The sequence below is a fragment of the Struthio camelus genome, chromosome 5 (assembly GCF_040807025.1).
Source record: "Struthio camelus isolate bStrCam1 chromosome 5, bStrCam1.hap1, whole genome shotgun sequence".
NCBI lineage: Eukaryota > Metazoa > Chordata > Aves > Struthioniformes > Struthionidae > Struthio > Struthio camelus.
The window spans coordinates 73,513,996-73,635,891 of record NC_090946.1 but is presented as its reverse complement, the minus strand read 5'-3'; the positions used below and the strand labels follow the sequence as shown (position 1 = coordinate 73,635,891).

At 42.6% G+C, this 121,896-nt stretch overlaps 2 protein-coding genes across 9 annotated transcripts; one reads left to right on the top strand and one right to left on the bottom strand.

Annotated features, from left to right (window-relative positions):
* Positions 1 to 1,430: 1,430 nt before the first annotated feature.
* On the top strand, positions 1,431 to 18,114 carry TMEM179 (transmembrane protein 179). Of its 3 annotated transcripts, XM_068947232.1 has the most exons (6): positions 1,431 to 1,688; positions 2,289 to 2,396; positions 3,268 to 3,579; positions 7,209 to 7,346; positions 8,886 to 8,964; positions 12,002 to 18,114. In XM_068947232.1, the coding sequence occupies exons 3-6, from the start codon at positions 3,278 to 3,280 to the stop codon at positions 12,179 to 12,181; spliced, it is 699 nt and encodes a 232-aa protein (XP_068803333.1). In that variant the 5' UTR covers positions 1,431 to 1,688; positions 2,289 to 2,396; positions 3,268 to 3,277; the 3' UTR covers positions 12,182 to 18,114. The 3 variants fall into 3 exon arrangements, with proteins under 3 accessions (XP_068803333.1, XP_009673850.1, XP_068803334.1); XM_068947233.1 differs by lacking the exons at positions 1,431 to 1,688; positions 2,289 to 2,396 and having other exon boundaries at positions 3,221 to 3,579; positions 12,002 to 12,184; positions 12,644 to 12,731; XM_009675555.2 differs by lacking the exons at positions 1,431 to 1,688; positions 2,289 to 2,396 and having other exon boundaries at positions 3,218 to 3,579; positions 12,002 to 13,270.
* A 6,157-nt stretch (positions 18,115 to 24,271) lies between these two features.
* Positions 24,272 to 45,389, bottom strand: C5H14orf180 (chromosome 5 C14orf180 homolog). 6 transcript variants are annotated; one of them, XM_009675554.2, is made up of 7 exons: positions 45,256 to 45,381; positions 43,246 to 43,371; positions 35,411 to 35,511; positions 34,497 to 34,604; positions 30,369 to 30,495; positions 28,411 to 28,437; positions 24,272 to 25,635 (listed from the first exon to the last, which is right to left on the bottom strand). In XM_009675554.2, exons 4-7 carry the CDS (start codon positions 34,512 to 34,514, stop codon positions 25,433 to 25,435), a joined length of 375 nt encoding a protein of 124 aa, XP_009673849.1. In that variant the 5' UTR covers positions 34,515 to 34,604; positions 35,411 to 35,511; positions 43,246 to 43,371; positions 45,256 to 45,381; the 3' UTR covers positions 24,272 to 25,432. The 6 variants fall into 6 exon arrangements, with proteins under 6 accessions (XP_009673849.1, XP_068803331.1, XP_068803329.1 ...); XM_068947230.1 differs by having other exon boundaries at positions 24,272 to 25,480; positions 34,497 to 35,511; positions 45,256 to 45,385; XM_068947228.1 differs by having other exon boundaries at positions 34,497 to 35,511.
* Between the last annotated feature and the right edge of the window lie 76,507 nt (positions 45,390 to 121,896).

Here is a 121,896-nt window from a genome sequence, read left to right as displayed (position 1 = left end):
TGAACTGGTATTTATTTTGAGGCTCTATAGTGTCCTGTGTTGAGTGCCACGGATTAATGATGTGCTATGTGAAAGATGTTAATCTCTTTATTTTAAAATTTCTCCCTGTTCTGTTTATATATGTCCTCTATTCCCTGTGGTATGAGGAAGAATGAATTGTCTTAATTTGAACTGGCTTTATCAAGACCTTGTCTTGGTTTTATAGATCTCTGTCATATCTCCTCTACCCCAGCTGTGCCATTTTAAGGAGACCAAGCCTATTTAAGATTTCTTAAGCATCATCAATCTATTCCAGTAAAACAGCTCAGTGTTTAAGACAGTCTCAGTTCCTACCTAGTATGATGTTTATTAGGATTTACATGAAAGAAGAGTAAGTGAAATTTGGTCAGCTGCGAAACAGGTCACAGCTGACAGGTTTGGACCCTGTCCTTCTGTGCATTCATGCGTGGTCTCTTCATCCAACCAAGAACTGCACATCAGTGACTGACAGTCACCTGAGCGCTGCTATGTTTTACATGTCTGTAAACATTCAGAAATGCCTAACTGTATTTTCTGAAACTCTCAGATAAATGCTGCTTTGAGCTTGCTCATGAGGATAGGCAACTCTACATACACTACGAGTAGCCCTCACTTTCCAGCTCTGCAGTTGCTCTCCTGCAGCAGAGCCCGGTAGTTGCTGCTGCTAAGATATGAGCACTGGGCTTGCCCCAGGCAAAGAGCCCTGGGCATCTGCAGGCCCCTTGTGTGGGCTGTGCTTTAAGCAACAACTCAGCTTTTATGTTTGTGTTGACCTCCTAAGTTAACTTCAGAAACTATTATCTGGCAAATCTGGTGTGTCAGGTTTCAAAGAAAAGAATTTTCCAGCTCAGTCCAGGTCTGATTTCCTTCCAGATGAAGGACAAAACCCCTTGGGAAGCTGGCTTTGCTTGGAAGTAAAGTTAAGAGCAATAATCTTTCCTCCTTACTACTAGACTCTGAAACATCAGTGAACTCTTTTCTATTAGGATGCGTGTCTATTTCTAAAGGGTCAGGCCAGTGCTCTATAACTCATCCTGCAAAATTGAAATACAGTCTTTGATGATCAGAGTTGGGTAAGGATCAGAAAAAATGTCCTGACACATTTCATCAGACAGAGGTGTACTGAAGAAAGTTTTTATTCAAGAAGCAGATTCTGCACAAAAAAAGTATTTTCCCTGTACAGATTGAGTGAGATTTCAAGATAATACTGATTGGAAATGATTTAAGAGGAAGTTGAAATAATAGCCTCAGTGAGAAGCCACCCAGCAACTGCCTCAGGATTGTATCTGTAGCCTCTTAATAGCATAGGGAAATAGTTGTTTTGATGCCCAATGGAAAAGAAGCCTGAAATCCTATGTGCAGTATAGTCAGGGTGCCAGTCCCTCTAAACACTACCTGGGAAATGTTACACTGCCTCAAATGAGCAGAAACAGACCTGGGATTAGGAAGTGATGTGAGACCTGCAGCGGAGCTCAGACTGGATCTGATTAGGAAATGACTTTACCTGGTACTGGAAATGAATTGTGGTGTTTTGTCTTGGAAGGAGGAATCAAGTTGAAATAGAAAAATGAAACCGAGATTGAGAAGAAACTCTAATGTGGGGTGAGCTGAGTTTGGATTCCTGTGCCAAAGGAGCAGGCTGAGAATTCATAAGAAATTACTACAAGTGGGTGAGTACAATTCACACCCCTCTGTCTGTGTTTTGCTTTCTTGCATCCTGGCCATGCAGGTTTGGGCACTAAAGCTGAGGGGAGACCACAGTGTCTTTCCAAGAGCGGTGTGGGGCAGGGAATTGGTTGTGGCACTGCAGAGCATAGTAGATGCCCACCCCGGGAATCAAGCAAGCAATGCCTATCCCCACTGGGCACTGTGTTGCTGTTGTGTGCCAGTTGCTGTTCCCAGAGCTGGAGCTGGTCCTTTTTCAGCTCATTGCCCAGCCTGAGCTGTGGCAGGGGAGTCAGTCAGTGAGCTTCAAGTTTCCTGGGGAGGTGGCACTGCCGGCAGCCCTGCCAAGCTGGGGCTGTCCCTGATGCTGGTTTGGAGTTGGCAAGGGAAGGTCCCTCTCTGGCATCCAGCACATCACATCTTCTAGCCCAAGTGTGCATTGGTCACCTACCATATTTTGGTGCCTCACCTGTTTGATTGCACTGTCTAAATCATTGAGCCCTGGGCATGCTGGTGCAAACACAGCGAAAGGGAGTCAACCCAGTCTCGATCCTGATCTTTCTCGAGGTTATTTTCCTTCATCTCACACTTACTTCATCTGCCAGCCTGGAGACAACGCAGCTGATTCAAGTCCTGAGCAGCCCCTCACTGGTACCGAGGCTCAACAAGTTGCCCCAGTCCTGGTGAGCCCTTGCTGGCGCTTGACATATCTTGTAAGTGGGATGGACCAGCTGGGTTAGGTACAAAATCACTGGGTCTGCAGGCCCTGGGGTTCCTATGCACCCTATCGCTTATTGCCACTATTTGCGTTGGTGACCACAAGCTTGGTTTGAAGGGTAGCTGCAGCAGAAGGCCCATGCCCCAAAAGGTGATGCTGGGATCTGGTGTTGGAGATGGAGCTCACGGCTCCTGCTGTGCTTTTGAGGGAAAAAGACATGGGACCCAAGGGACACCAAGACACTGCACCCCAGCAGACTCTGTGCTCTGGGAGTTCCAGACATCTTTTGGGGCAGGAGTACAGTCATGGATACTTGACATCTGCAAAGTCTCCCAGGAGTATTTTAGTTACATTTTTAGAAAAAGGGGCCAAAACCTGCTGGGATCCAGTGGCCTGTATGAGGTTTTTTTTTTTTTCTGGGGGGGGGGGGGTGGTCACAGGCACCAACACAAGTGACACCAGTGCCCTATGTAATTAGGAGCAAACCCCAGTGAGGCAGTACTCAGCTCTGCTGCGGTTGCACTGATTTATTTAACCCCTTGGGTGCTGGGGCATACCAGCAGTCAGATTTTACCAAAGAAAAGAGATCTCTGCAACAGCCCTTCCTCTCCCTTCACCCCCAACCCTGGCAGCCATCAGTATTTAGGTGGAGGAGTCAGCTTTGTCTGGGGAAAAGGCAGCAGCTGTGCCCAGAGGACGCATTGTGTCACATCTCAGTGCATCACATTACATTGCATTGCATCGCATTGCATTGCACTGCGCATCCTCCTTCCCCACCCCCCACTGCTGCAGCCTCCCTCCCTCCCTTCATCCCTCCATCCTTCCCCCCCTCCTCCATCCCTCCCTCCCTCCCTCTGCCTGCGCAGAGCCACGGACATGGCGCTCAGCAATTTCCTCTTTGCCCAGTGCATCTGCTACTTCCTGGCCTTCCTCTTCAGCTTCATTGTGGTGGTGCCGCTGTCCGAGAATGGCAACGACTTCCACGGCCGGTGCTTACTCTTCACCGAGGGCATGTGGCTCAACGCCAACCTGACAGTGGAAAGGCAGCGCTTCACCGTGCAGGAGTGGGGGCCTGAGGCTGCTTGCCGCTTCAGCATCTTCACCGGGCTCCTCTCCCTGCTGCTGGCCACAGTGCAGGCCTGGCGGACCCTCTTCTTCCTCTGCAAAGGGCACGAGGAGTAAGTACCCCCGGGGAAGGCAGGGGGCTGGCCACTCCCTCTGTAGATTGGGGCCAGGGAGGAGCAGCCTGGGGAAGTAGAAGTGAGCTGGGGTCTGGAAGCCTTTCCCCCTCTGCTGCCCCAGATTTTGTTTGGGCTTGGCACTATCCGGACCCTCCCGCCCCCCAGAGAGGGGTTTAGGGTGAGGTGGTGCCTTGCCTGTGTCTGTCCACATACACTCACCCCCCGAGCTGTCACTCACAGCCCACTTGGGAGGTGAGGATGCTCCCATGTGGTCATTTGGGGTTGGGGACCAGATTAACTGCTGTGTACCCGCTGCCCTTGGCTGGCCTGGGAGGAGCATCCGGCCGGCTCAGGCAGCCAGTTGTGATGGGCACAGTGGGTGCTACCTGCCATGGGGCAATGTCAAGGCTAGGACTCCCAGGTGTCCCCTGGTCATGGTGCTCCCATGCCGCAACACATCCCTGCAGAAGGACACAGACCTTCCCCAACTGTATGCTGGATGATGTTGATCAGTATGAAAAACCTTGAAGCTACACAGTTGCATGGGGGAGGGGGGGAAGAAAGGAGCAATTGGTGGTCCTCCCCCTCTTTTTATCCTACTCTTGTGGTAGACATGGCAACCACTGTGAATGATGAGTATTACTTGGTTATGACAAGAGTACCAAGCTGAAAGCTCTGTGCAACAAGAGTAGGGCTGCGCTGACAGTCGGTTACCTTTCTCAGACACGCCAAGATGCATAAAACCCAAGTAAGAGTAGCTGAGAGGCCTAGTGATCCAGGTAACAGCTCAGGAGAGTTATTCTCTACGCTCAGCTCTCTGGTGGCCTATTCGTAACCTTGACAATCACAGAAGAGTGAAAACAGGACAACATAGAATCTACTAAAACCCCATAATTTCCTAGCAAGAGGGACAGTCTGCCCTGTACCCAGATCTGCCGCTATGTACTTGAAAAGCAAGGCAGCCATGCTGTCCTGATTTTCAGCAATCATCTATTAACACTTCAAAAGGGCATGAAAGCAGGGCTATCTGTTTGGATGGATAGACAAATGTGTGTTCCTCATCGCTAATGTTAAATGCCATTATTGATCAGAGGCGAGTGAAGACAAACCAGGAGAATAGCACTGCTGATCCCATTGAGCAAGTTCTGCCATTGACTCCCCTGGGGTGGGAATTTTTGTGTCTGCATTACCTGGCCACAGGACTGGGCCAGCTTTTGGGTGAACCAGCCCAGGACAATCAGAGGGGGGCACCCCATGCATCCTAGCAACATGGGTAGTCTTCAGGTGCAATGACTTTGAAGGTTTGCTGTCAGATAGTTAAGAGTGTCATCGATCCTCCTTAGAAGGGTTTCAGCATCACCTGCCTCAAGGGCAGTTGGGATACATCAGCAGCTTGAACTCAGACTGAGCTTGTGTTGCCTGCAGGAGTAGAAATGGCAAGTGCGGGCTATCAGGTGTGCTCTGGGCCTAGGACCATCCAACTCAGATGCAAGGTAGAGATCCAGCTCTGACACTTTACTACTAGGACTGCAAAGTGCTGAGCACATTTATCATTACAAGGCATCCACTAAATCGTGAATGTGTAGGTGTAAATTCTGTTATAAATACAAAAATAGGTGAGGCAGAGAGCTAGATCAGCCACTGGCTTTCTGACAGCATGGCCTGGCCCAAGGAAGCTCCACCGTTATTTATGTTTGGTGCAGGCGAAATGCGACATTTGGTACAGATCAAGTGCAACATTGAGCTCTGCTTCATCAGTGGAAGATCAAATTCTAGATTTTAGTGCCTGTCCTTTGCTCCAGGGTAGGAACTAGAGTGAGGCCTGGAGGTCTCATGATGGTGCACTAATTAGCCCTGGGAACCATCCCTTTTCTAGAGCTGTTATTAGTTCCAATGTTAACACCTTTTTTTATTATTCAGTGGGCAGCTAAAGCGTTTTCTAGCTCTTAGGCCAGAATACTGTGATAAGGTGCTTACAGTGGACATGGCTTTAGCAACACTTGGAAAGAAACCTAGGTTAGGTGTGAAATCAGTGCAGGGTCAGTGAACATGCAAAACTGTGGTGTACTCATACTAGCTCCCTCTGCTGTATGGGAATTGGTGGCCCTAGCACTCTGCAGTAGCAAGCTGATGATCTAGTCAAAGTTCAGTGAAACTGAAGGGCAAGAGCAGGATTCATCTCAGCATTCATCTAGAAGCCAGATGTCCCTGGATGCAGCTCCCACGTTAATCTGTAAAGGCACTTCCGGAAGGTGATTTATTTCACTTTCTCTATATCAGTGTTGGTATGGGATGACTAGCCCTTTGGAGGGAACCTGGACGTTCCCCTCTGCAGACACATTGACCCAAGAGCAAGCACCCTAACGCAGGTGGCAAATGTTTCCTATCTCATTTCATAGATGTCCTCCTGAGGTCACAAATGTCTGAACCATGTATAGCAACTGTAGAAATTAGGATTGTCCAACCCAGAACCTTCCCAGGACTTGGTCCTTTACTCAAAAAGCCTCTAAGCTTTTCGTTTAATGAGCCACCAGGGAAAAGAAATGATTGTGGTTTTTGATCTCTGGAGTGGGGAAACTCCTCCTAACCTCAGCATAATGAGAGGGGCACCGATGGGCAATTTGTTGCATTTGCCTTTACAATCTAACTATAGGATGATCTACCTCCTGAGGTTGCCAGTTTTTCTCCAGTACAGAGTAGATGTCTGATTTTTAGACTATGAAAATTTTCAAGTGCTACTTAGAGCAGTTTTGAGTAGCGAAGAGTTTGATCAGATGAATGAAGAAAGGTTTGGAACGTTTTAATTTACAAGAGTTATGGGATAGAGTTAAGCAGCTAACAGTTCATCTTTCAGTGAACCTCAGTTCATCCTTCCGGATGGATTAAAGGCTCTCAGGTATTTGCAAGGCTGGAGAATGAGTGGACAATTGCTTGGCCTTATGGGACCATCATAAGCATTGCACCCCCTGTACAAACCACGTGCCTGGGGCTGGCCCTGGGAGTACAGATTAACTGGGTTGATGTAAATTGACATGCAGCTGGCAGAAAATAACATATTGACATTGAAGCCAGAGATATCCCAGGAGAAGCTGGCCTGCTCTGCAAATTGCCCATAAAACTGAAATTCGTGTCCTACGATGCCAGTGCCACGACTTACATTGCTTAAAATGATTATAGCTATCAGTACTGTGTTGTTTTATTTTTAGTTTCCTTCTCCTGGCAATCTTTGTCCCAATTATCACTTTACTCATGAAATAATTTTAGCTCCAGTTACTATATAATTTGAGCTAATGACATTTATTTTAACAATGGTGATTTTCATCATTACATCTAATGAAAGCCATGCCGCGTATGAACAATCACTGCTTAGTATTTGTGATTTAAAGCACCATCCTCTTATGGTAAAAAATAAAAATAAAAAGCAAAAGACCTTACAAATGAGGATAATGTGACTTAAAATCATAATCCACAGTTTTTCAGTGGTGTTAGGTGTTTTTAATTAAAGCAGATGTGTTTCAAATGGAAGCTAGTATCTTTGACTGTGCCCAGGGTATGCTGCTTAGAAAGATTGCTGATGCTGGGTTTCAGCTGTTTATGAGTTACATTTTTCTTCCCTTTTATTGCAGCTCTTTCTTTTATGCCTTCCTGAATCTGCTGATCAGCGCCTTTGTGGTGTTTATCACATTTATTGCTAGCACTATAGTGAGTGTAGGATTTAACATGTGGTGTGATGCAATTACCGAAAAAGGGAGCATGCCAAATAGGTTAGTATTGAAGAATGTTTTCTTCCTTCCTTCCTTCCTTCCTTTCTTTCTTTTTTGAGATATGCACAAATGAACAGTGTTGCTACAAACTGTGGTTATTACATGCAAGGTGAGCAAGGGGAAGAAGGCATCTGTAGCGTGGAGATCTGGACTTTTTTTGTCTGGAATCAAAACAGCGAAACTTTTTTACTTTTAGTTTCCCCAAAAGCAAAGCGCTGCTGATTGTTTCTGTGGTGTTTCATGGCCTCTTTAGGAGTCCTCAGCATATGCAAAAACACAAAAAAAAATTAGCATAAAATTTTTCATTTCCAATGAAGAGCTAAGTTTGGAAGTGCTCTATCAAGGGAGGGAGTGTGGGCTTGTGAACAGGCAGAAGACTGGGAAGCTTCTGGCTTGCTCTTCTGGCTCTGCCACTGACCTACTGTGTGACACTAGGCAAGTCACTCCTCCTCCCTGTGCCACCATGTGCCATTGTCCAAAAATGGGTACAAAGATGCTGGCCTCATAGCGGTGCTGTGGACACCCCAAGAGCCTCAGAATGGAAAGTACTTTGAGTGCAACGTACATCTGGTCGGTACTTTATTACAGTGAACAAAACGTGCAGGTACTAAAATGGTCTACTGTATTCCACAATGTTTATGCTTAGTGTAGGAACCAGATGATAGGTTGAGATAGATTTTTTTCTATCGTTTTCTGATGAAAATAGAGGAAAAGGTGACATTTTATGTCATATGATATTGAATAATAGTACTACTTAAAGCATACATTTATGTTGCACATTGTCATATGTTGTAAAATGCCATAGTAAATGTTCTGTTTAGGGCTGCAACGATTAATCGAATTATTCGAATATTCGGTTAAAAATTGTATCTCAATTACAAAAAAACGCCTAATCGAATATTCGGATAAGAATCCAAGATGACCGACAGCACTGAAAAGGACAGAGAAGAGGCTACAGAAAGTCAACCTCAAAATCCTGGGATATTTTTCACAACACCAGTAAAAGTCCAAGTTATTTGTAAAATCTGTAGGCAGCCTCTATCTCATCATCAGAGTATCATCTCCTTGCGGGAGCATCCGAAACAAACACACCCGCATACCCCCTTCTTCTGAGGCTTTTCCTGATGATGTCAAAAGGTAATGGAGGCTCATACACTTTGTTTCATGGAGGGGTGAAGTGACCAAGCTGGGGTGATGCCGGATATGTGTTTGTGGGAGGCTCTGGGGGAGTGGAAGAAGAAGGTTTTAGGAAAATTGTTTTCATAATAACTTTAACAATATCGCTTTATGGAAGATTGGTGTTATCACTAACATAATTACATGTGTTTTTTTTAAGTAATCGTATGCCTCTTTTAGCTTACTTTTAGACAAAATTGATGAGCCACCTAGTTACTGCAAAAACTTAAATATTTTTGATAGAATATGTCCTTATGACTGTAAAACACATTTAAGATCTTGCTTCATTTTACACTTGATTTGTCTGTTTGGAATCTCTGAAATAATTTTCTTTTTTTCCCTCCAAATGCCTTCTTTGGGTAGCTGTGAAGAATTACAGGATATAGATCTTGAACTGAACTTAGAAAACTCTGCTTTCTATGACCAGTTTGCTATTGCACAGGTAGGTCAGACTAGGTCATGGTTCTATTCCAGTTCATTTACCATTTGCTCATTGATCTCAGATCGTAAGAGCATCTCTAAAATCAATGTGAATCCTCTAAAATCAATGTGAATGTTTACGCTGACTTCTAAGTACTGAATCAGGATGACACTGATCGACACATTTGTATTTTAAGTTCAAAATAGATAGTTTCAAATGTGAACCTGTCAAAACCTGACTCTACCACTGATCTTATTACTCACCAGGAAAAGTTATTATTTCTGCAAAGGCTAAGCTCTACAAAGGCCTCAGCACTCTACTGTCTTGGAGCCCTTCCTTGCTGTTGGGGAAAAAAAAAACAGAATGGCTGAATTTCGTCAGACCATAGGTCCATCTAGCTTTCTCTTCCGTGAGTTTGTCTGAGCTCCCTTGAACCCATATAAATATAGGTCCAATGAAAATAATGAAAAATTATTGTCATTTAGATAGGGCTTTTTTCTGGTGCATCTTTGTGAGTTAGATTCCTAAGGCTGTCAGACCATTTTATTGAATATGTCAGCTCTGTCGGTGCTCGAAGCCAATGAACATTCCCACTGTCCTTTTAAGACTTAAGCACATGAGCATATACTGACACAGTTCTGCAAGCAGAACAGTCTCATTCATGCAGGGCTGTACCCATATAAATGCTTCTCAAGTCGTTTCTCATGGGAAGGTGCATTAGCTTGCCTGGGGCACTACTTGAAGGCAACTGTGCCTCTTGGATAAAAGCTACCTTTGTGTCTTCACTGCCAGCGCTGGCATCTGCAGACCCAGCTCAGAAATATCTATCTGTAGGGCAGAGATATGTCATAAAAGTGACCCCTTTGTATCATGCTAGCCCATGCCTAGGCTATATTTTAGTAAATTTTGCCAGGAGCTGTATCTTGCTCTTAATCTGCCAGCTAGCGTGAGGGTAACAGAAGTGAACCTGTTTACCCGGCATAGCTTTGAGCTCATGGGAACTAAATATCCCAGCGACGGTATCAGGGTGGATTGTGGATAATCTATATGCAAGAGAAGGCATTTCTCCAACAGGGAACCATGCTTAAAAGGTCAAGGTCTGCACATGTAGTACTGCCACTGGAGGACAGCTAACCACAGCACAGTGCAGAAGGGTCAGCCCAAGCTGCTGGATCAGGGTCCTCCTTCTAATCCATGTCCCTCCAGACCTGGCTGCTGCTAGCCTGCAAGGTGCAGCCTGTGCTCCTGTAACCTCTGCAAACACTCACATATGAGGAGCCTGGGAGCATAACAGCTCCAAGGAAACACCGTTCAGCTGCAGGAGCTGAACCTGGCGGTGGCAAAGGGAACCCTGAGGGAGATTATTAGAGAAGAGAACCGAGCAGGGAACAAATCCTGCAACTTTGTCTTCTAGTATCTGGGATGTGGTAAGCAGAGCTAAATGACAGCAGGAGGATAGGTTTGTCTGTGGAATGCAAATGCATTTCTCTGAATTGAGTAGAATGACAAACCCCAAAATAGACTAGACTTTCTGGAGAAAGCAAACTTATTTCCTTGTGAGTGCAATGCTTTCCTACAGTAGACTTCACTTGCTAGCAGTGCTCTGAGTGGAGATATCAAGATTGCTGACAATTTAAGAATTACAGAGATGGGCTCTGGATAAAATCTGGAAGGATAAAAACAGGCAGGTTTATTATACCTTTAGACATCGGTGTGTGCATGTATGCATGTACAAGCACACACAAACACGAACACATGCACACAGATCCCATCTCTCTCTGCTTTGCTCCATTCAGATGTTTCCAACACATCAGAATGACTCTGGAAATTTCACTAAATTTAACTAAATCTATTCAAATTATTTCATACCAAATACGCCAAGAAGAACAGCAATATTATATATCCAAAGGTTTTTAAGATAACAATTAATGAAGTAGCACTTAACAAATGAATGCAAGACTTCCAGTTCTCTATATTGTGTCGTATAAAGCCAAATGAATATCTTTTTATTCACAGGATTTGTAGAATAACTCAGAAATACTTTTACTGGTGAACTAAGATAGCTGTAAGCATGGGCAGAAGTACTTAGGAGACTTGCTAAAGTGCATAAGACGTGTAGGAACATAAACTCCTTTTAAGAACAGTGTCGCTGGTTATCTAAATTGGCTATTAGAGTAAACAGCTGTGTTACTGTCTGCCAGTGTTTAAATTGTTTTTATTTTTTTAATAAAAAGTGCAGTATGTCAAACCGAAATACAGGGATTCGATTAGTGTTTCTTTGCTAAAGGCCTAACAGAACTAAAGTGGAATTTCTGCTAGAAAAACGTTATTACAAATAAACCTCCTCTGAGACATGGGAGGCCCACATTCAAGTACCTGAACCAATAAATTATAATTATTTCTATGAAGCTGAAGAAGAGAGATTGCTCAGTTGGTGACAGGAGTTTTTGGAGATACGGGGATTTAAGCCAAGCTCTTGCATACCGCTTATAAAACAGCCACCAGGCATTTGGATGCACTGGAATAGGTTTCTCTTGCTCTTGGATCACCCTAATGTGAACTAGTTACCCTGGAATGCAACAAGTTTATTGATAAGATTTTCTCAACAATATTTTTGAATAGAAGTGCCTTAAAATTTATGCTCTTGCAGAGGGGGAGTGGCAAGGCCCAAAGAATCTAGGAAGGAAGCTTTTGAAAGTGTCTTAAACTATATTGCTATTCCAAAGTAACTAAACTAAACTGAAACAATCCCAAGAACTTTGGGATGGCCAGAATGCCAGATATGGGAAGGTCAGCAGCTGCCTGTGGTTTATATAGAAATTTTTCTTATTGTCTTTAGTACTTTTTGCTTTATTTTTTTCTAGTAAATAAAGGGATTTCCCTTTAAGCTAGGAATAACTTGACAGGATTGAGAAACTGTGGGGCCAGGACCTTACTGGGTGGAAGCTGGGATGACTCTATGGGTTTCAGCTGAGCTGAGATTCTGGTCTTCATCTGGACGGTTGACTTCAACTTACAAAACAGTACTGACCTCTTTACCATTTCTTTTCTTCTCCAGTTTGGTCTCTGGGCTGCCTGGCTGACTTGGCTGGGAATTACCATTCTGGCTTTCCTGAAGGTTTATCACAACTACAGACAGGAGGACCTGCTAGATAGCCTGATCCATGAGAAGGAGCTGTTGCTAGGAAGATCCTCTTCACGAACCTCTTTGCAAGATGAGAAAAGTGGCATGATCTGAAGTGTAAGCAAATTTACAGGGCAGGATCTAGGTTTTTCAGTAGTGTGAGCTGAAGGTGAGTTAGAGAATTGAGTGAGTGAGATCTTTTCTTTCCAGAAAAGATATATATTTGGGAACTACTCGGTTCCTTAATGAGAAATTCTTGACAGATATATTTTTGTTAGGACATAGACAATGAACTGCCCCATGTGCTGTTAATGCAGCAAACTCTGTCCTACACATGCAGGGAGCAGCACTAGCTGTAGCCAGCTGTTGCAAGCAGTTCCCCCTTGCTATCGCTGACCTTTGGGGGAAGTGACCACCACTTTTGAGGACTGTGCTAGCAAGACGAGGCTACAGCATCTAGACTATTTTCTCAAACTATACTGCAACCCCACTGTAACTGGGGCTGTGTCCAGTCCCTTCTCTCTCCCTCTCCCTCCTTTTGCCAGCAACACTGACCCTATTCTCACGTTATTCTAGGTAACTGAGCAGGGAGGTTGGACTAGATGATCTGCAGAGGTCCCTTCCAACCTAAACGATTCTGTGCTCTGGTCCAGGTACAGATGGGGCTTTTGCTGTCTCTGCTTTTGCTGTGTGTGTGGACACAGTGCTGACAAACCTTTTGCTCTTGCTCTAATTTTGAGTTACTTTTGAGTTTAGACTTTATTCTTACTATTAGATAGTTGTAGTGAATGTCATGAAACCACTATATTATTAAAGTGTCTGTAAAAAGCTGTGTAACATTTGGAGGGATGGTGGAGAATATTTGTGTTTTTGTTTCTTAGATTTTTGCATGATCAACATTTATTATGACTTCCTAAAATGTAGTGTAGCTAGCAATTGCTGAAGCTTGCATAGTAAGAGATTAAGTTGAACAGATATATGAATGTGCAAGCATTAATACTATATAACTTGGTGCCTATTACTATATACTATCCAATTTCGAGTATTAGAATTTATGTGTGATATTCATGTCACAGAAGGTATGCAAAATTATTGTAAGCATTTGCATAGGTGATTCCGTCCTGAATAGGCCTGTTCTCCCCACTCATGGGCAGGAGTACCGGGGCTAATCGTTTTTTGATGTGAAAATGGAGAACTGTAATTTTCACAAAGCTCACTAGCGACTGTTGTCGCTTTTGGGCTTTTTTGACCAGTGGTTCAATGAAAAAAGTGGATGGCTGTGATGAGAAGGGCATCCAATAAGAATCACTCAGATGAGCATGGGATTTGCATGGCAGAGAATGAATGCTGTACTAGAATACAGTCAGTTATCCCCAGGTTCAAGATACTCGACGGTCCGTGATTTAGCAGGAAACGTAAGCAAACAGCCAAGTTTAGGTGCAAGAAGATTTCTGGGGCTGCTTGAGTTGAGACTGAATTTATTGCATCATGAGTGCAAATCATGTGCATCTATATTGCCTGGTAAATGGGGACAGAGGGAAAGAAGGTAGCAGGCTTCTACTGCATCCATCTTCAGTTTCCCTGTCTAGAGAGCCAGTTGCCTGCTCCACAGTTGAGGTCTTGTGCAAGCCAGCATGCAGATAGACTGGATGAACAGGCACTCTGGCTTTCAACAAGAGCTCCAGCCTGTAGCTAGCACAACTGTGCAAATTTACTATTGTCTTCTGGGAACTGTTTGGCTCTTAAAGTTAAGTACCTGCTTAAATGTTTAGTTGAATCAGAATTTGGAAGCATAACAAGGCCCTGAATTTCCAAGCATTTTAGAGCATAAAATCCAAGATTACATTTAACAGCCAAATTGCTCTCATAGGTTGAGGAAGAAAATCCTCCCTGGGGTATAAGCAGCAAGCAGGTCCTGATAACCTACACTGCTTATAATCTCAGCTGGTCAAGGCTGCCAGTAGAGGGATCTTGTTTTTCAGGATTGATTTCGCCCCACAAGGGAATATAATTCCTTTGAAAGGTTTAGACCTGTGGCTTTTTTGCAGTGGTGAACTGATATCAGAGGAAGAGAGAGGAAATCCTCGGTGAAAGGAAATAAGAGATCAAGCTAGTTAATGCCAACTTAAAATTCAAAGATTAGGACTGTTGGAGTATTTTTAAAATGCAGTTGGTCTAACAAGAGAGAGACTCTTTCAGACAAGTGCTTTGCCAGGGGGCCTTCCCCTTCATGCCATGAAGAAAGACTTGGGGCCTGAAAGTTATCCTATTTCCTCAGCTCTTTCTCCAACTGTAGAAAACTCTATTTCTCCTTCCAACCTTGCTTTGAATTTCAGAGTCAACAGTGATGTCTCCTCCCACAAATTACTTCAGTGTATGTCTAATTCCTCTCATGGGAGCATGTTTCTGTGTTTTTGCAGGTGCCAAATCAGGCTTAGGCTGAAGTAATTTGTGGGTTGGAACCAGAGTTCTCTGCTCCTTTCCTGATGATCTGGAGAAGCGAGAGGCAGGGGACAGCAAGTGTCTCTTCATCATCTCTCCTCTGAGGCATCTGAGCTAGAGCTCAGTCACTAATCATGAGGAGGATGAGGAGGAAGAGGATCCTGCTTTTGATGAAGTTATCCACAGCTGATGCTCTTGTCTACTCTTTGCCGTGTGCAAGTGTAACAATACCTTGGCTGTTGGAGTTGGCTTGTAAGGTATAAAATATGCTGAACTTTGCATCCCATGTGCAAAAGGTTTCTCCTCCCCAGCCTCACACACTTGACCAGGTGAAGCGAAGCAGGCACCCAGCTAGGGAGAATGAGTGATGTTTAAAAGCAAGGCTAGTTTTGAAGGAAGCCCCTGAGCAGGTGGGAGGCAAGAGTGTGCGATGAGCAGCTCTCCGGCTGGTTTGAGGGAAGAAATGAGTATAGTGCAAGGATGCTGTGTCTGAGTCTGCTTGAGCTTTTTTGTTTGCATTTAGATTTCTGCAGACTCTTCCCCTAAAGCTTGGACACCCAGGCCAACCTGGTGATGCCAGGCTGAAAATGGGTTAGAAAGGCAATATTATTTATATATATATTGGGTGATATTTATGTTTGTATTTTTTTATTGTTATATGATACAAAGGAAAAAGCTTTGTGGCCTCTGCCCGTGCAGCTTCTTCTGCTGCTGCCCATAGCAAAGCTGTGGGCCGTACCAGTGCAGACTGCAGGTTGCAGTTGTTTGAATGCTATGATGTTCCCCCTGACTCAGTGGGTCTTTACTTTGGCCTGTGTAAATTACTAGTAAGACTAGTAAGTTTTCATAGCGCCTTACTTTGTCAAATGCAAACTGATGCTGCTCTCCAGCACACTGAAATATTGTCACACAAGTATTCTGTTATAATGAATATATTACATGTGTCCTGGCCACCATCCGTGTTTAACTTCCCCTTCAATTCCCTGCCAGCAGTGTGCAATGCGTTAGGAAAATATGAGCTAAAAAGTTTTGGTTGAGTTTTTAAATCAATGCTAGTTTTTTATTTTTTTAAAGAAACAGTTGAAGCTATTTTTGGAATAGAATTTTCTCCTGAGGGCAAAAAAAGCTCATAGCATCTTGTCCCATGAATCCATGAGACATCTTTCATCTTTCAGTAGGAAGCACAAAGATAAGAGCCTGATGATTTACTTTAAAAACTGAAGGACACATGCTTGCTGCGCCAATGCTTCTACGGTCCTTTAGAAAAACGATCACTGGAATAATCGGTTTTGGATGCTTGAACACATAGACTTCATTCACGAAGGCATTCAGTGTCAGGGAGGCGATGCATGTGTATGTAGCATATACACAAACATACGCCAGAGACAAATCGCTTGTTCAACTGTGATACGGGTATAAGCTCTTCTGTTAACGGGCAGCATGGGCCGGAGTAGTTGTTTGGTTGCCTTTACTTTCTACACTGCCTTTTTCTTAGCTTTGGGACCTGTGAAGTGACACTTCGCATATGATATCCAAAGGTGGATGGAGTTGTGATGTGAGAGGGGTGGGTCAGCGCTGGCCAGTGCACCAGCTCCGAAGGACTGGAGTATGTTTTGAATGGGGGGTTGCAGATGTCTCTGGGTACCATTCTGACGTTGTCTGGTATCAGTCCTGCTAGGAACAGAGTTGCACTTCTCTTCACGGCCTTCCCTCACCTACACAAAACATTGGAGATTTGCCCTGGGTAGTTTCCAGGACGGAAGCAGAGTTGAAGGGAATAGGAACATGCACTGTACAGTTTTATTGCATGACCAGAGGGTATTTTTGCCTCTGAACAATATTGCCAATTCAGGAATTCTGCCCTGTGGTCTCCTAACAGGAGACCCTGTCATGGACAAGGTCCTGTTATGAATTTACACTTATTTAAAACATAGACATGCAGGAGACAAACAGAACATAGTTTGATCACAATGTTAACCCCTCAGTTGCCAAAACATATTCTTCTGCAACACAATGCAATATCCTGATTCAAAACAGCTAGCCTGTTTTCAGTGGACAGTCAATTATTTGTGGAAGCAAAGATAAAGCGACAAAGGCAAAAAAGATATACTGAAAACAGTTACATAGTACTAAGAGTCTAGATGGGAAAATTCATTTCAAAATTTTTTTAATTTTCTTAGTCAGAGAAGAAACTCAAGGGCATATTTAGTGTAGCAAGCTGGTATGTATTTCCTGAGGACAAAAGGGCTACGTGTGGTCATGTAGACTTTGTGCTAGAAATGGGTTTCCTATGCAACCCCTAAACATACTTCAGTCTATGTTATGGATCTTAGAAAATACAGAATCAAATGTGCATATTCAAAACTGATGTCACTTGCAAAATGTTCAGTGCAAGACAGAACGTGAAAACCTTGCGTTTGGGTGAATGTGGCTTTTATCATCCCCCTTCTCCAAAGCTCACATCCCGAACATAATGCATCTAAAATCGGTTTTCACTGCTTTTTGGATTTTCATCATGCAGACTGGTCAGATTTACAGTTTGCAGTCTGACTTGCACTTTGACAAAACTTTTGTCTCTGCTTGTAAATCAACCACTTGGGTGTGAACATCCTTGAACTAATGGGAATCCTGTCTGTATCCAGATCCTAAATTGGTGTTTCAGACTATTTCCTCTGCTGATGAAAATAGCCCATTTTTATCTCATTGGAATTTTTACCCTCAGAAGATGGCCCTGGAGACCACAAATATCCTTTCCTCATGCTTAGGCAGTTTGGGAAAAGAGTCAGTTTTTGCATGGCTAGTTTCCACACCCGCATATAGCGAGAGAATGCTCCTAAGAGCTTCACGAGTGCCGAAATTGTTTTAGAGGTATTTCTGTTCATAATTTTCCCCTTATCCCATAAAGTGTATATTTCTATTCTTGTCCTCCATTAGAAAGAATAAATCTATCCTGAATTGTATTTTAGTAGATATACACCCAACGGTTTTTTCCACCTTTTTTTTTTTGAAATGACAAGATTCCAGTCAGTAATTTCTGAATCTAACAACTGCACAGAAAACAGCATTTTGAAATACTCCTTGTATAGAAGGGAAAAACAACAACTGCACTCTCTCAAAACACTTAAATACTTCACCGTTGCTTCTGATAGGTTAGACTGCAATTTGCTCAATACATAGTCAGTATTGTTTATTTAAACACAGGCATATAATTAATAGTATCTTTCCATTCTGTTGTTGCGAGGAATATTCATACAGCAATGCTTTCTCTTAAAATTTAATTTCTTTTGTCCGTGCCAAAGAGTGTAATTGAACTGATGTTGCAAACACAGATTAATGTGAATGTATTCACCTGAGTGCTTGAACTTTTCTACCTCTCATAGCTGCTATAATTGCTTGAACTGTTGTTGCATACAATAGTCAAAAGAACTGGATCCATATACGAGTCTAAATCCTATTTTCATAGATGACTTAAGGATTTAGGAACTAACTCTTATTAACTTACTGTGAGACCATGTTTCCTAGGAAATGGGCATAGACACCCAAGAAGGGCTGTGGTGGTTTTGGAACCAAATTAAAAGCGGGGGGAAAGAACCCTCTGGTTGGTCAAACGATGACGCTTTTAGTTTTTTCTCACCAAAAGAAAAGCAAGCAACCATAATTAGACATAGAAGTTTATGTTACCTGAAATGTTACATTTCACTGGGGGCCAGATGTGATGAGCTAGCTTGTTAGTATGGCTGAAAGAGGTGTTCCTCACCGCCCGATACCTACAGGACAGTCACCCCAAATGTGAGAGGCACTGGTTTAATCCCCTCCTCTGCTGAAGAGATATAAACCCCATCTACCTGGCAAATACTCCCACCGCAGTGTTATTCTGGATCTTCCTCAAATCCTCCCAGTGGAGCTTTTTCCACTTGGTTTAAAATTCCAGAATAATGACTTTTTAGCCCCGTGGTTATGATGTTTATTAAGGAGATAAAGCACCTAGCAACAAGAAATGCTCCTTGAAATAGCTTGAATCATTTGTATAATGTGGAAACCCAGTTTGAGAAGTTTTGGCCTCGCCTTTCCCCTGGATTATATTGTAAAGCGCGGGGCTGAGATAACCTACCAGGAGGTGGGAATGAAGGTTCAATTTTATCATTGACCTCCCAGGTCAATTCTCACATAAATGGGTAAATAGTCCTATGAGGAAGCTACGCTTGATCTCCTCCCTGTTTTTTTCCCTCTATTTTGCCCAAATTAGGGCAAATTTGACTGGACTTTGTAAACAGATTCTGAATAGGATTCATGAATTTGAACGAAATTGCAGTTCCTATGGCAAATCTTACTTTTTGGAAAAAAAAAAAAAGAAAGAAAAAAGAAAAGTCTCCCCATTTTTCTGTTTTATCACTTGTGCTCTTTGCAGTCTGACGCCAGATCTTTCCTTTTACATAAGCCAGGCCCGATTCTGGTGACACATTGTTTTAACAGGTTCACACGACTGGTGCCAGCATTCCCTCAAGGAACCTGGTGGTTTTAGACTAGTGAAATATTAGACCATAGATCACGAAAGTAAGACAGGAAAATGTTTGAAAATCAACTGTGCAGGTATTCCACATGACACAGTCCAGAGCTTTTCACCCACTCGTTCCTACAGCAGAGGGAATTATTTTTCCCTGTAGACACTGAGAAGCTGAATAATTTGTGTCTAAAATATAGCACACCTTTCTCCAACATGCTGCATCTTGATTTAACAAATTAACCACTTCCACTTTCAAGGCTGCTGCAGCGATTTTAACCCTCGTTGTTAAAATACTGTCCAATATTTGACTTTAGAAGGTGCTAACAATCTCCTTAGTAAAAGCCAGTCCTTAAAAGCTGAAAACAATCTTTTTGCCAAATAATCTCAAGGACACCCTTGCTGAGCAGCGTCCTTCAGGGGGAGGGAGGGGGAGGACTGAGCTGGGGTCCATGACCAGCACACATCGATGACATCCGAGTGGTATTGCTCAAACACTCTCTGAATAAAAATAATGCTGTTTCTCAGTCCAAGCTGCACGATTGAGAAATCAATATACTGTGATTTAAAGTATACTGTTAAAAGGTTTTTGCAGGTTTATAAAGGGAAAAAAAAATACAGTTCCATTGACATCTCCTTCCCCTGTGTCGCTTCTTCTCTAAAAAATTCCAGTAAACTTTCAAGAAGGTTTTATTGACATCAAGCTGATCAAGCCTTATTTCTGAAATCTTTTTCTGTCAGAGACAGACAAGCACTGCTAAGGGGGAAGGGAGAGTGCCATAAATCAGAATAAGAACAGTGAGGGAAAACTGCGTTTGCTATGAGGGATTTCAACATTCAGGCTCCAAGACGAGGGCTCCAGCGTGGCAGCACCCGCGCTGGCAGACCTGACATTGATTTTGGGTTTAGCTCAGCCCTTTTGGTCACAACCAACTCATGCAATTTCATAAACCGCAGAACATTAGTGGCACAAGGTTTGGGCAAGTTGCTTCGGAAAGCCTCTGCTCTCATTGCCGGCAGCTCCCAAAACCCCCCACAGCTGGCTCGTTGCCAAGTGCAGCTCATGACTTTTGTGGTGACAGAAGGACTGTTCCCAAATCGCTGTAGACCTGCCATTAGTGAAAGGAGCACGTTAACGCCCTTGCTGTAGTTTTAAAAGGTTTGTCCGTTGTGTGGTACCACCTGCGAAGACCTGAAATGGATCTTTACTGCTTACATTCAGTGCGGAGGCTGAAAGCATCTCAGTTTCTCTGAAAATGTATGTCCCGTGACTTATATGTTTGTGAACTGTTGTCTCTTATAGCCACTTGAGAAAAACTTTAGAAAAGTCTAGATTAACCACTATGTTATGCTGCTAAACAAGTCCCTGTATAATGGATATTTTGGAGCAAAATAGAACAGCTTTTCATGATTGGCTTAAGTGTTGAAAGCAGGAGAGGGGCAGATCCTTAGGTGGTGTATATAGTTCAGCTTCGTGGGTCATGCTGGAGCCATGTCAGTCTACAGAAGCTGAGGATAGAGCCTGGTATATTTTGAATATTCTCTTTCATGCTTTGTATGGTCCTTTGCAGTGTAATGACTGCTGATTTGGAGCATTAATTTCATGAATTTCGCAGAAACAGAGTTGGAGTTCTGTTAATTATTGTTTTGATACAGTATTAAAAGGGAAGTCTTTTATTAGCGTTTTTAATATAGCCATTTGTAAACACCCTGCAAATAAAAGTTGCAAGTCCAGTCCTTCTACTAATGAAGTCACTGAAAATGTTTCCTTTGGCTTTAGTAGGAGCTTAAAGAGTTCAATATAGGTAATATATTCCAGTATAACTGATAATGAATTAATGTGTTTTATATATTGAATGCTTTTTGCTGGACAGTGCATTGGCTTTCTATGATTTGGTGACATATGCAAATAAATTATTTGAAAATTCAATATTTCTGTGCCTGTCTTTTGGAGGTCAGTTGAAATTGTTGCAAGGTAAGCTAAAAAAAGTTCCCAAAGTCAGTGGTACCTCGGTTCGTTGTACTTGTTCTCCATTTGAATCTACCGCTGTCTACTTCTCGTTCTCTTCACAAACATGACTCGTGGAGCCAATGCACTGCAAACACGCTGTGGACTCCTCCTAGCGATACAGACCCTGTGGACTATGACTTGATCCTCTGTAAGGACTCGCGTCATGGAGGGAAACCTCCCTCAGCAGCACTACTGAGGTCACATATATGCTGGGCAGGGTTAATGGGAGCCTCTCTGTGCCACAGCTTGCATGGCCAAGGATAGCGCCACCCACTCTCACCTGCCTGAGTCCTTCGGGTACCATTTTCCAGTGGTGAGTCCTAATACTGTAGCAAACAAGGAGAAGGTGCCAAAACGTCAACATGCAGCTGCAAACTAACTTGTTACCCAGTGTAGAGGGATGCTGCAGGCTGCATGGGCAAGTTCATTTTCCAAATGACAAATAGCCAATTTTCTTTTTGTGGCACTGACCTTTCTCTTTAGGGGGGGCCCACCTATCCTGGAGTAGGCAATTAATAAGAAGCAAGTCTCCCTGTATTATCTTAGATGCTCTTGAGTTCTCCCTTGAAGGCAGCTGGTGATATGCTTTTTCTAGTCACATGCTGCCAGCTCTTCTACTTGCTTCCAAGTGGTAAAAGGCAGGAGCGACAGTTAAAACTGCTGCTATGGGCTGCTCCTGGTCAAGGAGCAAGCATTAGCTTGCTTCCAGGCTAGCAGGAATGAAATGAGGAAGAAGGACCAGAAGCAGAAGTCTTTGGGGTTGCTCGTTACCAGCACTAATGCTGGGTGCATTAAAAGGTTAATGCAGAAAAATCTAGTGTCGTCTCACTGCGTTCTTTTCTATCCCCTCCTATCGTAGGGGTATGGGTATGCCTGCTGGTGTAATCAGGTGCTACTGATGTGCTGAGCCTTCCTGAAGAGGGTGTTGGCAGCTGCCCTCCATTCCTGCTGCAGAAATATGCTGCATGCTGTCGAAATAGCAAGTATCCTGTGCTGTTGTAGTCTGTTGATTTCTGTCGTGCCTGAATTTAATACCCATTACATAAGGAATATTAGGTAGCACTTCTACCCTTGCACCCCTAGGCCCTCTCACTAGCCCATTTCCACACATAGACCTCTTTCTGCTGTCTTCTGGCCCTTTGACTCGTTACCACCCCAGATACTGCTCCTGGGAAGCCTACCTATCCATTGTCTGCTTCAAAAATTGCTGCAGGAGTCCCTGTCCTCCGTCACTTATCTTTCCATCCTTTAAAGCATAATCCTGACCATTTCCAAGTCAGATTAAATAATTGCTCAGATCTGATTAGCTTCAGGTCTCCTGGTTTCTAAAGGGATACACCACCCTGGCACCATATTAAATTCGTGTGATCATCCTGACTGTTAACAAATTATATACTCCCTCCCCTTTGTTCCTCTTTATGGGCAATTCTCTGGAGTTGTACTGAAGCGAAATATTACCCAATATGGCCCATTTCATGTAGCTTTAGAGCTCCTCTTAGCTCTTCCACATGGACTCTTAAAGGCGTCACACATGGAAAAACAGCATTGAACAAGACTAAGGAGAAACCTTGTCCAGCTCACACAGCCATGGAAATAGATCTGGTATAGGAAAAAGAATAGAAAGATAAGGCAGAGTGGCAAAAGGAGCTGAGAAAGGGTGTGTGTGTGTGTGTGTGTGTGTGTTTGTGTGTGTGTGTGTGTGTGTGTAAGAAGGCGAATGAATGGTTCCAGCAGGAGCTTCAATGTGAGGAGAAAATAAAGTCTGCAGTGAAGGTGTTCTCCACCAATTAAATGAGCATCCAGGAGTCAGGATTTTTAGTCCTATTCCCAGCCTTGTTACTGACTTACTTCATTCACCATAGGTTTTCTCAGCTTCAATTTCTTCATTTGCAAAATACCAGGGATAGGGTTAAGCTTTTATTTATTTCAAGCATTCTGGTCATGCTTTGAATTGAATTTGTTTCGGCTTTCTGCAATCTGCCATCTATCTGACTATCTGCCGCAAACAGTCCTGACTCAGGAGACCTTGCAAGGCTGTGGCCTAAACTCAGCAGACAACTCAAGTGCTGCTTTTGCCAATGTCCAACACCGTCCCAATCAGAGCCTCGGCAGAAGCCAAGAATAGCTGTTCCTCTGTTTAATTTCCCTGACAGCCCTGCTGCAATAGCCTTTCTCACAGTGTGCCTCACTCACGCTGATAAACCCAGGCCCTGGCAAGGTGAATGTGGCCATTTTCTGTTTAAACTAGGCCTGAGGAAAGGTGGTCCCAATGTCCACCTCTTGGTGAGTAGTGCAGGAAGGTGAACCTTCACACGGATTTCAAAGTGTATCCTCATCTTCCTTCACAGCTCTAAGAGAAGATCTCATTTCATCTGAACCCATTGGCTGAGTTCTTGTCAGTCCAGGCTTTGCTTACTTGTTATAATATGCAATGAGTTTCAGGGAGTGCACTGTCCCTTCAAAAAAAGGCTCCTGTATTGAACGTGCTAGCTACAGATGTGTCAGTCCAGATCCAAAAAAGGAAGCCTGCTGACTTGCCAAAGGGTTAAAGGCATACACATTAAAAAGATCATAAACAGTAAACAATTCAAATAAAAGTTTTAGTGACCCACTTGCCCCATAAATATACCATTCCACATTTTTCCATCAGAGAGACACCAGCACACAAGTTTAAAATATTTCTTCTTTATTATCTAAAAAGCAGGGCTGAGATGAGGGAGAGAGGGAAGGGAAGCAGTGGTGGAACTTACCCTGGAAGCTCGGGGTACATGATGGGTTTGTGCAAAGAGTCACTGAGCTAAACACACTTGCTGCAGCAACCTCTGGTTCCCAAACTGGCAGCTTGTCGTATGCGATTCCTGTGGGTCTGTGACATCTCAGAAAGATCGTGAGAATAGCCCCTGAAGTGACCCCTTTCCATCTCTGACACTGCAGCTTTTTGGATCCATTTGCAATCAGATTCCTGCCCACCTTCCTCTTGAGCAAAGACCGTGTATTTTGCTCCTATTTTGTCCTTTGCCTAGTTGAAGTCTGTGGGCTGCTTGGGACAGCAAGCTCTGCTATGGCAGAGAGCTGTTGCCCTCTTTTTTTAAAGTCAATTAAAAATAAAGCACCAGATTTTCTTCTTTTTGACGGGTTGCAATGGTAGGAGAGTTCAAGACGTAGCCTTGCAAACATCACCTCCATCTTCTCTGCAGTGTTTTCTCTCTTTTTTTTTTATTTTCTTCAGCTTTTACAAGTTTTGATGTTGTCCTTATCATAGTGAATAAAACTAAGCAGGCATCATATGCATTTCTTTAATGTCACTTGAAAAGAATTTAGGATCTAAAAAGCTGATGATGCTATTTTTGCCAAGGAAGAAAATAAAACTGGGAAAGCTGGTGCTCGTAAGCTTGCACACGCTTGCTCTCCTCTCAGATGTGCAGGGTGATGTTCCACATTTATTGCATGAGCTTCATTAAAATGATTCCCTTTGGAGAAGTGCACACTATGGTATGATAACAGAAGGATAGTAGAGCTGTATCCCCCACTTCTTCATAAACAGTCTGTACTAGCATTATATAAGGCCTTGAACACACAGGAGTAAATGCATAATCTCTGTCTGAGTATAAGCGCTGTCAGAGACCTTGTAAGCTCAGCTCATGGGCTTTATGAACTGAATCAAACACAGAGAATTAAACTACTGATTTGATAACTAACCTGGGATTCAAGGCTGTTGTGCATGATATTAGGCAAATACACTATTTACCATTTAAATGAGTTTTCATGCTCTTTTTCACACCTGGGAGTCAAGTGAAACATCAAGAAACAGTTTTTGCCCATGCAGGCAAAAATGCATGAAAGGAAACAAGAAAGCCATTTGCCAGGATTTTACTAACAATCGTTTCATAGGTGTATAAATACAGCAAACTTGCCAAGCCTTTGGCCACAAGAGTAGTGTCTGTGCAATAGTTCAGCTTTACTTTAACTTTTGCAGAATTGCTCTTAGGAGACTTGAGGAGAAAGGTGGTTTGGTAGGTAATGCCTTGACTTGAGACTTTGGGAGACTTATATTCAGAGCTTGCTGCTTCCTGCACAGAGAAATGAATTTCTCTATCAGCTTCTACTCCTCAGATCTACAGTTTGTAACCCGTTTGGGGGACAAAGTTAAGATACTTGTTCACTGTCCAGGACAATGAAGGCCAAGTTTGGTGGGACCTCTAGTTGCTAATGTGGCCACAATATAATGACAAACGAGAAAGGAGAACAAGTGGCTCTGGGAAGTGCACAACAGGGGTGGTTTATGTTCTTCAAGGTGGATGCTCATGTGTTCCCTGACATATGGCTGGAGTGGACCGGGAGCTTTTTATGGCTGTGCGCCAGTTAGCAGATCTCGGACGTTTGTCAGGCCCGCTGCAGTCAGAGAACATTACTATTGCCTCGTAAACCAAGTCCAGCATTTCTGAGCAATGTGTCTTATCTGAAGAAAGAAGAAAACAAGTCGGGATTGAAATTCTTCCAGGACTTTGAAATCTTGCTTCATGCTGGTGTAGTAGAGACTCACAGCCAGGATCAGCACTACACAAAATGAAAGCCACAGGAACACAGGCAATCCAGATGATGACCTGTCATGTACTGAAAGGGGTTAGGGAGGAAAAAGAAAGCACTATTATTTTAGTGTCACCTTAAACACTTCCTGAATTTGACCCCCTGCTGATGCCTTTGTCCTGCTTTTCTGGGAACAGCAGGATACAGAGGGTTCTGCTTGTGAAAACTTCTGTAGGCATCAGTTAAGTGATAGTGAGTCACACCTCCCGATGGAGGGTGGTGAATATAAAAGATCTCATCTAATGGAGCATTACAAGAGTTTAATTATATACAATAAGAACAGGATTACCATAGCTAATGCATAATCTCAAATTTCCTTTCAGCAATTATTTTTTATACATTTAAGCTAAATGTTAGGTTAAATACTAGGAGGATATTAAGCAACCACATCTAATTATTTAATGCTCACAAATGTTCCATAAAGAGAGATGTAGATTTCTGTCCTTTTCCCTCGTAACTCAGCTTGTTCGGGGCCCCCGCTAATTATAGTAAGAACCAAGGCGAGAATCTATTAACCAAGAGGCATATTTAGAAAGCCCTGGCAGGTTTAACCTCTCTCTAAGTGCTAGGTGTGCTAATTACACTGGAACGTCCTCAGCACTTGCTCTTAAGCAGCAGAGCATTGTAAACATTTTTTCTGGCCTGTAAAAATATAATTCAAGGATGTTTAAAGTGCCCTAGGCCAGGCATAGTACAAGTGCGTAAATCAATGGGCTATGTTTAGCTCTCCAACACCCATGCAGCTCTGAGAAGCGACTCCAGACAGAGATTTGGCCACTTTAAAGCCTCCCCTCCCCTCTCAGCTAACCTGAGCAATTTGGGGCTACCTGCAGACTGCTTCCGTGATGGGAAGAGATTGATGCCCTCGATACGACCCTGCTCGGTCTCGGAGAACAAGGTCTGGTGTCCTGAGCACCGCATGACGCATGGGAGGCGGGAGGGTGGCTTCCCTCCGGCAGCACCCAGGGCAGCAGTTCTCCCTGACACCGAAGCGGTGGGACCTTCTTGGGGGCCCGCGCTGCTCGCAGGCTGGTCCCCAAGCCACGGACTCCCCGCTCTGGGTTGCTCGTGCTCTCCGCCAGCCGCCCCAGAGAGCGTAACGGCTGCTCTCCTCGACTGCGTGGTCGTTGCACGATCAGTATTATTTTTAATGCGCTTTGTGTGTTAAATGTGCAGTATAAAGTCAAATTCATGCCCAAATAAAAACCCGTAGCGTGCAGCTATTTTCCTCCCATATGCATATAATCAATAAGAAGATAAAAGTGCAGCGTGTATTATTATGGGTAAAGGGTCAACATTAGCTGTAACATATTTAAATTAGCTGCTATTACCAGCCTTGCAATACACAGCAGTCAATTAAACTGTCATACAGATGTACAGAGAAGAAGGCAGAAGTCATAAAACCAAGCAACAAACACATAATAATGTATCAAAAAGTGTATGGGGAAAAGGTAGAATGCTAATAGGCAGTCATTTTAGCGCTAACCAGAAACCAAATCAATGTCCCATAATAGAGCTGAGTGAATTATTCGCAGCAAATAATTTATTCATTTGAATTTAAGCTCTTCTCTCTGTTTGCAAATTATCCATGAGCAGACTTCAATTTTTATAAATTTGTTTTTTTGGAATTATTCTATGAATGGTTTATGTGAAGGTACTTAGCCAGGGAACCACTTACCACTTTTTACGTTTGCAGAAATTTGTGATTTGGAAATAGATGTTTCCCCTTTGCAACCTCACAGACCACCTGATAGGGCTTATGGTTCTCAACTGGGTGGCTATCTGCCTTTCAAAAAGCAAGGCCTGTCTGATAAGCATATCTTGTAATACAGCAGGTCTTCTGTGAACGCTGAACAGCTTTCAGCATCAGCCCTTTTCTATTAAATGCTTATGACTTTTTTCCGTCTCACGGATGTTACTACCCATGTGAAATTTCTGGTCAATCTCAAATGCAATCATGATCTTTTCTAAATTTAAAATACAAAATCGATTAAACTTGCTAGTTAAACTGTTAGAACAGTTGTTAGAGCAGGACACAGCCCTAGGCAAGTGCCTAGACTAAGACGACAGCTCATCTGTAGGACAGGCACTTGACTGGGATACACAAGATTTTTCTTTAGTTCCTGCCCTGGCTATGCATTTTCACTGTCATTTGAGGCAAATCGTTAGCAGTAAAGCTAACTGTGGCTCTGTGTGTGTGTGTGTGTAGACATATATATGTACCGCCTTCCCTCTTACTGCACTGCATACAGTAGGGCCTGGAGGCTGGCTGGGGCCTCTGGAAATGATCATAGTAATGACATCCAGATACACACATTTCCTTGAGGGTCTGTGAGGCTAGTTGGCCTCAAATATCCTTGCAAACAAAAAGAAGAAACATTATTTTTATTATTTCTACCCTGCTGCCAGCATACAAATGAATTGTCTATTCTCCACACGCGAAAATCAGCAGGGAGCACTCCTGTTTCGCTTGGGGTGCTTTCCCTGCATATCTTAGCGGAAAAACCTGTACCTATTTTATTGCCATAAAAATATTAATTGTCTTTAAATTAAAAATAGCTTCAGGGATTTAATTTTTGCTTCCACTATTTGTCTTGCTAAATGTTGTGTTTAAAATACCCTACCAGACCTCATCAGCACCTTGTGCTTCATGTGCCAAAAAAGAAAAAACAACCACCCATGACCGCGTGAAATGGTTCGTATTTAGAGGGTGTATTTGCACAATGCACCCCCGCAGCCACAAAGCAACCTCAGGTTAGTGCCATGGAAAGCTCAGAGTTGTAAAGTGAAACTTCAACTTACCCACTACATAGTCACAGCAGGAAATGGCTAGAAAACAGAATGAAAATGTTACTGCATGCCTGGAAAGGCCGCCGTGCAGCAGGTGAATAGGAAAGCAAGCAGACGTGGTGTGTGCTATCCCTGAAGCTGCCTATTGACTTACAGACACTGGGCCACTTCTCACCAGATTTTATGCCACATGCATGCAGAGGTTTATGCCAGATGAGGATTTCACCACTCCATGCAAACATGTGAATGTAGGTGCACTTCAGGGAAGTGAGGAACAATTGCTATATGAGTGTATGAGTCCTTTTGCTACAGGGAGATCGGGAGTTGGCTACCTCTCACACACACACAAAAAAAAAAAAAGCAGCTTCTTATTCTGAGTCGTTTCTAGAAGGGAAATGAGATAGACCAGCAGGCTGAGACAAAAATTAAGTTTAGAAAACAAATCCCACTATAAAATACAACCTTCATCCAACAATGTCCTGGAATTGCCTCTGCTTGGCAGCTGGGGCCCAGATGCAATCCAGGATGAAAACTCCAGGGAATGGAAAATTTTCAGTGGTGCCAGCAACCTTCCCCTTACCAGCCTCTATGTTAATACTGCTGTATTGTATGGACAAACAGCAAGTCTTCTAAGTCACAGGGTGTTTGTAATAAAAATATTAATTATAGATTTGGACATTTTTCATGTCTTAATGGAATAAACAAAGTCCGAGTCTTCTCCCTCCTTGCAGTTCGGTGTGACTCGAGCATAACTGTGTTGAAGTCGACGTCAGTGGGAGACGAACCAGGTCCCCCCGAGCTGTACTGACTGCAGAGTTACCGATGCTGATGTGCCTGCAGACTCTGGCAGTGAGCGGGGGGATGAGTAGCAGCTTGTCAAAATCCTTCTCTTGAGCGGTTAAACAGGCCTGCAAGAGTTTTAGGCCTCCTCTCTGAGCCTTTCCACGAATTCAGTTTTGACTGGAAAGCCCAGGCCATGCCCTTATCAAGAAGAGTGTTTCACTGCTGCATTAGAAGGCACCAGAAACAGCATATTGCAAAACCAACGCAAGGTCTGTATACAGACATAGTGGCGGGTGCCAAGCTGAATCTGTAGTCTAAACATGTGGCTGACATAGCAATTGTGCCATCCTGTCACCTGTGTTTTTACTGACTGGCATATCAAAAACACAGAGTGTTAGTTCCCTAGCAAAAAATATATTTTTTCTTAGTTGGGCCAGTTTGTGAAAGTCAGAGTAATATGATAGTCCTTATTAGATTGTGGACTGAGTATAGCCATGTACAGAAGTGCAAATTAGATCCTTTGTGCTAGACTTCTGCTTAAGGTCACTCCCAGTTGACCTACCTGCAAACTGCTTATTATGGTTCATGCATTAGAGACCAGAGGTTAGGTTAGCTATTTTATTCCTTGTGTGCTCTCATTGACAGAAATGGTTATAACTTGGCTGTTTTTAACCCCAGTGGGCCGTCTAGGCTCAGGCATCCCTTTGGTGTTTTGTTAATTGGCATGCTGCTCAGAAATGTGCAATAAGAAAGGGCCGGCTCCCTCCTCTGGTATTACAGCCCAGTTACCCAGATTGGCATGAGCACATTTAAATTTGGTCTGAATGAAAGCAGTGTTCGGGAGTAGATTTGGGGCAGAGAAGGACATAACAAGAGAGCTCAGTCAAACCCATGTGCTGCAATGCTCCCTGCGGAGGCTAATCCGGGAGGTCACAGTAATAATAGACCTGGGGCTGCTCTAACTTGTTCAAGGACCCTCTGAATTTTCCCCGGGCAGGCAGGCAAGTGGATCAGAAGGACTTCTGCAAAGCATGGCACAAAAGGTGTCTGTCCCTCCAGCCGTTCTGGTCTGTGCCAAGCACAGGGCAACAAATAACGTTGGTGGAGGGGGAGGCTAATGGGGACAGACAGGGTGACTGTTAGGAACTAGAAAGGTCATGCAAGAAGGCTTGGTAGCTTGAACGTACCATGTTCAATGACTTCTTCTGGCTCCCGAAATCGAACTCTTCTCTCTGCTTTTCGCTTTTCCCCCACAGCTTGATCCACAGGTGGCCTTTTCCTCAGTATCGAAGGAGGACAGCTACTATCATCTGTCTAAGGAGTTGATTAAAACACAAAATGTTGCCGTTTGAACTGGGGTAATGGATCTAGGTAAAGTTTTGAACTTTTGTGGCTATATTTTTCCTATGTCCCTCAAAAGTCGTGATATGAAACACGCTGTTAGGACATTTATAGTCAAATCACTGTATTATTGATAGCAATTCAATATTGTCCTAGCTCTTTAGTACTCTAAAGCTGCTTTCTCAGGAAAATGCTTTGTTAAAGTAAGGTCAGAAAGGTGTTCAGAAGGGATTTCTCTAAATTGGAGTGAACAGTCATTGAAGGTGGCTACTCAACAGACTGGGACAGAAGAACATAAATGTGATATGAAACATACGATTCATACTATTGGGAGCACTTTCCAAATATCCTCCTGAGCTAAGCAGCCCCATCCTGAACGATGGTGTTATCATTTCAACAGCTGTAACTATGCAGCAGTCTTGTGTTTGGACATTATTATGATGGGTGAGAGAAGGTAATTCGTTTGCACTTTGATATCCTAATTATGTTGTTGGTTTGATTTTTGCTTAGAAGCAACACTCAGTCTTTGATTATGAAATTGGATTGCTGCAGATTCTGCCAAATGACAAAAAAACAGAGCTGTAATAACAGTAATAAATCCCTCTTCTGTGTAGGAATGCTCCCAGAGTCAACACCCCAAAGTGAATCCATAGCATCTCGATTCAGAGACACCCACTGTCATCAGAAAGAGGAGCAGCAGATGGGAAGTTCTCTACTTTTCAAAGGCCTAAGTGGGTGGCAGAGATTCTCCACATTTTATTTTTACTTTAAGATCAAAGTCATCTTCTCCAGCCCTCTTTCCCCTCTTCCTTCCCTTCTTCTGCTACATCCCTGTTTCTCTTTCTTCTTACGTGCCTCTTCCCCAGCCAGTGATTGCACACTCCTTCCTCCATGGTTTTCTTCCTGCTTTAATCTTTCTACTGCTCAGTAGAAAGAGCATATGTCCTTGTCCTACATCTTTTCTCTTCAGATAGTAAGTACCCTTGCGCTCACCCATTCACACAGGTGCTCCCTGGGCCACAGGGGCAGGATTGAGTCACGTTGCCTACAGTCTCGGGGGTGGCAGACCCCAGAGCGGAGACAATAAGCAGGTTTCCCTGAGCGTCACCTTCTGCCCTCACTGATTAGCACCTCAGCTGAACCAAGGCTCACCACACATGGACCGCGGAAGAGAGATCGTGACCAGCTGAATCCAGAAGGGGATTTAGTGGGGACACTGCTGGGCAGATCCAGCCTGCCAGTGTGATTTTCAGTCGGATGCCTGGGGTTCCTACACGATTCATGAGAGAATTATATGCTTAAAAATGGCATCCACAGCAGGTGACCCACTGAGCAGGAAGCCGTATAACATAGCCAGAAGGACCTGCTATGGAGTGGAGAGTGCCTTCAGATTTGATACCTGCTCCTGAGAGATTCAGAAGACAAATTTTGGCCTAACTCATCACTTAGAAGGACGCTTTTCTGAACCCAGATCAGAGAAGCACTGATACCACTTCAGTATTGTGGTCTGGGGGCAGCACGGTGGAGCTCTGTGCTTTTCATCCACAGCTCAGGAATTAGAAGATCCCTCCAAGGTTTGGGGGGCCTGGATTTAACTTCTTTCTGAGTCCAAGGGAATGTGAACCCACCTCTCCTATGAGCACAGCTTCATCATCGGAGCCATGGGGCAGAAGCAGGAGTAAGGAATCCCAGTCTCTCCCACAGAAACCAGTTTGGCATGGAATAATTAAATATTCATTGGGCCAAAGAATGAAAGAAAGACTTTACAGCCTGCTCATTGGCGGTGGGAGAGGTCTGCTCCTGTCTTTGTTTCAATGAATACTTAATATGAAAGACTTAATTATTCATTGGAGCAGGCACTGGGAACAGGGTCTGTCTTCTACCAGGTGAGTGCCCTAAGCACTCTGCTATAGCCAGGCACATACAACACTTTCTGGCCCAATGAATATTTAATTATTCTGTGTAAAGTGAAACAGCTTCAGGGAGACAGAACGGAAGATGCCCAGCTCAGACTAGCAATGGTTCGAGATTTTGCTGGGAGGGCTGGTCCGGTGGCACAGAAAAGGAAACTAAACCTTATATCTGAAAGGATTTGTAACTTCGCAAGCTGCTGTTGTCCATATAAGCTTTATCAAACATCTAACAGTAACATGTTAAATGTTACCGTTTAACAGTAAAATGTTAAAAAATTAGCTGGTTGGGTAGCATGTAGCCAGGGAACCCCTTAAGAATGAAGTGGCATTTGCAATATTTACCAGACTTAACAACAGGACAATCAAAGCTACACAGTGTCAAAACAAAACCATGCATTTTACCCTCAGACAGAAGCCCAGTGTTAGCATACTGTGGCAAGAGCTGGAAATCTACTAAAGTATTAGTCAGGAAATTATATGCCCTTAAAAACAACACACCTGTGAAAAGCTCTGAACGTTGGAAAGAAGGACTCTATCACCCATCATGAGATTACTTACCGAGAGCTCCTCTGTGCTAGAATCGGAAGGTGGGGCTGGACATATTTGGGACATGTACTCTGGATGCCAACATGAAGCCTCCCACATGAAGCTTCAGTTGGAAAGTGACTTGCTCAAGGAAACGGGGAAGACCAGAGAAAAGCATCTGGAGATCCCTCTGCAGCAAGGAGAGAGCAGGCAGTGCCACAGAGCCGGCGGATGCAGCAGCAAATGACGGAGAGGAGTGGAAAGACGAGTTTCCACCCTTCATACCAGTGTTGGCTTGGGAAGGATGACGTTACTTGAAATGTACTCGGTAGCCAAAAATAGCGCATAATGATAAAACTAGATATGCAGCTGGAAAGCAGGGCTTTTCTGGCAACTGCAAAGGGGCTGAATGGAGCAAGCCATAGATAAACACCTACAGATTTACATGCGTAAATGTAAAGTCAAGGCTGTTCTTTCTCTAATGGTTGTTGCAGTTCCATGATCATTTTGGTTTCCTTTCCAGAAACTATTCCCGATCTCAAAAATATTAAAAGTAGCGTTGCTTCTAATCCTCCTCCTGCTGAAAATATGTGGGCAAAAGCCATCAGGAAATGATATAGATGCAGTGGTATTGCATATATCTCCCTCCAGTACAGTTATGGTTTCAATTTATATGTTTTACAAATTAGATCCATTATTATAGTAATAAAGTGGGATTTTAACATTAGACATTTCTATGGATATTATAACGAGATTATTGATAGGCAAGAGAGATGATTTACTGTTCAGGAGGCTTTAACAACCCCTTGTCTAATGCTGAAGGCTGATCATCATTAAATGCACAATTTCTATTCAAAAATACCTGCCACGACTGCTGAAATATGGTGGTTTACTGTCTCTACAAGCACAAGATTGAGCTTTTTTTGTTTTTCTTTTCCTAGAGCTATTTATTCTCTGTGACATGTCTAAACTACTCCAGGTCTGTGTTATTTTCCAGGTGGTTGGATGGAATCTCTCACGGCAGGACCTTGTGATTGCTCCTTTCACAAGGAGCAACTTTCCTGCAAAGCGGGAGGAAAGACTTCAGCATCCTCCTGTGTTATGCCTGTGCAGGATCTTGGACCATTCAGGCTGGAACGCTTGTTTCACGCTGACCCAGTGGAGCAAGATGCTTGCATTGGCACAGTGAACCAGAGGGCAAAACAACTCTGTGGGCTGCGCTATTTTAATCTTCCCTTCAGGAGTTGGGGAGCACCCCGGAAGTGTTGGGGTCCTGCCCTGAAGAGCACAAGTGGGCCAGGGCAGCGGCGAAGCCCCCGCAGCAGATGTAGGACCAGCAGCGTCCTCGTGCCTTGCTGCCTCCAGCAGCTCAGCCTTTGCAGCAGGGCTTCAGTGCTTCGTGGGACTGCGGTCTCCAAGCCTTTCCTTTCCAGTGGTGAAAGCAGTGTCAGTGTGGAGAAGGACACGTTTTACTGGCCTGGGACTCTCTAATGAATGGACCGTATCTAAAAGTCATCTGGGGAAGATTCACCTTACCTTCTCTTTCCTGTGCATTGGGGTGATGGAGGGCTTTTCCTCATGCTGCAACCAGCTCACAGCTGCAGGCCTTGTAAAACTCTCCGGAAATCCCCTCCCTGGTGCATCCTGCAAGCATTTCACAGCAGTTATTTTAGGAATACCTGACCTGAGCTTTTGGTAGGGAAATGTCATTCTTTAATACTTTGCTCACAGCAGATCCTAGGCAGAAAGATGATAAAGCCTTCCAAAGCATGGTCCTCAGCTTTTGCTCTTGGTTCCTCCTTGATAATCACTTGGTACTAATTAATATAAGGAATTTACCAGTCTACTCCGGCCGGTGAAACTGATGGAGGTGGAAAGAAGGCAGTCAAATCTAGTGTTCACCTATCCTTCACTTTCTCTAGGTGAATTGTCTCATTCATTTTTACTAGTGTAATGCATCAAGGCACATAAAAAATGTCTTTTGTAGCCTCCATTAGTCTTTCCTGCTGAAAGCTGCACAGATCTTGTGAAATTTAAATGAAAAATCTAAGTTGTCTTTTTCACTAACTCTGGTTTTATTTAAAGCGAGGCTCATAGTTTTTCTAAGCAATTGGTCAGAAGTTATTGAGTTTTTCCTTAAAAAAAAAGCAAAGAAATGTATGGAGGTTTTTATTTTTAGTTTTCAAGAAATGAAAGTGTGGAGACAATATTCATCATTTTGGTTGCCAGAAAACAAGTTCTTTTCAGTTCCAGAGATTCCTCTTAAATGTACACATTTTTACTGTTCATTTGATTGAAAAATTATATGGCAGCTTATAGATGTTTTCATGCACGCTTGCTATCTAAATGCTAGGAATAATCATTTAATAGTGCCATTATCACATTTTTTCCATTGCATACTAATTAAACTGATAGTAACAGTTGTAAATGCTTGAATAATTAGTAGTTACCTGGGCACTTAAGTTCCAGTGGATAAAGGTGTCAGAAGTTCAAACTTCATAACAGAGACAGATCCATTCCTACTAAGTGCTTTTGATTGCAGTTTAACAGCCTAAAATTGGATATATGATAGGAATAAAACATAGTTTAATGCATGAAGTGAAGGATTCCAGGAAAATAACTTCAGTAGTCTTTTAAATCACTTGTAATGAGTGATTGTTACAATATTAGAATAATCTGCTTTGGAAGCTGGAAGAATTTTCTTTAATATTGCCCCCCTATGTAAAGTAATTTTTCATCTAAGCTGTGATCTAATTTCATGCAACATGTGTCAGAACCGAAGCCGGACAAAGCATTCATAAATGAATTATTTAGCTTATGAATGTCACCTCTATTTCTTTTGGCTAATTGCTCACAAATAGATAGTGACTTCTGTGAACATATTCATTATTCAGATTTATTCAGTGGATAATTGCTAGGAATAATTCTTTGTCTGTAGATTACTTGGAAGCATTTTGCTGAATGCATTTAATAGGAAAGATCTATCCCAGGCTTTCAATATAAAACAAAATAAAAATATCTGTAACTACTGATGGAGTCCTTAAGCGTGACCAATACACTGCAGTCTTATTCAGCAAAGCCAATGTTTTGAGGGTGAACTCCACTGCTACTTCCTATGTTGCACAGCAGAGAAAGCAAAAATAACTCAAATATCTGCGCAGTACTGACTTTGAATGGCTCATATCGTATATGCAAATAAATTTGTACAAGAAAAAGGTTGCTTAAGTGTTTGCTCAGCAGAAAAACAAAACATGCTCGAACAAAACATGATTGACTTCCCAGTGAATAAATATGAGCAGTCCACACAAAGGCACTAACTGCACAGCCAGTATTTTCCTGCAGTATCCCAATGGAAGATGTCTAGGAAATAAACATAACATGATAAAACAATTTTATGCTCAGAGGATAGCTGTGTAACCATATGAACTCTTTTTCCATTTCCTTCTGCAAGAATAAATATTTTAGACAAGCAAAGTACTTTGTAAATGATGCTTTTGTGGGGATTCGTCTGGCCTGGTTCAATTATTTTGAAACCTAGCAATTTTCTCATATCATTGAATCTGGTTTTATTGCAAATAGGGTCATAGAAATAGTCACTCATTGCGATAATGGACTTAGTTTATCTTAACTATTAACACTTCCAGTAGGTTTACACACACGTAAATATACAATATTTATGGATATGCACAATGCATATATATTAATAATGAAGTAACTTTATCTCCAACAATCTGAAAACAAAATCACGTAATACCATGCAGTTCGGGGTGCAGTGGTAACTGGAAGCAGCATATCAGGATAACGGAACAGAAAAGGAATAAATAAATTAGAAGGGAGTCTTCCATATCTTCCTCAACTTCCAGAGTGTCAATTGAGCCTTTGTTCAATATTCCACCTTTCGTGGTTCTGTGTACTCCTGATTAATAATTTAGAGATGCACCTTTTGGCAGCAAGGTAAGTTTTGTGTTTGCCAAGAGTGATTTTCCACCAGTCAGGCAATACATCAGGAAATAAAAAGGAGGATTGCTCCACAGAGCATAATTAGACATGTGCCTTCTTCCTTTTTTTGCCTCTGGAGAAATGCATTTGCTGTTGAAAGATGGGGAACACCCATGAGGTGTCATACAGCACCATTTGTCCTCCTCAGACCTACCAGAAAGGAAAGCACTGTATAAATCCCATCCTTAGGACAAAAATCTGTCCTTTCGATTGTGCATTTCCATGTGTATTCCATGACCAGAACGGTCACAGTTAATCTGTCTTCTGATGGTCACTTCCAAATGGAGGCATTTTTATGGAGCTGAAAAAAAAAGTCATCAGCGAAGCATGATGGAGGCAAAGCAGTGAATAGTCATGTAGTTTGATAACACTTGATACTTCTGTGTAGCCAACTACACTGAAAGCAATCAGTTTTCCTTTCCATATCTTCCTTAATCCCTGTGATGCCTAGAGACCTGCTGTATCCAGGTCTGTCTGCCTACAGGGGAGGACAGTGTGCTCAGCAAAAAATCCACAACATCTACTCTTGCTTTGGTGCTCCGTGAAGGTTCCACAAGGTTATCCTCCCTGAGAGCCCCCCACTTTCCCCTTTACATGTTACTAGCTGGCTCTGGAAGTTTTCACGATCACACAGATGTATACGCTCCCCTTCGATGCAGGTACGCAGACCTGGGGCCATTCACCCATGCACTGCAGGCTCAGATTGCCACTGCTTGCAAATATTAGATTAGGTAGGGTATGGTAGCGTCACATGCAGCCATCTGATTCAACACAGCAAGATTTATTTCTGAGGGCAGAGCCCAGGCTTTATTTCTGGAGGTAGCAGGCACTTCTGAGTCAGGATTCTCTTCTTGGCTCTGTGGTAGCAATTTGGAATCCACAGCATGCAGGGGTTTGTGCTGGTTTTGAATGAACTGTTCTTTAATACAAAGACACAAACGCCAAGTGAAATATGTAGTAGGATTTGCATTGTGGTGAGAACATCCCCACTGCAGAGCAGACGGTTTTTTTGCTCTGTTGGGACTGGCTAGAAATGATTTAGCTCTATTGAAGAACCTGGTCTCAACTCATCTCTGGCATGAATCCATTGACTTATAAGAGGCATGGATCTGTCTCCGCTTCTTAAAATTGCCTCTCTTATTCATGCGTCTTTCCGGGTAGATATTACATACAACCTCGGAGTACTCACGATGATGTATAGTAAATATACAGAGAATTTCTGTGCTGCTGAAACAAACTTTCTAAACAGTTACAGAATGATTCCACATCCATTTCACAATTAGACTCCTGAGATTACAGTTAAGATATTCTTTGTGATTCAACATGCATTTTTATTTTGGAATGCCCCATAAACCTTTAGGTTTATTCCACCTGTGGTTTTCTCCCCCGTTCTGTTCATCCTGCCACTGGGATCTAAAATGCAAAGCATTTATTGATTAAGGAAGAGTTACTAAGTAAACAAGTAACCAAACGCTAATATCTGCTGTTATCTCAGTCTTTCCACATCCGTCAGTCCTGTTGAGCAGAATTTAGGAGACAGACAGAGCTGTAGTGAGTATGGTGATTCTGAAAGACCTTTTGTCACATGGTGATCATATTTCAAGAACTAAAAGGAGTGGTAATGGGACCTCTCCTTAAAGCATTCTGGGCTGTTGTCGATGACAGGGCTGCTACCAGCCAGGACATGAATGAGAAGACTGAACCAACTGGCAGCAGGTGGATAACTGAGCTGGCATGAAATAATAGGGGAGGCAAAAAAAGCATGAAAATAAAAACTAACAGAAAAAGCAAGAACAGAATTATCTTTAGGAGTTCCATTTTAACAGCAGTCACTTTGTATTCTGTTTTTTTTTTTTTTTTAATGATTACCTATTTCCCCAAGTGAGTTTTGGCCTGAGGAGAATTCAGCCTAGGATAACTGCAGGGTATAGTCTAAAATGGGGATTAGCAGTCTTGTCTAAATCCTGGAGATATCAAAAAGCTCCTGTTGACTTCGGGGGGCCACTATCTGCACTTAATGGATTTGAGAAAACTGGTAGCCGTTAATGCCCAGACTGGTTCTGAGAAGAGCAGCAAGTGGGACATAAGCTTTGCAAGGCAATGGCAAAGGAAGAAGCCGAGGGAACTGTAAACCACCTAGACACAGGTATTGTTGCAAGGCATTGATGCAAATGCTCTTGAGCTCCATTTGCAATGTCACCTTGGAGGGGGATTAGATTAGATTAATGACATGAAAGAAGAACAGAAAATTGGAGAGAAGGACAGATGGAAGCCTGAGAAAAGCCAAAACGAGTAAAATACACATGAATTGGAAACAGCTTGGAGGATGAGAGTGGATGAAGAATATAAAAAGCAAGTGGCAATTCTGCTGTTATTGGTAGCCGCTTTACACTAATGTTAATTATATTAAAGTCCACTAAAGCGGATATTTGTTCTGGATTTAATTTCTTATAATTAGAATGTGAGTTTCCCTCCTCCACCTCTCTAACCCGTGGAGGCTGATGTTTTCAGAGCAGAACAAGTAGTATTAACAAAGAGTAATCGGTACAATTTTCAAAATTGACCAAGAGCTTCTACAACCTATATTCATTTGACTCCCAATTTTAGTAGAGGTGAAGAAATTAAGAATGGGAAAATTCAGGCAGCACATCAAAGGACACTTCTGAACATCAGGATATAGAGGTAAGTCAGGCAGAAAAGCTGTTCTGTTTTGCACAGCAAAATGAACAGTTTGAGCTCTGTTTTCATTTCAAAGCAAAGCATTGCCGGACCCTTTGGCATGTCTGCAGGAGTATCAGAGGGACCTGCTCCCTCCAAGAAGGGTCTGTGTCTTACGGAGGAAGAGCTGAGAATACAATAGGCTTTTACCAGAGAATGTGAAACCAAGGTTGAGCCCTGATAGGTTTAGATCAGATCTTTCAAAATGAGATGCCCCTTCCAGTGACCTTAGCAAGTTGTTACTAGCTGCCTTGTAATAGTTATGGCTCGCTCTCATTTTTTTTCCTTCTCCCTCTTTCATTTTTATCAGAAATTTAGTCTAGGACCAAGAACCATTTTAGCCTAAATTATATATTTGTGGGAATCATTTCTCTTTCAACAAATCAGCTTTTCCTGATGTGGAGAATTTTCATTAGCATACTTTTCATCGTCTCAGTTGTGTGAGCCTTTCAATCAGTCTTCTCAGTGAAACAATGGAAATTACATCACCTTTTCTTTTAAAGCTAGACAAATGCAACAGCAAGGAATAAGCTTCACAGGTGAGGCAGATGGTAAATTAATAGTGTCTGAAGGGAGGAGGATTGGAATTGAGCTCTCATTTTGTCATGGTTCTGGCTACATGTCTATAACCAGACAAAAGCAAAACCTGTGGATATGGACAGCTGGTTCATTGTCTTGCATTCTCTCTCGCACATTATAATGGTTTCTAACAAGCATTTCTAGGGTGAAATAGTGAGACTGGAGCACTCTTACACTCTCCAGCTAGGGCTAGCATGTGCCCTTCTGTTTTGAGGAGCTGGAAACAAATTGATCCCTTTTGTACCACACTGGGCCAAAAGGTTCATTCTACCTCTGAAATAAAGGTGACAGAAAGCCGATGCAACCACTCTTCCTTCCAGAAGACCTCTCTTGTTTCTGTAATTCCAGCTCAGCAGCCCTCAGGCTGCAGATCTAAAACACCTTTCTGTGACAATCCCGTTTTTGATAAGCTTTGTCACTTGCTGCATGGACAATGCTGAAGCTGGGAAGTTGTCGACTTCCGTGACAGCCATATCTGTCTAGTCCAAAACAAGAAGCTATTAGCATGGAGTACTATAGGACTGCTTTCCATGAAAGCTGCTGTCTGTTTGAATGAGATATAATTTCCCTGTAAATGTTTTCTCTGCAAAATTTCTAAAAGAATATAAAAGGAGGCCTGATCCTGCCCCCACTGCGTAACCAGGGATGTTCTCTCCACTGAGAGTTCTGCATGCAAAAGCTAGGCAGTATTTGACCTCTGCTTTTGGCATCTGTGGGACTAATAGATATTTATTAAAAAACAAACAAAGAAGAAATAAACAAAAAAACCCCTTATTTGTTAGGGCACTTTGCGTCAAGCTATCTTCTTCTTCCATGGAGAAATATGGCAGTCAGTGGAAATTTGCTAGTGCATGTGTAATACCAGAACTTGCTCTTCGGTCAAGTGAAGTCATGCAAAACACAGTGACTGGGGCAAAGAGCTGTTGATGAAAACAGATATCGTGTTTCTTCTCTGACTAGAGCAATAATTTATTTCCCTCTAGTTAAAGTCACTTTAATGTGAGCGGCACAGTCTGACTGCAAGGTTAACACTCTGCTCCCTTGAGCTATAGTTTTACTGGCTTCTGCCAAATGGTCAAGTAATTTCCTCTATCCCATTTCCACTGGCTTGTCTGCTATCACTAGTTTATTATGACTGGTGAATTTCCAGCCTTTTGGCCCTTAAACATAGCATAATCTTCTGAATAATGCACTCTTTGCTTGCAGCCCATGAGCAAAGTATCTGCTTCGCACTTCCTTCTCTTTAAATGAATTTCTCCCACATCCACCAGTCCCTTCACAAAGACACCTGGTTCCCATTTCTAAGCCCTGTAGCCTGCCTACTCCTCATCTGCTCCACTGGCCTAGATTCAGCAGGCTATACTGGGACACTTTTTACCTGGCATTTGCCGTGGTGGCAGCAAATGCTGCAGACCTGGCTGCAGTCCACTATCAGACGGTCGTGGGTGAGTGAGGTACCTCTCCTGTTTCAGATAGGTGGGCATGTGGAGAGAGACACACTGCCTTGAAGCCTGCAAGTCTTCCTTGGATGCAAAAATGTGTCCTTTGGCAAAAGCATGGGTGCAAAGCACATGTCCGACTAGAGCACAAGAGGGTTTCCTCCAACTGATTAATAGGAAGAAGGTGACTCCTTGAGCCACTACTCTGTCGTGTCTCTCAGGAGGATCTGGGAAGACAGTGATTTTGTGTGAACCAGCATCAGTGTTGCAGAAGGAGACCAAGTAAGCACCAGGCCGACAGAGCCACGTAGGTTTGCATAGCTGTGAGACAGGACCTTTTCTGTGCCCCCTCCCGCCCCACTGCCCTTTCAGAGAGCACTCCTTCAGAGCTCCTTTGGGTTCACTGAATGGAAGTCAACCACTCACACAACAATGTAATGACTACATTTCTTTTTTCTTCTAGGAACGTGCAACTTAAATAAGTGTGACAGAGGAGCAGAAAGAGGGGAAATTTGGAGCAGGTGACACTGGAGATTTATGTCACCTTTACTTGCTGATCCGGAGTCAGATTTGGGTGGCAGCATGTAACAGAGGAGATGGGCCCTGGAGGCAAGAAGCTCCAATGTACCAACCAGTCCTCAGCCCTTTGGGCCACCTGCTTACATAGGGGTCACTTTGCACGAAAACAAGGCTGGAGATGTCTTAGGGATGAATTGCCCCATAACTTAGCTCTGCCCAACAGTCTATATAGAAGTAGTTCTGGCCCTAGTAGTTCTGCCCTAAAAGGGCAGACAACCCCCTTCTGTCTGAAATCTTTGATTTATTTGCTCCAAAAAAGTAAAGCAGCTCCTGTAGGATGCATATATGATTAATACTTTCTAATTTCAGAAAATTGCCAAGAGCTTTTATTACAAAACATTCCTATCTGAATAATGGCCCGTTCACTCTAGGTGCTTTTTAGGAACAAAATGGAGATTAGTTCTTGGGTCTGGGAATTGCACTGGGATGGTGACATAGACTTTTCCTGCTCCACACGCTGCAAGTGGCTTAGACCTCCTCTCTGCACAAAATGGATTGCTGGGGATCTGAAATGTTATTAACCTTGTTTTTAGCATCAATGGTAAAGTAAGGTCTAAAAGAGCAGGTTGTTATATTGCTTTTACACTGATTCAATCCCCCAAAGCCTGTTAGTAGGTTTTATTGCATCACCTGCTAATGATATCAGCTCCTAACAATGATTATTATTGATCATAAATAATATGCTAGTTTTCTTTAGTCTTGTTTAAGATCAGGGCTGTATAACATCTACAGCTATCGGTAAAGAGACAGTTCCTGCCTTCGAGACCGTATAAATTGAAGGAGCAATGCCACTTTATAGCAGACTAGAGATCTGGCCCTCAGTTTCTGGAGAAACTGAATGCATTACACAAGGGAAAAGAAGCCAAGAAGCTGTAGCATTTTGACAAAAGCAGTTTAAGCAGTTTTATGATAGAGGCTCTCTCCACACCGGCCTATGTAGGGCAAGAACACAAAACCATTTTTGGACATACCTGTTGGTCATGATGAAAAGCGTAGGCAGCATCTCATACTGACATGACCGGCTTGAGAGGCCTGCTCAGAAAAATCCTTCATCAGAGCAGCAGCTGTCTCCTTCCCTCGAGCAAATTCCTTTAAAGCTGTCAAAAGATGCTGTAATCAGACTAGGTCATCAAAACCAGTCCTCCTGAGGACTGGAAATAAGATCCAGAGATGAGCATTCAGCTACATAGGCAAGGTCTAAAACACTAAAGTTTCCATTGAAATTAAATGAAGGGACTGTAATTGCCGTGAAAGAAAAGCAAAGCAATCATTGGAAGAGCCCGAAAGCTTTCAAACTACCTCCTGAAATGATGCTGGCTGTAAAGCAGGGATCTATGTGCTGCATAACAGAATCTGATAGCAGAGGAAAGCTTTTACTGGGAAACCAACTACTGGAGCATTTATCTGTGTGGCTTCTGGAGCTAAGGCAAATTTTAATCGAGATTTCACCACACAGTTGAATAGTTTTATTGCTAGATTAAATAAAAAAGGTTAATAAAGTAATAAAAATGGATTCTTTGTCTTCTTGATTTCAAAACATGAAGCTGCGGACAATATGTTTAATAATTTGTAAATAGACTGGAATAAAGCACTACAGCCAGTACAGTCACTGCTGAGAGGGGGTTGCTGTGCATTTGTATCCTCTCCTGCACTTGTGTTTGCCTCAGCAGTTTTGCGGTTTGCATAAGTTGTTTGTCTGTAAGGAAGAGAAAATGGGCTGAGTTCCTTTCTGGTTCAATGTTTACTGCTGTAACTGTTATCTGGGATAAATATGACTTGGATTTGATTAAATACAATCCTGCATAAAATTAAAGGGAATCAGTGTATCTGAATTTAGACGTTTTTACACTGTATTGTTTACAGTGCATCTGAATTTAGGTGACAGATCCCTGCTTGAGGCATAGTGATACAGCAAATAGATCACAATGCATCCTCGATACTGTCCCATTGCTCTGGCACTACACCAGATACTGGTTCCCAGCTATATTCTATCTATCTCTCAGATTTAAAAAAGAAATCATTTTGATGAGTGGTGCAAGTGCTTGGACAACTACAGAAAAAATGAGAGTAAGCACCCTCTCTCCCCAGCGGGAATAGCTAGCACAAATCACTGTCTGGTTTACCTGACACTTGATGAGCTGGTGATCTGGCCAGCTCTTCTATAGAGCGGAGCCTTCCGCTGACCAGGACCACCAAGCAGCACCCTGAACACTGGAGAGGACATGGAAGAGGGGAGGAGGGAGTGTGCAAGGCTGCCTAAACCTGAAACAAGAGCAAGTGGGGATCTTCAGGGGGAAAGGGGGAAAAGAAGGTAATGTGCCCCACTGAACTTCCTGAAGGAGAGAGGTGGAGGGGAGGCAGCTGAAGCACAGGAGAGGCAGAGGCGTGTCATGGAGGCACGGGGATTTCTAAAGCAATTAGAGACCCTGCAGGAGTAAGGAAGGAGGAAAGCTAGTGCAGGCAAGGAATGGGCAGCGTTCCCGGAAGGTGGTTCATTAAGTTGTTGCTAGCATCACTAGTGATGACACAGAACCCATTGCCCATATCTGATTGCCGTTTTCATCAAAGTCTCTCAGAGTGTTTCAACCTACTGGCTTTGCACTACTTTTTCCATCGGTCGGGGGGAAACTGAGGCACCAGGCTGCAAAGTGACTTGGCCAAGGCTCTTTAGCAAGCCAGCAGCAGAGCTGAGAGCTGGGGTTGTCTGATTCTTCATCCTGTCTCTCACAAATACCCCGCTCGCTCCTGGGAAGGTGACTGCTCTGCGCTGCTGCGACCAAAGGCTTCTGTGGGCTGTATGGCTCACAGCTATGTGGGGAGAGTGCATCAAGATTAATCAGAGCATAAAAACTGAAGGAAATACTGCTATAAACCCTCTAACCCAACGAGCAACCCTGCAACAGTTTTGCAGGAAGGCAGAGCAGAGCACAGAGAAGGTAGCAGAGAGGAATATCTCAGTATATATAAAGTCATGTACTTGCCTGAACCCTCTGGAAGAGCAACACCCACCAAAGGCACTGCGCTTGAATGAGCTGCAGGGCTTCCTCCTCTGTTTATACTGGTGAAGAATGTTTAATGGCCCAGTCAATTGTCTGAAACGCAAGTAAAAACTGCAGTGCCAAAAGCGCAGGAGACGGAGCCAGTGCAATAAACACGAGGTTGCCTTGACTTTTTTGAGTGTCTAATTATATATGTGTTCAGGATTCCTGGAGCTCTATTATAACCTTAAAGCTGGCTTTCCTTCCTCAGAGGTTTTGTCCCTCACTTGGTTAAGAAAACAAGAACAAAACAAAACAAGTGTTTTTAGTCTCTAGCTCCTGTGCCACAGGAGGATTCTTTATTCCTGAATCAAATCTGGCAGCTTCCAGCCTTCCCAACACTATAATTAGAGCATCTTGCAGCCATCGAAATAGCACTGACCCTCACCATGGAGCTGACCTGCCTGCTTTGCAGCAATACTCATCTGTCACGCACACCAGCTCCTCACCCACGCAATGCAAGCACACGGAGCGGACGACGAGTTTTGCATTTTGGCTGTGTGTGTCTGGCACGCAGCCCGTGTTCGAGTATTACCCTAGTTCCCGCACACCTAGACCTGTGTTATAGGATGCTGGCTGTGCTCCCGTTCACTGCTGGAACAGTGGGGCTGGGTGAAATGGGGAGTGAGGGAAAGGATGCATTTTAATTGATTTGACATCCCATCATCTAGGCTCCTTGAAGTAGCAGGGCTCAGCCTAGGCCTGGGTTCTTGTCTGGTTGTGAAAGCAGCTGCACCGTGCAAACCCTGGGTTTGGAGCGGATATATGAAATTTGGCTCTTCTGTCAACGTTTCATTGGGGTTTGATTTATACGAACATGCAAGCAGGCTATGGCTGACCATACAGATTGCTGGTTCATGGAGAGCCCAGGACAAGTTAACACAGCTTGGTTTCCTTTAATTTATGTTGTTTGCCTGTGCTTCCTGCTCCAGGGACCACCCATGGAGCATTGTAGAGCCTGTGTTACCTTCCAGGCTCCTAGCAAGGGCTAGGAAGAGAGGAAGGTACAGTGGGTTGCTCTGCCAAGCAAGGATTGCCGTGTTTTGCGATGATAAGCTAAATGTACCCTAAACCTGCTTTAAACTGGTGGGTAGATTCAAAGGTGTTCTAAGTATTCTGACGACTGTTATTTAGAGGAATTTATTCTGCTTTGCACACTGAGGTGTGAAGGAGTAGCCAGAGCCCCTTGATGCTCTTACTGGTGCAGTTTCGGAGCACCTTCAGGTGGGGTGGCTTCATGTGGGACTCATCTCACCTGACTTGCTGACCATATGAAAGCCTGAGCTAGGCTTCCTTGTACAGCCAAAGGAGAGATGTAGGCAGTTCGTCACATCCTAAGAGCTCGCAAACAGATGAGATAACAGCCCCAAGGCAGTCTATCTCCAAGGAGCTACGAAAGCTACTTTAGATTAGACAGCTGACTTTTGTGTCTGGCAAGTCAAGCGAAGTCGATCCCACGCTGAGTGGGGCTGGGTTAGCATAGGGTAACGAGTGCCCCTGGTTTTGCTGCCAAGTGCAGAGCGGATTCAATTGCCTTGGAAACCACAGGCAGCAGGGGTTCAAGTGCCCTGCTACACAAATCAGGGAAATGGATATGGACCGGGTCTTCTGTTTCATTCCTTGCCATCCACATCAGCCACAGGCTACTGTGCAGTAAATTCAGCACCCCTCACGGTCTGTGCCTTCCCATAGTCACAAGCCTAAATTGGAAAGGCTGCCAAAGTTCCAGCTTCATTTCAGCTCCTTTTCATTTCAGTTGACTGGCAAAAGTCAGCAGTGAATCTACGCTCACCTGCATGGAATAAAGGCAAGTATCACTTTAACCCTTTGCAGGATTTGTACCCCCAGAACAGGCTTTCTCTCACTAGCTGCAAAGTTGGCATTCAGCTCCTCTGACATTAGCTGCCTATAGAGTAGTTATCTTCCTCTCAGTAGCCACCTCAGGCTGTGTTACATTCAAAGGAGAGAAACGAATGTTTTTAGGGGCGCAATTCACCTCCCCTAATTTAGGGGTCTACTTTAGAAGCAGATGACACACGCTATGAGTGCCTATTTCTCTCCTCTTGGTATGAAGGGAGCCGAGAGGACTCGCTGTGATAGGAACGCCTCCATTTGGCCATTGAGTCACCCCTACAGTACCCTCAGGCAGAGGAATTTTTGTCCTGAAGATCAGAATGTCATTTTAGTACCTGCTGCCAAGAGGCATGAGAGGACGAGACTTCTTCAGAGTGACCTTATGTTGAATGTGAATTCCTTATGGTGAATTTGTTGAGCTGCATTGGGAAGGACAAGATGGATTTCCTAGAGTGCAAACTTACCCCTGTGTCAAAGTTCTCGTGCTGAACTACTGAGAGGAGCTGCACATGCCCTGCTGGGCATGGGCACCACTTCACATCCCTCTCTGTGCTTGCATCTCAGAGACTTCTTTTTAAATATAAATCAAGGCTCTTTCCCCAGTTCCGAGGTTACTCTTTATTTATCAGAATATACTGTGCATTTTCTTTTACTTTTATGGGAGTTTGCATTTCCATCTATGTTAGCAGTGTACAGAATAGACATCTAAGTGGGTGAAGTGGAATTCTGACTTATTGGAGGAGAGTGCATTATCAGTAAATTCAAGAGACTATACCTGCCATGGAGAGGACTTCTTTTGCTTCCATCATCAAGTCAGACATCATATCCTGTCAAACATCCCAAGGGGTGCTTTTGCTCCAGGCACCAAAGGTAATAACTCTGCTCAGAAATTTGCCTTACGCTGAAGTCTTCATCTTAAAAGGCTTTCAACTCTCATTTCAAACTCAAGACACAAGCAAAAGAGGAAAAAATTAGGAATCAAGCCTTTATCTTACCAGCCCTTTGGTATCCCTGCTCTTTTGGTACGGCCTATGAGATTCTTCGACCGAACTCTTACTCCTGGCATGTTCCCATGGCTAAGCGTGATGTCGCCAGACGATATTGTGCCGTGCAGTTTTCACCTCTGGATGCAGTGTCGCAGTCATGAACATTAGCTTACCACATTAGGTCACTTTTATGATTGTTTGGTTACTCCCCAGTCCTCAGAATAACTTAAGCACTTGCCACTGTTGTCAGGGCAGGGATGGATTCTCCTTCCTCCTTTCAATCTCCTTGGGTTCAGCGGCACCGAGGTGGATTTTCTGTCTCAGGTGCTTCCGGTCTCTTCGCTCAGTTCGGTCTTCACCGTTCTCTCACATAGACAGAGAAACCCTGGTCAGTGCCCCTGTCCCGACATCTGTACTTCATCAAGGCCGCCAGTACCTGCGACACTAAGCGCAGTGCCTCAGGGAGCTACCCAGCCACCACTCTGCTCACTCTTAGCCGACTTCAACGCGAACAAATTCCATAGCTTTTGTGGAGCATCACTGGCTCATGTTTGCAGTGGGTCTGTTCCTGCACTGGGAGTGCTTTGTTTGTTGAAAGTGTCCTTATTTTGCAAAGTCACGGGGACCTGCAGTGTAGGAAATGCCCTCAGATAATGGTGTTTTCCGACATGCAGTCAGCTTTGGACCGTGCCGGTGTCATTGCTGTGACACTAGTTTGTGGTAAACAGAGCCGTGTTCCCAAGGGTAGCTTTTAACCAGAGACCTCAGCCTGGAGAGGAGCCTGAAGAGAGCTACAGCATGTTACCCCCTGCTTCCTGAAACAGCCCTGTTGCCCTTCAGCTCTTAATTGAGGTTCAGTGACTGACTACAACGTTTAGCAGCAGATTCTTGACACGCTTCACAGATCAACAGCGATCTACTTTTGGTAGGTTCTTGACATGCTTCACAGATCAACAGTGATCTACTTTTGGTATGTCTGAATGCACTTTCTCTATTTCCATGACATGGACAGAAGGAAGAAACAAATAGCTATCATCCAAACAGAGAATTATAAAGAAGTCTGAGATTTTATAGTGTGTTATGGATCGTTTTTTTTTGAAAGGCGTTTCAGGACTCACAGAAGCTTATATAGGGCATATTTGGAATAAGTTGACTAAAGAAATACACTCTTCAGTGAGTTCCACAAAGCCGAGAAAGACTCATTGAAAAGCCAGCAGTTTATGAATAAGTAACATCTATTCAGAGTGGGAATCACATAAAACAATGGTCTGGCAGTGGCTGGTAATTTAAAATGCAGCAGGCAGACTACTGTGCTCACATTAGTAACCTATGAGACATATCGCTTAAATAGAACAACCAGCCCCAGCCAGCTCCTTGGGAATTGCTGAACCGTTTGTGGTCTGCTTTATTCTTAGAGAAACTTGTTCTTAAGACTCAATTATATCTATTTTTTTTTTTATTTAGGTAAACTTGACAACTTTAAGTGAATATGTGTTCCTTTAAACCCTATACTTTTCATTTATAGAAAGCCACATACGGTCTACCCTTAATACTACGGACTTTGGGCTGCTATTAACAGGCCAATACTGTGCATTTCTTTATTATTTTTATTATTTCTTTTCAGCTCTTGTGTGTTACTGATTCTCCTTACTGCTAAATTTGGAACTAAATGATATGCATTTCCTGGTGTCTGGTACTAATTGTTTGGTGCTCAGATCCTCCCCTTAATTTTGCAAATGCCATCTGGTCTACCACAGACACTGTAATGACAGGTTGCGTTTGTGCGGTGGCATTTTTTCTAACAAAAAATCATTTGGAAAATAGAAGTGAGATGGCACGCTGGGAGTAAGAAGTAGACTTTTGTGATGCAATTCAGCAGATCCTCGTGTGGCCTCAACTACAAATGGATGTGGCTCTGATAGGTGCTAATTTAGACCAACTGGCCCAAATACGAACTTGAGAACTATCACACAGCAAACTAATCACACAATACAAACAAAAAAAGTGCTGCAGAAAAGCTTGTTTTCCTTCTTTGTAGTTAAACAAGACACTGTCTGTTAGAGGATACAAACCTATTCTTAAGGCAGCTGACGCAAAGCTTCCATTCTAGTCTAGACTGGAATAAATATGATCTCAAAAAGACTAAGAGGAGAATTGACTTTTACATATGCAGCTAAAATGTGTACTTGAACACTATGAGTCTCTTTCCTCTGATGGCTGGTGGGTGGATATCACTATCTACCAGAGCTGCTAGCTCAGGCACTTTCTCTATTTCCATGACATGGACAGAAGGAAGAAACAAATAGCTATCATCCAAACAGAGAATTATAAAGAAGTCTGAGATTTTATAGTGTGTTATGGATCGTTTTTTTTTGAAAGGCGTTTCAGGACTTTTCTGTTATATTCAGCAGCCGATAGGATGGAAGACACGAGAAGAGAAGTTTCTCACCTGAAACGTTATCTGTCACTTTTACCTTCAGGATCCAGCTCCTTCACCCAATCTTACCTTTGATCCCCAAACTACCTCCATGATATATCATCCCACCCTCCAGGCATCACTATCAGTAATGTTCCGCCCTGCTCAGCCTTTTTCTCCACTAACCCTTTATTCGTCCCATTCCCACTAACTGTCCCAGGACTGTGCAAGTGACTTAGGTGAAACTAAAAATCAATAATAAAAAAATTATCAGGGCAGGGATACCCCCAGGTGCAGTAAAAATGAATAAGAAGTTGTTTTGGCTCCAGCAAAATGTTTCTCTTGACCCAACACAAAGTTATTTGCTCTGTTTTCAAACTCTTTAGTGACTTTTTTTTTTTTTTCCTAGAACCCTATGACCGGACAGGACATTACAGCATTTATGGAAATTGTGTTTGCCTCAAAACAACAGTCATGAAAACTGACAATGAAGAAATGAACTTGAAGACCTGCTGAATGGTGACCAAGAAGCATAGGGGTGTACTAGGCATTAAATGCCCATCCCCTGCCACATCATTTAATTCCATTTGTAAATGCACTAGCCTTAATTCAAACAGTGTAGTAGTTCCCACCCCTCATCATCCATTAGAAATCTTTTCCAGACCCTCTCTTCTTCTAATCATAGGTCTAAATTTATTCATGGCCAGCTTCTGTGCATTTATGCTTACGACAACATCCTTCAGCTTCCATAGCTCCTCCACAGAAGAAACTACAGTGTCATTTTACTTTGATTTGAAATTACTCACATCAGAAATAATGCTGTTAAATACTAAAGATCAGGATAAGACCTAATGTGTAGCTATGATGGGGAAAATCATTCCCAGAGATCCTGCTGAGCCCAAATGGTAATTTCTGTGTTTGGGTAGGCCAGTGAATGTCTGATTCATTGTCAGGGAGAGAGAAGGTAGCGAGGGAACAAGAAGAAAGACAAAGGTGAGATTATCCCTCCCTCCCTTTGCCTTTCCTCCTCTAAGTGGCAAGCTTATTGCACTCAGTCCTTCAGGAGCAATTGGCGTAGTTATTGGAACAGATATTTTCGTTCCATTGTTGAGTCATTTCAGAAAGTCGTGCTGCTGCTTTCTGAGTAGTCCCTGTGACAATGCCAGCAGACACAATGCTGAGGCGTCTCATGCTCATGATCAGAGCTCCTTCCCGGTCCTTACTAGAAGCTTAGACAGATCTTGATTTCATTGCTTCTTCAGCATTTGATTTCATTAGCATTTGATTTCATTTTACCCTTGTTCATAAACAAGTGAGATAAGGTTTAGGATGTGTTCATTATGTCAAATTCTATGTGAGTTCCGATCAGCTCTTTGGAGAGGGCTTGGCAAGTAACAAGCATTTGTAGTCCAGGGATTTTTGCATTGGTTCTCTTATTCCACATCAGACTGCTGTAATTGAAAATCCCTCAATTTCACTTTACTCGGTAAATGGATGCTTAGATGTTTAATTAGGAAGCAAACCATATAATCAACCTTCTGCAGATACAGTTGCACAGCATAATCAGTCTACTTCAGCTTCTTTGCAGGCCGTTGGAATACTAGCAACTGCTGAGTTTATCAACAATGTTATAGTTCTAGTCTCAATTTGCCTAAGGATTCCTCAATTAATAAATATGAAGCAGCAGGCAGTCCAGGCACTGCGCAAGCTATGCTGCGCATATAGTATGGTGATTTCACCCTACTTATGTCATGAAACCAAAGAAATAGACAGATACACGAGTGACAATGCTAATGAAATGCATTTACCTTTTTATGTGTGATTTTTTGCACTATTTCCTTTCCACATTCCTATAAAGCACTTATCTGAGCAGTATAAGTGGCTATTCAAGGCTATTGCATTCTTGGTGAACAGTCTGGAGCCCACCTGCTGGTCAGGTGGAGATATGTAAAGCAGGAGAGTGATGTATACCACATGTTGTCAGAGGTGCGGCACGAAGATTGATGTGCCCCCTCAAACACAGCCCACAGTCACACAGCTCTTAGACTAAGTGATAAAGGGAGGTAAGACTGCGCCAGAACAGATGTTGGCTGGGAGTGTGGTCCTTGTGAAGACAGTGGACTGGAGCAAGGGGGAAGAGAGGAATGCTATAACATTAGAGCTCTCAAGTTAGGAATCTCTTCTCCCATTACTCCTTACACAGTCGTGGGATGAAAGAACTGCATTCAGCGAGTGAGCTTAACTTTGGTGCTCTGATCTGTCTTCTGAAGAAAACTCTCCTGAACTAACAGCATAGGCAGGCAAGAAAGATTGGTGTCTTTAGCCAAGTGCCTGTCATTAGCCTCTATGACCTCCTGGTAAGAATTTCCAAACATTCGCAATCACTAAGCATCTTTACATTTTCCAGGGAGAGTGCAGACCTTCAAAGAGTGGATGAGACTGGATTCCCAGGCTGAAGGCCGCAGGGTAGCTGATATTCACTCCTGGGTCCTGCTAAGGCCTACTGCTGCAAAGGATCTATTTGCATGTTCAGTCCCATCGCTTCTACTTGCACCGGTGCAGTGGCAAATGGCCAGCAACTTCTCTGATTTTACTAAGACAGATGTTTTCAAGATTATTTCTGCTCAGTCCATCCAAAATCTACTCCCAGTCCCGGGGAGGTTGCTGCATAGGAGACTGCTCTCTCAACTCACTGCTATTGAGGAGCAGCAGTACATTTGTCAAAACGATGGATCAGGAGTGCTTTCAGAGACACTGTCTTGTTATTTTGGTTTTGGTAGCCCTCGGTCTCTTCACACCACTATCATTTTAGACACTGACACACTAATTCTTTGTGAAACTCTTGAAACTCTTGTTTCTTCAGCAAATAAAGGCTGCGAATAAATTCGAAGTGCCTCCTAGGCCTCTACAGTAGCCTGGGCGGACATGCTTTCTGTCTGTACTGCAACAATGAGAGCTGCTGTGTCTCTGTGGGGGAATGTTTCTGGATCCGAGCTTCATGCAGCCATGAGAAACTGGAGGAGCACCGGGGAAACTAACTGGGATGTGCTCTTGTAGCTTTTTGTCACCCAAGAGATTTTTGGTGCTGGAAAACTAAAGTCAAGAGATGAAGCAAAGGGCTCAGATGAGCCATCCAACTATGGCAGCTGAGCAAGTTGCTGCGCATTAGCTAGTCCGGAGTAACTACTTTTGCATGCTCTCACAGATGATGGTAACTGAAAGATAGTTCAACACTGCTCTGAAAGAGATCTACACTAGATTATATTGTATATTTTTTGCACATTAGGAACACTTATATAGACTGTTTCCAGAACTCTCCTGATATGCAGTAATTTGTTAGATGTCATTAAAGTGTCCGAGTCTCTACCTAGTTCTAGAATAAACAAAGATGACGTAAGTTTACATAGTTTTCTATGGAAGACTATTTTGGAGTCTCCGACTTCAAAAGTAGGTAAACTATCAGTGAAAAGTTAGCACTGAATTAGCTATCCAAGGCAACGTCAGCATTCACAATGACATGGGAATTCTAATCAAGGGACATTCAAACTATCTAACAAACCAATAAAAAAGTTTTTTGGCTTGAACTCAGAAATGGAGATTTATAGACTGATAGATTTTTAAGGCCAGAAAGATCCATATTACTTCATTACCTGCATATCACTGATTTTCACTGAGAACAATACCTAATGTATGACTGAAAAGTGACTTCCAGAATGGTGTCTGAACGTCATTTGCAACAGAAGATAATTGAAAACCCCAAAGCCCAATTCTCCACTGCTATATAATTACTGATGCCTGTGTAATGCACTATTGATTTGCCCATGCTTTCCTAGACTCATTTTGCAAAGGTGCTAATGACTACACAAAACATGAAACTTTGGAGAAACAGTCCCAAAGTGACTGTCCAAAAGTCCTTAACTACCCTCGTCTTCATATTTATTTGTGGAGTTGCCCAACAGCCACATGGAAGTTAATGGTATTAGTGCAATGTTATTCGGAGAATTTCCATATAAAACTCTTCCAGTTCTGTTCATTTCTGACCAACTTTGCCTTGCCTTTGACTGTTCTTGGGAGGGATCTGAGGATTACCGTCAAGCATGGAGCATTTTTGGCAGGACAGACATTGTTGCACAGAGGATGCAAATTCATTTTCATTGTAAGTTGTCTCCTAGAACAGTCCATATTTCAGTCCTTTTCCTGGCACATCTAGCCCCACACCTTCCTTGTTGCCTTATGCACTACTTGCTGTTAGGGGTTTCCCTGACCATTTTCCTTTTGCTTTTCTGAACCATGATAAAAGCAGCAGAAAACTGGCAGCTGCTCTAGAGATCAGGAATACAATGATTCTTCTCTGCTGCGCAGCCTTTTTAAGGATCTCAGTGGTCCAGTCAATCAATATTTACTTTTAATAAGCCCAATTATGTATATCTCTTCAGTGCAGGATATTGAAGATTTGAAAGGGGTCAATTTGTAATGATTCTTGTGATAGTTACTGCCTACCTGCAATGTCAGTGAAGATTTATTAAGTGAAAAACACATATTTTTCAGTAATCCAAAATTCTCACATACAGTTAATTAGGATTGAATTCTATACATGCATCAGCTTGGTGAGCTTTTGAGGTGCTATGAGTGCAGAAGTGATTAACTGTAAGCCCTGGATTATTCATCCAGAATTTTACTAACTCTTTTTTTAACCTATGAAAATGTTTTGTACTTCATAAGATCTTTTAAAAAGTCGGCAGGGTGCTGCCTGGATTTAAACCAGAGACTCTCACAAAATACTTTTTCTCAGCTTATTATAAAACCCTCAGAGACTAGGTAATGTTGCTGCAGAAAGCATTTGGGGCCTGAATAGGGAATTGATTTCATTTTTTAACATTTCTTTTTCCCCCTCAAGCTCGTCCAGTAAATTAATGCAGAAGACAGTAGTCAACATCTTCAGCAAAGTCACTCAGGCGTTAAGAGAAAAATGACATCATAATACTTCAGGGAGGAACATTCATCTAACTAACCAACCCATTAACTATATTTTTACTCACATGTTATCGTCTTAAATGGAATAGTTCAATCAAGGAGACCAAGAATTTTATGATATTCAAGGCTAGATTCAAGCGAAGCATTCAGATGCGTGACCCGGGCTAGATATCTGGTAAGTATTTAATAACTAAGAATCTATCTTCATTCAGCAAAGAGAATTCAAAACACCTAATGCTGTGCTTTTGAACTTTGTATCTCCATTAGAGATGGATCAGAGGTTGTCTGGTTCTGCTGAGAGGCAGTAGGTGCCTCGGTCTTTTGGAAGGTTTGGAAACAAGTTTCCAATTTACTACACATTTCATCTCTGACCTGGGCAAGTTACTACCTCTGTTCAGCCAGAAGTGGTCTGGAGCTTGTTTAAGTAGATTTAATTTGTTTTGGGTGGCTGCAGCAGTACAGGCTCCACTAATAACATGCCTGCTGGAAAGGAGACTCTTCCATCTATCCAACTAAGTTATTTCCATGCTTCTCACATTACAGGTATTACATCCAAGCATAAATCTTAATGTATTTTCCACCTGGAGCATTGGGTAAGTTTTCAGTAAGTAAAACCCACACTCCTGAAGTTATAGTTATAAATGTCTGATTTAAAAAGTACAAACTAATCCATGTCTTGAAAGTATGCTGGGGACGTACTCTCCATCTCCTTTGTCCTCAATACTCCTTCCTATCAAAAGGAGCATAATAAAACCTCTTTATCTGGCTGCTGTATGGACAAATACATGAAAGATCAGGAGGCTTCTCAGTTACTATTACCATGGATGCCATACAAATAATTGAGACAGACACCGGGCTACTCTGCCATGTCGCTTTATGCAAACCATGACAACAGTGCTCAGCTGGGGGTTAAGGTAGCTCTGGTGTCCCATTAGGCTGGTACCCTGATGCCTTTCATTTATAGGAATGAGGATGTGTACTCCTATTTCAGGTCTGACTTGCTGAACCCACTCCCTGTCCCCTGTGCTCCCCTCCCCCTGATGCTCTAGTTTGAATAATTGCTTCCCAGTTGAAACTGAATGTTCTCAGAAGTGAAACCAAATGTCTTCATCGCAGCAAGGAGGCAATGTCACTTCTGTGCAATGTATTTATCACTTAATATTATCTTGACCATTACCAACGTGTAGAGTGTGTAAGCGGCAGCACAGAGTTCAGTTAATATAGGAGGGAGGTAAAGAAATGGAGTGAGGACACTGAAGACAACGATGTCAGGAGAAATTCCTTAAAGTTGCAAGGGCAAAAGAATTTGCTCCCCAATTGTATTACTGAGCCTGATGATGTGACAGAAGAGGAGCCTGAGAGCACCGCAGGACTGAACTTCTCATGAGCCCCATGGGTTCATCTCCTACAGGGCAGATCAGTCTCTCAAAAGGCTGATGAACTCCATCAGACTCAGGGAAATTGCCCTCACGATAACAGAGCTGTGACAAAGGGCTCACAGAAGTGCATGCGGGACTTCATCTGCACATCACTGTTATTCTTCCTGCTATAGGATTGCTCCACTTTTCTTCCTGCCGTGTAGCTCAACTGTTACACCTTCCTGGCTCTTTGCTATCTCCCCATGTAGACAGATTCCTTGGAGAGCACAGCACAGGACTGTAGGACTGTAGGAAGAACAGCAACAGGCCTTTCAAAATAATGGTGATAATTATTGACAACTCTGAAATGTTTTCTGTTGCCTGAAGATTTTACGCAAGTGAGAATGCTTGCTAGACAAAAAGAGATCATCAGTCTTTAACTAAAATCACTGGTCTGATCCCTGCTGCTCTGCTCTGCATGTCACCAGAAGCATAGCAAGTTTCCATATCTACCCTCCTCCCGTTCACACTGGAGCACTTTACTAACCTTGATTTTTTCTCAGGGATGCTCTGGTGGATAAGGCATTGACCTGGAACCTGACACTGGTCTGAGTGCGGGCCTGGTAGAGATCTCACGCTGAGGCCTGGAGTAGTCATTTCAATCTAGAACTACAAATTTCTGTTTAAGAGAATAAGTCCTACTGAGATCACCTTACTGATGGAGTTTTATTTTCTGTCGCTGGGAATTAGGTATACAGGGTTAAGCTTTTAAAACTTTTGGTGAATACGAGACCTTGTCTCTTTGTGCTTCAGCTGCTCGTGGGAATAATAATATTGTCACCCCTCACTGGAGTGTTGTAAGACGTGTACGCTAAAAAATGTGAGATGTTCACATGCTATTGTTATGAGAGCCATGAACGTGCCAAGAGAGAGAGATGAAGTAACACTAGCATGAGCAAGAGAGCAAAAATACGGCCTTTACAGTTTGCTTTTTTTGTTTTGCAATAGCATACACAGTCAGTATAGATCAAACAGTGAAGGCTGTAGACCCTGCCATGGAGCTAGACATCTCTGCAATGATATTCTAATGTGAGGGGTTGATCCAAAGCTGGATCCTTTGATTACCACATAAATACAGAGGGTCCATGTTCAAGACCTTGTGCCTCCTGACTAGCCTCCTGTCTGGCTGTCATTAAGTCTTTCAAGCCTCTCTGTGCGTGTAAGATTTCATAAAGGGGTCTGTGAGGACGAAAATACTGAATGTTTTAGTTATCTATTGCAGAATAAACAGCGTGAACGGGTCATAAACCTATCTATAGATGGTTTGCTAATGCTTGTTTCGTTATATCAGAGTTGCACAATGCAAAGCAGTGTGAACTGCGGCTGGGCTGAACCTACAAGTGGTTTTGACCTACATGCTTTCCATCAGTGTCATTCAGAGCTAAAGACAACATGCATTTTGACTAGTGGATGATGTGTCCTTATGCCTGGTTTACTCACCAAGTGGGCAATGAGAGGGCTAGGGCTGACTCACCACTAGGTCACAACTTCGATGGCACCTGACCCAGAGGAGCCCGTGGCAGGTGGCAAAGGGTTTGTTGGGTCTTCCTTTTACGTATTATGTTTGTCTGATGCATGTGCTTTGGCATGTGAGGGTCGAGGTTTGCACTGGCAAGGTGAGGGACAGCAGAACTGTGAAATATCATCTGTACTCCTGGTCAGGCTTTTTCTGCAGACTGGAACTGCTGATTTAAGACCCACTGCAGGCATTAAGTATGTTTCCAGGGCACAGCAGGGAGCACAGCTCTGCTCTGAAGATGCATGGGGTGTAAAGGAGATATGGGGGTACACTGTCCAAGTCTCACCCTCCTACATGTGCCCTGAGAGGTCTTCTTTCTTCCCAGAGAAATAGCCAGGACCACAGGAGTATGAGAGAGAAAACTTATTCTCATTGCCTATTAGCTACAATTAAACTGTTTTCAAATTCCTATGCAAGAGGGAGTCTTTGTAAAGCATATGGTGTTTTGTTTTTGTAAAGGAAACCCAGCAAACAAAATCTGACCTTGTCAGAAAGTGGCTGGAAAATGGGAAGAAAGTGCTTTGGAGTAGCCTCATCTCCCCTTGCTGGTGTTTGGCGGTTATTGCAGCCCTGTCTTTGTTTCTATCATCAGACTTAGCACTGTATTTCAGCTTCAGGTATGCAGGATTTTCCATATATTGCTAGATAAATGATTACACTTTTAGTGTGCGTGCCTATGAAGCTAGAACTGAGCTCACTTCTTTTGATAAATGAGTTTTAGTTAAATAAATTAGTTAAATAAATGGATCTTTTCTTCCTAAAGACCTTGATTCATATCTGGCATCAGGATTCAAAGTTACTGCAAAAGGATGTTTTGAGTGGTTCCAGCACAGCTGTAGTTACTGGGAGCAGAAGAAAACTGTACTTCATAAAGAGAAAGCAACTTAAGAAGCACTTGAACCAAAATAGATTTGTGAAATTGCTGACTTAATTATGTACAAAGGCCTTAGCGTTTGCAAACAAGAATTGCATGAATTGCATAGTTCTCACCTGAGAGGCTGGAGGGAGTGAGAGGAGAAAGTCAAGTCTAGATTCGCATATGCAGACCTTGACAAGGCAATTTTGTGTTTCTGTGATCAAGAGCCACCAGGTACCGAACTGTATGCCAAGGCATGTAGGACAACCTGGAGCTCACCCTAAACTGCAAGGGATGTCACATGAAGAGAGACGTGACAAATGTCTGTAAACTTTCAGAGTTAAGCGCCAGAGAGCAAAAAGAACTACCTAAAGTGCAGCAATGTTGGCACAAGAACAAATGGGCATAAACTGGCTCTTCAAACATTCAGCTTGGAAAATGCAAGATTTCTTGCCATTAAGAGAGTCATGTGTGGGAAAGCTTGGTAATAAAAGCAGATTTGTATGAGGCCAAAGTGGGGCTGGACCACTTGATGAAGCAGGTTTTATGATGCTGGAAGCTGATTTGATGATTCAGGAGGTAGTTTTCAACCCTGTGTTCCTAAGTGGATGCACAAGCCAGTGACAGGGAAGCAGGTCTCCACGCCCTTTCCTTCTGCATCTGTTTCTGGGTCTGCTCTTTATGGGCAAACAGATTTTGCCTGGATATTCTCCTCCTGTATTTATCCCTGGGCTATGCATTACCTACATCTTAAGTTTGTAGGCGCAAGGGAGGTGTGAGTGGGACACAGAGTGGATTCTGAGGCAAAGTTCAGCCAAGATTAATGGTCTTTTTTAACAAAACTCAGCAGAGACATCCTGTCCAGGAGAGGAAGGTCCAAGTCCTCCCCTGAAAACATAGAGTAAGAGCTAACTTACACCTTTATCTCCAGCAAAGGGCAGCAAACTCAGAAACAAATGCGGATGAGTTATTCTAATGGGCCAAACTCTGCTTCATGCCTCTTTTCAGCGTAGTCTTCTTTTACTCAATTTAGAGGTTGTGTTCATAGAAGCCGTGACGTTCCCACATACTTCAGCTAAGGGACGCTTTGGGAGTGGGACAGAATTACCGTTTCCAATAATCTCCTCTTCTCCTGTGGACTGTCCACCGAAGATCATGAAGATCTGTAAAGCAAAGCTACATGGGGAGGCTGGGCTGAGTGAGGGCCAGCACGCTCAGCTCAGCGCAGGAGTCTTCATATACACAGATCCAGAGTACGCTCAGAGCCACATCCATCGCTGTCAGCGTGTGAGAGTCGGAACCTCTACACAGAGTAGGTTTTTTTTCCTATTTATTTGTGAGTAAGCTTTGGGAATGAATTTCTTCACCTTTAAATTATTTCTTGGCACAAGATCCATGCTTCTGGCTCTACTGGTTAAAGAGCCAAGGCTAGATTTACTGCCTTCCCTGACTTTAACCTGGTATTCAAGGCTACAGTGATTGAACATTGGCTTGAAAACCCAGGTCCTATATTTTTTATACCATTATAACTTTTGCTGGTGGTATCTCCCTAATGGCCTGGGAACATACATCATTTTTCCAGTGAAATAACCACCCATTTATACATTTCTGTTGAGAAACAGCAGGATTTGACATTGCATTTAGCACACAGCAAGATATTTAGTTTGTTGACTAGATACAAAGAAGGAACAAATATATGCAGCACAGTTCATAACAGACAGCCATTTACCAGGTGATTATCGTGAAAACATGGCAGGATTGAAACAATAGCATTTTCAGAGCCTTCCGTCTCCTTTTCTGCCACGTGTTTCTCTTATGCCATTTATACAAATAAACTTGATATGCCGGATAAACCTTATAATCAGCAAGTCAGACTGAGCCACCACTTCAGCAGGCCACTTCAGCAATAAATAAAGATTGTCTCTGTGCTGTTTGGGGAAGGCCCCAGAAGCAAATGACAGAGAGGTAAAATGTGTCTGGGCAGCAAGGAGAGGGGCAATCACCCACGGGTAAATGCAGCCATGCCAGCTTTATCCTGAATTGCTGAATTCAGAATAAAAGTGAGGATTTCAGCTCATGTTGATCATCTGAGTACATATCGCTGGTCCTAGGTAGACCAATACATCTCATGTGAAAATCTATGCCAGAGTGTTTTCGTGGGCTAGCTGGGCACACGCTACCCCTGCTGTAGTCAAACCTCCCTTTGCAACAGCCCCTTGCAGCCCTTCCTTAGACTGAAGTCCAAGATGCTGCAGAGCTTCCCGAACTCCTCAAGGAGATTCACAACCTGGGGTAAACACAGCTGAAGGTACTCAGTGCCATGCAAAATTAGACTCTCTACTATGATCCAAAAGCTGCTGAAATCACCTGAATATTTCTGCTCATGACAGTGAACCAGGTTGCTCTTGGACCAAAATCTCCCAGTAATGTAATTATTGTCTATTAAGGGAGGAAAATGGAAAGGCGAAGCTGGCATTTCATGCCACAGCCTTCTAACCAGCTCTCAGCTTCTTAAATGGCACTGTAAGGAGGTTTTACTCTCTTCCAGATGCACACATATCTGAAACACACTACAGCATGGCCTCCCTCATGCCTGCTCAGGATGTGATTCATTGAGAGCTGAGGAAAAGCGCTCCATGCCTCAGGCAGAAGGGGAAGAAGTCTGAGCAGAATTAGGCCAAGAAATTGGGAGGACTACTCTGAGCCGACCCCATGGCAGCTTGCAAAGGCCCCACTGGCCACACTGGCCCTGGGCACAGGGTGACACACATGGCCCTTACTGCCCAGAGGCTCATAGTCAGAGCAAAGGGCTCTTCCTTCTTAAATCCACCAGGCAGAAGGCACTTTTGCCATCAAAAATATTTCACATTTTGTTAAATGATTACTTTCTCTTTTTTTTTTTTTTTGGAAATGAGTCATTTATAATCTGATTGGAAGCATCAGGAAAATCTGTATCACTGTCTAGCTTTGCTTCTGTGCTCTAGATGAAATTATAGATCAGTTTAAGCAGGGTTAGTTCAAATAAGATTGGGTGGACTGCTTCCTGAAAAAAAAAAACCCTACAAACAAAAACCTGTCTCTGGTTAAACAATTCCTACCCAGGGAAGTTTTGTATAGAAAGTTAAGCTCCCTTTAAAACTTTTCAGGAGAATACCTTGCTTGATCATGTTAACTCTGTCTATTTATTGATTACATGAATCATTCAGTTCCTAAAAAGTCAATCCTCTCTGCTCTCCTCCACCCTAATTATGGACTGAAGTCAAGGTGAATCTTTCCATTAAATTCAATGATCTTTGGATCAAACACTGAAAAACGATCCTTGAGAGTCAGACATTCATAATGAATCTGGGCACAGCGAGGTTATTTCTGGCCCAGGTATCCTAATACCAGGGCAGTGAGACCCAGAGCTGCAACTTCTCATGCAGCAAAATTGGTTTCAGCAGTAGTAAGTACCGGGAACCCACATAAAGTGGACATGTGCTTTGGAAATGCTTGTTTTATAGTCTTTTGGGAAATTTGAAGAAAATGGCTCCTGTAACCAAACTGCAGCATGTTAATTGTATCACATTATCACCTGGTAATGAAGCGATTTGGAAGTGTGAGTACAGCAAGCAGGAATTTCTGTTTTGCACCAGACCACTTAAAAAGCCCTACCTTTATGTTAAGCGGCAGGACTTGTCCCTGCCACATTCTATTTCTGTTTCTTATTAATAGCAAAATTGATTTGATGTGCCAGAGGCTTTCCATTTGCATTTCAATTACAGATTTCAGTGGCATCTTAGGCTTTCCCGGCTTTTAAAGGACTAGCATTTCCTGTAAACTACTCTGAAAAAAATAATTTAAGGGCTGGGTGGAATGAAGTTCATTAAAAATAAAACTTATCACAAGGACTTCCATCCCCACAGTTAAATTTATTGGTGTTTGCTTATATTTTCATTGTTTATTAAATAAGTAAAGAAAAATTAATTACTAAGACAGTGCAGAAAAACACTATGTGTGATTAGAGGACTTTTATGATTTTTATTTGTCCTGCAGTCCTCAGTCACCGAAACTTATCAGTGAGGTAATTAAGTCTCTGGAGGTTGTGTGAAAAAGGGGTAAGGAAGCTGATAAGGGTAATAAGAGCTGGAGCTGTTGGAGTGTGGCCTCGCAGCACTGTATAGGCAACTGGGAGCAGCAAAAGCTTTCTTCTAGCTCTAATGCCAGGACTCCCATCTCAGCGAGGGTTCCCAGGAACAGGGGACAGCTGTGGGAACAAAAGCCGTGGTAGAAATCTTGGCATTTGAGCCCTTGGGCTCAATTTCATTTACAAAATTTCACAATAAAATGTTTAGGTGATTTTAAAAACTATCCCCTCCATCTCTCTCATGCTGAGCACGTCTTGGTTCTGGGTAGAAACTACAAACGTGAATTTCAAATCAGAGAGTTTTCTCCTCGTTTTTCTGTGCCAAGGGGAGAAGACCTTCATTCCCAAAGAAAAGGTTAAAGATTTAATGGTTAACCACAATACTGTATTTTATTACTATGTCTTTGCTGAAGGTGTGAGGCAGCAACAGAGATGAGCAGATGTTTTACCAAGAATTTGCCTCGATCCCTCTTTCAGGCAGGGATTTCTTTGCCTGGACCTCTTTTTGCGGTACCTGCCGTAGATTGGGCGATGGGAGGATCCTGTCAGCGCTGTTGCCCTTGTCCCCCTGGCTGGCTTCTCGCGGGGCAGTGCTGTGCTCCGGCTCCTCCTCCTGTGCAGCACATGGGAATGGCAGAATGAATTAAGGACTGAGTGGCAACCCTTCCCTGCTGCACGTGGGCTGCGTTTCCTCTGCCACCCAGCCCTTAATTCATTCTGCCGTTTCCACGTGCCACACACACCCTTTCCTACCCTTGGGAAGGAAATGCAATAATTACACTGTCAGCAAGAAACATGCTTTATGGCACGTGTTTATGATAAAATTATGGAGCTGTTGCAGTGAAATACTCTTTCAGAGCATTAAAAACAAGGCCAAATCAGTGTGGTAGTAAAAAACTCTTACTGTCCCTGCTTCATCCCTGGTTTTCTTTTGTTGGGTTTATTTAGTGTCTTTATTAAAATATTTCTGTTGTAATACTGTTTTTAACATTCTATTGTTTTTATAATGTTATGATTTTTATTGTAACATCACCTCCATTTTAATATCTCTTTCCATTACATGTGAATTGCTACTGAAATAGAACTGCGGTTGTAATGGATGTAATACCCTTGTAGGAAGTTTTGAGAGCCATTACCTCTTCATAATTACAAAAGAAAAGCCAGGAAATGGCATGAGGAATCAGAAAATATTATCAAAAATGGGAGCTGTTAGTGATAAAGACAGGCAAGATCAAATAGCCAAAGAGTCTGATGACCTGGAACTGAGGGGAAAAAAAATCTCAGAGAGGAGGCAGAAGAGGTACATGTCACCAGAGCCTGGGCTTGAACATGCTTTACTTTTCTCAATTCTTCAAATAAAATTCCAAAGAGCAGGATGGAACAACTGTTATGTGCTATTGCCAGTCAGAAAATGCCCACCTAGACTGATTCCTTCACGATGGTTCCTTCAGAGCTCAATGTGTGAAGGCAAAGACTACCTCTTGTGTGATGATCAAGGGAACCTGGGAAAATCACTGAGCTCATTCACTCATTTCACTTTCAGTGCTGCTAATGTCAGGTTGCGTTTGCCCCTCTTGGAATCACTTTGGATGGCTCTTCCTCCTTGCTGGAGTTTCATCTGCTCATTCAAACTGAATTTCTATTATTTAATAGTAATATGCAAGGATACCCTTGGATTTCCTCACCAAGGAAAGCAGGAGATGTGTATCTGAGAGGCCTCATGCGTCTTGCTGCGTCAGCATGGCGAACACTGATGTGACAGTATGGCGCACCAGAAAAGGGAACAGCCATCCAAAAAGCTGTGGCTAAGTCTCCTAAAGTACCTTTAGATATGAATTTAGATACCTAACCTGAGGCACTCCTATTTAATAGTAGCTTCTACTCTCGAGTGTGCCATGTTTTAGTGAAATAATAATAATAAAATGAATTGATGGCCTTAAAAGTTCTCCAGATCACCCAAACAAGGAATGAATGCATTTTATTTTTCATGTGACGTTCTGAGGGAGGAATAAAACTCCTTATGTTCACACAGTTCTCCTTTGGTTCACTAAAACATATGGCAGCAGATTTATGGCAGTTTATCAGAAGATTTGTATATACACGGATACAAAGTACATACACATGTAAAACTGTAGCTGGCTCTTCTGCACTCCAGCTGAAATTTATCTCAGGGTAGATCTGCAGTTTCCAGAGTATGAATTACAGTGTGAATCCTGAGTAACAGGGCTCACTGGGTTGCTTAGCCCCCATATCTAAGGACAATACATTTTAATCTCAGCAGCTCTCGGGGTGGTGCGAGTTGAAAAAAAAAAAACCACACACATGCACACAAAACCCTGAAGCCAGTTTGATGAATTTCTATGATCTTATCTCTGCAAAGCATTTTCTCTTTGGCAGGGCAGAGTTTTTTGCTTCAGCGGATAATATGGGAATTCAATCATTGTTTTCCAAAGTACATATTATTTGCAATAGTGTGGTCTGGGCGATTGCGTTTCTCAAAGAGCAGGACAATATTTCAGCTAACAGGGTGGAAATCAATAGCAAAAGATTAAAGCGCAAAGGATGAACAGGTGCACGCAAACCAAAGGAGAAAGTGACAGTGAGAGCTGCCTTTAAGTGATAGCAGGTGCTCCTGGAGCCAAGGAGAAGAACGAAGAGAGATGCTTCAATTAGCTCATCCCCGTGTCCCTGGCAGACGGTGCTTTGTTCTTATCTTTGAAGGATTCTTTCCTTTCTTCTACTAGGTTTGCAACTCCCTACCAATTTCATTTTGCTGCTTGATCCCATATTCCAGTCAAGATCTGGCCAGTGTGTTATCCTGCCAAATAACTTTTTTGCTAACTATATTCTGATGAAAAGTAGTTCAGCTCCCCTACTGTAACTGAGAATACTTTAATACCTGCTCCTAGTAGTGCCTGGACTCCCATGCCGGAGAGAGATGCCAGGATGTGTTGTCTGTACATCTTTCCGTAACAGCAAAGCTCTCTGCAAATGCTGAGTTCACCAGGAGTCAAATAAGCAAATTTCTAGTCAGAAATTATTAGCGAGGAAACAGAACAAAACACTCTGCACACACATCCTGAGTACTGTGTGCAGCTTGTCTCTGCTCATCCCTAAAAAGCAGAGAAGAGCTGGAAAAGGGCAGCACAGACACTCAGACATGTGCAATGGCTCCCGTTGAAGGCATGGTGGCCTAGACTGGGATGTTTCCGTATGGAAAATATTTGGCCAAGCTAGGAGATTATGAAATTTCATAATTAGAGATTATGAAATCAGGAATGGCATGCAGAGGGTGAATAAGGAGCGACTGCTCTCTGTTTCTTCCAGCTGCGGAGCTGGGGACATGCAGTGCGGTTAGCAGATTTGAACCAAATCAAAAGAGATATTTCATCTCCAAGGTGTGTTTAAGCTGAGGAACTCCTCTTCACAGTATACTGTGGATGCTGAAAGTTTACAGGACCTCAGATTCTACGGGTTATTCTAGGGAGGAACAATCCCATGCACCAGTACAGGCTGGGGGTTGACCTGCTGGAAAGCAGCTCTGCAGAGAAGGACCTGGGAATCCTGGGGGACAACAAGTTGACCATGAGCCAGCAGTGTGCCCTTGTGGCCCGGAGGGCCAATGGGATCCTGGGCTGCATGAGGCAGAGGGTTGCCAGCAGGTCGAGGGAGGTGATGCTGCCCCTCTACTCAGCCCTGGGGAGGCCACATCTGGAGTACTGTGTCCAGTGCTGTGTCCAGAGACATGGCACTGCTGGAGAGAGTCCAGCGGAGGGCTACCAAGATGATTAGAGGGCTGGAGCACCTCTCCTATGAAGAAAGACTGCAAGAGCTGGGCCTGCTTAGCCTGGAGAAGAGAAGATTGAGAGGCGATCTGATCAACGTGTATAAGTATCTGAAGGGGGGGTGTCAAGAGGATGAGGCCAGCCTCTTCTCCGTGGTGCCCAGCAACAGGACAAGAGGCAATGGGCAGAAACTGAACCACAGGAAGTTCCATCTGAACCTGAGAAAAAACTTCTTGACCGTGAGGGTGACAGAGCATTGGAACAAGTTGCCCAGAGAGGTGGTGGAGTCTCCTTCGCTGGAGACATTCAAAACCTGTCTGGATGTGATCCTGGGAAATATGCTCTCGAGGAGCCTGCCTGAGCAGGGAGGTTGGACTAGATGATCTCCAGAGGTCCCTTCCAACCTCAACCATTCTGTGATTCTGTGATTCAGTCTCTTTTCTCATGCCAGTAATAGCTCAGACTCATGATTTTCCTTGCTGTGAGAACTTGTGATGCATCAGTGAATCCATGCTCTCAGCCTAGTGGTGGGACCTGCTGTGTGGGCTCAGTTAAGCTGAATTACTCTGTTCTTGCTATTGCTTGGAGCTTGCATACAGACATTTGCTGTGTATCTGCTGGTGCAAGGTAATGTGTTCAGAGGAGCCACAGCTCCTCACATCAGTGTGCCACAGCTTTTGTCACAGAGGGACAAAACAGATGGATAGTTTCCAGTAGCAGAGTGACTGGAAGTTCATCATTTTCCTCCTTTGAGCCTCAGCGAAAGGCAGAGGCAAGGTAAACACTTGGCACAAGCTGCCACCCATAGGCAGGATGGCAGAGGTGTGTAATTTACTGCTGAGAGAAGCCATTTGGATACACTGCTAACTTCTGTCAAGAGAAACCTACACTCACCATGCCAAAGTCAGCCCTGTAACCAATATCCTTCTCTCTGCAGTCGCAGGAGAGAAGCAGAGTGAGTTTAAAACTGCAAATGCCAGCCTGCCAGAGCCTCCTTTACTGCTCAGAGGTCTCTTTAACAGCTACTTTTTATGATCAAAGCAAGATTCATAGTCTCCTGTTCCCAGTTAACATTACTGAGGAAGAGGTAAAAGGTAAAATCCAGTGCTGTTGTTGGTTATAATTCATGAGTCCAAATACTCATGCCACGTCATGGGCAAAGTGCAGCTACAGAGAGAGCACTGAAGTAAGATTCAGAAAGACCCAAGTTCAGCGCTGAAAGTTTATGACTGGCATGTGGTTTAAAAACACAGCAGATAAATAAGATAATACAAGCCAATGAAATAATTACATTTCTTTTTTCTTTCGAAATCCTGCTAGCTAGGCTCTTTTGGGTAATCTGGAGGGCAAAGCAGAAACCTGAGCAGAAGTTAGTCTGGGGTAAGGGAAATCAGAACAACTGCACAGTAGTGCAAGGGCGGAAAAGAGGGCAGGAACCGGGTCTCGAAGAGCAAAGTAGGGATGGAGAGAGCCCCCAGCATCTCCAGTGCTGTACAAACCGAGGTGCCAGCCCTTAAGCTCCTGATTCAGTCAGGTCTGGATGTAAGACCAGCTCCTACTCACTCCTGGGAGCTGTGCAAGCCCCAGCACTGTCTGATGAGTCACAAGCCTCCGGGGAGCCGCTGTGCTGGGAGCAGGGAAATTCCCAGCGAACTTGACCCCTGATGAGCAAAACTCACACAAAATTCAGCTTTGTCCACACCACCATGAACTCACTCTTAGGAAACAGAAAAAACAGCGTGTAGAAAATGTGGAGAAGTATTGCACTGCTGAGACACTAGGTATTTTTATGTTAACCAACTTGTAGACACCAGAAAGCCCCCTTAACTGGCTGACACATGAGCACTGCCGTTGCAGGGTTATGCAGTGCCTACATCATATGACAAAAATAACATCTGTAGCACAGCTCAGTTAACTGCTGTCTTACAGCATTTTCCTTCCAGCTCTCCAGTACCTCTCCTTTTGTAACACAAGAACAGCAGCCAAATCCACAGCCTTTCATTGACAACAGCCCAGAAGCAACTGAGAGATACATACGGCAACCTGAAGAACAAAACATGCCACCGGTATTTATTAACATAGCCTTGTAAATCAAAACAGTCTGCCTGTCTGGTGTCTTGTCTAGAAATTATTGGCTCATTCATCTTAGCCATATTAAGCTGGCCACATTTATCAAGGTCACATAAAAAGAAATATATATAAGGACTGTGCCTGGCCAATAGTTACATGCAGGTGTCATGCCTAGAGCAACTGCCGTTTTGCAGGGATGTACCAGTTTGTTGGCAGTACCCTGGGCATGTTATATAGAGGCAGAGAGAGCAGTGTGCTCACCTTTTCTTCATGAGCCTACAGATAGGGAGACAAAAAGAGATGAAAACAGGAGAAACTTTGAAACTTACCAGCTGAAACACAACAAATTCAAGGCTGTATGAATATTTAAACTCCACCAGATAATGGCAATATTCTCTGTCTTCCTAGTGTATCTCCATGACGTACTGTGAACACAGAATTGCACATTATATATGTTGTTAGAAACATCCTGAATAAGCTTCATTTGCTGGTATTTGCTCATTTGTTACAGTGACTGTCAGCAGAGCTTCAATTTGGGTAAAATTCCAGCAGGATGCAGGCTGCATCTCATGGGAGCCAGCTGCCAAGCACACGTCTATCCTTGGCTGCTTGGTAGCCAGGTCTTTCAGGTGGCTTTTTTGCAGGATGGTGACGTGGCCATTTCTCCACTGGCAACCTTGTCAAGGTTAGTAGGTCCAGGACAACTATTTGGATGCTTTCCTTGCCCTTTCAAGGAGAGTTTTGCCATTTGGCGGTTATTTTCCAAAGCAAAATGCAATTGAATTTTAAATGATTAACCCTGATATCCATAAAATGGGATTATATTATTCTCCCTGTGAATGTTGTAGCCTTTAGTACATAGCAGGACTCTATCAGAGTAGTATATCATTTTGCTGGGCACTGCACAAGCATCCAGGAAGTCTCTGCTCCTGTGAGTTCACACACTGAGAGACAATCTTTTTCTCAAAGAATTTATAGTCTAATCAAAGAAAACAGAGGATGACTGGGAAACGGGGGAAGCGGCTTACCGGGAACACATATCAGCAGAGCTTACTCACAGAGGAAGCCCATCAAAACGTTCAAACTAAAAAAAAAGATGTTGTCATTTTTTAATAAAAAGAGATCAAAATGGGTGTTTTAAATAATTCCTATTTTGAACCCCATCTTTATGATCTGCTTTGTTGAAAAAAGAGTTATACATGAAGTAGTAAAGTAGCCTGTAGAAAAATGATACACCATACACATTTTGCTGTTTTTCTCAGAATCCCCATGAAAGGTATAGTATAAAAACCCTTCATAAAAAGACAATCAAAACTACGTATGCAATATCATGTGCTACTAAGTATTTTTAAAGATTATGTTTTGGAAAATTTTCCTTTGGAATTGCAGAATCTTTCCTACTAGAGCTTTCTTTTTTCCAGCTTTACCCATCTGTAAACTCACTTTGACCTAGTCACTGTCTACATGTGTTGGATGATAGAATAAATGTTAAAAACATTTAAATCATCAGAGATAGATTTTCTATAAATCACTGTCATAGCCTTAAGGCCTGAGAGCCAGTGAACCTCTGGAGCTTGCTAGAGATGGTTATACCATTAGAAATCTTAACATCCCAGCTCCCTGAGAAAGGCATTTATTTATATATTTAAAAAGCTACCTGTTCCGTGATTGCATTATAAGTGCTCAAACTAGAGTAATTTGGGGAGCAAATTACAACACAGAGGCACAATAATTTGTGTGTGCTGTTCGTGGGATGTTCCTGTGAAACAGATTGTTTTTAAAAGGAAAACTCCACCTTAACAACAAAAAAGTGTTGAAGATTTCTCAGTGAATATTTTCTATAATGGACTGAACCCAAGACCTTAAAAATTGCATATGTGTATGAGTGTGTGTAGGGGTGGGGGGAAGACAGATGAGGGAATTCTGCCCTGTGAACACTCATTGCACTGGATAGAGGAGGTAGGTGATGGAGGGTCAGTTCCTTGCTTTGAGTCTGGGAAGATCCCAAACCCAGCCAACAAATCATTGTGTTAGAAAATTCCAGACCAGACCTGCACTTCTCTGGCAAATGGGAAGAAAATGCAAAGAGGGAAAAAAATAGGCAGAAAATGCTAAGTCCTGCCAAAGCCAGAAGCTGTTTGCTGCAGTGCGATGCTATGCAGTGGTATTGCTCCAGACCCCCAGCCGAGCCTGCCTGGTGCTATGTTGTGGGGATTAACTGGCTCAGCTGCCCATGGATTTGGGCAACTCTGCACTGCAACCACAGCTTCAGTGCCCGAAACCACGCTGCATACGGAAGGAGAGCAAAAAGGCAAATACATTTTCTAGGCATGTCTGCACAAATAAATCACTATGTATAAATTATGGAGTGGGAAGGGGTACAGAGTGTGATACTGCTGTTATAAATGCAGGCATTATTAGTTGTGCTGGGGTGCTGGAGGAGACAAATCGGCATGGTTGGAATTTGGATGTGTGGTGTGAAGATTAGGTATGATGGATTAGCATTGCATTTCTCTGGGATTGCAGCACTATCTGAGACTTGCGTGTGGTCAGGCAGCCACATGGAGAGGGATAATACGCTGGAGTGGCAGGGGAGATTTGGTGGCGTTATGTGGATGGTCATACCAGGGTACCCGGAGACGACGATTCATCACTCAGGTGCCTATTTCTGTTTTTCCGCCGCCTCTCAACAACAAGTGAAATGGAAAGCGCAGGTCTATGCAGCGGTGGGACTCCCTGGGGTAGCTGCGAGTAACTGACAGGTATAAATAGTGGCCCATGGAAGCGGTTAGGAGGCCCGTGGGAATCAGAGGTATCATAACATGAAAATGAAGGTCAGCTACAATGCCACAAACATGGAGTGATTGCCCACTGTATTATAGGGTCTTTAGGAACTAACAAAACTACATGGTCTTTTCCAGTCATCACAGATGAGATAGCTGCTCACTGACACCTGTGAGAACCAGAGGTGGCTGTGGGACAGGACGGAGACCTAAATCCCCTCAGGGGTATAAATCAGTCTAGCTGGCAGGCTGAAGGGATTTGTTTGGGTGCTTTTTCACTGTTGCATAGCTTTCTGGGATTTCATAAAAACAGAACAGGAGAGAGAGGTGGAACTTAACAATCGCCCCTGGAAAGAAAATCCAGATATTTCTGTATTTGCTTACTTTCATACTGGGGTAGAAATAAAAATATTGACTTAATCACAGTGATCAAACACAGATTATTGTTATGAAGTTATTTCCCTGAAGTCGTTTGAGATAAAAATATTTAAAGTAGAAAAGTAACAGAGCATTTACATTGCAAAATACAACCTATATTTCAAGCACACATAGATACACATTTTTTTTTTCAAATTATTTCTATGGTCAAAGGAAAAAAAGTCCAAACTTTGTGCAGAGGGAGAGCATATCCTTTTTTCCAAAAAGTTCTTGGGTGAAACATTCAGAAGTGTGTAACTGACTTAGGAACACACGCTTTTCTCTTCAAAAGAGACTTAGATTGTTTGACGATTGCCATGTCTGCACTGAACAGTAGAGTTTGCTGCAGAGATTTAGGAACGGGAAACAAAACTGACTCCTGAAGGTCCATCAGATGGAGACTTGCTTGCCTGCTCTTAAAGGAGATCTAAAATCATCAGCAGGGGTTCAAAGCCCATCTGGGGACCACCTTCTGGGGCAGGGGCTGATCAGTCCATGCCGTTCCAGGCAGGAACGGGAGGCACGGTTTGGCTCCCTGTTTCTTGCCTACCGCTACTAGCTGTTTCCCTCTAAACTAGGCAGAGACAGAAGGGAGGAGACGGCTGCTCCAAGCTCCCACCTTCCCTCAGTGGCCTCGTGTTCCCAGGCCAGTGGGTGGCTTGTGCTCTGCTCAGGGGTAGGTACCTGGAACAACGCAAATTGCTAAAAATGGCTCTGTCTGGAGATGTAGTGGACTGTGTGGAGACTGGGAGACACTCCCAAATGGGGAGATGTAATACACAGTGAGCCGTGAATTATATCCCCAAACCCTGAGCAACTTTTGTGGACTGTGTTGTACAAGGACATGTTTCACAGCTGCAGATGAAGAGCTTTCTGATAACAGCTTCAATTTCTGGGAAATTCTGTATGGATTTTATGGGCTCTGATCCTTGCTGTACCCTAATTTCCATTTACTTCACTGAGGCTCTTATGTGTGGAAAGTCTGATTTTGTTTTCGGTCCAAACCATGCAAAAGGCAAATCCTCATGTGCCCTAGCAGATGTGATGAGCTGATCGTTATTGAAGATGATATATTCGGGATTTGTAATTAAAATTAAAGCTATTTGGTGTAAAACATGCAGAATTTAATTCCTTTCATTAGATATCTTAGGCTAATTGTTGCATCCAGCAGGGAGCAAATGGCATTGTAATTGCTTGATATCTCACGCTGGTTTGATTAGAAGACGATAGGAATGGGAAAAAAGAGAGACAAGTCTGAGAAGGGCTTTATCTTTCTTTCTTTGATTTCTGTTTGATGCCAAGAATTTCTAAAACAGAATAGAAAATTTCAAACTGACTTTCTGGTCTTGTCTCAGTGAGAAGTGTTTGGGTTTGAGTGAAAATGTTTTTATTTACCGCTGGAGAGGTGCTGAGACACTCTCTTAAGGAAAGGCTGAGCTTAGAGAGCACTCACTGGCCACACAGAGGAGATCTCATGTTATTTTTTCAGCCCTCTAACAGGGAAACTGAGGCACAGAAAGGCACAATGACATGTCTCATGTCACATAAGACATAAATTGCAAGGACATTCTTCCATACAGTGCACACTAGCCAGAAGAAGTCTAACTGGTGGTGTTCAAGCTAAACAGTGAGGTGTGCATATCTGGGCGTGGGAAAATCCAGTTCCTACTGCAGCTCCTAATATGGCATGAAGCTTCCTAGCTCTCTGCCTGTGTAATGTCCACTCCAGTCACTCTGCGGCTGCCTTGCATGATGGAAAGCACCGTTCCAGCTCAGGGCATCAGCCCTGCTAGCCATGGAAGCACTGCTCCCTGGAGGAACAGTGTAGTGGGTCGCACTGTGCCTCATCTTGGAAGACCTGCAGAGAGGTGAGAATGGGGAACACAGACAGTAACAACAGGCATGAGGACAGGTAGAAAAGTCTAGGGAAAAGAAGGTCTAAGAAGAGACAGAGAGGAAGGCAAGAAAATATAAAGAAGTATAAAGAAGTATGGGAAAGCAATTCCACCTGTGAAAAACAGGTTGAGAGGGTGCATGGCCAGCTTGGGTTAAAGCAGATCACGGCTGCAAAGCTATTGTAGGAAATCTGGAGCCTGACTGCAGAGATAAACCTTTCCATGACAGAAATAAAGGTAGGGAAGTTAAGAACAGCGAAAAGAGGAGTGTCTTCAAGTCAGGGACTTGCAGGACTTGCCAAGATATTACTGTGGCAAGGTGAAAATAGCAACCCCTACAGTGACTCTTTGCTTCTTTCAGTCTTTATAAAGAATATATTTTTCACATTCCTCCTGTATGATATTTAATATAATAGCTGGTATCATCTTTCACCCTACTCTCCCCTCAGCGGAGGCGATACTCACTGTAAACGTGCAAACCACCCAGATGTCGGCGAGCTTTCCTGCCCCTGCCCAGCTCAGCATGCTCGTGTTTCAGTTCCATGGCTGTGACTGTCTTTTGCCGTGCAGCATTACATCCGGAGAGCCAAGATCACTCGTCTGTCCCCATGCTGCTCAGTCCTCCCAGAGGACGAGCCAAGGCCTTCAGTGAAACCTCAGCTCCCAGCAGCGACTTTTTATCACAGTGCATGTGGTCCACATCACAGTGCAAGAGGCAGTTCACTCCTCAGTCCTTTAAAGATGTCTTTATGGTACTTACTACTTCAGACTCTGAGCACCTCATAATCTTTATTAACATCCTCTCCCCAGCATTCCTGTGAAATAAGAAAGTGCCACTGCCTTGATTTTTTTCCAGGTGAGAAATAAAGATGATCTTTCACAGAGGTCTTTCAAGTACCACAGACATCTTCTGAGCTTATGCTGAAGCTCACGTCCCACGCACGCATCAAAGCCTCACACCTTTGGCAATATGTGCAGGTCACCTCAGGTGCTGAGAGCTAGCAAAGTGTTCAGAGCCAAGGCTGAAATCAGTTCTGCGAAGGCTCCAAAACACTATTCTTTAACCAAAAAAAACCCTCTCCCATCTCTCTACAGGATCCCTTTTCCCACTGAAGCTGGGCCACTGTGCAGGTAAGAACGCAAAAGTCCTGGGGCCGGAAAGAAAACTCAGGATGGACCCTAACTCAAACCTAGTGTTTGCTTTCCTGCTCCCAGCATTATTCTTGATTGTTTTATTTTATTTTCATTTAATTTAATCTTATTTTATTTTTAATCCAGTGATCATTTGTTGTAAAATGCTTCAACAGTGCCAAGAGCTGAGGGCAGGAACTCAGGTGTCCTTGCTGCCCCATTCAGTTCTCTAGCCCCCAACAAGCGATTTTAAAGCATGAATGCTCTACATGGTGACACCATTCAGAGTCTGTGGGGAAGGGGTTAAGCCGGCTGACTGGAGGCAGGACCACAGGTGCTTGCCTGGCATGCATTGATCTGCAAGGCAGCTGGGCTGGAATGGCCTGCGAGGGCTGCATTAATTCCCTGCTGCCCCCCCACGAGGAGTGGGAGCTGTGGCAGGGGGGAGTGCGGCAGGCAGAGTGCAATGGAGAGGGAGAAAGCAGGGTCTGGGGTATGCATCGTCCCTTCCTCACTGTGTTTGAAGCTGGCGTTAGCTGATGTGCTTCAGAAACTTTGTGAGAGGGGAAATTTTCTTTTGTGTCTCTGGACGTGAAAAGGATTGGCTATTTCTCATGCTCTCTTTTTTACTTACAACGAGGTCTGCCACTGAGTTTTTGCAGCCTTACATACATGTGCAAAGGCTTCTGTGTGGCCCCGGTGACAATCTTTCACTGGCGTTTGTCTTCTGTCCTTGCTGCCTGTTACGATGGACTTTTGCTGATGCAGATGTGCAAGTGCTTTGTGTGCTTTTTGCTTTTAACACTGCTAAACTTATGTCCCACACTGCATAAACTCCTTTAACATACGTATTATGTGTGACGTGTTCGTCTGAACAACAAACCTATAGCTAGCTGCTCTGCAAAGGGCTATATTAAGCCCAGCCAATCAATCCTTTTTCTAGTGAGCAGAAGGGGAAAAAGTCTCTCTGACTGTTGTACTGTTAGCTTTCCTAACCAATTTAATTACTTCTGTGGAGTTCCTTGAGTAAATTTGCATATAATCTATTCTCCCCTCCCTTTCTTTGTTACATGCATTAATTATTTTTATGTGGCATGCTTGGAGCTCACAGAGGAAGCATGGATCTCCTTGAACATCTCTGTCTCCAGCAGCATCACCCAAGGAAGCTCTGCCGGGAATAAGTAGAGGAAGAGAAAATTGAATATGATAAATCTCAAAGTGGGGGTGGCCAGAGTGAAAGGCATGAAGAGCATCCTGGGGGCCTGGGTCTCCTCTGAGTCTCTATGACACAGACATAGGTTGATGGAAAAGTGGCTTACGAAACTGGCTGCTGCTGCTAGCTTTAGTGTCAATATTGCATGGCGAAGAGATGGTCCGGCTCAGGATTTTGGCTTGGAGCACAAGCCCAAGGCTTCAGGAGAAACAAAATTCATGCTGTAGGAATTTATGTTTTACATGACTTTTAGGGATGGGTGCAAGGTGTGCTGAGGCTCTACCTGGAGTGCAGGCAGCTGTGCTGCGCTGGGGACAGCGGTGTTGGGGACATGTGCAGTGGATGTCACCTCCAAAGAGAGTGGGTGGGTTGAAATCAGTCACAGGTTGAAGAGTGATGCTCCTGTCACTGCTGAAGCACGATCCAGGCTGCTGGAACAAAAATAGCCCTACCTCCACATCTAAGGGCTACTGTTAAACCTGCAGAAACCAGTTTTGTTTATTTGTTATATAGAGATACACGAAGTAAAAAGCGGACTTTTCGCACCAAGGTCTAAAATTGGCACAGTCATCAATCAGGGCCTGGATTTCCTGCATAGAGTTTGCAGATAGAGAGGAATGGTCTGGACTGTAGCTTTGCAGTCTCTTTCGAAGGGGAGGTGGCATGGTACTGCGTGGCCCTGGGGACGAGACAGACAGTGACCTGGGATGGCAGCTCCCGGTTCCTCCTGCTGCTCCCTTATTATGAGGAATTAAAAAAAATAAGGCATATCTTTTGAGAGAGTAGCTAATTTCCTCCTCCCTCTCAATGGTAAGATCTAAGTTTATCTCCAACTTTCCCTTTGCATTTATTTACTTACAGGGATGTAGAGGAATTCAGATAAGCACCCTCCTTTTGCTCTGTGATGGAGTCCTGGTTTGATGAGACAAGGAAGGGGACTGCTTTTGGTTCTCCTGTGCATCCAAATGAAGATGCTAGCAAACTAGTTCTGCATGATAAGCATAAAAAATGGTCATTTTATGCCAGATCATCTCCTGTTGTGCAAGGCAAAATAACTTTGCAGCTCCATATGATAGAGGCAGAACCACTTAAACACAGTTCAGAGGTACATTTTGGTATAATCCTAAGTAATGATATTAATCACAATTAGCAGACTACCCTATGGCCAACAATTACTTCTGGTTTTATCACTGAGGGAACAGTTTGTGGGAGCTATTGCATTCTGATTTTGCTATTAATCCATATGGACGGCTAGGTTCTTCCTCCATGGTAAATGTCAGATACGAGAATTTACAGAGTGGACAGAGGAAATAATACGTCTGGAAGGCACAGATTTTTGGCTAAATAAACCTCCCCCAGGAAAGCATTCATATAATATTGAAGGATGAGAGCAAGAGGAGAGGAAAGGGGAAATCTGATTCCAAACACAAAGAGTAAATTTAATTTAAATAACTAGCCAACGGAGCGGACATTTGACGTGAGGAAATGATTCTTTTTTGAGTGCTTTGTTTACTGCATAATTTAAAGAAAGATTTTTGTTGCCCTTTTGCTGCATAATTGAATTTTTATGGTGCTGTTAATAAAAATCTACATCAAATATGACAATTATTATTCTTCAATGGATTTTTATATTATTTCAGTCTGAGAGAGATATGAGAAAGCATCAAGGGTGACTCTTCAGATGTATTCTGAAATAGTTTCTGTGATTTAGCACTTTCTAAAATTGGTAAAACATTTGGATGCCTTTTCTACTTCTGCAAGGTAATTCTGGGTTTTCAGAGCAAGTTGATATACTTTAACAGTCATAAAAGAGGGGCCAATCCTGCAGTCATTTTCAGGTAAAAATTCCATTTGTTTCTGTGGGAGTTTTGTCAGGGTAAGGGAGACAGCTGCATCAAGACGCATAAAGGTACGTTAAAAAAATGTCAGTTCCAGTATGTCATTTGTTTGAGTGTTGAAAACAGCATTATCCTTTCATGTCCTATATATCGAGGCAATAAATCATTTTTAAAAAGGTTTGGAAGTAAAGAAAAATACATTTGACCCTTTGTGCTTGATTCTGGCCCCTCACTTACGTTGAGCAAGGCTTTACTCAGCCAATCACTCCCTTGGTTTCTGTGGGATGTGTTACAGAACAGAGCTGCAGAGTTTAGTAATTTGTGTCCACTAGTGGGACAACAATGCAGTTCTCTACATCTCTTCTTTCCCTGATCAAATATAAACCGATCGAGTTAGGAAAAATATTTCCTTGTCTTTCTTTTTTATTAAAAGAGAAAAAAAAAGACAAAAGGTGTTAGATTTACTTGGGACTGTTGTTTTCAGCTGAACCATTTCTTAAAAGCATATTTATCCTTTGGAAAAGAAATGGCGTTATTTCTGGAATGAAGAAATGCTGATTTAAATATGTTTTCTGATAATGGGACACTTTGTTAATGAACAGCAATTTTCTGGCTACCTCCAGAGGAATTAAGCTCATGGATTATATAATACATCTGTGAAAGCTTATCTGATTGCCCACTAATTGTGACCTCATTGTGGGTTGTGCAATTAAGCATTAAGCTACTATTTGGCACCACGGTTAATTGTGTTTTACTTTTCCGATACGCTTGTTGACAATGCGGAACAAAATTACTGATAACAGCGCAGGGGTGGGAGGTAGAATACTGTCTACGCGCTGTCCCCACACAGCACCACAGGTGCCCCTCTCCAGCATGGAGGAGATAATTAAGTAAGCAAATAGCTAATGACAGTGGGGAAACTGTCACATCTAGTGTGAAGGCTTTTAGGCCAGACACCTCTGTTTTCAAACCGTTGCATTATGCTGAAATAGGCAGATGGATCTAATGTGCAAAGGGTTAGTTTTGCAGGGCAAATTGGCTGGTATGTCTTTTGGATATTTTCCTGCAGCAGGTCAGCGCTTCCCAAGTATAAACAGTTGTTTGGGAACATGCAAAGCAGCATCATTTTAGAAATATTTTGAGGGAACTCATGTGCAAAATGTAAATGTTAGTCAAGTTGAAGGTAGTCTTTTGAGGGGCAGCAAGAGAGCTGAGAAATATGAATAGAAAAATTCATGCTCCTATGTGGAGTTTGCCATGTAAGTGTCTCAATATAGGGAAAGGGTCTCAGCCCTTCTGACCCTGCAGGCCGTGTCCCATAATCTTCATACAACAAAGAGCCAAGAGGTGCTTATTGGGTACCTCAGAGGACTGAAGAGAGGAAGGACTTTAGGAGTGATTCACGAACGCGAGAGGACAACAGCTCCCGTGTGGCTGCAACACTCCAATAGCGGACAGGGCAGGGAGGACTCCAATACAGTGTGGGCAAGTTTGCCACCCTGGCTGGGTTTCTTCTCCCCGCTAAGGACTTGTGCTACGTGGTGCTCCCACACCAGCAGTGCCCTCCTGCTTGTTGCATGACACAGCTGAGCCAGGAAGCAAGGTTCGAGCTGTTGAAGAGTCACAGGTTGCCCACGTGCAAGTGAACAAAAACCAGAACATGGCACAGGACAGAGGGAGTCAGTGACTGCTTTCATGTTGAGCGAAGCAAGAAACGAAAGCAATCACCGTGGCTGATTTTAATAATGTAGAGTGAGGCAGTATTACAGGCATTTCATTGTGATGTAGTCATCCCTTCTCAATTAAACACATTTCCTCTTAGACCTCCTCCTCTTTGGACTCTGCCATCTTTTGAGTAGTACATCAGCAATAAGCCCTTTTCCGTCATGATGAATTGTACTCATATATCTTCAGAGTGAGCTTTCCTTCTAATGATCTATTAGTGAAATGCATCATTTAAGTGAGGATGATGATGATGATATAGTACTCCATGGATGGTGCCATCCAAAGGAAAGAAAAGGTCAGACAACAAATTCAATAGAGTTATTGGTTAAAAGTCAGGCAACACATCATCTCCGAGGCCGCTTTCCTAATGCTGAGGAGGGTTGCTGACACAAGCAATGCATTCCAGGGACCATTTCTTTTACTAGTGTGCCTAAGCTGACCCCTGAATGTCAAGGGAAAGCAGTACTTTGTATCACCTGGATTGAGAGAGTATCAAAATATTTTTGTGTTTCAGACTACACATATGACAGATTCAGCACCGAATTCCCAGACAGCGTATATCTTCTGGCCGTGCTTCTGTCCTCTGGGTGCACATGCACAAATGTTGCATGTACGTCTGCCTGCCTCAGCTAGTTTTAAATTATGTGCATCTCTGTGGAACTTGATCACTTGCTTCACTGCAATCACATATAACACTATAAATAAGCTCTTTTGTGAGTCGAAGCTGTCAGTTTAGGATTATAGAATAACACCTGCAAATTTCATACTTTATTGCAATCGTTTCCTTCATCAAGTCTGAAAATATACCTTGAGAAGATCATTCCCTCCGCCTCATTTCCACAGCATTCAGAACCCTGGCTAAACTCAGGCTGAGCAGAAAATATGCAGTATACCTTAGTTGGAGTTTTTTAAAAATGCTATGCATTTTTCTCTTCTCTCACAAGTCTTGCTTGCACCCTTGCAGTCCTAGAACTTTGCTGTGGAAAGGCGCTGGGAGAGTCACATAAATAATATGCAAAAGTTGTATCCCAAAGTGGCTTAATTATTTAATGCCTACTGAAATGTAAATGAAGCTTAAGAGAGCTCCAAGAGATTCATCTATCCATCCAAGGTCAATATATCGAATAAGGTACAATTTGCTATGGGGGAGGAGGTCTTTCAGTGAATAGCCTTGATTTTTAGAAAAAGGCTTCAGGCTGGCCTTTCCCTTCAAGCCTCTGTATTTGCATTTGCTGATAATGATGAAAGGCTTTGCCGTGCCAAGATGTGACATCTGACTGCTTGATTTTGCCATTGCACACTCCAGAACGATATGCAATGCAGCTGCTCAAACAGCAGGAATGTGCCCTGGCACTGGCCTTGCAAAATTGGAAAGGGTGTTTTCACATCCAAGGTCAGTTCTGGACTGTATGGACATTACAAGATGCTAGAGGGTCTGTCAGTACCGGTAGCTGACCCCCCCATGTCCCCTTTTCTGCAGAGGGTGCAAGTAGTTGTTTCATCACGGAGATGGTCAGAAGTCTGTTAGCTAGGTTGTGTGTGTGGCTTGTGGAGCGCTAAGGAACAAATTCAAAACGTGACGCAAGCAGTTCATCTATTCTACTAATATTTTTCTGGTTTTTCCCCCGGATCGTTGGCACAAGAGGCTGATTACTCCCAGTGAAATTGTGCAGTTGGTTCTTTGGGAACCTCAGCACAACTGATCCTCTGTCTCCAGCAACGTTCTCTGCGATGAAGGGAGGAATTGCATTTGGGGACAGAATAGAGAAAGATTTGTTCTGCCTTGAGCTGACTTCCTGAAAATTTCCTTCCATTAATTGCTGGGAGTGACTATTTTGAGGCCTTCAGCTAATCCAATACTTCTAGGCAGAGACAGCACGCAGAACACTGTGTGGGAATTATTGGAGACTTACTACACCTAAAGGAATAGAAGTCTAAAACAGCAAAATCACAGAAATTTACCAGGCACTGAACAATACCCGGAAAAAAACTTAGAGAGTCTGCTGGCACCTCTGCCAGATTCCATAATCTTCATGTCACTTTCTTTTGTTTCAAGAAAAGTATGTTCAGGAACGCTGTTGTTTCATAATTCAAAGCTGTTTCACTGAACTTAAATTGCTTCTATGTTATTAAAGCTGCTCAGCAAGCATGATTTCTCTGTGTTGCGTTAGGGGATCTAACAAGATAGAAAAATGAAAAATCTGTAGGCTTTGTTATTTTTAAAAGCTTGAGCAAAATTCTGATAGCGATTTGCCAAATGCAGCTTGTAAATTACACGTTATTTCAGGATAGCGTTTACAGTTATTTCGGACTTGATTCTAGTTAAAATAAAAGTGAGAACCAGTTTAGCATAAAGAGTTGTGTGTCCATGAATCACAGAGATAGCCTTAGGAAGGATTAATCTACGTGTCCTCAGCAGCTAAAGCTGTTACAAATGTAACTGCAAAATAAGTGATGTAAATATATGTACGCAGGTATAGTTAGACGAAAGGTCTTATAACATCCACAGACAAACAATCTTTGAGTATATCTGGGTTTAGTTGAGATGTGACTGTATTATCTGCCCTGTCTCTGTTTCACTATGCACGTTTTAGGATGGCAAGGTGAACGTAAAAACCAATAATTTAAAAGATGCAAATACACATCCCTGTATCATGTGATCGCAAACATTTCCCTGGAGGCATCAAAACAAAAGCTCATACTTATCAAAGAAACCTTCCTATGTGAAAGACCAATAGCATTTCAGTATGAGATATTTTTAAACATATATTTTTGCTTCTCGGAAAGAAAACTGAATTTCAAGCTAACTTGAACAAGTACCAGTTGACTGCTATTTTCTTCATCGGTTCCAAAAAATATCACCTCGAGTTTAATAATCAGCAACAAATCTTTTCCTACCCAAACTACTTTTTCATGTCGGTTCCTTCCTTCCTCCTTCCCGCCACCTCTCCAAGCTGTTGCTCTGAATCCCTAGTTAGCCAGGACTCAGTTTAACCGTAGCATAATGATGCAGTGATTTGCTCTAAAGTGCCCCTATACCTTTGTCTTCCCAGTCCTGAGTTCATGAGCTGCAAAATTAACTCATTGCACCTGCAGCCTGATTTTGTAGTATGACAAACTTTCTCTTTAAAAATAAATAAATAAATAAAAGAAATGTCATATTGTCACTAACGGTATTTGCGTCATTTTGCAGCTGTATTTGCTTTGAAGTGAGCAGTCAGTGATTTTCGAGTTAGCTAGGTGAAGTGGAAAAATAATGATGGATTCAGTAGTCACTTTTGGGCCTGAGTTTTCTTTACATCTGTGTAAGTAAGTGATGGTTGTTCACTGTCTGGTGGTAGTGAAAAATCGATTCCAGTGCTGGCCCTGCTGGAAATAAAAGTCTTGGACATTTAGTTTCTCATCATTTCCTCCTCATACTGCCTCATAATGAGCGTTAATAAATAACTTTTGGAAAAACAACTCATAATCTTTTAATACTCACGTGTGCAACAAGCAAAATCAAAATGGAAGAGAAACCAATAAAATGTTTAATACCTCAGAAATAGTCTTTATCTGAAACAATGAATAATAGGAAATGGAAGCAGCTCTTAATGAGAAGATTTGGAGGTTTGAGACCAATCTTGATTAGGCTTCCCCTTCCCCCTCCAAATTGGTGAATACCTTATAACAGCTCTTTCAAGACAGGATAATATAGGTCAAAGCTGACTTTAAAATCTTTAAGCACTGGAATAATTAGCAGTTTGAGCAAGACCCTTCAGCAGATTCACCAATTCGTGCTCTTTCAGAGCTGAGCTTGTCTTTGGGCAAGAAATGTAAATCTAAAACTCCAAACTCTGGTGTTTCTATAAAATAAATCAATAGTCAGTCCTGCCAAGGGATGCATTGATTTGGCGAAAAGAAACGAGGGTCTGATGGCTACAGGTGCCGTTTTTATGCTGCTTTCTACAAGAAATGAGCTTTATGATACTACACGTGTCTATCTGCCTGGTGAAGACACTGTTACTTCATTTCAACCAAATTTGGGTAGTGTGACAGGGTCTTAAAGACACTGGGCTCTGGAGTTGGGAAGCGAGGCCTTAACAAGACCTCTGAGAGCGGCAATGCAGGGTGGGCTCACCGCCTGCTCCCACCAGCAGAATTTGCCAAAGCTCATGGTGCACGTTTTCTGATGCGTCCATCTGCAGGACACTGAGCTTCTCTGGAAACCAGCCTGCCTCTTCAGGCTCTTACTCGCAGCCCTTCTCTAGGCTGAGAGGCAATGCCACTTCCACAGCCCAGCCCCTGGGGCCTCCTTCTCTTTCCAGCCCAGTGAAGTCTTTGGTAAAAGTTGAGGACTTGGTTTAGATGTTTCTGAAAGGATCGTGTTATTCTTTCTGACTTCTGTGTCCTTGACTGATTCAGGACGTGCAGTGAAGTGGGCACTTTCTTTGCAGAAGTGATCTGACACATGCTTATTTTGCCAACAGACTAAATCAGCGATATGGAAAATGAAATGCAAGATGAAGCAGCTTGCCTTAAGTCTCCTTCTCTGCTGTCCCAGCATTCCACAGCATTTTTACTTTCCAATGTGTAGATTACTTTGCCTTATTTGAAACTCAATCTCCCTTTGGCAAGCAGTGACCTCGCTTAAAGTCTTTATACGCCACCACTCATCAAACCATGAGCTGGCAGAGAGAGTGAACCACCTCTCGGAGCAGGCGGCCCAGGTGTGACACAGGGAGGAAAACACTCCTCTTCCAGGCCAGCAGCTGGTTTTCTTGCAGCCGGGATTGGAGGGAGCTCGGAGCCTCAGGCAGACTTTTCTCCCATGGCTGGAGTTTGGTGCCATCCCCGGGCTTGGCAGGGGCTGCAGGACGTTGCTCAGCTCTTTGCCAATTAAGAGCACAGCCGAGGGCAGGCACCACTTGCAGAGCTCTATAGGGAAAGAGAAGCAGGGGGAGCCAAGGGATGGTTGAAACCAGGGTGGCTACTTTTCATGGTGAGTCCTCTCTTCACTACACAGGAAAATGATTCTTAAATGGCTCTTCAGGGCCATTTGAGGGCAGCAGCCAACAAAGAAAGGGAGGAGGAGGGTTGAGGAATTGTAACTTTCAGTGGTTAATAATAATCGCGCTCATTTTCCTTCTTGCAACTTCCTCCTGCAGCTCCTTTCATTAAACGGGAAATCAGGCAAAAAGATTTGCTGTTCCCTTTATCTCTGCACAGTGGGTTTTCACTCCTCCACTCCATTGTATTCGGAGGAATTGTCTTCCTGGCTTGGCTGGCTGGCATGGAAGGGCATGGGAAGAGAGCAACAAGGGCTGAGCACCTGCAGCGGTGCACTTAGCTCAACCCACATCCTGGGGTGGGGGGAGGGAAGGGACTCTCAATTAGCAGTGATCATTATCATCAGGCAAGCGATTCATAAATATTCCGTAGAACAGGGCCTGGGACTGCACAAGCAACAGCAAATATTGTAGCAGATTTATTAGTGGAGCATGAAACATTTATATTTTTCAGATGACAGGGCAGATGATGACTGTGTTATGCTAGCAGGCAGGATGAACCTCATTCGAAAAGTGCCTCGTAGATGATGGCTAGATATGACAGCAAGATGAATTAAGGTCTTTGAGCATCAAGATGGTATGATGGACCCTGGAAATTGAAAACTAAGCATCAGCAGTATCCTTCATAAAGCAGCTGAGGTTTCTTTGTGCAAGTCAAGGCATGGTCTTAGCAACTGTGGTGCCCTGGTGACATTGGCAGGGATTGAATTTTGATGTCATCTCTTAGCAGGGCAGCTTACCAGAATAAATGTGTAGTGCTTTGAATTACAATTGTAGTTAGCAAGAAACTGAGGGGAATCAGTGTTCCCCGGAGATATGGACTCTGGCAAACAGCTTCCTTGAAGCTAGTCAGAACCAGTAACATTTTCCTTTTCCTCTGTTCAATAAGCACGTTACTCCTAAACTAGTCAGATGTGTCCTGCAAAAAAGTTTGACTGGGGTGTCTTTGTACGAAAGCTGTTTGAGAAGGACAATCGAGTAAGACCTAACGTGGAGCTTCAGCCGGGGTAGAGCTAATGAAGTAAGTAATTGGACAGTATTTAACTTGAACAGCCAGCCTAATACTAGGGTTTAATTACACCCATTTCAGTTCTTGAAAGGAAAGGAAAAGACCGTGGAGTAGCATCAAATAGGGCTTTTCCTCAGTCATCAGTTACCCTGAAGGAAAGACTGGCATTTTCATTTTTACTCTGTTTTTTCACCCTCTTCTAGATTTTACCTTTTGGAGATGACTCTTCTTTTATAGGAGGACATTTCCAGATGACAGGTCTTCCCACCTTTCATTCTCTTACCAAGTTTAAATATATTTTGTTGAAGCAGCCCAGTGTGTGAATGAGTTTCATATCCCTTTTAAAATGTATATGCAGGTGGATCAAAACTGTGCCTGAGATGGCAGCTAGTCTGACTCATATTCTGGGAATGTGTCCCCTGTGAAACTTCACTGTATACATCCAGATCATTTACCTTTCACGCTCAAAATATTTGGAACTCAGCCGCTTCCTGACAAATTGTAATTGTCTCCATCAAACAGAAGAGAAAGGAGGAGGGTGTGCATGAGGTGTGCTTTTCTTTTCTTTTTCAAGCAGGAAACAGCTCCTGTCATCTTTTTTAGTGAGAGCTTTGTATCAAATTAGACAACCAAAACCAAAATCTGATCTCTTCCCTGTTTTTAGTGGTATTTAACAATGTATATAGTTATTTTAGTCTGTACTGGACTAACTCACAATAGTGTTTGTGCTTGCCTCTGTTTCACCGACAAGTGAATTATCATTATTTACTGTAGTTACTCTCAAATTTGCCTGGTTCTACTGAGACACTCATTTCTCTGCCTTCTTAAAAGCTACATTCATTCATGTCCAGCACTAAAGCAGTTTATTTGTGATCTTTAACTCTCCAATGATCTGACCTCCATGGTGCACATTTTTGTGCAGGAAGACTTGGAGAGATGATGAGGAGCCTGCAGGACTTGAGCAGATCGTTCATCCTTTATCCACACGGCACAGTGGTTATGCCAGTGGCAAGTGAGTTAGGAACCACTGATGCTTAGCCTATTTCCATTTTCAGGCTGGTTGGCTCCAGGTACAAGTAGTGCTGGACTAGTAGGAGAAAATATATAGATAAATAAAATTATTTAGGAGGAAAGGCAACCCGTGGTAAAAAAGCTGTGTGCGGCACTAAGTAACAGGACTGAGTAACTAAGGGACTGGAAGAAGTCAATACTTCACTTCCTTTCAGCAAATCTTGAATTTCTGCCACAGAAAAATAGTATTTCCTATGCTTTATTATAGATGTATTATGGCAACTGTGGCCATGGGGCAGCAGAAAAATGAATTCTTCTCATCCTGGGCTTGTTGAGAATTAGCATGAGTCCCACGCTTCATAATATACCCATATTTTTTTTCCCACTAGTCCAGCACTACTTGTAGCTGGAGCTTACCAGCCTGAAAATGGAAGCAGGCTGAATCTCAAGTGTTCCCAACTCACTTGCTGCTGACACAACCACAGTGCAGTGTGGATAAAAGAGGAACGGTCTGTTCAAGTCCTCCAGGCTTCTCATCATCTCCCCAAGTTCTCCAGCAGCAAAAATATTCAGCATGGCCTCCTCCCTGCTCTTGACTGTAGGGAATACCTCCTGAACACTTGAGTTTTCCATATTTACTTGCTTTTCTGATATTTCTTAGTGAAGCTAAAGTTTGTAGAGAGAAAGAGAATATTTTTTAAAATGAGAACGGCTGATAGAATTGGAAGACAAGAGAACTTTTGGTCTTCGGTTCTCTCTAGTGTGTTTGGCATTGTGAGGGGCACACAGGACTGTGGATCAAACTCACTAGATGTATAAGTGATGAAAGTCAAATGTCTTGAGCTAGAGTCTTCACATCGTACCGTCTGTTTCTCATGGTAGATTTTGATGCTATCTGTGCTATGTCACCTGAATCTTCTAGTGCAGGATGCTCAGTGCAATTTGAATTCCCTTTTGTGGCAGGCACAAAGCATTCTCTTTTTCTTCACGCATGCCATGAAATTCAGGACTAAGAGTTATATGTTTGGCAACAAGTAGGTCCCACAGGGGTGTGGATGTTAGTGTAGAATGGGCTTTCATTGCATAATGAAAAGGAAAAAGGGAATGGATCCCTTTTTTTTTTTTTTTTACCAGATTCTTCCCATGGACATCGTATTATTAGAGTAGATAGTCAGTTAAAATAGCATCTTAAATCCTGGCAAGCCAAGAAAGATCATAAAACTGCAAGGAGCAGGAAAAACAGCACACAGCGCACAAACATGTAAATTAAGACAAAGAAAATGACTGTAAATGCCAGCAGTCCCTAAAACATTAGGGACTAATTTCTAACAAACCATTAGCTGCATGGGGAATTGTCAAACATTATTAAATGTAATTTGCTACATCTGTTTTATTATAGAATTCATTTGGCACGTATGCTATTTGTGTTGTACACTATTTTTTTTTCTGGAGATACTGTTATTTTCTTTAAGTCTTACCTGACACCAAAGCGTGCTGCAGTGGTTGGATTAGGACTTGTTTTACTCCTGCTATAGGAACTCAATGTGTGTGTTTGCGTGCACACTTACATGCGAACCAGCTTCCCTCCTGCCTGCCCCTCCCTCCCCCAAGCAGCTGCACATGAATGCTTATGCATTTCAATTGGCAGTAGACCCCGCTCCGTGAGTGCTCTTTCTGCTGCCTAATTCTATGAATGCATGTATGGAGGACACAGTCTTCAGCCTCTGCAGGGGTACTGTTACCACCAATATCGTTGTGCCATTAATATTTAAATAGAAGTATGCTCTGAATTGCATTGGGGTTTTTTGGGCTAATATTCAGGAAGTAGCTGATAGTCTGTTAGCATTGGTATCAACCACATCACCCAGCCACTGCTGTAATCTTGATCAAAAATAATAATGTCATCCATAACACTGTAAAGATTTATTGGTTGTGATAGACCTATACATTAACAAATCACTACGTGGCCCTGAATGCCAAGTAAACAGAACCAGTCCCAGAAGGGACAGTAAGACCTTTTGGAAACTCTATTAAGGAGTATTTCACACAGGAAAAATTGCTCTAAAAACAATATAGATTTTTTCTGTGTGTGCGCGTGAGTGATGGAAGGCTGTCTTTCCACTCTTCTCTTCTACAGTAATCTTCTGCCAGGAAGGAGGGTGCCTAACAAACCGAAATGGAGCCCAATAAGTATTTTTTGGTGCAGTTCTGGTTTGGGTTCTGATAGAATCTGAATTTGTTCTGATGAGGTTCTGTTTTGCCTTTTACAAAACTGCAGCATAACTCACACTGAGCTCTGTTTTAAGAAAATATCACAGTTAGGATCACTCCTAAGTTTAGTTTAACTCTATTCCTGTGATGACAGTAAGGTGATCTTTTTTCCTATCGCTCATTCTGGTATGTTTTATTCGTGGGAAGTTAGGAGTTTTCTTGCTGAGGTTTTGGTTTTAACAAAAAAAGTTAAAATCGTACAAAATGCAGACTTACATTATTCAACCCTCCTCTCCTCTCCCCTGCTCTCTTCTCCTCTCCTCTTCATTCCTCAAAGCTGGGCTCCGTCTGGGTTTTGCAAACTTTTCCCTCTTTGCATTTAATCTAGACTTTTCGTCCACGCACCTTATCCATCTCCCTCCAGCTCTTTCCTTCTGTCAGATTACTTTTCTCCATCCCTGGTCAATGTTGTCACATTATGGCCCATCTGAATATCAGTAAAATTATTTTTTTTCCTGTACTGCTATTTTTTATCCTCCCCTCGTCTGTCCTCTCAAGCAGACCTGCTTCACTTTCAATATCTTTCACAAACTCTTCGCACTCTAGTGTCCTTTTCTGCTGTTAACCGTCTTCCAGATGGCCCCAAGACACTGACCTTCATTGCCTACTTTCTGAAGTTTCAGTTTTCCTGCTGCACCTTACACTTCAGAGGAACTCACTCTGAACATCCTCTAGCCTTTATCTTTTTCCCATACTCTCTGCAGGTCTGTGTCTGGCTGAGTGCATAATCCTAACAATGAATGATCATGCAAGAGGAGTAAGGTAGGATGGCAGGTTTTATCCTTTTCTTTTGCGCTTCCTATCACTAAGCCGGTGGCAGAAAATGGAAATCTCAAGGTAACAACTACCACTGGCTGAACAACTGATTTTACGTGATCTTAGGGAGGATCAGGCTTTTCCAATCACTTGGGTAAAGAATGGGAATGCAAACATTCGGGGATGTTGTGTAGAGCTAATTTATCAAAGATACAAAGGAAACATTGATTGTTATTAATATCATTCTTTGGAGAAGAGAAGAAGCGCTTCCTATTTGTCAGTGTCCTGTTTTGATTTTTGAAGTGTTTTTAAAAAGTTTAATCAAAGTAAAATGTTTAAAAATGAGTGAAATCTACTGATAGACTCTCTCCGTGTTTTTTGAATATTAGTGCAACAAGATTTTTGAAACTTTGGTTTCAGAGCTGGGACAGAAGAAGAAGTACGTAATCCTCAAAGCTCTGCAGGCTGGGGAATCCACCTCCTGCCCAGCAGCAAGCTTCTTTGTCAAGGTAGCTATGGAAAAAAACACGCAGCACCAAAATTCACTCTCATGATGGTGTTTTCTGTGGGGCCAGCGCTTCCTAGCCAGCTTAAAAGATATGGCAGGATCGACTGGACAGACTTCTAACCTGCATTAACTGCTGGAACGTGTAATTTCTGCAGCTGTTACAGATAATATGCTAGCAAAACAATTATTAGAGTGCTTACCTTGCAGGTATAGGGTTTCTGATATTAATGGACAAATGCTTCATAAACTCTGAAGCTCATGCCTGGGAAAAAACCAAAGTACTAAAATCCTCATTTTACACTTGGGGAAGTGAGACCAGAGTAGTGAAATGATTTGTGTATGTAAGGGCATACAGCTACTCATTGACCAGCCTGCGGTCTGAACCCAGGTTCCTGCTGGCACTCCAAGCACAGAGCTGCTTTTTCTTCCTAATTCATTCAGAGAAAAGTTTCTCTCATGGTTTGGGAACAGAGATAAACGTCACATGCAACACTTAATTGATAAAATTTTCTACTTGGGATGGGATACTGTGAGAATACAAAGGAGGCCTAAGTTTCTTTAACAGCTTTATTGGTGGTCTATAAGAAGGTGAAATGGGCACATGAATTGAATTTGTAGATGCTTCTGATTGAGATGTGGCTTTTGCCAGAGGATTTAACACCAGTGACACTGGGATGTCAGGAACAATGATCAGAAAAATAGTGAAATGGACTGAAGCAACAATATGCTGCTGGGGCCATGCAAAGACTTTGAGGCAAATGACAAGACTAACGAAATGTGAGCGATTTTGAAGGAAAATACCTATGAGGAGGTGGTCAAGAAGGCAGATACAGGCTTTTCACAGTAGTGCATGGCAGGAGGACAAGAGACAACGGTCATAAGCCGAAAGAGCAGAGATTCAGATTGGATATAAGGAGAAACTTTCTCACCATGAGGACAGTCAAGCAGGTTACCCACAGAGATTGAGCTATCTCCATCCTTGGGTGTTTTCAAGGGCAGTTACCCACTGGATAACCCTGATGTCATGACTCACCCTGCTGGGAGCTGGAGGCTGCGCTAGAGACCTCCTGAGGCCCCTTCCAGCCTGATTTGTCCTATGATCCTATGGAAAAGGTACTCACCTCACCCCTGAGGCCATTCTGTGACGTGGAAATGTGTTGTTTCCCCTAGGAGAGTGAGGACACATCAGGAACTATTCAGCAATTTTATAACAGGGCTAGGATGCACGTAAGAAAACCAGGATTTGACCTCTGCCGACCAGCTTCTCAGTATAACAAACTAATCTTTGTTTTCCCTCCTTATCAACTTCAGGCCAAAGAAAGCCTTTATATTTCTCTTTGTCCCTCTCTAAGCTCTGTGTTAGGCCAAGACAACTGGACAGGAGACCTCTTCTGAGTCAGAGAACAGCACTCAAGATTGATGGTGTAAAATCATATACCTCCTTCTACACCAGGCTTTTGCATATTGCTTCCAAGCATGGCTCGCCCTGCTAGCAGGCCAAGATTAAATACTGTACTGATATCCCCCACGCAGCAGCATCTCTGACTAGACCATCGAATCAGCCAGTGACATACTACTGGTGGAAAAGTCATCAATCTGTCTCCATAGTGACACATCTCCTGTGGAGATACTTGTAGGTAAGGCAAAGGCAAGAAGTAAAGTTACAAAATGTGTTTTTCTTATGCTGTAGATTATATATATATATATATTTATACATATATACACACACACACACACACACACTGGTTTTTAAATTTTTTTTCAAAATATGTCTTGTAGCCATGCATACATAGTTTTTTTTTTTTTTCTCCTCAAATGAGCACTAGCTTCTCTCATGTAAAATGTGTCTGTGAAGACAACTGATGGGTTGAAAATAAAGAAGAAAAGCTTTAAAGTCTGGACCTAAGCTAACAATAATGGTATCTAAGATCCAAATTCACAGGACTATCACATGTGGCCAGGGTTGAAATGCGAGTCTGACTGCGGGAGCTTCTTCTCTAAAGCTCATCTCTAATAATTAAAACGCCTTTGCTGGATTAATAAACATGGCAGTGGGAGAACCTCATGTTCATTTTACTTACTTTCAGTCCTGTCCATATTAGCACATAACTTTAAAAAATTCTAGTGTTACTTATTGTAGTATTTGGGAATTCTGAAAAATTGCCTGCCACTAGAGGTTATTCAAATTCTGGTCTTGATGTATTAGCCTAGACAGTTTTAAAGCCATATCTACAGCGAGTAGTTAGCCATACTGCTGAACTGACATTTTTTTAAATGAACTACAAAGAATAGCCTTTTGTGGTTAGCTTATTTTATTTACAGCGTTTCACAGGGTGTGAACATTAAAAATTTACAGAGTAATATCGATTTGCAGCTCCGTCAAACCGTTTCTACCCAAACTATGGAACCAAACTGTTTGAGGAAAGGTGCCTTATTCAAATGATTATCTTCGCTGCTCAGAAGGCTGTTCTCTGCGAGGCAGCCATAAATTCAGCTTCTGACAGAAAGTTAAAGAAGAGATTCAGAAAGTAAATAATGGCCAAGAAGCATCAGTGAAGGAGTTTTGCTAGTGCCTGTGAGCCACAAGAACCGAAGGAGACTAGTGTGTCTGATACGGATTTAATAAATCTATTTCCGTGCAACGTGGAGGAGCGTGCTGGTTTTCAGTCCCGCAGCTGCAGAGGACACAGGGTGGCAGTGTTGTCAGCCACTTGGCTGACTCTGAAGAATCGCCCATTTTCATCTAGTGAGAAAGATTTTTGTCAATTCTGTCACTCCTAAGATAAAAGCTAACAAATTTGAATAGATCAGAAACCAAACCATACCAGGCAATGGCACCTGGCTTTGCAGTGGCATTTCTACCCAACAAGTGGATTGCAAATGAGAAAAGAAAAAAACCCTTCACACGTCTCGGAAGCTGCAGAAGTCCAAGTAAACTTTCAAAAAAAAAAAAAAGGCACAACAAAAATCCAAAAGAGTGTGTTGGAAATAAAAGTGCCCTTTTCAACCTGAATAATGGGAACTTAATTAGGCATAAAATTTATGAAAGACAGTTGAAACGTGATCTTTTCCCCGTTAGGAGAAAACTGGACTGGCTTCAAGTCTGTGGGAGAGCTGGGTGAGATTCCTATGTAAAAAGATACATCTCCATCAGGAAAGATATATTTGAAACATCTGGTAAAGTTCTTTGGCCAGCTATGTGTACATCTTGAAAAATGCATATAGGATCCTTTTGGTCTTCCCTGTAGTAGACAGGTAGAATTAAACTGCATTTCGTACAGATGTTATAAACCAGGTTATTCAGCCCTCAGCCCCTCTTCTTGCAAGTCTTGTTCCCATTTTGGAACTAAACTGCCAGAATTCCAAAATAAATTACTGTGGTGGGATGACCAGCTTTGAAAATTCAGCCTTTGCTTGTTAGAACAAAGCATCTAAGAATCCAAATATTTTGGAAGTACTGATCTAATTCTACTCTCGCTTAGCCTTGTATTACACTCATGTAACCCAAGCAGTTATAGAGTAAATCTTTTAGATTTGCATGAGCGCAAGTTACAGCAGAATCAAGTTCATCTTCACTTATTTAACTCACTGCTCATATTAACTCACCAGCATAATAAGGGCCAGAGTCACAATTAATTCAGCTGAAAGCAGCCAGAGTGGAAGAGAAGGAAATAAAGATAGGATCTGGCAGCTCACTCGGAGACTTCTGAACACAACACATCAAACGAAGATCTGGAAAAAGCAGATGAAACTCCATTTGAAGTCTGCGGGTCAAATCCAGTGAAGACATAGACAATGGTACATGTTACACAGTACTGGTGAGAAGGTTATAAAGAGATTTCTGAGTAACTCCAAGTAACGTGAGTGCTTGGGTTTCTCTCTGGAAGGGCAAGTATCAGGAAGAGCAGCTTGAGCAGAAGGGGTGAAAACGGCCCCTGACCCTCCATGACATCACTGCCTGCTCATGGGGTTTGGCCGTGCGGGGTCTGCCAGCATCTCTTGGGGGATATCATGCCTTAGGCGTCCATGGGCCCATAGAAAAGGCAGCAGGCAGGAGTGCAAGTTAGAGCAGCTCTACTTTAGTCTCCTGCTGCTCTGCTCAGAGTCCTTTGTACAGGGTAGAAATTACATGGTGTGCTCAGCAGCTTAGGGCCAGATCTGCAGACACTTAGGCTCTCCAAGTAAATGTAGGTAATTGAGTCCATCGGTATACTCCGTTACCTCTTCCAGCCTAATCTTTTAAGTCTCTGGTAATTTTTTTGATTGGTGAAGTTACGTCAGCACCTGCGGTTTTGCTCTAGAAGATACAGCAGGAAGGAAAATTGTGTCTGTGAATACAGAATTGCTTTAGTCCGTAACAGGAAGGATTGATTATTTGTAACGGTCTTATAAGTGATAGTGAGATAAAAGCAATGTGAGACTTGAAACAACATGAGTGTTTTAAGGAGGGATATGAGTGACAGGAGGTAGGGAAAATACCTTCCTTCCCTCTGGTGGCACTTCAGTGTGTCCAGTGAATCAAAAAGGCTTTGCATTGGAGAAAAAAATAGAACAAAAGAAAGAAAAAAACAGTTATAGTGCAGTTCTGCTACTGTCAAAATTAATGACAAAGATCCTGTTCATTTTTATCAGGTAGAATCGGCCTTCCCAGTGAGACTATGTTATGGACTGGGCCCTGCCTACTGTCCCACTTCCAAAGGGGTAAAGTTGAGCTACGCAACTGAAATGCAGGTCATATCACTGGGAAAATCACGTGAGAGGGAGTTGATGCCAGTTCTGTATCTTTTGCAAAGATCTGTCTTAATGGTACAGTCCTGTGCTACCTTGTCATACAAACTGCTAAAGGAGGGAGGAGGCAATTCATTCTGCAGAAGTAGGTCCGCTAGAGAGGTATTTAGGTTTTATAAATAGGTCTATAAATAATACATTTCTATTTCTGCCGGTTTTATTGCTATTGATATGCAATATAGTCCTCTGGGTTTAAATCTGCAGATATTTTTATTACTCCAGGTCATTGCCATGTTGCACTGTACAAATAGCGCAGTGCATTCACCTCAGCACATGTTTATTTTTGCATGCCTCAGTGGGTATCTTGAAAAGGCTATGCATTAGGTGTTTTCCATCTCTTCTACCTGTCCTTAGATTTTGCTAAGTGCATACTTTTATGGATCGGTTGAACAGCCCCAATCACTCTGTAATTTAAGATTTTATGCCTGAGTGCTGAGTGTCATCCTAATATATGTGGGGTTTGCTGTGCGTATGTGTGGGGGGGAGTACAGAAAAAAATAGTGCTTTGCTTCTCCTGTGGGCTTCTGCAACTATTTTGTGATACTGTCTGCATCTTTGCTAATTGAAAAGGGATTACTTTGGAAGTAGGAAAGCTGTAATAGCTGAATAAGATTCAGTCAGTGCAATTAAAATATTACTGTAGCTGACTTAAAGAGACGATTTTCTTTGTTAGTATAAATAGCAGAAGTGAGTGGTAGGTGGTCAGCTGCTGAGTTTCTTTCTGTTCGAGCTTGCAGTGCGGAATACCATTAGTTTGTAATAATCCCCTCTTTGAGGATTACTTTAATTGTATTGTTGTATATGTGAGGTCACCAACTGAGAACAGTGACTGCTTGTCTGCTGCTGTGTAACTACCCAGTAAAATCTTCCATCCTCCATCAAGATAAGCACGTGTTGGTTTCTTAATTTTGCCACATGGTGTCTAATATATGCATGAATAGCCATGCTGTAAAATCACACTGCAGGTACAACGCTTGCGTGTTTCCAGTGCGGTGAAATCATGTAGGCACCTCTGTAGTCCCACCAGTTGCTGAGGCTGAACCAGACAGGAGCTGGGCTGCAAACCTGCACATCAGAAGTGCCCAGCTATCGTGACACCATAGAAGCAAAGGGCATCTACAGCGGAGCTGTAGTTGAATCCAGCTCTCCTAAATTCATCCAGCGTTTGTGCCCAGAGGGCGATGGAAACCCAAAGAGGTGTGCCAACGCAGGCTGTAAAGCATTTAAATTGCACTACCGTTTCCAAGCAGTGTCCAGTGAAATGAAAAGCTCTTCCCTTTTCCCCAGTTGTCACCTCTGTCATATAATCTCTCAGAGATCAACCTCTAGCTCAGGGAAAGGCTTTTGCCTAAAATATATTAACCTTGGCTCCCTCCTGTGTCACTACTCTAATTGAGACTTAATGTATTTACCTCTGCTTTTTGTCACTATCCCTCCCACTCCGCTTTCATTGGTATTGTGTTGTATTAGCATCCAAAAGCGTATGCCCTTTCCTGCACATGTCACACAAGAGGAGTGCTGTCAGGAAGACCTATCATTTATCCAGTGGTGTTCTGGATCATTAGCACATGGTGTCTCAGTCTCGCCCTGCATACTGGTGCTTTCCCTTAAGTAGATTTCAGTGCATAAGTCTCATTTTCAAAACGATGGCTTAAGTGCACATGTTAATTGCAAGATTTAATTATACGGCAGAGAAGTTGTGAAATTCTCCTCCTAATTAACAACGGAAAACTTGGCTCGAGAAAAAGGGTATATAATGGGGAAACGCCTTTTGTATTTCATCATTAACAATTCTTGCACATGGTTATCACTGTGGTGCATGCCCTGCCTCATTGCCTTTCTTGTATAAGGATGGATTAGGTGTAGATGAAGGCCAAACGGTCTTCGGCCAGATACCTGCAAGAAAAGCTGGGATGTGGAAGCTGGAAGAGCAGAGAAAGGGCATCACAAGAGAAATGTCCAGAGAATTCACTGAGCTGCTTTTCACAGACATGTTGACCTGCAGCAATCAGTGTGAGCCCAAATCAATTTTATTCTGAGATTACTTCCCAAATTGGTATCTAGAGACTTGGGTCAGAGTCATATCCAGTCTGCAGGAACTGTATCCCAGCATTAGATGGGAATCAGAAACTCAGACAAAAAATTGCTGCTTCCGAGAAATGAGAATCCGCATCTGTTTTCCCAGATCTGTTCACCTGTCTGTGTACTTAGGCTCTCTTCTTCTGCTAATGAGGGTTTGAACATGGGACCCCCTGTTTGTCTCATCCTGGGCTTTTTATTTTCCTTTCCTATAAGCCAGCTCAAGGATTTAGCCTTTCTATTAACTCTTTTTTCCCTTTCTTCTTCCTAGAACTGACTCAGAGAAGCTGTGCTGCCTGAAAGCGTAAATAGAGCCAACGTCAGTACCAGGAAACTGGAAATGAAAGAATATCAGAGGGTTAATGTCTTCTTTTGGCCAAGGCTGTGCCACAAGCCCATCCTAAACCAGCACAGGAGCTGAAGGGGCACAAAGGGCTGTTCACATCAGACTGCATCCTCCTGTTCCTATACCTCGTCCCCTTCTCTTTTAGCTTTTGTCATCACATTATGCCTTATTTTTATTTTACCTTAGTGCCTCTAATGTTAAATGGCAGCAGAGTGTATATCCCTCACTGGAAGAGGAAAGCACTTTCTTTGCCTTGAGATTTCCCACTTTTATTCCTGAGAAACTTCTCAAAAGCGTGAAGAAAGTCCGAAGACAGGCACTGGCTAGGAATCAGGTATGCGTGCTGGGCACAGGCTGGGAGTACCATGAGGGGAGGCAGTGGCTGGCAGATGCACGGGCCAGCAGTGTGCGGGGCACATGAGGGCACCCTGCCTATAAATCCTCAATATGCCTATAAATTCTTCTGCGACTGTAAATCTGGTTTTGTTCAAACTGATTTTCAAGGGACGTAGCCAGGGTGAACTTCCTGAGTGGGATGGGTGAGAGTCTTGATCACAGCAGCGCCTCTGTTTCAATAAAGCACTTTATTGCTTGGGAAAACGGAAAAGCAGGTGAACGTTTTTGGAAATTTTCTTGCGGGGGCGGAGTCTCTTAAATCCTGGCAATTCCCTTTTGAGGAATCAGAGGCAGCCCTGGAAGTTCCTGGAGAGATGGGATAGCAGGAGAATCGTGGGAATAGGCTACTGCTCTCTCCTTGCAGGAGCTCAGTGTGGTGAACTTTACCTTCAAGCATAATTACACAGTCCTCATAGCATAAGACACTGCAGTGTTTCAGGATTTCCAGATAATTAATTTGAAAACAATTGAAAAGTGGCATTTCTATGAAATCAAAAAAATTTTATCCTTCTTTCAAACTTCTTTTAAAATATATATTATGTTGTAATCATAAAATAACATACAAATCCTTCTAAAATGAGGGTTTGTATCTTCAATTTTGACCTTATCAGAAAAGTTTTTCATTTTTTAATTTGTTTCCAAGTGAAACTCTGTGGAAATCAACACACTTTCATGGAAAGTAGTGAGACTAATACTGTATCTTTTTCATTCATCATGCGCTCACAGTATCTGATATTAGAATTCCACATGCTTTTTCTTTAAGGAATACTGCAAAGATCCATAATTCTGTACTCTCAGACTTCAGGTAATGAATAATCATATTCACGGATCAACCTAATTAGGCAGCAAAGAGCATTCCCTACAACAGAGTGAAAAAGTGTATATATTCACAGATAGACAACTGTTCATTAGGGGCCTGACCTTGGAGCCATTATTCATGTTGAGTGGTAGTCATTTGCTGGAGATACTCCTATTGTCTTCACCATGCATATTACTATGTAAAATATCATCTGCCAATGTTACGACTTCCTTAACATCCCAATATTTTCTACCTACAATGACACCTGGTGTAAATTATGCAAGTAAATTTTTTAAGAGAAAGCACTGAAGAGCAGCAGTGCTGTGAATTTCACCACATCTCTATGAAAAATCCCTCTTGGCCATATCAGTCCAGTTACCGCACTGGAGCTGAGCTAATTGCAACTGGCCTTGAGTATGCTCCTTGGCTGCTGCTTTGTGATTTAAACCGTGATTACTTAAACCTTGCGAGGGAACCTGTCTGACTCCTCATTGCAGAGCAGTAGAGGGAAATGGCCAGTTGATCACACTCCACCTGACATGGCCTTTACCAGCAGCTGGGAGCCACTAAACATATTAAAATGAACTAATGCAACTGCAAGCTGTTGTTTCACCGTTCTCTCAGAGATGAGTGGATTTGAATTGCGGATTCTTCTTTTCTTTCTCTGGGGGCATTCTACATCCTTCTGTCCATTTTCTGTCCTCTTAGCCAGGACACCTAAGCCTGTTCTTCCAGCCAGGGGCACCTTCCAGCTTATTCTGCTCAGACTGCGCGTGCTGAGTGTGCCCGGGAAGCCCAATCAAGACAGGCTGCCCACACGCCACACAGATCTGTTGATAGATAAACCTCTGGTGAGGGACCACCTCACCAGACTGCTACTGCCAGATCAGTTCATGCACCCATTTCTGCTTGTCCTCCTTCCCCAGGACCCCTTGGGCATGCACAGGGAACGGGCTGCAGGCCAGCTGGGTTATTTGGGCAGCTCCTTCCTCACTGTGTTGGTTTTTAGCCTCTCCTCTGTTGCGTTAGAGAATAAGCTGAAGCCACTCTTCATCAGGCATCAATTTAACAAAGCTGTGGATTGTGATAATATTTTTTATTTCTCAGTGAAATCATTAGGTGGTAGAAGGACTGTTTGGAGGCTCCAACCTCTGAGTACATACCCAGTGTCTATCTAACATGGAAGAGGATGATGTGTTTTAGGGTCAGATAATCCACTTGAGGGATAAGGAGATCAGAGTCTGTTCCTTTCTGTGCTGCAGACTGCCTGCAGAACCTGAAAGAAATCACTTATTTCCTGTCCCTGCCTCAGACTTTTGTGCTTCTGTGGTCTGAGACCTTTGTGGTCTGGCAGAATGTTTTCTGAGCTACATCTTCACTGGCTTGGTCATTTAATAGAAGTTTTTCAAGGGCAAGACTATTTTCCAGTGCTGTACTGCCATATAGAAAGGTGGTAATTTCCTCTTCGGCCAGTCTGGGTAGTAAGAAATGAGCAAATACTTTCATTGCAATAAGGTAAAATCCATTTACCTGTGCTAGCTCTAAATCACCACACTGATTCTGACCCTGTTTCCGTGTACAGCATCTAGCACAGCAAGGCCCCCAACTTGCCTTGCTCTGCAAGCACTCCTGTACTGCAGACAGTAATAATAAGGCAGCCTGTGGATTTGCTTAATGATTTGCTGTGTGACAGCTTTTCAATATGAGTAAGCTTCATGAAAGAAGCAGAGGTAATGAGCTTGCGTATTGGCTTAATATATCAGGCAACAACATTTGTACGTACAAGGCACCTTCAAACTACTGTGAGTGGTTTGTGAAGCAACAAAGATGCTATCTACTGCCAGGAAAGGAAGCTGTTTTTAATATGCGAGGCATGTGTTGCTGTCAGGTTTGGTCAAAGAACGTATGGCATATCTTATCTTGTGATCGGGCAGCTCTGAATGCAACCATGGACATGATGGGGTGACACGGAAAGGTGAGCTCCAGAAGCAGCCTGTACGTTTAGAGACGATCCAAGGACTTTATGCCCAGTAAATCCTCTCTCCTCTTTCCTGGCAGCACCCTGAAGTGTTCTCCAGTGAAGATCTGCCCTGAGAAATACGTTTAACCTGTTTGTCCTGCAGCTGTACTGGGGTGCGTGCGATTTGGTGTATGTTTCTTGAGCATGCACATAGGGCCTGGGGAATCAGACACCACATAACAGGGCCCCTGGCAGGAGAATTTGTGCTGTGCCAGCTCCCAGGCCCCTGTGACACTCTTGGAGCCACTGAGGTGGTTCTAATTTCTGTCCTGTGTGATGAGAGTAGGAGTAGAAACATAGTCCTATGGTCCAGGAGTTATACGGACAGGACTCTGTGCTCACACATGTACTTTAAAGCACATCAGCATCCGTCTTACTGTTGAAAGTTTGGATATTAAGTATTCCTCTTGCTTTTCCAACTATCACTCCATGTTCACCAGGGCTTTTATTCTCTTTCATGGTGAACTAGGCAAAACCTTTAGACCTGACAATGGCAGAATATGATCTGACTGAACTGGAGGTGACCAGGAGATCAATAACATATTGATACCCTATTAGAACAAGTTTAAAACATCTGGATGTGCCAAGCATCTGTTCAGAAGTTCACTGAAGCAGTGGGAACCTGTGCTTGATTTGAAGGGATCAGGCTGTCAGGCTGCAGGTAATCCTAACCGGAATCCTACTGTTGGCCATATCTCTGATGCCAAATTTAGTTTGAATAATGGTATATTCTTACTATCGTCTCTCCTGCTCTTCTCCACTTTTTTACAGGATTTCTCCTTCTCCTCCTTTATATGTCAGCATCTGAACTGGCTAAAGGCACTGGTTCTGTCTGAGCACACACCAATCCCAGGATAGGACCATAACATCTGTCTTGGGGTATGGAGATCCACAGGCAGACCAGCTCCGCTCCTCCCAGCCAGCTGTGACTCATGCCACCCTGCCCAGCTCTGCCGTTCAACCTGTTGGGACCGTCACCAGGGCTAAGCTCTCAGCAGCTTTCAGAAGCTCCTTTTCTGTGTTCAGAGGGAGAGAGAAAGTGATTGCAAGAATTATCTCAGCCTCATTCATCTGTGAAGTGTTCTCTGTCAGGGTTGTCATTTTCCTGATTCCTTTCCCATAGTGCTGGCAATGATACAAAAAAAGCAAAAAAAAAAGCAAAAAAAAAAAAAAAGAAAAACTCGTTTTAAAAGAACGGTTGCTGTACAGCAGTCCTGTGATGACTTATTGCCACTAGACATCTGAGTTTACCATAGATCTAGTTTAGGTCAAAAGTGCAAAAACATATCTCGTTAATATTTAAAGATGCTTAGCACAAAAGCATGCATAATTAAACAGTGCATCAGAGCTGATAATTCCAAATAATTTGTCTTCTAAAATCAGATTTTTATAATTTGTTAAACTGGTTTGAAATGTGCAGTGAGCAGGACTATGTTTGCATTACAAAATGAGTGATTTTAAAAATGTTGTGCTGTATTCATCCTCTCTGAGAAGGAAAAGAGACATGATGTGGGGGAGACGTTTAAAAATGTACATAAATGTGCATTCAGCATCTGACAGAGCTCTCTGTGCCTAAGCTGTGTCTCATTTTTAAAAGCAAAACTATATTCTTGCCAGGCGTAGCATTGCATTTTCTCCCAGGATATTTTCATGTTCCATGAAAAGCTCGTTGTTATTAACTATGTCATTCTCTAGATAACTTAATGGGTAAGGTTTGCCTGTAATAGGAATGATCTATTAGTTAGTGAAACAAGTGACATGCAAAACAAATATGAAAAAATTAATGGTGCCACGTACAAGATACAATATACTGTAAGCTTTTCATTATTTCCAAAAGGCTATCTGAGCACATTTTCTGCTTGGATGCTAAAAATCTATGGGGAAAGAAAATGTGCTTATGATCCTTTGCAAATCATGCTTTTCAGAAGTGCAAAAATACAAATTGATGTGTGACCACAGCTACTCTTTAATTTAATATAAGATCAAAAATTAAATGGCAAATGTTCCGGGCACACTCAGAGCATTGATCACACAGCAGAATTATTTACAAGGCAAATCTAAAAAAGCTTTTTTACAGGCTTTGCTGAAGATATTTCTAAAAGTTACTGAAGTTATTAGGGTCTTGTTTACCTAAGACAGTATTCAGAGAGCAAATCTCAGCTGGCACAGCTCTGTTGGATTGAAGCTCTATTGACTGCTGTTAACTGAGGACCTGATGTTTTTAGCTTCACTGCTCACCACTGACGTATTTTCTGTTTAGACAGAGGTGCTGGGGGGCATTGAACGCTGTCACATAGTAATGTCTTACTTAGTGCTGTGTTTTATGTAACAGTCTAGCATTTTATTATTAATGGATATACAACTTAAAGACTGAACTGTGTGTGCTGGGTATTGGTCCTGCACTGAAGTGGCTAACACCACTAGTGGAGGGAGGAAGGAAACATGAGTTTGACTTCACAGTTGGAGAATGACGCCCGGAGAGGTATATTTAGATGATATGTTCGGGATGTCATGGCATCCACAGGATTGGATGCCATTGGATCCATTATGATGGATGCAGGCATCTAAATTCAGTAGGTCACAAATGCCCATCTGTCAGGGCGGCTGTACCCTGATTGTGCAGGGAATCAGCAAAGAGGGCTAAACAGCCACATCACAGTTGCCTGCAAGGGGCGACCAGGGTTACACCTGACTTCCTTCTCTGAATTGCTCACCGTTACCTTGAACTTAAATTTCCCCATTACGTGTCTGAATATAGCCCAGAGAAACGTTAAGACCAGCTCATCAAAGATATTTATTAACATAACTACTTCTTGAATGCCTAATTTTCAGTAAAATGAAAGGGATTTGGCTTTACCTACCTTGACTCATATGGTACCATAAGAATACGTCAGTAGGTCAAAGCAGCTGGTGCTGACGCCCCTATACCTGTGGTATATGTGGTTTGGAGGTTTTACTTTGGGCTAGATTTAGTCTGGTCTGAAAGGTCGAATAACCTCACAGAACCTGTGATTCAACACTGCCCAAAGGACCGCTCACTGATTCAAGTCAACGTGTCCCCCTTGTGGAGTATATTAGTAGCACATATGGAGTGTAGCTTTTCTCCAGAGTGAATCCGATTTGCATGAATCAAAATTGCTCTGTAAACTAAACCGGCCTGCAGTAAGTAGGGACAAATAGGGAATTTACTTCAAAACAGCAGTAATGCTCAGAACCAAACTGTTGATGGAAATGAAGCCTGGTGCCCAACCTTCAGGCATCTGGGCACGGAGAGCTGTGCAAGGACAGAGAGGAAACCTGTGGGACTGAATCTATGTCTTTTGGCTCTGCCACAAAACATCACTGGTCCAAAATATACTATAGGTAAAATTTAATGGATGAATAACATGCCCCGTATGTATTGTCTATAGGCTTTCCCATCCAGCCACTGTAATATATTTTTCCCTTAATTCCCTTTCTCTTGTCTCTACAAGTTTGATGTTCTCGGAAGCCAATGATGAGTTTGACTGCTGATAAGGCTCTTCAGACCGGCCACAAGAGGATAATCAATGGCTGCATAATTTGGCTTGTACTTTTTCTCTCTTAGAGCTGACAATATGCTTCCCCTAGGAAGTCTCAGAACGATGATGGTGCTATTAGTAGGACCACTGACTTTGTTTCTTTGACATCAATTTCTCCTTTTCAAGGGCTGTGGCATCATACATTGACTGTATGATGCCAGAAAGAGAATTTCCTGCTATTTTGAGAAAGCTAAAGACGAATGCTGAGAATTCATCCTTTTGGCCTCCTCAGGCTGAACTCAGAAACAGTTTTCTCAATCAGATTTCTTGCTGAGCTAGTCAGACTTCTGCCTCAGAGCAACATCTCTTCAATTTATACTTGGACAATGTGGAAAAGGAAGGCAAGAGATACCAGTCCTGATCCTACTCCCTGTCTGCCGAAAAAGGACTAGAAGGGAGAAAAGGTAAAAATATCTTTGGCTCCTTGCTACTTTAGACTAGACCGGGATATGAGCAATCCGCAGTAATCCCCAGGTCCAGCCTGGGGCTTGGCTTAGCTAATCACTGGGAAAGATCCCCGAATGCAGGCTTTGAATACCCTGGGTATCTTGCTGAAAACCACAGACCTGCCTTCCATAGATATTAATGAAATTCATCATTATTATCTTGCAAATTCTCTCTGGACATTGATGTAAAACATAGCCTCACGATGTTACATTTTATATTAAGATATGGCCATACAGAAATCAGGAAATGTCAAATATATATGTTTCCAACCTGGATATTTTTCCTTCTGCTTGTATTCTCCTTTTCTAACACAAATCCTTGAACTAGATTCTTTAGAAAATCCCCAAAAGACACTCATGATATGTATATCATGGGAAGCCATGGGACAGCTATCAAGCATTCATGGGTCAGCTACCTTTTTGGACTCTGGGAATAGGATTCAGCTTCAGATTAAGGCTCTCGAATGTAGGTGTGTCCAAATAGGTGCCAGGTTGTGAGCTAGGTGTCTAAATGCCTGTAACAGTTAGGAGGACTCAGGTCATTAGGCTGTCACTAAGACAGCCTAAAATATCTGTGTGGCCTCCAATCGCTGCTACACAGAGAGGCAGGTCCATTTTCCTGTCCACCCCTGCAGATGTCTTGGGTCCCTTGGAATATCCCTAGTGGTGCTAGGCATTTATATTTATGCAACTCTCTCCCCCTCCTACATATATCTCTCTAACGGATGTTTAGATACTTTTAAGTACAAATCTGCATTTACATATCCTAATATCAAATTGAATCCTGTGCTCAGTACATCATTGCTCTTTGAGTCTGCTTGCTTCCAGCCCAGTCCTGTGTGGAAGGATCTCCCTTGCTCAGCCTTCCCTTAAAGCTCCGTTGCTTCAGGCTCACATCAGGTAAAAGGGAAAGGTAGCAAACAGAGGTTATGGACTGATGATCATTTATGACTATTCTAGCACTTCTTTTTTGCTGCTTCCTCCTGCTGTGAGGGCTGAGAAGGGAAGAGAGGATATGGGCACCAAAAAGCCACTGCCGTGCGAAGCCATGCCAGGTTTGCTTAAAACAGTCGAGGGAGTAGCAGTTCATGCTCAGAATTACAGTATCTCTGGTGAGAGGAGGATAGTTGACCCAAATATCCCAATCCGTCTGCAAGGAATAGTCTTAATGCATCACTAAGTGATGCAGTTAACTGCTTTTCCCTTCCACGATTGCAGGTGGATCTTAATTCCCCTTTTCCACCCATCCTTGGGAGCCAAGAGTGAGTGAGATGTGGGGCAGCTGAATCGTTCCGGATGCGTTTAGCTCCAAGTTGCTCTTTTCTAGGTAAGCCTTGGTAATGGGACTGCAGGGTCTTGCTCTAACTTAGGCCTTGTATGTAACTGAGCATGTTCGGCGCTGAAGAGAGAGTCAGCACTGTGCAAGCACACATGATGCCTGCTGTAAAGAAATCACAGTTCAGTTAATAATAGAAATAAGTAATCAATAGTTAGTTTGCCCTTCTTGCCAGCCTCTCCTCCCCTGAAGATTCACTGTATCACGCTCTCCAAGGCCAGAAGGAACCATTTCATCACCCACTGTGACTTGTGGAGTTTCACAGGATATCCATTTTCACTCAGTTAACCCTGGACTGACCCAGCTGACTTGTACTTGGCTGAAGCACATCTTCCAGCATCCAGCCCTGAACGGAAGGCCAGGACGAGGCCGTGCAGACATCCTGCTGGGCTTCCTGAAGCAGGCCTCCCTGGCAGCCGGATCAATGCAGTAACACCCCTGTGGTGAGGTGCATGGGATCTCCCTGGGGTTTGCCCATCATTAACCCCTGCAAAGCCAAGATGGCAGAGCAGAGGCTTTGACATGGGGCAGTACCTTATTGCCAGCCCCTCTAAGAAACGAAGGTAGATGGACAAGAGATCATACAAAAGAGGGATATTTTACTGCATACTATATGTCTTCTAACCTAGGAGGGTGCTATCAGCCAATTGCAGAAATCTAGCTAAAACGATGCACTAACTGTCAGCTCCTGGATTGCAAAAAGCCTCACAGTGGGCTGGTATTGTAGTATCTTCTACGGTGAAAGCTTCTGCGTGATTTACTTGGTAAAGCACTGAGAAAGAATACTACAGGTTGGGATGAGCTTTATTCTAGAGTTTACCTATCTAAAATGATTAATATATGCTTAATAACTTCAAAGATTTCCTACCTCTTCAGAAGGAGGGGGCTTCTTCAAAGCTTTCAGAGAGTCTCCCTTTCGAATTGATGAAGGCATGGTCCCAGTGGAGATTTTACATTGCCAGTATGTACTCCTTCAAAGATTTCATTGTTGGCATGCAGTATTTGAAGATTTCCTGCCCTCTGTTACCCGTTCATTTGATTTTCCAAAGAAAAAAAAATAAAAAAATCGTATCGTTGGGGTGCACATCAAAGCAATTTCATGTCACACCCCAGCCCTGGAGACTAATAGTGTATACTAAATTTAGGGGTTTGCGGTAGAATAATTAGCATCTCTGAGGAAGAGAGATGCCCATTTCTGGAAGATCTGTTTTTCTTGGCTTTCATTTGCTTTGGTTCAATTACCAGATAATTTTTCAGATTAAATGATGAACAATGAGTGATTCTTCAGCAAGTTCATCATGTAATTGCAAGGTGCTTGGATCAAGAAGACACCAACTACAAGTTTAGAAGGATGTAATGGTGCCTGCAGGAATATTACAGCAAAAATTTCTAAGATTTAGCAAGCAAAGGAAAATTCTTATCACATGGAGTTGCTAGGACTGTAGGAACTGTGCAAAACTGTTATTTACTAGCTGTTTGCATAAAGAAATGTACAATAATATATTAACTTCTGGAATGCATATTTTAAAAGTTTGCATGGATTGCAAAATTTATAGCTGCTCCACTTCCACTATTCAGTCCTATCAATATAGTTTAAAGTAGATCTGAGAAAGATATAATTCTTCTAACGGTTTAATCAATTTACGAACACTGCTTTTACTCCTATTTTCCCCTGTGTAATAAATTGTTAATTAGAGTGTGTCAGAAACACATGAAAAAAAAAAAAATCCCAGTCTGTATAGGCTACCGAGGAGGTTATTTTTGATCCTGTATATAAATCTGGGCAAACTGGTAGAGCTGAGATTCCAAAGCACACGCAGAGGTGTCTACTTCCCAAATAAACAGTAGTGATCTTTTGTTTTAAAAGCCTATTCTTTCCAGTTGTCCTTTGTTTTGCCCAGTGAGTGCATTCATCAGCTCTTCATGGCTCAGTAATTCATGAAATTCTTTTTCCATTAAAAATAAATACTGCATTTTACATCCTTGAGATGGACCCCATATTTGATTGTCTTTTCTATGGCAGCGTATATTGAAAACTATAAAATTATAATACAACTATTAATCCCCTGTATCTGCTTGTACCTAATTTTTATTAAAAATGTATTGTGCTCCAGCTGGCTCATAAATTAGAAGGCGGTTGAAAAGGCTCCACTTGGATTACTTCTGAAGGAGAACATATTGAAACAACGAAAGGCTTACTGATTAATATTTTGACTTCATATACAGTGTTACTAAGGTAGCAGCTTGATTGCCACAGAAAAGAATTTGTAGTTAACTTTATTGCAGATCTGGTGAATGTAGCATTGTGAAACTTGTGGAAAGTTGCATTTACCAAAGAAACCACATTATCATCACTGATCAAATCTTTCATGTCATCTTTTCCTTTTATGAATGACATAAAACCTACTTTGTTTCAATAGTAAATTAATACATTTATAGGAATGTGGCAGAATCTAGAATCACATACCATCTGTTCTCAGTCTCTCAATTGCTACCAGTGAACTGTTGATAATCCTTCTAAAAATGCCTAGAAATAGCTGAAATAGCTTTATCTTTACTTTGAATATCGTGAGAAACAAAACTGCTTAATTATGCCTCACTTGGGAAGAAACTGGGGAAGCAGAATTGAGGGAATTTGGCTTAGAAGCAACAAGGGGCCTCCTTTCCCTTTTTGTTTGCTTAATAGTCAACTCAATTGTGGGTAAAATTTATACATCCAAAAAATCCCATGGAACTCTATGAGGGAACTGAGAAATTTCTGCTGAGAGCTAAATTATTTTAAATCATATTTGCTGCCTTAGACTGAATATATGAGCTGAACTCCCATGATGTACTCAGTCGTCAAACTAGAAGGCTGTGATGGCTCATGGGTGGCGGAAGCTGATTGGGAAAACAAGCATCTTTCTATAGCCAAATGGGTACACACAGTGCTTGGACTGCAACCCCCCAAGAGACCTGGCAGCAGCATTTCCAGCCTGAAACAGTTTGCTTTCAGATTGATTTTTTTAAGACGAAAAGTTCAGTTTCCAAAATAGCCTTTCAGATTTTATGTCTGTCTTGCACGTTCTCTCATTCTTCCTCACACATGCACACGAGGTAATGCTCCCCTTTAATCTAGATGACAGAGATGGTGAGTTTTCTCTTATACTTGTCAGTTAAGTGAGAATAAAGCCCCTTTATTGCCTACACTTTGTTTCTGAAGCTTTGCCAACAATAATGTTGGCTTTATTAGCTATGTAGGTTTAAAGATGCTATCATGGTGTCAGACCACATACCAAGATGCTGGAGTTCATATGTTTCTAATTTTCCAGTTATTTGTCTTGTCCTTTTTGGTCAGCCAAAGACTCACGAAAATACTCTCAAGCAACGAAATAGAAAGGGAGTACTGGAAACAGCAGCAGCAGCTGCATAGGAGAGACAAAACGATTACTTAATGGCTACCTTCCACATTTTTCTGGGCCAGCCATACAAGGAGATTTACGTGTGTTCTCTTAAGATGTCAATTTAAGAACATAAGCATTATCCTTGATGTACCGTAATGCTGACTGATGAAATATACACATGATAAGACTACTTTAGAGAATAAAGTGGTATTCCTTTTCAGCACAGGTATTTACAGTCATATGTAAAGCCCAATTCATTCCCTTCCTTATCTGATAGCAAAAAGATAGGACATGGGATTTAATGCAGAGTGATTATTGGATAGTGGAATGTGCAGAACAAACCACAGGGATTTTGATGCACTGCAGTACGTGACCCTTTTGCCCACTTGGGTAGGTGGCAATAGGCAAGCTCAGAAGTATTTGGATCATGTGGACACATGGAACCAGCTCAGGGTATGGTCCTGTATCGCATCCTCCCTTGGGGGAAAAAAAAAAATCATTTATTTGCATTTGTTTCCATTTTCCCCATTTTTTTACTCCTGATTTCCCTTTTTTACAGGCAATTTCTTTCCTTGGTGACTAAGTGTGTCTAAGTAATATTTGAGTATGGCAACTTTGCTCATGTCCATGCAAAGCTCTTTCTACTTCTGAGACTAGGAAAATGGAAAACAAACACACCCCTATGAATTAATACGAGATAGCATCCCTACGGCAAATCCATCTAGGTGAAGATATTTGAGAAAAATACTAAGAACAAACTTAGATGACAGGATCTTTTGTTTTTTATCTGTTTCAGAATTTTCACTCTGACACCTCTCTCCTGCCTTTATTCCTGTGTTTTCTTTTTCTGGCCAAAAGAGGAACACAAGGCACCGAGAGCACTGAGACTGCAAGGTGACAGAGCTACATCTGAAGGATGAAATTTGTTGGATTTTTAAGGAAAAGAGGGAAGAGAATATCCCACACTAAAGGGAATCCTCCACATTTTGGGGATTGATAGTATTGACAGAACATTCAAGCTAAGTTTAATTTTTAAAAGTTTAGTTTTCTTGAAATTGAAAATTTGTCTCAATGTATAAAATTTTGATTAGCTTTAACCAATATATATCACTTAACAGATCTCACATGGCTTTTAAAACTGCTACGGAAAAAAATTTATGACCACAATTGTTAAGGAAGACAATGAACGATCAGCCAAGGAAATCCCCAGCAGACACTTATGGGGATGCTCGTGTTCATTCCTTATGGAGAAATCTCTTGCATTATTTAAGGAAAAAAATGCTCATAACTCTCCGCGACAAGCTGATGATCTGCAAAATAAATGACTGGTTTTGCAGGTCTGTGGAAGCAGTACTGAACACAGGATTAAATTTATATCAAAAAGCTCTTTCTAGGTACACAATACTGAGAACCTCAGACACTCCCTCTTGCTCCAATAAAGAGTTAGAGGAGTCAGTCTGTGCTTCCCAGCGATCGGCCATTTTCCTACGACCCATGGCACAGATAGGCATCTTGGGACTCACACACCTCTTCATTCAACTTATACCTCCTGGAAGTTGCCAAAAGGTCTGTGTTAACCAGTTCCCATATGCTGTGCTAGGAAAGTCATGGGTTTGCTGGCGATGACACCAGAATAGTACCTCGGGGAGGAGCTGAACTCTGTCAAAGCAGCACCGAAGCAAGTTTCTTCAGCACAACCTGCCCAGTGTTACTCCTCAGGCAGGTATGTTGCCCAACACGTACTAATCCTGGGGCTTAGGGAATTGGCTGTATCAAACAGAAACATCTGCAGCAATGTCCTGGCTTGTGTTAGTGACCTTCATCCCGTTTCCTGTTCCCTTCCTCTGGAGCAGCTATTTCTTTTGCAGCAGTCAGAAAGCAAGGGCAGAAAAGATTCCCTGTGTTCAGGTGATTTTCTGCATTCCTTCCAGACAAAAATATGAATATATCGGGAGGAACGGTGCCTGCAGGAATTTGAAGCAATATTAAAAAGGGTGAAATACTAAACATAGGCAATAAACCACTGGATACGTGCTATAATTTACTAAAAAACTTCCTAAGGAACTTCTAAGCACCCTAAGTCACCACGCAGATTTAGATCTGTGGATGAATGATCGCTAAATACACACTGGTGCAGCTTTAGCCTCGTAACCTACTATTTCAGTGATTCACAAACTATAGATTCATTTGACGGGCTTACTGTGTGTGCAATCTGCAGATAATGGGTCTCTAGGAGATTTCAGAACTGTACTTTTTAATTCATGTTATTGTGCTTCCAAAGGTACACAAAAGCTCAGCACACTTAGATGCACCTCAAAGCTTCCTCAAAACACCTTGGGCTCTGTCCTATACACATCGATTGATGGAGCCATTAAGATCTCAATGGACGAACAGTAATGATTCCATTTGGACCGATCCAATTTCAATGACATTGTCTCATACAATTCCATTAACATTGGAGCTGTTACAACCCCAGTGACAGATTATTATTTCTTTTAAAAAAGAAAAAGGAAATTAACACAATATATTGAATTGCACTGAATTGAGACAATAAATAATGGAATGTACCAGACACTAACCTCTCCCTTCTGTAATTCCAGGAGGAAAAATAGACGTATTTACCACAAAGTTGATGACATATGTAGCACTTACGTTAAAATATGTGGCAAACCCTTATAACATACGGGTGGAATTATAAAAGTGGCTAGATCTCATGTTGGCTGCAATACAACTTCAGGTGTAAATTTAGACAGTATCTATCTATCTATAGCTATCTAATAATGGTCATTGTTGTACTCACTGAGAAAAACACACGGGTAAGTGTTCTACAACGGAAGAAATTTGAAGAGCTACATTCTCAGAAGGCACAATTAGACCAGCGGCAAAATGAAGTGTGGCCCACCACACTCTTCATGAATACGCTCGGTTTGATATTTGCATGGACAGAAGACATAATTGCACTTGTAAGTATATGCAGAAGCCTCCCTCTTCCTCCAGGGCTACTTAAAGGCATGACCCAAGTAGCTGTATTCCCTAAGCAGAAGAAGAGTTATGTCATATCAGATGAATTTGTACCATAAACTTTTGTTTGTCTAAGAGTTTTTGTTTTAACTACTGAGATTTCTATTACAGATCACATTGTCTTCCAGCTCCCCACCCCGGATTTAGCTGATTCTGCACTTGCACGGGACAGGATTTTGCATATCTCCATTGAAGTGAACAGTATTGGGTCAGTTTGTACTGCCCGAAGAACAGAGTGCTCAAAACAACACGTTCCTCTTTGAATTGTCTGACTGCATTCTGCCTGAGAGTTGATATCAGGATCTTTGAAGATGCTACTCATAGTTGTTGTTCCTATTAGATAACCAGCTCCTCAAGACACATATCTTCAATGCACAAGCACACTCTAGGGATTAGTGTAAGGATACTAACAAGAAATGTGGTGAGTTGAACCCTCTATCTCCATAATATTGTCCACTCCTTAATCCTGGCTAACACAGCGAGAAAAAAAAAGGCTTATAGCAGGGACCATCCACATGAAAGAAAGTGCAAAGGGCACATTTTTAAAAGAGGATGCAAAAGTGAATTAGCAGCAAGTTTTAAATCCACTTGTTACATCCCCTTTTGAAAATATGTCCTCTTATTTCCTTGCAACAAAGTGTCCGTGGATTTCTAGCTGTCTTGAATAACTCCTCTGCCTTTGCAGTATGGTAGTTCCCCATCTACAGTGTTTGGAGATGGTAAGGACGTTTGTCCATTCCCTCCACGCACAGCCACTCCCTTCCAGTTTGCAATGTCGTGAACATCAGAGACTGTGTTGTACTCCTCTGCCATTTAGAGTAAGTAAAGTGAGGTGACTAAACAGATGAAGCACAAAGGCCCTTCCAACAGCATGCAGGAGAGTTTAAGACCCCTTACTAATTCTTCCCATTCATTTTAATTTTTCATAAAATGATATGCCTTTAGTGGTGATAACCCAGCTTACAGCAGTATGAGAGAGCAGAGTACCAGACAAATGGCATTTGGCAGTGTCTGACAGCATCAGCCCTGCGGAAAATGTGGTATTTCCAGCTGTGTTACTTTCCCCAAAAGACTCACCAGCTTTTTCAAGTCTTTCTTGTCATCAGGCTTATTGATTGAAAAACTGGATCCATACTTTGCTTAGAATTAGTTCATATGGGCCTTGAATGTTTGGCTCTCTGTGTTTTTTTGCAAGGCTTTTCTTTATGTTTATTAAACTCAGTCACTAATATGCTAAGAGGACATAGGAGGAATTTCTTGTGTGGCTATTTGTGCCTGTGAGCAATCGCCTTAGGATTGTTATCTATGCCTTTTCTTTCCTGCCCTAATCTGAAGCCTTAGCGCAATTAAAATAAGTGAATTGCAGAGCTTATGATTTATCTCACATGCACGTGTATCTGAAAAAAAAAGGCCGCTCCCTGTTGTTTTTCCCTTGTCAGGCTGGAGGATGCTCAGGGAGATTTCCTCCAAAAATGCCTCACTCTTGAGTCCAGCCTTTCTGTAGCTGAAGACAATCTCCATTCAGCTTTTCACAATGCCAGAACAGTTGCACAGACAGAAAGTGCATCTGTTTGAAATGCAATTAGGCTCATAATAGGAAGTGAGTTTCAGCTTTAATTAGGAAGGGAGAACTTCTTTTCTTTGCAATCTTGCCTGTCTGCTCTGAGCAGGTCTGCTTATCAATACGTGAATCTGTTCCCCTTTGTTTACTTTAAAGGCACACAAAGTCTGCACACAGTGGCAGAGGCTAGAGGGAAAAATTGTGTCTGCTGTAAAGACACACGGAAAGCGGCCATGTGGCCTGGCGCCAGGTCTGGCTTTCCCTAGCCTATCCTGAACTGGAGCAAAACAAGTATCTTTAATCTTCTTTCATGTAGTCCCTGTTCTACAGGAGAGGACACGGTGGGCAGGAAGAGGCAAAGAGAGGAGAGAGCATAATGGGAGAAGTTATGGCAATTTTGGTGGGGTTGAACTGCTGTTAACTGTGAGATGTTACCACAAAATGTAAGCAACTTCCTGATATTTGCAAGGGCAAAGCTTGGTCCTGCCTGGTCGCAGCATCACAGGAAAAGAACAATAATGCAGAGTTACCACCCTCTTTTCCAGCTGTGGTAGCTGCTGTTGATTTCACACCTCTCGTATCTGCTGTTTTATTTTCATCATTTCTACAGGTTCATCCCTGCAGCTGTGGAAATAATTAAAATAACCGGAATGCCTGTAAATGGCTGCTTTCATCATAGTTTCTGCAAGCCGTAGCTGAATCTTCCCATTGGGAAAGCGGTGTAGTTATTGTCAGCTATAGATCCGCAAAGCCTTTCTTTGTAACACTCATACTTTGATATTCTTAAGCCCTACTTCTTTGTAGATTCATTGTTGTTGTTTTGTAATCCTTGGAGTGCTGCACTGCTCGCTAAGAGCCCTTTTTTCAGCCTCTTGAGGTATTATGATTAGGAATGAGACTTTTCTAGGCCCTTAACTCACACAGTGGAAGAGTTTTATTAGTAAGGAGCTCTTTGGGTTTCATTCTTATAGGATCCGTGAACTGTAGTGACTCCTAATTTGTAGGGTCCTGCTTATATCCAAGTATCGTTAAGGTGGTTGCATTCACTCCTAGTATTAACATAGACCAACTCAGCATCTTTTTGTACGATTCACAAAGTTGTCTCCTTCCACTGGGAAGGAAAGCCACCCACCACTCTCTTCTCTCATATTCAGAACACAGAGCAGGAATTTAAAAAAAATAAGAGACTTTTTATTATAACATTTTTGTTTCATAGATTAGCTGGCTGTTTGGTAATACTATAAAGATACAGGAACTAGCACAAAAAACAATCTAGCAATAGAAATAAAAAATCCCAAGCGTGCAGAGAGATCACATGCCAAGTTCTGGTCAGCAGGGATCTTTGGCTATTCTCCTGCCTTAAGGGGAGAAAAAAATCTTCCATTTTCACTTTCCGCTGTGATCTAACCCTATCTAGTTCCTGCCAGCAAGAGCTCCCCGTCGAACTGCCCAGGAAGGGTCTTGCTCTGGTCCAAGTACTAAGCTTGTGTTTATTTGTTTGTTTTGTTTATTTCCCTTCATAAATCACTCTGGTTTCAAAGCATGTTTTATGCATGCTAGAATTTTTCATGAGTTTGACATATAATAAGAATCTACATTTCTTTTTAAATTACTTCAATAGGAGGAACTTTGCAACATATCGTATTAACTTTAGAGATCTTGCAGTATGTGTGCCTTTGTAGGTATCTGTAAAGTTGATTTTATTGCTGGTTCTATATTCAAACACAAGGGAAAAGTAACCAGTAACATTCATTTTAATATCAGGTTCCATCAGCAACCTATCAATTTAAAATCAGATCTTTGGGATATTTTCTTCCAGTTAAAAAGAACTCGGTTTATCCTTTTATGCATATTGTTAACTATCTGCACTCATGTAATCTAAATATTTCTTGCAACTGAACGACTTCAGCATCTTGAACCATCCTGAATTTAAAAAAAAAGAAGGAAAAAAAAAGTTATGTGCAAGATATAGCAAGTTTCTCATTGCTTTAAAGATATCTATGTACATTCAGAGCTTCTATAAACCCATTTAAATGAAAGAAATATTAAAAAAAAAGAACATCCCTTGCCTTAAAGATGCACACAGACATAAAAACTTATTCCCCATGGAAATTGTGCCTTTAAATGACATTCCACTTTTATGAAGAGTTTTATTACAAAATAGATTTCCTGCAGCTAATTTCATCAGTTGCCCCACTCTGCTGCTACTTTCCACTGCCTCTCTAACTTCTTGCTATCTAAGTAAGGGTACATTAATTACTGCATGATGTAAGAGAATTGGCTGCATGCCAAAGCCATAAGCAGAGAGACATTGTGACTAGCAGGCCTCACTGAAGATGCCTGCACCCAGCTGACTGTGGTAGCAGTATTTAAGCAATATTTCCATGTGATGGATTAAGTGTCATTGATGAATGTGGGTAATGGTATCTCCTGAGTGTCATTTTAACAAGATGTATATGTTGTTGGATGTATTTCACAAGTCTTGCAGTAATGCACTAGTCTCCCAGAGAAGGAATAAGTGATTAGTAGTATTAATTAGAAAGTTCTTGGAGACAGACTTTGGTTGATAAAGTACAATGTGAGCTTTCAGTCATTAGCAATAATACAACGAGTTCAAGGTAGAATCAGTCTAGGAGGGTGACTGCACAGATGACATTAAAAATTATACTTTTCTTACTAATATATTGATTTGAATTCTAAATTAAGTAATGATATTTAATAAGGAAGAAAAAGAAGAAAGAATTTTTTTTTCTACTGTATTTTCTATGAGAGTGATGTGTAGCTCATATCAGACTGAGGGCTTTAATCTTCTGTTATGTGCAGCAAGACCTGCATTTATGGAAAAAGAAAGAGAGAGAGCACGAGAGAGGGAATTACCTGGTGCCTGGGAAAGCTCGTTATCTTGGATCTGGGTGGGCTGGGAAGCCTTTCACAAACATTGCCAGTCATTTCTTTTCTTTATATGCAGCAAAAGGGAAGAGGAAATCAATTTCTGATTCTGCAGTTTCCATTTCCAGTTATCACAGATGGGGAAATCTTGGAAGAGGATGAGAAATGGATAATATTTATGGCTTCATTCAAACTATTCACCCACCTGGACCAGCCCTTGCTGGGAAGTAAACTCTGAACCCAGTCATCAAGCCATCACACACTGTCTTTGCAGGACTGGGCTAGAGGCAATAGCTACCTATCTCTACCTGCAGTCCCATGTGTTAATGTCGAGTGGCTTTGCAACTTTTTAATTCTGTTAAATCGCATCGCAGCAGTAGTGGTAGCTAGAGCCCCTGCTGGAAGGAAGGAAGTCTGGGTCTCTGGAACCATACAGCTACAAAGTGACCTTGTCTCGTTTCTATCCTTGCCCTCAGTTGCTCTGCGATGCTCCTTATATTCCTTTGCATTGCAGGATAGGTAACATACCTACTTTGCTGCTTTTCTGTTGCCACCCTACTGAATGGCTCTTCCTGTGCAGGAATTAGAGGGAACAGGCAAGGTAATATTTTGGGTTAATGTTCCTGCTGAGAAAAAAAAGGTATATTCAAGTAAAAATGTGTCTGGGTACTAAGGCTGGAGGTTTATCACAAATAACTGCTGCATGAGGGAGCTACTGAGCAGTATATGTGATCAGTGTGCTCAGCAGCACCGCTGGGAGGTGTGTGAACACACTTCGTCTCTGGGCTGGTGTTAGTCTCTCCAGTTTAGGTAACTGTGCCGTGGAAAAAGGCGTGCATCAGCACTCTCTGTTGTGTTACACTGAGGAGAGAGGGAGTTCAGCTCTAACCTTCATCAAATCAGAGAAGAAACTGCAGAACTCTAATATGACTGCAGCAGCAACACCATCAGAATTAAATTCTTGGGTACTCTGGGTGTAGTCCTATAGTCATCATCAGCAAGCGGGAGCGTGCTGAACATGGGGTAGTCTCCCACTTTGAAGCAGTCTCTAAATAGCACATGGTTTTTGTGCCTCAGAAAATTCTTCGTTGAGAATTGCATGTGCACCATTTTCAGGCGCAAGTCCAAGCATTACAATGAAATTGGAGGCTTACCACACCCTGAAGGAAGGATGCAGGCGGGTGTAGAGGGAAACAATACTACCTCTAGCATTAGTGTGGTGCTAAAAAAGGACTGCTCCAACTTTGTGCCAGCTCAGCTCAGGTCCTTGATGCCTGGGAGTTTGTCTGTGCCTTTGTATCTTCACCACTGTTGCCACCCAAGCTACCTCACTGCCTTTAGTCAGTCACTGATCTGCTGATACTAATCTATGCTCTCTTTGCTTGTTAAAATGCAGAGCTAGACAGTTATGGTGTCAAAACATCTTTGTGGTATAAATATGCTTTCACAATATTGTCCCACGTATGTAGCTCAGAATTAATGCTAAATAAAGGCCTTCTCTATCTGTAACTCCTGAAAGTTCAGCTATCTTTCCTCGTTTATCCTATTGGCCTCAGTTTGAGAATTAATTTGTATTGAATTATTATTTGAATTATTCTTGAAGATTTGGATAGATGTACATTGTGCATGTGTCAAGTGACTTCCGCGATGCTAGATGTGTCACAGCTATTATTCAAGAAATTGCTCAGCAAGCCAGGGTGACATATATAACATACCTTTGGACAGCATGGACACATTCAAGGGGACATATAGGCTACAGGTGAACTGTCCTTCAGGTCACCTCCTTCCCATGGAAACAAGGTTGGGATCTGATGCAACATCTCACCCTGAAGTAGAGCTGGGATGTGGCTGAGACAGGCACCGGGTGTGGAAGCACCTGAGCTCACTCTCAGGCCTTAGATGTTAGACAGAGCAAGTTATAACTGGCAGAGGTGGCGCTCTCCGGTTTAGCAGCAGAAGTGCTACATTAAAATGTAGATTTTAGCAGTAGAAGTGCTACGTTGAAATGTAGAGTTCATGAGACTGATACGTGCCTCCCCTTTGGTCTATCCTGGTGACACATATAGTCTATCATATGTGACAGAAGATATGGAGAAGCTGCTCATCCATACTTTCTCCAACAGTGTTTGGCTCACATTCAGTACTTCAATTAATCTGTCTGTAGTGTAGGACCAACAGCACACTTTCTGCTTCTTAGGAAAATGTCTTAGGAAAAAAAAGTGTTTTGGGATACATTCTTTCATACTGAAGGAGACTTCACAGCATGGCGTATATCACCTACAGAGGTAATAAGAGTTGGAGAACCTCTCAGCAACACAAGACATCTGAGTTTATGAGGACAAAAGTGGTGGGCTGGGAAAACAGGTGTCCAAAACTGAAGCTGAGCCTTTCAAGAACTGCATTTTCAGTAGATGCTCAGGTCTGAATTCTGCTAGTTGATAATTAGCAGGATGGGCACGAGAAACCTGCTCAGACCATGAGTGCTTTTTGAAGATTCTGCATTTCTGATGAGTTGTTCAAAGTGTTTTGAGAGAAGAATTTTTCTTTTTACTGGTTAAAGAAAAAAGAGAAGCAGATGGTTTCTACTGAAAAAAAAAAAACCCCACACACACCAAAAAAACATCTGCTCAGAGACTTCCCTGAGAATTTTTGTAGTCTATCCCCAGAGTGCCTGACTGCAGACCTGGCACACTTTGGTTTTGATGTCTGAATTTTATGGCATGGCAAGGCACAGAGGTTTAACAACTCATTCTCTGTGTACTAGGGAGAAATTAAAGACCATGCCCTGGAAGGGAGAAATAGAGTTCGTAGTTGTCAGCAAATCCTCTTAAGAAGACTGAGTCAGAACAGAAAACCTTCTTTAATCAAAATATTTCTCCAAATCTTGTGTTGTCCTGAAGATTAGGGACATGTAAAAACTGTCCAAGGATTTTTTTAACTGGAATGCTGCTAAATTTTGGATGTCAGCCCATGCATAAAAATTAGGCAGCTAATTTCAAGCACCTTCTCAGAAATTTCTGTGAGAAGTAGAGCTGTTTACAGGAACACTTGTGCATGGGAGGCTTCATTAAGGGAAGAAAAAAGGGCTTTTAAGAATTCTTTGAAGTAGCAAAAAGTAAGGACACCAGTGTGGAAGAAAGTGGTAGGAGCTATAAACAACTTTATGTTTGAATGTAAAAAAGTTATGAGCTCACTTAAACCTAATGGATGGTGTGAAGATAAACTGTGAAACACTATCAGGGATAGATGGAATTTCAGAGCCAATGTATGTGTTTTAGTATGCTTATTCCTCTAGAACCCCGTGCAGGAGGGTCACAAGGGCTGTTGGGAGACCTGAGTCAGATTTGAAAGCTCTCCATTTTGTCTCTGCTAGTTGGTGCCTCTGGAGAAAAATAAACAAAAGAAAAATAAACAGTAAACCTGCCTATATAATCTCTAGAAGGCAGAAAGACAAGTGTTAGGCTGGACCCACAGTCTTTCTTGCCCACATTCCTTGCTGCAGAACGACCCACTTTCAAGCTAAAGAATGGAGATTTCCTCTCTGCTTCCCCCAAACCTCAGAAACCCCTCTGAGCTCATGGTGAAAGAATTCCCCTTTGAAGAAGGAGCAGTAGGTTTAAACCTTGTTAAGAAGAGTGACATGACAATATGAATCGAATAGCCCTCCCGGCACACCAAATCATTCCTAGCAGTTCCTGTCTCAGAGGGCAGCGTTTACAAGAAGATGTTTTGAGCAGGTATGCACTGATGTGAAATGCAGCCCTCTTCCATCCTAGCGATCAGTTTCTGAACAATATTTTTGTGAATACGCCCATCTCAAAAAGCAATTTTCAGTTTTCCATGTGCTTTTGTCCTTGTATAGAACTTGATTTTGTATAGAACCTCCCCACAAAGTTATAAGGTCGTCATTAATTCATTAATGAAGATGTATACTTCATCAAAATGATAGCTTTTACAAGAAACAGAGAGAAATATGTGGAAAGACAGCACTCAGCCATCTTAACGTGGATGCTTAAACATTACCTACCTGAGTCTGAGCAGGTTGCAGTAATCTCTATTTATAGCCATGGAGAGAAATAGACCCCTCTGGATTTACCTCATACCAAAGTAAGTGCCAATGAGACATCAGACAAATTACACCTCGTAAGTGTGATAACTCTTTGTGGACTATGAGGGCTTCCTAGGGTGACTAGCTCAGACTTGAGCATCTAGCTTTTAGCTGTCTTAAATTAGGACGCGGAAATCCAACCTGGAGTTTCTGAGTCTTTCTCTTTATATTGGGAATGCTGGAAAGACAACGGTAGCACAGATGCTGATGTCATGCCAGCATACGTAGCACTGTATACAAGAG

Bases quoted from the DNA above. Each gene is read 5' to 3' on its own strand.
- TMEM179 (XM_068947232.1), top strand. From the start codon at position 3,278: ATGGCGCTCAGCAATTTCCTCTTTGCCCAGTGCATCTGCTACTTCCTG. The intron at 3,580-7,208 runs GTAAGTACCCCC...CTTTTATTGCAG, and splicing joins CTCTGCAAAGGGCACGAGGA to CTCTTTCTTTTATGCCTTCC. The intron at 7,347-8,885 runs GTTAGTATTGAA...TTCTTTGGGTAG, and splicing joins AAAGGGAGCATGCCAAATAG to CTGTGAAGAATTACAGGATA.
- C5H14orf180 (XM_068947228.1), bottom strand. From the start codon at position 34,670: ATGACATTTCCCTACCAAAAGCTCAGGTCAGGTATTCCTAAAATAACT. The intron at 28,438-30,368 runs GTACGTTCAAGC...TCTGTTTTCTAG, and splicing joins AGAAGAAGTCATTGAACATG to CCATTTCCTGCTGTGACTAT. The intron at 25,636-28,410 runs GTAAGTTGAAGT...AACCCCTTTCAG, and splicing joins CTGCTGTGACTATGTAGTGG to TACATGACAGGTCATCATCT.